A 144,179-nucleotide genomic window follows, 5' to 3' on the forward strand; every position below is an offset into this window, starting at 1 on the left:
CCTTTGAAAAGATTAAGGGAGATGGCAAATACAATTTATGACTACAGAAAACGCTACTGAGTAAACTCCAGAGGAGATTTATCGGTTTGCCGTGTCTGTTCCCAGATTAACAAATTCAGGACAAAGCGCCTCTCGCAGTTCTGAAGGCGGCACATGTTAAAATGCTACAAATCAGGAGGCTGGGAGGCGAGCGGAGGGAAGTGAAGGTCCCAGTCCACGCTCGGCGGCACCGGCTGAGCGGAGCTCGGGAGGTGGGCACTGCAGGAGGGGCCCGAGGGGGCCCCGAGGAGGCCGCTGGCCCAGGGGCAGCTGGGGACCAGGCCGCCAGGCCCAGGTTCCTCCCTGTCAGGGCGCAGAGCTTCACACCCTCCAGCCTTTCTTCCTGCTTCTGAGTCTCCCTGCGGGCGGAGCTTTTTCAGCTCTGCGCCTTCACCCGCCCCAGCCAGAGTCCGCCAGGGGCTGAGACCATCAGGTGGCCGTGGGGAAGAAGACAGCGACAGGCTTCCAGAGATTACCCCCTCCATCTTTCTAACAATTTGCAGCCTTTTGAATCTGCTTCCCAGATTGGGAGTGGGAAATGCCAAGTGGTTAAAGCGGAGGTGTAGGGAACCTTAGAATCCAGCCACAGGCTCAGGTTCTGTGGTACAGTCATTCCAAGATCAACCAGCTCTAGTGGCCTGAGTGCCTGGGGGCTAGGGGGATGGGGGGGGGGCGTGGCGGGAAGCCCCACCAGGGGTGTGGTTCCTGACTTGCGGCCCATCTTGCAGGTCTCTGTGTCCTTTGAAACGGGTAGCAGTGTCACTAGACTGCCTTCCTGAGCCTTCTTTGCTGAATGGGAGGCACAGGCACAGTTTCCCGTCTCTGCGTGGGGTCAACGTGCACCACCTCCCCCTGCAACCACTGCAAGCTCTGCCCACACAGCCCTCCCCTCTGATCGATCCGACATTTGCGGGGGGGGGGGAGGGGGGAGGCTAACTGTATCAGTTCAGTTCAGTTCAGTCGCTCAGTCGTGTCCGACTCTCCGCGACCCCATGAATCACAGCACGCCAGGCCTCCCTGTCCATCACCAACTCCCGGAGTACACTCAAACTCATGTCCACAGAGTCGGTGATGCCATCCAGCCATCTCATTCTCCGTCGTCCCCTTCTCCTCCCGCCCCCAACCTTTCCCAGCATCAGAGTCTTTTCCAGTGAGTCAACTCGTCTCATGAGGTGGCCAAAGTATTGGAGTTTCAGCTTTAGCATCAGTCCCTCCAATGAACATCCAGGATTGATCTCCTTTAGAATGGACTGGTTGGATCTCCTTGCAGTATAAGGGACTCTCAAGAGTCTTCTCCAACACCACAGTTCAAAAGCATCGATTCTTCGGCGATCAGCTTTCTTCACAGTCCAACTCTCACATCCATACATGACCACGGGAAAAACCATTGCCTTGACTAGACGGACCTTGGTCGGCAAAGTAATGTCTCTGCTTTTTAATATACTATCAAGGTTGGTCATAACTTTCCTTCCAAGGAGCAAGCGTCTTTTAATTTCATGGCTGCAATCAGCATCTGCAGTGATTTTGGAGCCCAAAAAAACAAAGTCTGACACTGTTTCCACTGTTTTTCCATCTATTTCCCATGAAGTGATGGGACCAGATGCCATGATCTTTGTTTTCTGAATGTTGAGCTTCAAGCCAACCTTTTCACTCTCCTCTTTCACTTTCATCAAGAGGCTTTTGAGTTCCTCTTCACTTTCTGCCATAAGGGTAGTGTCATCTGCATATCTGAGGTTAGTGATATTTCTCCCAGCAATCTTGATTCCAGCTTGTGCTTCTTCCAGCCCAGCGTTCCTCATGATGTACTCTGCATATAAGTTAAATAAGCAAGGTGACAATATACAACCTTGACGCACTCCTTTTCCTATTTGGAACCAGTCTGTTGTTCCATGACCGGTTCTAACTGTTGCTTCCTGACCTGCATACAGGTTTCTCAAAACTGTATCATCCCAGGGGAAAAGAAATGGTTTTGAGAGGCATCGGCTCTCTCAGATTGTAAAGCAAAACCTTGTCGTTCGCAGTAATACTCTGCCAAGGGCCTGGGGCAAAGCAGACACCTAACAGCAAGGAGAGCTGTGTGGAGGGAACCAGTGGCCAAGGGAGTGGGGGGGTCCAGCCTTTCTCTGGCCAGGGGAACAGACTGCTGCTCAGTCCTATGGGAGACGGTGTGCTGCTGGAGTGGCAGGCACAGCAGCAAATATTTTTTTCTCCTTTTATCAAAGGAGAACTGTACATGTCTTGGATTCTGTTTTTAAATCAGTACTTCAGGCTGCTGTGTGGCTGGAATTGATTCCTCTCATGTTTTACCCAGAAGAGAAATGAGCATAATCTACAACCATTTGTTCCTGCCCAAGGCTGTGGGCTAGAAGAAGACATTGATCTGCAAGAATTACTCATACAGACCAAGAATGTTTTCTGGCCCCGGCTGAGTGAAGGGCACCCAGCTGACTCAGACAGCCTCGAGAACATTTGGTTCTGGAGTTTGACGAAACCAGTAAACAGAACTCTCTGTTCAGTGCCCCTGGGCCTGTAATTGTGATCCCCAGTCCTGGGCCCCACCCCTGACCCAAGAATCAGAAACTCTGGGGAGGTAGGGTGGGGGACATCTGTGGTTTCACAAACCCTCCAGATGATACTGATGCTCATAAAGTTGAAAGTAAAACCACTGAGTGAAACTGAGAATTAAAGCAAAATAATAAGCAGGTGAAACTCACAAGATCACCTTCATCCGGGCTTGTGCCTAAGGCAACTGGGCTCCCTAAAGTGTGTGTCAGTTGCTCAGTCGTGTCCGACTCTTTGCGACCCCATGGACTGTAGTCCTATAGGCTCCTCTGTCTATGGAATTCTCCAGGCAAGAATACTGGAGTGGGCTGTCATTTCCTTTCCCAGGGAATCTTCTCCACCCAGGGGTCGAATCCAGGTCTCCTGCATTGCAGGCAGATACTAATACTGAATCCCAAATTTGAGACATCCATCTTGTGCGGGAGCCGAGGCCTGCCTCATTGGAAGTAGGGCATGGAGGAGCCAAGATGGTGTGTGCTTCCTGGGGACAGAGAACAGGAATGGGGACATGACTCCTCTGCAAACTCACCACTCAAGCGACCTGTCCCAGTTGCCTGGAAAGGAAGGAGGGGGCCAGTGGAGGCCAAGGGGGCAGAGGTGTTATGCTAGAGCAGTTGTGTCTGTGCTGGGCGAAGGTCGTGCTGCCCACAGGTGTGTTCCTAAGTGACTGGGAGTGACGGCGTTTCTCCCTTTGGGTGGCTATGCCCCTGACAGCTTGGCTTGACCAGGACTGAAGTCCAGCAGTTCACAAGGACCTTGGCTTTCTTCATTGCATCGCCGCCTGTTGGTGTGAGCAATTCCTGAAGAAAAGCGGCTTCCTGTGCTGAGGCTTCAACTCCCTACCCGTCAGTTCCAGGGCCCAGTGTAGACCACAGCCTCTCTGCCCCTGCAGAAGAGAACTCACCACCAGGTGGTGGCCAGTTCCCTCGCCCACAGGAAGTGGGAGCTCAATATGTTGTTTCCTCAGAAGGGGCTTTACAAAGGTGGTGCTTTAGTTGTTATCTTCATGGCATTTCTTATAAGCTGAAAATGAGTGAGCTTCAAACTCTCAACTCCCAGCTGTCCACCTGTGCCTCCCCCATGACCAAAGGAGACTAACTCCCTTCCTAACCCAAAGAACAGAAAAGGTCTTAGACATTTAGTCCAAATGTCTCATTTTCTGGCAGACACAATCAAGGCCTGGGGCACTGTAGGGACCCGTCCAGGGTCTTCACCATGACCCATGCCTAGGTTTGACACCGACAGGCTGAAAATCCGCAATCCACAACCCTCCCCATCTCCACAAACAAGCTTGTGAGCAGCTGGTTATATGGCATTATCTATAATTGTGTTTCTCTCTTATCGCACTGTAACAGAGGTGACTGATCATTCATCCTGTCTCTTTTCTGGTACTTGCCCCTGTATCAGCAGTCACAGCCAGACCGACCTCTGTGTGAAAAGATGTCTGATGATAGCACATGGGAATTTGCTGCGGTAGCAGCAGCCCATGCTGTGCCTCCTTTCCCTGTTGACATCAAGCCTCGGGGTCTCTGATGGATCTATTAAAAGGTGAAAGTAAGAACATACCTGGCATTACTGTCTGGACTGTTACCTGATCAGTGGTTCAAAGGCCCCAGCCAGGTGATTTCCTCAAGTGTTTCAGTCTGCATTGTTTTAACACATAACAGCAGTCTCTCAAGCGCTGCAGCTTCAGGCTCCGCTGCACCCCCAGGCCTTAAGGCCGAATGCTTCTACACCTGCCGCTTGTAATCAAGGAGCGGCCTGGGAAACCGCAGTGTGATAAGAAACCACACAAAGTATGTGGTTATCTTTCAAATTATAAAAAACGCCTGATAAAGCAAAGACTTCAAATAAACTATGAGACCAGTCTGGGAACAAATATTTCTTGCAAGTTGACAAATGGCGTAACAAAAAAGTTGTTTCCTTTGTGTCCCCTTTGGAAGGGCACTGTTTCTAAAACAACCAGACTTAGTGCCCTTGTTGAAAAACCTCAGGGACAGATTCAATATCATGCTGGCATATTTTGTGTGGTTTTTCTGAAAGCCGGGCCGGTGAGCACCTGTCATGCACAATACATTCTTCAAGGATATAAGAGTGGCTATTGAAAAAGCCGACTCCTGTTGCAACCTGTCACCCAATCCTCTAAGCTTCAGTCCTCAGACATTCAAGCCACTTTGCAGTGTCAGGAATAGTGCCACCTAGTGAATTAATAATGTTGCTTCACGTCCCAGCTCTGCCACCATACCCCTCAGCCTTCTTTCTCCAACACGGGCCAACTCCAAGCTAACACTTTGTGAAATCAGAGAAGACGAGAAACGAGACGGGGCAGGCAAGCCCGCTGGTCAATAGGGCAGTTCCTCGAGAATGTGGTAGTCACTGTCCCCCATCAGTGTGCAGAATCGAGCAGAAACTAGTGCCCCAGGCTGATGTTAGAATATATTTATTGCTACATTTATGTACAGTTATACAAACAGCCAGGAATGAAAGAGAGTGTTGCAACCATTTTTCCAGATTCCACAGATGTATGCCAGGAAACAGCTTATACCACTGAGTCTGCTCGGTTCAAAGCCAAAAATGTCACATACATTTTTTTTTTTTAATGGAAAGTTCTTGGAAATCCTCTCAGCTTATCCCTCCTTACAAGCTAATCATGCAGAAACAAGTGGGTTCTCAGAAGCCTACGCCTTCGGGCATCTGTTGTGAGGATGGAGCCTTGAAGACAGGATGCTGGCTTAGGACTTTCGGGTGCAGTGCAGAGCTCCCCTGTCCTGGCCCAGCTCTCTAAGCTCTGTCCTTAGGAAAGACAATCGAGAAGGGTGAGGAGAGAGACAGAATAGCAAGAAAAGGGAAGCCAACAGTCGACTGAGGTGTGGAAAGAACCACCAACAAGAGCCCTGACTGAGGGACCATCTGTCCATCGGGCTCCAGCTGAGATTCCGGACTTTGGGGGAGAGAGACATTCAAATCATCAGGCATGTCTTGGTATGACCTTATCCTAAAACTCGCCATGTGTCAGATGCCAGGGACCTGCATGAAGACACAGAAAGTGAACAGGAAAATTAGGCAAGAGAGAAGAAAACAAAACTTTTATATATCACCATAATACGGTTGAAAGGGGCACACTCTGAACACCTTGCCAGTGACACGTAGCCAAGACTGAGTTTACTATTGAATTATGAAGAGGGATGGAATGCCACAAAGGAAACACAATGATGCACACATTGCAACAGAACAAAGGTGGTTCCACAGACTCTACACTCTGACCTCAGCCTTGCTAGAATCACTTTTGGTTCTCAGAAGGAACCTAACATGATAGATTTTGCAGTGTTCAGATCCAGAATCTTGATGCAGAGATGAGATCATGGTATAAACAAACTCTCCTTCATGTCACAGTCTGATAAGCCTTTGTATGTGAATCACAAGAGAAGGAGCTGAGCAGCCCGTGAGACAGGTGTGCCCAAAGGATCCGTCCCTTTATTTTCACCAGTTCTCTTACCCACCTCAGGCCACTCCCCCTCCCCCACCACCAGGGGTCCAGGAAAGCTCATCATATCAGGTCTAACACAGCCTCCTAAAGCAAAATCAGCCTAGCACCTCAGAGAAATGACAATGCCTAAAGGTTGAGAACAAGAAGCCTGTGGGTCTGAATGCACCAGACAACCGGAGGCCTCTGGGGCTGATTTATGACTTGGATACAGCCTGGCACCTGAGGCTGTAGGTGTTCTATCCCTGAAGACACCTGCCAGCTATAGTTTGTTGTTCCATGGCTATCCATGTCATGTCTAATTCCTTGCCATCATAATCCCTCGGGACCACTCAATCACAAGGAAGAGGGTGAGGATTCTGATAGACAAATCCGCAGGACCAGAAACCTGTCAGAAGTCCCTGTCTTTTTCCTTGGGTCAATAACACTATAATCAGCTAAGGAAGGGCCCAGCTGTTCTTCTGAGGAGGACAATTGTGTGACTTTTCAAACTGAAGGATGTGCTGATTGCCAGCTCCCTTGATCCTTTAATAAATTTGTCTTTGGACAATTCAAAATGTCTGTCATTTGATCTGACTTTTCATGTGAGTCATACAGAAACTTTATTTTCCTATATCTGATGGCAATAGCAGAGTTAAACTCACTCAAAGGATTCATTCTAAAAAGCAAAAATGTTAATGAGTGAAAATCAATGAGAAAAAATTACAAAACATCAGGCAAATTTCAACTGGAAGGATTTTGTTGGTGGTGTTGCTCAGTCGCTCAGTTGTGTCTGATTCTTTGTGACCCCATGGACTGCAGCATGGCAGGCTTCCTTGTCCTTCACCATCTCCTACAGCTTGTTCAAACTCATGTCCATTGAGTCGGTGATGCTCTCTAACCATCTCATCCTCTGTCGTCCCCTTCTCCTCCTGCCTTCAATCTTTCCCTGCATCATGGTCTTTTCTAATGAGTCGGCTTTTCGCATCAGGTGGTTGAAGTATTGGAGCTTCAGCTTTAGCAACAGTCCTTCCAATGAATATTCAGGGTTGATTTCCTTTAGGATTGACTAGTTTGATCTCCTTACAGTCCAAGGGACTCTCAAGAATCTTTTCCAACACCACAGTTCAAAAGCATCAATTTTTTGGCACTCAGCCTTCTTTATGGTCCAACTCTCAATATCCACACATGACTACTGGAAAAACCATAGCTTTGACTAGACAGACTTTTGTCAGCAAAGTAATGTCTCTGCTTTTTAATATGCTGTCTAGGTCTGTCATAGCTTTTTTTCCAAAGAGCAAGCATCTTTTAATATCATGGCTGCAATCACCATCCCCAGTGATTTTGGAACCCAAGAAAATAGTTTCTCACTGTTTCCCCATCTATTTGCCATGAAGTGATCAGACCGGATGCCATGATCTTAGTTTTTTTAATGCTGAGTTTTAAGCCAGCTTTTTCACTCTCCTCTTGCACCTTCATTTAGAAGCTCTTTAGTTCCTCTTCACTTTCTACTGTAAGGGTGGTGTCACCTGCTTATCTGAGGTTGACATTTCTCCCTGCAATCGTGATTCCAGCTTGTGCTTCAAGAAGCCCAGCATTTCACATGATGTACTCTGCATAGAAGTTAAATAAGCAGGGTGACAATATACAGCCTTGACATACTCCTTTCCCAATTTTGAACCAGTCCATTGTTCCATGTCCAATTCTAACTGTTGCTTCTTGACCCGCATTCAGGTTTTGCAGGAGGCAAGTAAGGTGGTCTGGTATTCCCATCTCTTTAAGAATTTTCCAGTTTGTTGTGATCCACAGTCAAAGGCATTAGCTTAATCAATGAAGCAGAAGTAGATATTTTTCTGGAATTTGTTTGCTTTTTCTATGATCTAATGAATGTTTTTAATTGGATCTCGGGTTCCTCTGCCTTTGCTAAATCCAGCTTGAACATCTGAAGTTCTCGGTTCACATACTGTTGAAGCCTGGATGGAGAATTTGAGCATTACTTTGCTAGCATGTGATATGACTGCAATTGTGTGGTAGTTTGAATATTTTTTGGCATTGGCCTTCTTTGGGATTGGAATGAAAACCGACCTTTTCCAGTTCTATGGCCACTGCTGAGTTTTCCAAATTCGCTGGCATAATGAATGCAGCATTTTCACAGCATCATCTTTTAGGATTTGAAATAGCTCAACTGGATTTCCATCACCTTTGCTAGCTTTGTTTGTAGTAATGCTTCCTAAAGCCCACTCCAGGATTTTTGGTTCTAGGTGAGTGATCACACCATTGTGGTAATCTGGGTCATTAATATTTTTTTTGTACAGTTCTTCTGTGTATTCTTGCCATCTCTTCTTAATATCTTCTGCTTCTGTTAGGTCCACATAGCTTCTGTCCTTTATTGTGTCCATCTTTGCATGAAATGTTCCCTTGGTCTCTCTAATTTTCTTGAAGAGATCTCTAGTCTTTCCCCTTCTGTTGTTTTCCTCTATTTCTTTGCATTGTTCACTTAGGAAGGCTTTCTTATCTCTCCTTGCTATTCTCTGGAACTCTGCATTCAGGTGGGTATATCTTTCCTTTTCTCCTTTGCCTTTCACGTTTCTTATTTTTCAGCTATGTGTAAGACCTTCTCAAGACAACCATTTTGCCTTTTCGCATTTCTTTTCTTGGGGATGGCTTTGATCACTGCCTCCTGTACAGTGTTACGAACCTCCACCCACGGTTCTTCAGGCACACTATCAGATCTAATCCCATGAATCCATTTCTCACTTCCACTGTGTAACTGTAATGGATTTGATTTAGGTCATACCTGAAAGGCCTAGTGGTTTTCCCTACTTTCTTCAATTTAAGTCTGGATTTTGCAATAAGGAGTTCATGATCTGAGCCACAGTCAGCTCCCAGTCTTGTTTTTGCTGACTGTATAGAGCTTCTCCATCTTTGCAAAGAATATAATCAATCTGATTTCAGTATTGAACATCTGGTGATATCCATGTAGAGTCATCTTTTGTGTTGTTGGAAGAGGGTGCTTGCTATGACCAGTGTGTTCTCTTGGCAAAACTCTGTTAGCTTTTTCCTTGCTTCATTTTGTACTCCAAGGCCAAAGTTGCCTGTTATTCCAGGGATCTCTTGACTTCCTACTTTCCAAAATGGAAAAGAGTTACATAAATGCCTGCATTGGAATTAATGGTTTAAAGATGAGTAGCTAAGAAGAGTATTATTTGTGACAATCTATGGATTGTTCAGAACATGTTTTAACTGAGGATTTTAGCTCAAATATCAGGAATAAGATTAACTAGATTCTATAGAGTCACAAACAGCTCCATGTCTTTCAAAAACAAGCCCTTCGAGTGGATTTCAAAACAATGAAAATATTTTGGGGATGTCATGGAATGTCAGAGATTCATCAATGACCTTACACTCAATTCACAGCAACCCAGAAGTCAAGGTAATTAAAAAGAATGAAATAATGCCATTTGCAGCAACATGGGTGGAACTAGAGCTATGTACCAAGCAAAGTAGGTTAGAGAGACAAATACCATGATATCACTCACATCTGAAACCTAAACATGACACAAATCAAAGAAACAGAAACAGACTCACAGACACAGAGAACAGACCTGTGCTTGCCAAAGGGGAGTAAGAGCTGGGAAGGGAAGTATTGGGAGTTTGGGATTAGAAAATAAATAAGTATCAAGGCCAAACAAGCAAATCATTTCTAAAAATTATCCAGGCTAAAGTGAAAATATATCACCATTTGTTTAATGTCACATGAAAAGAATCTAAAAAATAACAGACAGTTATTCCACGTCTTAAAGTATTGTCTCAAATATATTCACACTGAGTTTTGTGTGTAGAATTTGGGGAGGTTTAAACAGCAAGTTTGGAGAAGGAAATGGCAACCCACTCCAGTGTTCTTGCCTGGAGAATCCCAGGGACGGGGGAGCCTGGTGGGCTTCCGTCTATGGGGTCACACAGAGTCGGACACGACTGAAGTGACTTAGCAGTAGCAAACAGCAAGTTTAATGGTTCAAATGTACCATTCAAGATCTACAAGATAAACTGTACTGCTGTAGTATTATTTAGAAATGGGATGAGTCAAAACATAACTTTGAAACAATTTCTTATGGTAATCACATTGATCAATAATTTTTAAATATTTCCAAATTGCGATCAATGCACAGTACTAATCTAGTTTACGAACCAATTCTGGAATTTTTACTTAATATATAGGTATGATACTTCATTTTTAAGTATATCTGAACATTTTTTCAAATAAGAAAATCCTTCCAGCAGCACACAAGTATCATATGTGTGAGCTGGCATAGTGATACTCTACATCCAGAAGGTTCTTTCACAAAGTAAGAGAACAGTCTAAAGTAGCATGTCTAACCACCTCACGAAGATTACAGCTAAAATCTCACTGTAGTAAACTCTATCTGACCTCAATGCTCTTGACTGGCAAAGAGCTGAAGAGAGGCAAACAACTGAGAAAGAATCTCGAGTGGGTGAGATTAAGTGCTGCACAGGGAGGGCTGGCTCTGGGTCAACTCTTTTGACTAGCATTTCACTAGACTAAAGGCTCGGGGCTGTGGAAGCACAGATTCAGGTTTTATGGGGTCCTGCCAGCATTTCTGAAGTGCCCAGGGTGTGGCAGGTCTACTGGGAAGCTGTTATCAGTTGTACTTACCCAGTGAGGGAGAGAGCCTTCTTCCTAACTGTTACATTTGCTTTATACTGCTTTGGCAAGAACGCATCTGGAACAATGCATACAGTTTGGGTCCCCACCTTTTAAAAGAGACATAGAAAGGTTAGAAAGCATTTCAGCAAAAGAACACAGAAGGAAGCCAACGCTGTAGTACAGAAGCCAGAAGCACACTTGTCCCCTGCATTCTGTAGAGCCATCTAGGTAACCAAATTGCCAAAGCAATCTCTTTCCTAATCTTTAACCTCTAACTTTTCTTTTTCAATCACTTTTGAATCTCCACAATTATTACAATGTGAAAATAACTTTAAATCTCCTTTTTAAAGAGATGCTAGAATTCTCATAGTTGCAGCCATTCTGCACAAACAAGTCTTAGTCTTATGACCAGGGAGAATGGAAAATATTGTTTACTGTATTTTCTATGCTTGAGGGTTAAGCAATTGGAAATGCAGTTACTGATAATCTCTATCTTTTAAGTGGGTTATTTATCAAAAGGGCAGCTGTGGTGGGCTGTTTCCCATGGAAACCATGTTATGGATGACTAGTTTGGTTTCCAAGCAGATTAATGCCTGAGTCTTCGTAATAAAATACAGTAGAACTCTCAAACTTGGATAAAGGAACACAGAAACAATGAAACAAAGGCGTTTTACAATTTATTCTTTATAGTGAACTTTGATGTTAAATGGGCAGAATTAATTAGAGGGTGACTAAGTAGTATTTGAAATTCAAAAACACTTTACAGAAAATTTTAAGTATTTTCATAGACTTTGAAGGTTAGCCGAGCTGGCACTTTACTGTACCAAATGTCAGTCTACAGTGTATTGCTGTATGTTTTCCCCTAGTAACAGCACTGTTCTCATTATTCTTTACCATGAGGTAGATTTACAGTACCCATAAAGGAACAAAACGGGAGAGAAGGAAAAGGAAGGGAAAGAGAATGATGTGCACGAGTACACTGAAAAAAAATATTCGTAAGAGCAAGAGGAAGGAGGATTGGGGAGTGCAGTGAATAAATATTATGGTATAAGAAAGAAAATAAAAATAAATGAGGGGTTACAGTTATAACAGAGAAAACCATGCATGCAGTTGCCTAAGAGTATCAAAAATGTTGAAAGCTCGCCACCAGGTGGCACCATAAAATTAAAAGCCCTCTAAGAAAAACAGCAACTCTTGGTGGGGATGGGGGCTGTGAGTGAGAGATACATACAAATCAGAGAGGCAGATATTAACAATACAGGTGACTCTGTTCATGAAGTGCCAATCCATAGGTTAGGATGTAAATCATACTAAGTTATCCCAAGAATTAAATGTGGTTTAATATTAGAAAAATCTACTAATTCAATATGCTAACAAAAAAGCACACACACACACTATCTCAAAATACACAGAAATTGCATCTGACAAATTTTAAATATCCTTTTTATTTAAGAAAAACTCTTGGCAAAATAGGCATATATATAAAGAAGTTTCATTAACCTGATAAAGGTCATCTACCAAAACAGCAAACATATGTCATGGCAAATGTTAGAAGGATCTTTTTAAATCAGAAATGAGGTGCATGTATGTTCTACATTGTACCAAAAGCTTTAGTAAATCAAGTTGGTAGATAAGGAAAAGAAGTTACATGGATTGAGAAGACAGACTGAGAACGGGATTAACTGCAGAAGATGCCTATTTATGCAGAAAGCCCAAAAGGCTTCACAAATTATGAGAAATAGTAAGAATTGAGCAAGATTCTTAAATATAAGATCAGCAAACAAAAATCAACTTCATTTTTATATACCAGTCACAAATAGTTTTAAAATGTAACTACTAAAAAGATAGTAAAGACGCTTAATAATAAGTCTAACAAAAGAAACAGATGATCTTACTGGAAAATTTAAACTTTACTGAAAAGTATTAAGGAAGACATAAATAAATGCAGAGATATTACATATGCATGACTAGGAATACTTAAGTATTGTACAGATGTAATTTTTTCCAAATTAATCTATTAATATGTTTCCAACAAAAAGGTTTCTCCCCCCATAGTATTTAAACTAATTCTAAAATTTATGTACAACAATAAGAAAGGGTCAAAACTAGTCAGAACTTTATTATCAAAACAAGGTGGAGAAACATTAAAGAAAACGCGCAAAAAAAGCCATTTCAGAGGAGACATGAAAGGTCCATAAATTTAAGAAAAATTCTGAACTATATTAGTAATCAAGAAAAAAGAAAACTAAAAGCACATTTTAAACCTTTAAAACTGGCAAAAAGTTAAAAATCTAGCGATAGCAAGTGTACTCAAGTCAGTGTGGATATATTCTTCCTTTGGAACACAAGTTGATGCTTACATAGAAAAGTTGAAGATGCCCTTGTAACTGATCAATTCCCCTCCCTAGGTGCAGATACTGTTGCTCACATTACCAGGAAATGTGTTCAAGATTTCAGGCTATATTGTTTGTAAAATAAAAAATACTAGAAACAATCCAAGTGGGTGTCATCAAGAGAGTGGAGAAATTGTAGTGCATTCATGAGACAGACACCTTCAGAGCAGTGACAATGAATGAACCACAGCTACGTTCATCAAAACAGATGTGTGTGTGCGTGTGTGTAATCAAAACTAGGTAAAGTTCCCATGCATGCAAAAGACGACATACTGTAGATACACAGTTAAAATCAAAGAAAAGGGTGATGTGATAGGGGAGGAATACAGAATGCCAAACCGACTGGCAATGTACTATTTTAAAACCTGATGCCCGAGTATCTATTATATATATATTTACTATGTATAATAGTATAATACTATTAGTATTATATATTAGTATATATTATATATGATAGTATTATACTAGTATAATACTATGTAAGAAAATGTACTATATATTTCTTTGTTCATATTTCTCCTAGGCACATTCCTTTCCCTAACCCTGTTGAAAAGCACTCTCTCGTTTCTATGTGATTAAAACTTTCAGAAATCGATGGAGGAAAAATACTATAATACAGAGTTATAAATTTGGTTCTGATTATCTTTGGTCTTTTAATCATTAGAATTTGAAGGTCTCAAACCCTCTAAGTAGAGAAGTCAATAGCTACTCTGAGGACACTGAGTAAAAGAAGCAATTGTGTTATTCCCACAGGGTCGCACACCCTCATTCTAAATAAGTGATTCTCAAAGTATGGTCCCAGAACAGCAGCATCAGCCTCCTGGTTAAAGATCCAAGTTCCTGGGCCTCACATAGACTTGCTGAATCAGAAACTTTGGGAGGGAGAAGCCCTGCAAATCGGCATTTTAACAAAGTCTGCACATGATTCTGATGTACCCAGTTTGAGAATCCCTGCTGGAAAATTTTCAAATTTATAAGGAAATCTCTTCATTATTACAAAATAAAACCCCTCTACCATGAAATAAACAATCTAGACAGCCGAGAAAGCCGCATCACTGGCCCTTGGAAGAATGTAATGGTTTTTAAAATCCTTTAATTCAGAGGTCAGCAAACTATGGCTCAAGGACCATTCAGCTCATCTATTTTTGTTGAGATCATGATTTAAAAGTCAAAAGAGGACGATTTCATGACACATAAAATTATAAGAAAGCCGGATTTCAGTGTCTGTGAATGAAGTTTTACTGGAAGGCAGCCAGGCTCCCTCACTTGTGCCAGAACAGAGGGGCTGTGAGATGCGACAGAAACTATCTGGCACACAAAGTTGAAAGTATTTAATATCTTCACAGAAAAAGTTTGAGGACTCCTACTTTTTTCAGTAATTACAGTCTACTAACCTCAAAGCAAAATATAATCCTAGTGATTTTTCTCCGAAAAGTACAATTTTCCTTTTAATTCCACAGGCAAAAATCTAGTAGCTTAAAAGAATTCTTAGGAAAGTTAAATCAGATCCATTTTTTATTGACAAGGTAAAGCAAATAACCCACACAGCGCATCTGAAGAATGTTTTTAATTATGCTACTTTCTCTGTCTTCAAATATTCTAATAAGTGACCAAAAAAACAGCTGGTGAATTTTAATGAAATATTCCATCACAGTTAGCTCTGGAAATTAGTTTAGAAATCTCCACAGGCATTTCCTCAGGTGGCTCACTTAAAGCGTGAACTTGTCGCAAGGCTGCACAGAGACTTCTCAGGCCTCATACTGCAGCCGCCTTCCTCCGTGGCTCCTCGGCAATCTGATCCTCAGTCTCTTGAATTTTTTCCTAGACCAAGTTCACTTCTTATTACTGAAGTCCTACTCACCAAATTCCAGAAATATATTTTATTTAACATCTATTAACTAGCTGAAACAGCCTATTTCTAGCCATAACCATCTTCATCTCAAATTTTATTTTCCACTAGATTTCTAAGATCCCTTAAGCACAGACCCATTTGGTTTTGAGGGCTTTAACACTCAATAAAAATAAAAGGATGATCTTTAAGCTATACTCACCTTTTCTTGAAAATGAGAGCACTAAATTCACAGGTTGGCATTACTAGTCCACACAAGAAGTGGAATAAGTGTGATCTCCAATTTGATGGGGTTTGGTCTCCAGGTCAGTGTTACTCTGTATTCAGTATAATATTTAGAGCATTCTTCTTTACCCTCTAATGAATTCATTAAGTTATGCAGACCGGAATATCCTCCAAAGGACAGTCATGTGAAAATGTCTCAATTGGAAACTTAACCTTTTATAGTTTTAAAAAGCAGGGGGAGGGCAACACTCAGTTCAAATAAACACAAACCCAAGGCACACTCTTGCCATTATAGTGGCCTTTGGGCAAGTTTTGTGTGTGTGTTAGTCGCTCAATCTTGTCTGACTCTTTGGGACCCCATGGACTGTAGCTTGCCAGGCTCCCCTGTCCATGGAATTCTCCAGGCAAGAATACTGGAGTGGGTTGCCATTCCCTTCTCCAAGGGATCTTCCCAACCCAGGGATCAAACCTGCGCCTCCCGGGGGTTCTTTTCTGTCTGAACCACCAGGGAAGCAGGTTACTGAAATCTGAAATGGGATAGTGCACCTACCTTCAAGGACACCTGCAGCATTTATGGTATCCTTATACAGATTAGGAAAGGGTGTCCCTCCCTCCAGGCACATGGTCCCAAGGTGCATGCTTGTCTGGCACACAGTAAATCTGCACGCCTGTCCCTCCACTTCTGCCCTGTGTTTCTGTGGGCTCCTTGAGATCTGGCTCCTTTCCAACTTCATCTGACAGATAACCCTCCCTCAGGTTCACTTAGCTCTGGACATACTACCCTCTTTCCTGTTCCTTGAACCAGTTGAAGCCCTTTCTTGCCTCAAGTTCTTTGCACATGCTTTTCCTCTCCCCTTGGAATGCTTTAAAGCAATGCTTATAAAGCAGTGCCTAGTGGGCCACTTTTGAAGAACAGACACATTGTTTGGCTTGCAAAATGTTTTCTAAATGTTTTGAAATAAATGACATGCAAACTTTGGGAGATTTCACATAAAATTACATTTCTACTTACATGTTTAAAGCATTATTCTTTGGATACTTTTTAAAAAAGGTGTTTGCTGGCTTATCCTGGAGAGTCAGAAGGGACAGAAGCACTGAGGGTACTGCTTTGAGGAGCTGAGCCCTCTCTGAACAGACATGGATTCCCCATCAGCCCCAGTGTGCTCATTTGATCTTTCTGGGCATTTACATTCACTGTCTTGATTTACTTTAAAATCTTTTTTTTATACGCCACTTCCTCTCAGAGACTTCTTCCGAACTTCCTACCCTAATTATCATATTTTCCCCAACTCATTCCCTTGTTCCTTTCAAAATATTAATATAGATCTGTCGCTTTCATAGGTCAAAGGTGGTTGAATATCATCAATTTTACATGACTCAATCTAATACAATTTAAAACTTTTAAATTATTCTGCATGTGTGTTTCATGTTTTACCATAGAAAGTAAGCCCATTGATAAGGATCTAGTCTTTTTCACTATTATATTCTCAGTGACTAGTATGTACCTGGAAGGTACCAGGCACTAAAATATTCGGGTGAATAAATGCAAGGGCTCCTCCACAGAAATTCCTTAGTAGCTCCAGAACATACATACAAGCCATCTTAACCTGTCCTCAGGTCCCCAGAAGTAACCCAATCGAACTTTCCTAACCCACAGCCCAAGGCAGTTCTACTGTCTAGCCCCTGCTCTGGAGCTGGCTTTAGTCCCAGACTTCATCAGCCTCTGCTTACATAGTTGATGCCCCTGGTTTTAGCCTTGGAAATTACTCTTAAGGTACAATTTTTTCCTTAACGCATGTGTAAACCAGCCTTGAGAGTACCACTGGACATCCACAGTCCATGGTGTCACCAACAGTTGGACAGCAATGAGTGACTGAATAGGTGGTTTCAGCACACCCCTTGTCTGGAGGTTTTTGCACACACAATTACCGCTATCCGGATGGCCCTCCTAGTTTTGCCTCTCACCCAACCACCAACTAGCTCATCCTGAAAGACTTGGCTTAGGAATCATCTCCTCCAGGGAGCCTTCCACCAAGATCAGATGCCTTCCTTCTAAGCTCGCAGAATCTATTCACCCCATTCAATAAAAATACACAAACATATATCTTGAAATATAAAAATACATGTATAGTATATTGGATAGTGCATGCTACGTAGAAAAGTAGTTAAAAGACATAGATAGGGAATACTGGGGCAAAGTGTAATTTTAAATAGGGTGGTAAAGGGAAGGCCACACTGAGGTGACATTGAAGCAAAATCCTGGAAGTGGTAAGGAAGTGCATCAGAAAAATATCTGGGGGAAAAAGTCATTCTGGGCTGAGGTAAACAGGAGCACTGGCTGGAGGACAGCAATGAAGCCAGTTGACCTCAACTCACTGAGAACAGGGGAAATCAGCAGATGAGGTCTAAGAGTGACAAGCAATCAGATTTTGGGCTCTGAATGGCCACTGAGAGGGATATAGCTTTTACTGAGATGGAAAGGTCTGGGGGTTATATGGGCATAAGTGACAGGATCTGACTTACCTTTCCAAGGCTACTGTCTTCACAGACTGTAGAAGAGCAAGGGAGGACTCCAGAAAACCCATCAGAAGGCTCCAATACTACAAGCAATCCTGGTCTGTGGGATGGGGTGACAGCTGTGGAGGGTGTATGAATGGTTATTTTATGTATTTTTGAATGTTGGGCCAACAGGTTGGTGGTTAGATTGGGTGTGGACTAAGAGAGGAAAAGAAGCATCACATTACAGTCAAGGTTTGGGCCAGATGCAATGAAAGGAGGGCCGGGGAAGACGAAGGCTGAGGCAGTATCGAGTGGGCGGGAGGAGGAGGAAGACCTCGAATTTGGTTTGACGTAAGAAGTCTGAGGTGCCTATTAGATATCAAAGTGGAAATATCAGGTAGTTAGAGACACACGTCTGGAGTACAAGGGAGGGGGTTTTGGCTAGAGATTTGTTTTTAGCATACAGATGGTATCTCACGCAACAACACTGGATGAGGTCACTAAGACAGCCAAGTACTGTAGACAGGGCAGGCCTGGGCCCCGGGACACTCCAACATTCAGAGGTTGAGGTTCCCTGAACCTCACTTATTCAAACACACACATTATTTTCTAGCAGTAGACCACAAACTCTTCATGCTCAGGACAAACTATTTTATCTCTACAGACTTAGTACAGGGCCTGGCAGACACTCAATAAACATATGCTGAGCAATACCTTGTCCATGAGGTCGCAGAGTCAGACACGACTGAGTGACTGAATTGAACTGAACTGAACCTTCTAAAGAGAATCACAAAGCCCGTAAAAGGCAAACAGAAGACAGAAAAAAACAGAACCCATAGGACTGAGGGAGGTACAAATACTAATACAACACTGACAGATGAACAAACAATATTATGAAAAACAAAAATGACATAATAAATGCCTTTATTATACCAGGCTGTAAAAATATTCCATGCATGTTATTACAGTCAATGCTCATAGTCAGTGATACTCCCATTTAACAGATGGAGAAACTGAGGCTCAAAATGGCTGAGTGGCTTCTGAATGTCATATATCTAGAAAGTGGCCAGGCCATAATAAAACCCTGATGAAATTCACTACATTGTGCTGCTTCACATTTATTTCAGACACTCTTTAAGTGCCAAGCTGGCTGCCTGTTTATATAACCTGATCTGGACTGATAACATCTGGATCTATGTATCTATTGTAAAAAACAAAACTGCTGCTGAAAAAGTAAGAGAAACTGGGAAAGGATCCTGCACCCCTAGAAAGGGGATAACCATGGGCTAGGAAGTCTACCTGTTGACTTGACTAAGCATTTCTGAGCATGCCTGAAACCTATGCAAAAACAGAATTCAGCAGCTGGAAGAGCAATAGAAAGATGGCAACTGCTATAGACTGAGGACCTAGACTTCACGAGCCTCTCTGGTCCATTAGCTGAGAAAAGGGAACAGGAAGAGAGGCAGACTGCAAACCACCAACATCACTGCTTCTTCTAATTAACATGAAACATCATTAGCACTTTGACACTAATCTAGGCTGTATCAGCCCAAAATATTTGAGGTCCAAGAAAATCACTTAATCAAAAGTCTATAGATACAAGAGCAATATTTAATCTGAAAAGTAAAGTCTGAAATCAAAGGACATTTTCCTAAAGTCAGAAAGGAAGATCACGTAAATAATAGGATGAATTAAGTTGATCTACCTCCTTAAAAACCAAAGAAAACTTTGATATTCTATGAAATACTTTTGCCTTTGCTTGGTGTCATGGTCAAGTGCTTCATTTGCAATTATCTGACCTTGCCATTTTTCATATTAATAAAAGTAAGTAAATAAAAACTCTACACTGAGGAAATGGTGGCACTCAAAGAAAATTAAAAACCAAAAAGCTACCAAAGTACCTTTAGAAAATCCTATCCTACTGATTTGCTTCTTCTTTAAATAACATTTTCTGATTATAAAATTTGAAGAAGTCAAAGGAGTTTTATATACTGGCAGATCTTTTACCCTTTGGCCCTCAAAAGACCATTACAGCCTTCTCACCTTTTAAACCTGAAATACAGAAATCCAGTTTATGAAAAGTGTCTGCTTTTCTTATAAAGATGCTTCTATAAGCACATATTACTATTTACATTTTTTAAATGTAAGAAGTGCACCTACATCATTTGATTAAACCAAAAAAACTTCCTGAATTTTAGGAATATCTAAATCTTATATAAACTTACCTGATCCACACTGACTATGACACAATATCTTAAACAGGATAAAATGCAAGCAGTGTTTGTACAAGAAAACATGGCAGTACTGTGTATAAAGCAAAGTATTAGTAAAAATGTAAATGTTCATAAGGGGCATCCACATAATTAAATACTGTGGTATTTTTGTACTTCTATGTAATGATTTCCAAATTATACCATTCAGTGAAAGAAGCACAAACTATGTATCCAGAATGCTATATACCTCATGTAAACAAGAAGTACAAAACATATCCAAGCTTCTGTTCAGTTCAGTTCAGTCGCTCAGTCGTGTCCGACTCTCCACGACCCCATGAATCACAGCACGCCAGGCCTCCCTGTCCATCACCAACTCCCGGAGTTCACTCAAACTCATGTCCACAGAGTCGGTGATGCCATCCAGCCATCTCATTCTCTGTCATCCCCTTCTCCTTCCGCCCCCAACCTTTCCCAGCATCAGAGTCTTTTCAAGTGAGTCAACTCGTCGCATGAGGTGGCCAAAGTATTGGAGTTTCAGCTTTAGCATCAGTCCTTCCAATGAACACCCAGGATTGATCTCCTTTAGAATGGACTGGTTGGATCTCCTTGCAGTACAAGGGACTATCAAGAGTCTTCTCCAACACCACAGTTCAAAAGCATCAATTCTTCAGCGATCAGCTTTCTTCACAGTCCAACTCTCACATCCATACATGACCACGGGAAAAACCATTGCCTTGACTAGACGGACCTTGGTTGGCGAAGTAATGTCTCTGCTTTTCAATATACTATCAAGGTTGGTCATAACTTTCCTTCCAAGGAGCAAGTGTCTTTTAATTTCGTGGCTGCAATCAGCATCTGCAGTGATTTTGGAGCCCAAAAAAAATAAAGTCTGACACTGTTTCCACTGTTTTTCCATCTATTTCCCATGAAGTGATGGGACCAGATGCCATGATCTTTGTTTTCTGAATGTTGAGCTTCAAGCCAACCTTTTCACTCTCCTCTTTCACTTTCATCAAGAGGCTTTTGAGTTCCTCTTCACTTTCTGCCATAAGGGTAGTGTCATCTGCATATCTGAGGTTATTGATATTTCTCCCGGCAATCTTGATTCCAGCTTGTGCTTCTTCCAGCCCAGCGTTCCTCATGATGTACTCTGCATAGAAGTTAAATAAGCAAGGAGACAATATACAGCCTTGACGTACTCCTTTTCCTATCTGGAACCAGTCTGTTGCTCCATGTACAGTTCTTACTGTTGCTTCCTGACCTGCATACAGGTTTCTCAAGAGGCAGGTCAGGTGGTCTGGTATTCCCATCTCTTTCAGAATGTTCCAGTTTATTGTGATCCACACAGTCAAAGGCTTTGGCATAGTCAATGAAGCAGAAATAGATGGTTTTCTGGAACTCTCTTGCTTTCTCCATGATCCAGCGGATGTTGGCAATTTGATCTCTGGTGCCTCTGCCTTTCCTAAAACCTGCTTGAACATCTGGGAGTTCACGATTCACATATTGCTGAAGCCTGGCTTGGAGAATTTTGAGCATGACTTTACTAGCGTGTGAGATGAGTGCAATTGTGCGGTAGTTTGAGCATTCTTTGGCATTGCCTTTCTTTGGGATTGGAATGAAGACTGACCTCTTCCAGTCCCGTGGCCACTGCTGAGTTTTCCAAATCTGCTGGCATATTGAGTGCAACACTTTCACAGCATCTTCTTTCAAGATTTGAAAATAGCTCAACTGTATGTATAGGTAATTTCCAGGAGGTATAGGTAATTTCCAGGAGGCATAAGTTGGAAAAAAATATTGGGTTGGCCAAAAGTTCATTCAGGTTTTTCCGTAACATCACATGGAAAAATCTGAACTTTCTGGCCAACCCAACAGTTAACTTTGGAGAGAGCTGCTAGAGGACAGAGGGAAGTAAGCTTAACTTTTCTGTATTACCTTATTTCTACCTACTGACTTCAGTTTCATGGTTATGTAATCTTTTTTAATTTTAATGATTTAACCAAGTTCTTAAAAACATGAGACTTAGTCATAAAGTAGTTAAGTATGACCGAAAGCACCTTTACACAGGCAACTTCAACACGTGATAATAAAGACAATGAAAAATGTCTTTAATTGTTATAACTTAATAGCTACTTTCCTAGTTTTTACAATTTTCTTTATGCATAGCTCAAAATTCTTTTAATAAAAAAGACAGGGAATCTGGCAATAATAATTATTTTAATGATTAAAATAATCTCAAAAAAAGTAACCGAAAGAAAAAAAATTCAGTACTCCAGTTTTCTGAAGCTTAGCTGTGATGCAAACTGTTGAAATTTATGGATATTTACAAAAATCAACACAAACAATTAACCAGTGTTTGAGAAGGAAATTCTACCTGTACTGTTTGGGTAATGGATATCCTAATATTTAAAGTAAAAAAATAATTTATAGTAAAAAAAAAAAAATGGCAAACTTAATGGAAAGTTAAATAAGTAATTAGCAAAACGGCTATAAGAAAACTGATTATTAAATTATATTTCAATACTGGCTATTCTAACATAAAATATTATTATTCAGTAAACTCTATTATAAGAAAACCAGATACACTGATATTAAAGAAAATGCAATTATTTAATGGCAGAAAATCAAGTTAATATTAGGATGCCTATTCAGTGATTAATTTATAACTCTGATGCTCCCCAGTAGCTTGAATTTTAAAAATGAAGGAAAATCTTCCCAGTCTCATTGATCAAGTCAATATCATGCTTCTCTGTATACTAATCATAATAACCTCTCATTTTAACTCCTGAACATTTTATCTCAACTTTTCTTCTGATTTTTTACTACTTTACTTTCTGTACCTTAATTTGAGTTCATGTCTCAAGTGCCTAACTACAATTTCCTTGACACATTCACAGACAGGGTCATATCTGTCTCATAACTCTACCAGGGCTTTACATAAATAGCAACTGCTCTGTAAATCACTGGAAGAACGACTGCCTCTATGAATGCATACGCATGTATGTATTAATCTTATTACTTAATGGAAGAAAATCCATGCCTCCTAGTTTCCCATTCATCTTTCCTTTCATAATACCATTAAACTGAAAACCTCTTAAAATTTCTAATGCCTAAGAACTAACACATAATGGCTCAAAAATAGTGGAGAACATTTTCCTACTTCTGTACATCACAACAGTAATCTATAGAAGACATACTGGCTTCCAGTCTTCCTAATGCTTGAGAATATTCCCAAAATGTTAATGCCAACAATCTGCTCTAAAAATGAAATTACTTTTCCAATGGATGTATCGTCTATACATTTTGATAAAAAGCCTTTGATACATCCTATGGCCCCCCCTCAATTCATTATATTCTTAAAACATCAAGTACACTGAAATTCAGTGTTGCCCAGCACATTAAACTGTAAATGATACACACGGTTAGGTTCTGGGTTCTAATTCAGGTTTTATACTGTTTGGTACTCTAGTTTTTACACAATGAAGGTATTCGCAATGTATTTTAAGAACATAAATAAACTGCTAAATAAAAGTGATTTGATTTTGCCCCCATCAACAGAAATATTTTTCAACTATTTTTCTTTTTATTTTTTTTAGAAAATAAATCAACGTGAAAGTGAAGTTGCTCAGTCATGTCCAACTCTTTGCAACCCCATGGACTGTAGCCTACCAGGCTCCTCAGTCCATGGGATTTTCCAGGCAAGAATACTGGAGTGGGTTGCCATTTCCTTCTCCAGGGGATCCCTGGTAGCTCAGACCGGTAAAGTGTCTGCCAACGTGAAAGTCCTAAGAAACTAAAATGTGTGATCATACAGTACATTTGCAAATTATTAATGAAATAATTTAAAAGAAAGCAAACATACTCATCAGATTATGATTTCCTTTTATATATATTGTGTTTTGATAAAAAGTACTCTTAAAACACAAATTAATAAGCTTCAAACATCTACATTTAGTCTATATACCATTGATAAATCCACATATTTTAAAATTAGTGGAGGGGGAACCATTCACCTATAACTCAGATTACCAAAAGAGCATATACTTACATTCAAAATTTTATGGCCTAAAAATTGAGAAGTATATTAAAACTGTCTGGGGAAAATAAGCAAAAATAAGGGGGAAAAAAACAAACATCATTTGGGCATAAGCACATGAATCAAAAAAAAAAAAAAGCTAAGCTGATGAGCATAATCAGATTCTCAACTTTAAAAAACCTTCAGAAATTTCCAAATTAATTTGTTCAAAGTTTTCACAGCCAGTGAAGAATTATGTATGTATATTGAGATAATTTTCATTGAGTTGTGTTTTGATATATATATTCCCTTCAGAATTATCTGAAAGAACTTTTTCCCTGATCCCTTAAAATCTATTTGAAAAAACCTTCAAGATTTTTCCAGTTACTACATTATTAGAGTCATCAGCAAGCAGAAAGGATATTGACAGACCTGCTGGAAGCACACTTTGCAGTAAGTTTTTCAACTATAAAGAATTCTCAATGAAACAATGAGTCTGGAATCTAAACTTCTGTATCTGATCCCAGTGAAATGCTCCAAAACAGATATTCTGATTCAGAACTATGAAATCACTTATAAAACTAGAGCGTAATAGAGTACAACGACCTGTAATTAGAACTCAGAATGTAGTCTATTTGTTCTTGGATGTTCTTAGTTTCCAGCTCTCTTTTTGTCCCACTAAAGAACCCATTCTTAAAAGCTCACGGATAAAATGGAGGTCTTAACTGTCCTCAGAAGACGTTATTTGGAAAACAAGCAGAAGGAAAAACATTACCACATATAGCAAACACGAGAGCAAATTACATCTAAATCTTTCCTTTAAATACTCAGAAGGTAGTAATACCATTTCCATGACCACAGCCTTTCAGCAGACTAATTATACTACAGCCCTTTCTAGTCCATTGCACAGAGCAGCATGAATTTTCCTTTGGAGCAAAGTTCAGTTATTATTCCCTTCTGTAACTGCATTCCCAAAGGCACCAGACGTCTTCAAATCAAACTAAACCACCTCAGCAGAGGAGTAAAGCCCCCTTTAATTCCTGACTCAACCTTCCCTAGCTTTACCATCCTGCAGTCAGTACACAGGAAATTACGTTTTCTATTCCAGTTAAAACAGTCTACTTTTCATCTCTCTAGACTTTGAGCACTCTACATAATCTCTCTTTTGTCTCATTAATAGCTCCTTCATTAAAAGGTATTTTTTCTTCTTAAAAAAATGCAAGACTAAAGCACAGGCAACAAAAGAAAAATAAACAAATTTCATCAAAATTAAAAATGCTTGTACATCAAAGAACACTATTGATAGAATAAAAAGGCTACTCACAAAATGGAAAAATATCTGCACTCATATATCTGGTAATAGGCTAACATCCACAACATATAAAGAACTTCTACAATTCACCAAGTTTAAAATGGTAAAAACATGAATATACACTTCAGCAAACAAGATACAAATGGTCCATAAGTGTAAGAAAAGATGTTCAACGCCAGAGAGAAATGCATCAAAAGGAAATTAAAATCAAAATCAAAATGGATACTACTCCATCCACTTGGATTGCTATTGGCAAAAGCAACATGAAAGGGATTTCCCTAGCTGTCCAGTGGTTAGAACTCAGCACTTTCACTGCTGTGGCCTGGGTTCAATTCCTGGTTGGGAAACTAAGATTCTGCAAGCAGAGTGGCCAAATAAAATAAAATAACAATTGTTGGTTGAGGATGTGAAGAAACTGGAACTCTTATGCATTGCCAGTGGGAATATAAAATAGTGCAGTAGTTGAGAAAGACAGTATTGGCAAGTTTCTTAAAAAATTAAACACAGAATTACCACATGATTCAGCAATTACCTTCCTGGGTATATACTCAAGAACTGAAAGCAGGAACTCAAACAAATATTTGTACACTAATGTACATAGCAGCACTGTTCACAATAGTCAAAATGCAGAAATAATCCAAATGTCCATTAAATAATGAATGGATAAGGGAAATGTGGTATATGTGTACAATGGAATATTACTTAGCCTTAAAAGAATAAAACTTTGATATGTCCTACAATACAGATGAACCTTAAAAATATGCTAGGTGAAATAATTTAGATACAAAAGGATAAATATAGGAGTCAGTCCACTTATATGAGATACCTAAAATTGTCAAATTCAAAAACACAGAAATTAGGATAATCATCACCAGACACTGGGAAAAGGGAGGAATGGGAAGTTAGTATTTAATGGGTACAGAGAGTCTGTTAGGGCTGATGAAAAGCTCTGGAGATGAGATAGTGGTGATATGTGATTACACAACAATGTAAATACCCTTAATGTCACCAACCACTTGAAAATGATTAAAATGGTAAATCTTATATTTTAATACAATAATGAAGATGCAGCTGAAATCTAACTCTACTAACCTTCTCAGTATTGAACACAGATTATTATGTACTGACTGGCTGTCAACTGGGTATAAAATGAGTCTTTTTATAAAGTTAGAAAAACTTTTTAAATTAGGCACTTTATTTTTTTAGAGTAAATATTGATCAGTGTTTAAAATTTGACCTATAAAATGAAAATTAAGTCATTTATCAGAGAACAACCAAACTTAAGAAACTGTACTATATATTCTTATTTTCTACCAGTTGCTTATTTTCCTCTATTGCTCTTCTTTATGTTGTAGTAGTCTCCTTCATCATACAGTGTATCATTTTATCCAAATTAGCTAAAATTTAAAAGCAAATAATTACATAAATGGAATGATGGCATATAAAACTAAAATGCTACATCTGAATTATATAGATTTTAGAGTATAAACAGAAGGAAAGAGGAAGGAGGCAGTGTTGCCCTATGAGTGTAAGACATTCCTGCATTTCCAGGTCTGTAAGATAAAATATCTTTTTAAGTCACAAACGAGATATAATGGCATACACTATAATACAGTGCTAGAAGGCTTTGATATAATAAATCCACATTTTATCAAAAGGAATTTCCCCAAGGATTACATAAATCTCAGAAATTCTGATCCCATGTTACCAAAGAAAATGGACATTTGGCTATATAGACTTAATTAACACCAGTCAACTACTTTTAGGAGCAAACTCAATGACATGCATAATTATCAAAGCAAACCTAAATTTTAAAAATGTTCATCAAATAAAACTGAACAATTAAAACAGTATAAATTACAAGGATGGAAGCAACTGACTAGATATAAGCATGGAGGAATCTGGGCATACAAATACCATGAATCAATAAAATGGTGTTGCCATCTTAAAAGAAATTTAGTATTTTAACAGATTGTTGCAAATGATCCAAGAGCTAAGATAAATATTTGAGGTTTCACACTTTAAGATAGTCCAAAACAATGGGGCACAGTCATTCTAATCATACTTCTATATCCTAGAATATACAACATACTGAATAAAAGGGTATTGGCTAAATGTGTGTGTGTGCTAAGTTGCCTCAGTTCGTGGCTAGATGAAGGGCATTTAAGAACCTGAAACTGTTTAGTAGCTAGGGAACTCCATAGCCAAACATAAGCTTGAATTTAAAGACATGCCATGGGGTAATTATCTCAGTCATAATCTTTAACCCTAAAATTCTGTAAGAAATAATAAAGAATATTTCAACTCCTAAGGCAGCATGAAAGTGAAAGTCACTCAGTCGTGTCTGACTCTTTGCAACCCCATGGACTGTAATTCTCCAGATCAGAATACTGGAGTGCTTAGCTATTCCCTTCTCCAGGGGATCTTCCCGACCCAGGTATCAAACCCAGGTTTCCCACATTGCAGGCGGATTCTTTACCAGCTGAGCCACAAGGCACGCCCCAGAAGACTGGAGTGGGTAGCCTATCCCTTCTCCAGCGGATCATCCCAACCCAGGGATCGAACTGGGGTCTCCTGAATTGCAGGCAGATTCTTTACCAACTGAGCTATCAGGGAATCCCCTAAAGCAGCATATGTAACCTAAAATCAGAAAACTTTTGTTACCACAGTTTAAGGGAGGTTGAAATATTGAGGCAGCAATGCAAGAAGTCATCATCTGTCCAGAGGGAAAATGGTAGCTCTTAAAATCACTAAGATGGAGACACTAAGAAATAGGTCCACTAGGAAAAAAGGGGAGTTAAAATTAACTGGAAAAGCCAGGGATGAGCAGGTGGCAGGCTTTACTCTACGGTAGGCCAATTTTTCCTTGCTAACAGTGTGATGCGTGAGGAGTCACAGTGCCTTGGCGGTTCATGAAGTCATGCTACCTGCTGAAGCCACAGTGCTTTTAAAATGTAGTAGAGTATTTGATAAACCACATGGGCATATTTAACAGACTATCTTCTAGTTAAAAAAAAAAAAAGAATGAAGTACAGAATAAGAAAAGCTAAAGTTCTGTTTATTTAGAACAGTAGTTCCATATTTAATGTTTCCCCTTATAGACAGATATCTAAGCTCTGGTTTACTAATCAGTTCAGTAAATTAATGCTAAAGGCAATAATCCCTATACTTTAAAGTTTTAGATTTCAAAAAGACTAATTATTTTCATTATGAATGCATACATAAAATGGGATGCTTTGGGACCTAAAAAATCTTTTTTATCTTCAATTCTAAAAATATCACCAATCAACAGGTAGTAAGAGCTGAGACAGAAAGTAATGGTGTAACACTGGAACTCTTTTCTAATGATAACCAGGAGTGAGTTCTAATCAGTCTAAGGTAACTTCCTAAGTGTTAATTCTAGTTCTAAGAGAAAAACTACTCAGATAAAAAGCAAAATATTGTAATAAAATTCCCCTTTCTTTTCTTTTCTAACAGGATCAGAATAAAGAGATCACTGTTTTTGAGTAGAAATAATAAAATGACAAATTTTATTATGAACTGAGAAGACACCTGGCTTTTATTTTTCTTAGAATAGATTCATCACTTGATTCTTTAGGAATAATCTTTATGATAATTAATAAGAAGCACTTAATATATAGCTCTTTAGAGAAAATTAACATTTTAACAGTGAGATTAATCAATGACAATGAAACTGTTTCTTCCTTAGGAAAACTAAACACTCACTATACAATAAGAGCAATGACTAGAAATCTTATATGATATTCTATTAGGAAGAGGGCCGATCTTTAATAATTTAATTTCTCAAGAAAATTAACAATCACTATTACTTCCATACCAAAAATGATATATAATTTTCAGGAAAGAGTACATGTATGAGGATTTTAAACTTTTTCCTAATCACTTCTCATTTTAAAAATATAATAATTTACAGATCTATTAGAGATTATAATTTTCAGGAAATATATAAGAAATCCATGTTAAATAACAACAGTGAACCGTGAAGGCATGAGCTTTTGTCACTTTATTGTTAATCAATGAATGTTATCCAAAAGTATAGTTGTAATGTAACTTAATTGTACAGCACAAAATTACGCTAATGGGAGAAAGCCTGTTGGAATTTACCAAATACTCATTAATATAGTTTTACATCGCTATATGAACATGTGCTTCTCAATTGCTAATAATAAAAGTTATAATTGGTTTAATGAAAACCCATATTGCAAATAGTTGTTCCTGTTTTAGAAAAATTCACACAGCTTTAAAAATGGATTAAATCCATTTTAATCCTAATCTACAAATAGATGATAAACAGCAAATATAACTGGTAATTTTTCAACACTGATATCAAACTGAAGTAGGAATGGTAGTGCACACAATTCAAAATAAAGCAAATTAATAAAAATCCAACAGAAATCCAAATTCTCACCTATTATGGCAATCGTTTAATGCTTTGAAGTGAACACACGCTTTAAACCATGAATAGCAGGGCTCACCATCTATTCCTCTCGTGTGCCACAAGGAGAAACATCCTCTTCCACAGTGTTTTGAAGGATGTGCACAACCACTGTACAACAGTCGCCTCAAGGTTAACCAGTTATCTTTTTTCCTACTAAATCCAAAAAATATATTAAATGCAGCCTTTCCTTTTCATAATGTCTGCCCAGATTAATCCTTTTAAAGTCAGCAAAATCAAAAAAGCACAAGAGATACTTTCAGACACAACTTAAATCTATTGTGCATGAAAAATGTCTAACAAAAATGGCAATTTTAATAGATAAATGTAAATTTGAACGCATAATACCAGATGGAAAGTAGCTGAACCACACAGAGAAAACAAGGCTTTCCTTATATCCAAATCTAGATGTTTTACAGTAAAGAAAATGTTAGAACATGTGAATATTCAACATCTTTTAAACTGGAAAGATTTCTTTGTAAAACATTAATGAAATTAATATAACCTAAAATTATAATTTCTAAAATACAATTAACTAACCGAATTTAAGTATCTTTAGAGATTGAAAAAAATAAGCACAATGATTTAGAAACCAAATATGCTAAAATGATTATGTAATAATTACATCAAGAATGAAGGTACAGACATTCGTCATATGCTACAAGGGCAACCTCTCTCTCACACATTCACACCACATATACACTTCCTCAGACATACAACACCCTTCCAGAAGATAGAGCTTACAATTTTAATACAAATCAGAGTCCCACAGTTCAGTTCAACAAAAAGGCAGTTAAAATTTAGCACTCGTAAGATATTCTGAAGGAAAAAGAAATCTCAAAAATATTCCTTTATGATGAAAAGTATCTCTATGTATTATAAAACATATAGCTTACACATTTCACTGTGTTTGAACGACCAGTCACTGCAGGTATAGTAGTGAGGTAGTATTACTGTCCACTCCTTGGGAACTGATGTTTTCATATGCTGCCCTTCCAGAAAGGTCCAGGGTTTTTTTTTAATGACGACAATCAATTACCAACAAATGAATAATTTCTTTTATTAAATATCTGTTTTTCTAAATCAATCTATGAAATCTTTCAGAGACAACTGTTATTTGCAGTAGTGTTTCACCAATAAACTTTCCTAGGGAACCACTTACTACCTGCTGTCTATACCTTTGTGAAATCAGTGGGCAAAGAAAACCAAAGGATGACAGGAGATGAAACACCAATCAATCCAGCTGTCAAAGAGGACTGTAATTTAGAAAAATCCAATAATGTTTTAAATTGAGATTTAAAAAATTAACCACAGGCTGTACAGTACACTATTAAACTTTCTAATCCTTTTCATGATTCATAGCCATCTTCTACACAATAATCAAAGACTTTTCACCTATGCTTATTTTAATCACTGCCAATGATTAAAACATGCAGTGCTATGGTTAGAGGGCATATTAAGGTATGAAAAGTACACACTGAGAAAACAAGAATGAAAGAGAATGTGGAAATACATGCAGCTAAAATACGGAAAGGGAAGAGTGCTCTCTACCTCAACACTCATTAAGTCACCATCATCCTTTAAAATGTACAAAGTGCTTAAGTCATACACACACATTTGTCAGACATGGTAATTAGCGTTAAATCTTCAACAGAAAAAAAAATGGAAAATGAAAAATGTGAAAAAGGAGGTGATGGAGCACTGTTCTTCATTCCCTGGCCCAAAAGAAAAAGAAAATCAAGCATGGTATCACACTGCCTTAATGTTGAAAAGCTCCCCTTAAATGTCTTTTAGTCACCACAGTCAAACTGGTGTGAGTGCTTTGGCAAGGTGGGATGCATTCCATCACATCTGCAAAGGCCTGCTTTTCTCTGTTGGTGGTTCAGCTTATGAAGAACATGTATGCAAAATAACAGCTCTCACATTGCTTCAAACTCATCAATACGTTGCTTTGTATTGCCTTGCCGAATCTGTCGCAGAGTTTTGTACTTATCACGGCCTGCTTTAACATTCTCAGCATGAAGAACATCATTTTGTGTTTTCTTGGTTTCATCTCTGGCTTGGGCTAGTTCTGAACTTAATGCCTATTTAAAAAATAAAGAGTATGACTATTATTATTTTCTTAGATTTAAAAACAAGTCTATGGAAAAGGTTTAAAAACAAAAATGCATATTTTTTTTTCTCTAAGCCTAATTTTGCCTTTATTGAAATTTAACCCTTCATTATTATATTGTAATATATTGTGAGAATGAACAGAAAATCAATTTTCATTACTTTTTTAGTAACAAGGATAAAACCTTTCCACTTTTTAAAATATGACAGTCAAACAGCCTTAGCATTTTTAACAGATATACAAAGCTGCCAAGAAAGAATATAACATATTCAAACTGTTACCAGAATTTCCTTTCTGTTATGATTAACTGGCATTATTAGATTTTCTAAGCCCCAGTAGAATATCTTCCTGAATATTTACATCCATCAAACAAAATCTAAAGTCAAGCTGAATTCACAAGGAGTCCTGTCACATGGGTTGCATTACTCTTGTAGTGTTTCTGTGAGTACACCTGTCAGCCCCAGGGTTATTTCATGTGTGTTTCTGGGGATAGATCCTGTAGCAAGGGCTAAAACAGTTGAATTCAGGTTGGGGTGACTTGTTACTTTTGGATTAATGTGGTGTAAGCACTGCAGTGATTGCTCCTGGGATGTTTACACATGGCTGAAGCAAAATTTCCTAGAGTGACACTCTAGAGTGATACATACATCTTTGACTTTGCACTATACTAAAATTTCCACTGTGAAATCTTTTTCTTTAAATTGTTTAAGTTTGTTGTACTTTTAGTAATGGTGGGGGATAGTGGTTAGAAAGGAATACCCATGGCCTTTCATTTCTATACTCTGCAACTATGATGATTTGTGTTATTCTAAATTTCCTTAACCTTTTCACCTAATACTTGAAATGACTTAAAAAGGTTCAATATACCCATTATGGTTTGTGTTACCACAAGATCCAAAATCTATACCATAAGAGAAACTTTCTCCAAAAGGATATTATTACCACTATCACCTCATTTTCCTTATTAATATTTAAAGATTTCACAATTTAAAAATTAGAGAACTTATTTTAGTAAGCTCTCCAATGGGTATACTACTATTAAAATTTACTATTTTGACCTAATTATGTACATTTAATAAGCTGATCTTTTGCCATTACAAAATCTGAACAAAAAATTTAGATTCTATAATGTCTTACAGGTAGTCTATTAAATTATCATTGCTTTATATGTATACTCTTTAAAAACAAAATTTGTTTCTTAAACACAGTATTAACATTAGGTTCTACTCTATAACTATAATTAACTATAGTTAAAAGCTATAATTAAATAATAACTTACTAATTAAGGTCTCCACACAAGGCTAACAAATATCTGGTAACAAGGACATACAACGGCAAAAATAATATGCCTGTATGCCAAGCACTTACAAACCAACCACAAGGCTAGCTAGAGCTAAAGGCTTCCAAAAATCAAGTATTCCTTTTCAGTAAGTTTGTCTTAACAAATGGGGGAAATGCAAACTATATTTAAATGTGCACACAAACTGCAAATTTAAATACCTGAAGTTGCTTTTTAACACGTTCATTTTTCTGTGTTTCTGTCACACGTTCCTCCTCACTTCTATGGTTCATTACCCCATCATTTGATAATTCAGCGCTAGCCTCAGCATTATTCTCATCATGCTCATCATGTTCATTTTCTGTCGGAGGAACGACTGGTGGTGGCGGAGGTGGAGGCGGGGCAGACATCACAGTCTTTAACTCTTCTTTGGTCTTTTCCAAGTCTTCCTGGGCTGCAAAAGCCTAAACATAAAAAATAAGCTTATCAGCAACTTACTCTGAAAACCAGTAATTAAAAGAATCAAGTCAAAGCCCCAGTGATAGAAGCTTATTTTCAGAATTAAAGACACCACTGTGCAAATCCTAATAAAACTGTTAATTCTAGTGAGGAGTATCAATTGCTGCTAAAATTGTACAAATGGTTGATGAGAAAATGGATATAGGTATAATGACAAAGAAATCCACATGTGATAGATTACATTTTAGCAACGATAAAATATAATCAGACATGGGAAGAATAAGACTGTTATTACTCTAATCCTATGATCAATTAAAATAACTAATGGTGGACCAATCATATATTAAGTGTCTTCTGATTTAATACAACAGGAAATATTGAACATCACCAACTGTCTGAGTAATTATATAGTGCTGGGTTGCCTGGAAAAGTCCTGGTATAATTATTAACAACACTTCCTTACACTCTCAAAAAGTATTCCAGTTTGGATAATAAATTATATGAAAATTTCACTTATGAGGCATCACAGCCAGAAACTTTTAACTTGAATCCTTCAAGCTTTTAGATTTATCTTTCAGCTTACAAGAATATTGAAGGAAAAAAGACAAGCTGAATGACATCATAAGGAAACTAGGAAAATATAGAAGGAGGGACAATGCGGATCCTTTTAATAAATCAGTATCACAAAAAGAAGAACTGTCCTACTAAGAGAGAGCAAACAGATGCAATGCAAAGTCCTACTCTGGACACTGGCTTGGTAAATTAGCTATAATAGACTTTTTGGGTCAATTCTGAATACTATGTGCCCAGAAATATACCCACGCATATATGGTTAATTAACTTACAACAAAGCAGCCAAGAATATAGATTGGGGAAGGGAAACTGGACAGCCACATGCAAAAGGATGAAACTGGACGCCTACTGTACACACCACAGAGAAAAATCAACCCAACATGGATCAAAAGATTTGAACACAGAACCTGAAACCATAAAACTTTTCAAGAAAACATAGACAGTAACTGCCTTGATATAGGTCTTGGTAATAAATTTCTGGATTTGACACCAAAAGCAAAAAGAAATACAAACAAAAACAAACAAGTGGGACGACTTTAAACAAAAAGGCTTTGCAAAACAATATATATATATATATATATACATACACACACACACACACACACATATATATCAAGAACATGAAGAGGCCAGATACAAAATGGGAGAAAACATATGTGAACTATAGGTCTGATAAGGTGTTACTACCCAAAATATGTGAAGAATTCATTCAGCTCAACAGAAGAGAAAAAAAAAAAAAAAACCAACCCTAATAGTATTTTTTTAAATGAGCAAATGATGTGAATAGACTTTTCTTCTAAAGAAGACAGAGATGGCCAACAGGCACACAGAAAGATATTCAACATCATTAATCATCAGGGAAATGCAAATCAAAACCACAGTGAGATAACACATCATACCTGTAAGAATGGCTACTATCAAAAAGACAAGAAATAACAAGTGTTGGTAAGGATGTGGAAAAAAAGGAACACTTGTTCACCTTCACTGGGAATGTAAACTGGTGTAGCCACTGTGGAAAAGAGTACGAAGATCCCTTAGAAAATTTAAAAACAGAACTACTATATATAATCCAGCTATTCTGAGTATCCACAGGAACAAAATGCTAACTCGAAAAGATATATACATCCCCCCAATGTGTTCACTGCAGCATTATTTACACAACAGCCAAGATATGGAAGAAATCTAAGTGTCCATCAGTAGATGAACAGATTAAAAAAAAGGCAGTATACGTATATTGTATTGTTGTTCTTTCATCACTAAGTCGTGTCTGGCTCTTTGCAACCCCATGGACTGTAGCTTGCAAGACTCCTCTGTCTGTAGGAGTGTCCATGCAAGAGTTATTGGAGTGGGTTGCCATTTGCTTCTCCAGGGGATCTTCCTGACCCCAAGGATTGAACCCGAGTCTCCTGCATTGAGGGCGGATTCTTTATTGCTGAGCCACCAGGGAAGTCCCCATACAATGCAAATATAAATATAATATATTCAAATATTAAGATTTTGGATTTCCAAAATCTTAAGATACTGGACTCAGCTATAAAAAAAGAAAATATTTCCATTTGCAACAACACAGATGGACCTTGAGAGTATTATGCTAAGTAATATAAGTCAGAGAAAATCAAATTACCACATGATCTCACTTATATGTGGAATCTAAAAAATCAAAAAAACAAACAAAAAAACTGAGCTTATGGATACAGAGAACAGACCAATGGTTACCAGAAACAAAAGTGGAAGAGGAATGGGAGAAAGGAATTAAAAAGTACAAACTCCCATGTATAAAATAAATGAGTCATGGGGATATAACGTACAGCATTATATGGACTAACATAAACTATAGTTAATAATATACTCTATATTTCAAAGTTGCTAAGAAAGCAAATCTTAAAAGTTTACATTACAAGATGAAAATTTCTGTAGCTATATGATGATGGATGTTAACAAGACTTACCATGATGATCATTTCACAACAGATACAAATACCGAACCATATTATACACCTGAAAATACATTATATGTCAATTATATCTAAATGAAAAACTTCTGAATATAGTCTAAGATGAGATGAAAACTGACTAAAATGGAACAGCATGTATAGCATGAGCTCACAATGGACATAAAAATGTATTGTTGTTATTCAGTCACCAAGTCGTGTCCAACTCTGTGACTCCATGGGCTGCAGCACACCAGGTTTCCCTGTCCCTCACTATCTTCCAGAGTTTGCCCAAGTTCATGTCCATTGCATCGGTGATACCATCCAACCATTTCATCTTCTGTCACCCTTTTCTCCTGCCTCCAATCTTTCCATGCATTCTGGGTCTTTTCCAATGAGTTGGCTCTTCACATCAGGTGGCCAAAGTACTGGAGCTTCAGCTTCAGCATCAGTCCTTCCAAAGAATAGTCAGGGTTGATTTCCTCTAAGACTGACTGGCTTGATTTCCTTGCTGTCCAAGGGATCTCAAGAGTCTTCTTCAGCATGACAGTGCCAAAGCATCAGAGTTCAAAAGCACCAATTCTTCAGTGATACCAATGTATATGTATACACATACATGCACTCAATATGTCAGCAAATTTGGAAAACTCAGCAGTGGCCACAGGATTGGAAAATGTCTGTTTTCATCACAATCCCAAAGAAGGGCAATGCCAAAGAATGTATAAACTACCACACAATTGCACTCATTACACATGCTAGCAAAGTAATGCTCAAAATCCTTCAAGCTAGGCTTCAGCAGTACATGAACCAAGAACTTCCAGATGTACCAGCTGGGTTTCAAAAAGGCAGAGGAACTAGAGATCAAACTGCCAACATTAATTGGATCATGGAGAAAGCAAGAGAATTCCAGAAAAATATCTACTTCTGTTTCAAGGACTACGCCAAAGCCTTTGATTGTGTGGATCGTAACAAACTGAAAAATTCTTAGAGATGGGAATACCAGACCACCTTATCTGTCTCCTGACAAACCTGTACGCAGGACAAGAAGCAACAGTTAGAACCAGACATGGAACAACGGACTGGTTCAAAATTGGGAAAGGAGTACAACAAGGCCATATACTGTCACCCTGCTTATTTTAACTTGTATGCAGCGCATATCATGTGAAATGCCAGGCTGGATGAATCACAAGCTGGAATCAAGACTGCCAGAGAAATATCAACAACCTCAGATATGCAGATGACACCACTCTAATGGCAGAAAGTGAAGAGGAACGAAAGAGCCTCATAATGAAGGTGAGAGAGGAGAGTGAAAAAGCTGACTTAAAACTCAACAGTCAAAAAACTAAGATCATGGCATCCAGTTCCATCACTTCATGGCAAACAGAAGGTGAAAAAGTGGAAACAGAGACAGATTTTATTTTCTTGGGCTCCAAAATCCCTGGGGATGGCGACTGCAGCCATGAAAGTGAGCTTAGCTTTTTGGAAGAAGAGCTATGAGAAACCTAGACAGCGCATGAAAAACAGACACCACTGTGCCAACAAGGGTCTGTGTGGTCAGTTATGGTTTTCCCAGTAGGCACGTACGGATGTGAGAGGTGAGCCATAAAGGAGGTTGAGAGCTTCAGAACCGATGCTTTCGAATTGTGGTGCTGGAGAAGACTCTCGCAAGTCCAGCAAGGAGATCAAACCTGAATATTCACTGCAAGGACTGATGCTGAAGCTCCGAAACTCTGGGCACCTGATGGGAACAGCCAGCCAACTCACTGGAAAGACCATGATGCTGGGAAAGACCAAGGGCAGAAGGAGAAGGGGGCAGCACAGGATAAGATGGTTAGACAGCATCACCGACTCAATGGACATAACGTGAAGCAAATTCCTGGAGATACGGGAGGAGAGAGGAGCTTCGCATGCTGCAGTCCATGGGGTCGCAAAGCACAGGGGCACAGCTCAGTGACTGAACAACAATACACATATGCACAAAGAAGAGATCCTAGACGGATATGCGCTGCGATGTTAAAATACTGATCCCAGTTTGTGGGAATATGATTTTTCTTTTACATCCATTTTCCAATTTCTATAACTCACAGGATGTGTTTCTGTGATATATTATTTTTATAAGTTTATGTATCCCTGAGTTCATAAATCTATGAACTAAGAGGGATCTATACAATTCTAATAAAGGAAGTGTTAACAAGTTAACAGTGCTTTCACTTTTGTGGAGTTCTATGTACATATATGGGCTTCCCACCTTGCCTGCCAATGCAGGAGATGCGAGTTAGATCTCCGAGTCTGGAAGATCCCCTAAAGAAGGAAACAGCAACCCACTCCAGTATTCTTGCCTAGGAAATCCCATGGACAGAGGAGCCTGGAGGGCTACTGTCCATGGGGTCACAGAAGAGTCAGACAAGACTTAGCGACTGAACAATAACATGTACATATATACATAACTCTCAATATAAAAAACTCCCCTATGAAATCCAAAGTGCTACAAAGAAAATTTAAGTGTGAAAGAAAACCATTTTAGCTAATAAGTACATGTTGTAGAAAAGTCACAGAACTACATACCTTTGAGTGTAAAAAATTATTATTTTAGTTTCATTTAAAAGTTTAAAGTCTGAATTAAATTCTCCTTTCTTATATTCCCCACCCTTCCAAGTAACGCCTAACTTTTCACTTTTTTGTCATCTCACACAACAGTGGTTTCACGTACTTAGGAACTCTGAAATCTCAGTATGATTTTGATTACATTCTTCTAATTCAACTTTACAGCCAATCATTTGGTTGCCACGCCCCTTTGAGTCTATCAAAAAATGTCCTTCAACAATTCCTGTACCTCTCTTTTCTCAATGCCACATCCTTAGTGAGTCATTAGCTCGTAAGTAATCCTGGCCACTATCCTAATCCATCCATCATTCTGACTAAGCTATTTTTATAAAACCATGCTTCATCATGTTACAAACGTGTTTTGAAATCTTCAGAGCCCAAAGTCTACAGATACTTCCCAACATCTTTCCTTTGAGCAGGGAGTTTACTTGAAGCCTTTCACAGCTTAATGACTTCTCTAACTTTCTAGCCTCAACTCTCAAAGTTCCTGAAATCAGATTTTTCCTATGCTCATTCAATTCCTACAATCTGGAATGACTACCTCTTCAGTCCCCATCTTTTCTACTCCCAAACTGAATCTCATTCAAGAGCCAGCTTAAACTTTTAAGGGTAGGTGTCCCCAACACCTGCCTCATTCCTAAAGAAACTAACACCTCTGTGTTTCCAAAGTACTTATTAGCTTTTATCACTAGATTAATATTAAACTACAATATGTACACATTCATACAGTGGTATCTCTTCCCCTCTAAATCATGACTGTATCTTAATCTCTATAAACTCAGCATATGCTGGGCTAGGTGTTCGGTAAATGATAGTGATAAACAAATGATTACTTTGTGTTGCCACTCAGTAGCTTCCTCTTCCTTTTTTTTCTTGGCTTCCTCTAGAAGTGCAATCTTGGCAGTGAATTCGGCAAGTTCTGCTGCCTAAAATAAATGAAACAATTACCAATACTAAAAAACATAATAGAGTTTCAATAAAATTTAAGTCAAAAAAGCTTTAATATACATGAACTGTTTTTACTTTTTTGGCCACGTCGTGTGGCTTTTAAGATTTTAGTTTCCCCACCAAGGACAGAACCCAAGCCCCCTGCAGTGGAAGTGCAAAGTCCTAACCACTGGATTGCCAGGGAATTCCCACATGGACTCTTTTCATATGTTTCTTATCGAGCCTCTGTTAAAATAAAAGGAACTATCTCTTTAAGATCATAAATTTCTTATTTGTATTATGAGCTCATAAGGATTCACAGTGAGACTTTTTTACTCTATGTACAGTTACTCCTGCTTTCAGAGCAAGAACCTAGGAGCTACTTTTTAACTTTCGTCAATAAAATATTTGCTAATGCTTACAGAAGAGAAAAAAAACTGTTTACATAATGCTTTTTATAGCACTTTGTCAAATAATCTCATTTGACTCCCTATTAGGTGGTTTTACTCCATTTTTCAAAGGGAGGGATCTGAGGCTCAGAAAGACCCCAAAGACATAGAGCAAGGAAACGCCTAAACCAATATTTAAATCCCAATTCTGCTAGGTGTCATGCATACTCATCATTTGCAGGTCCAGTAAATACACATCAAAAAATGCAATCATGACCCATCTTACAGTTAACTTATGATTATCTTATAAAATTTAGGATATGGAGAAGGAAATGGCAACCCACTCCAGTGTTCTTGCCTGGAGAATCCCAGGGACGGAGGAGCCTGGTGGGCTGCTGTCACAGAGTCAGACACGACTGACATGACTTAGCAGCAGCAGCAAGATCCCCATGTGGACAAGGGCTCTGATACAACTGAACAAAACTGCTTATAGTCTTAGAGATTATTAAGTGAAGTAAAACAAAGAAAGACGAATACCACTTATATGTGGAATCTAAAAAATAACACAAATGAATTAATTTACAAAACAGAACAGACTCACAAACAGAAACAAGCTTATGGTTACCAAAGCAAAAGGAGAGAGAAGGAGAGAGAAATTAGGAGTGTGGGATTAATAGATACACACTACCGTATATAAAATAGATAAGGATTTACGTTGACTAAACCATTACTACCACTGTATAACAAAGAAAACTATATTTAATATCTGGTAAAAAACCTATAATGGAAAAGAATCTAAAATTATATATGTATTTTTTCATATATATAATAGATAACTGAATCACTATGGGGATCTGATATATATATATATATATTCATATATATACACTATATAACTGAATCACTATGTTATATACATGAAACTGTATATGATACTATAAATCAACTTATACTTCAATAAATGATAAATAAATTAAAAAATAAAATAAAATTTAGAATATACATAATGGCAATTTATCTAAAGCAAAACATGCCAGAGCTTATATAAAATCTAAGTGGATCAGAATCCTTTGTTAGCTACAGGCTCTATGTATCTTTTATGGTTTTATTTCTATGTTTCTTTTTAAGAAGAAATAAACATTTTAGGCTCATTTCCAAACTCTGTCATTAAGTTACTTGGATCTTTGGTTTGCTTTAAAGAAAGTATAATATACCTAATTTTATAGTAGTTTTTTTCTTTTTCCAATTTCCATTATCTGAACTTATTTTATTAGTCCTCATTGGCAAACAAAATTTTTACTGTTGATTTTGGGTACAACACAATTCTGGCAGTGGCTTGCCCAATACTGATCATTTATCATAGTACATAAATACTGCAACCTCCAAACTGTCTATTTTTACACTGGTACTACCTTTATGATGACAGGTACTCCTCTGTCTGAATACAGAAAATGGTCCATTTATTTCATAGTTTTCATGTTTCTTTGTTACTCTACTTACTGCTTTAAAATATATTCAAATAAAAAGGTATTTGAATGTATTTTAGGAGTTCACATTTCGGCTTCCCTGGGGGTTCAGCTGGTGAAGAACCTACCTGCAATGAAGGAGACCTGGGTTCAATCCCAGGGTTGGGAAGATTCCCTAGAGAAAGGAATGGCTACCCACATCAGTATTCTGGCCTGGAGAATTCCATGGACTGGATAGTCCATGAGGTCACAAAGAGTCAGACACGACTGAATGACTTTCACTTTCACAAAGATATGTCTTTGCAGGGAGTGCACACATACCATAGTGAGGAGAGCTGAAAACACATTTAACCAACACCTTTGTGTTCAGAGGACTTCCCAGGTGGCTCAGTGCTAAAGGAGTCCACCTGCCATGCAGGAGACAGGGGAGACGTGCCAGTTCGATCTCTGAGTCAGGAAGATCCCTTGGAGGAGATGGCAACCCACTCCAGTATTCTTGCCTGGAGAATCCCATGGACAGAGGAGCCTAGCACGTTATAGTCCAAAGGGTCGCAAAGAGCTGGACATGATTGAGCTATTGAGCATGGAAGGATGCATTTTTGTTCAGAGAATATATAGTCTGAAATTGTGGGACTGATTTTATCCATGCCTTTGTCTAGATTTTTCTTTTTCCCTAATAGAACCCAGGTTCCCTTACCAGCTGCTCCTGATTCTTCATCTGGTCGGCAGCCTGTTTTGCTAGAGCAGACTTGGCCTCTTCAGCAGCTCGACGCTCCTTTTCAAGCCTTTCTGCTTCTTCTTTTGCTCGTTTTCGTTCCTGGTCCAATTCTAGAGCTTTTCGAGTCTGTTCTTCCAGTTCTGTCAAATATATGTATCCCCCAAAACAATGATTAATTCTAACTTTCTCATTATGAAAAGAAGCTAAAACAGTAGCAAGGAATATAATCTGTACAGTTTTTAAAAATTAGCACATCTTTAAATGAACATACACCTCGTTTCTAACTTAAAAAAGGCCTAATACATTTTTAAACTATTTACACTCCAAAAATGCAAAAAATGAAAATTCTTTATTACTCAAATTATATCCTAACTCTAGAAACATATCCTTTATTTTATTTTTAAAAAATATTCTCTCCAAAAGAGAACCCTCCTACATTGTTGGTGGGAATGTAAAAACTGGTACAGCTACTATGGAGAAAACAGTATGGAAGTTCCTCAAAAAACTAAAAATAGAATTATCATATGACCCAGAAATCCCACTCCTGGGCATACACCAAGAGAAAACCATAATTTAAAAACATATGCACCCCAATGTTCGCTGCAGCACTATTTGCAATAGCCAAGACATGAAAGCAATCTAAATGTCCACAGACAAAGGAATGGACAGAGAAGATGTGGTACATATATACAATGAAATATTACTCAGCCATAAAAAGAACAAAATAATGCCATTTGCAGCAACATGGATGGACCAGAGATTGTCAGACTGAGTGAAGTCAGAGAAAAACAAATATCATGATATTGCTTACATGTGGAATCTAAACAAAAGGGTACAAATGAACATATTTAAAAAACAGAAGTCAAGTCACAGATGTAGAAAACAAACTTATGGTTACCAGGGGATGGGGGTAGGGGGAGGTACTGGGACTGACATATATACACTATTATATGTAAAACAGATAATGAGAACTTGCTGTATAGCACAGGGTACTCAATTCAATACTGTGTAATGGACTATATGTTAAAAGAATCTTAAAAAAAAAAAAGAGGGGATATATGTATAACTGATTTTGCAGTACACCTAAAACTAACACAACACTGTAAATCAACTACACTTCAATGAAAATTCAAAAAAACAAATACTCTCCAAACTTTTTTGAGAAGAGATAAACCGCTCTTTTTAAAGCTTTTATTTCGTTCATGCTGGGTGCTCGTTGTGGAGTGCTACCTTACTCGAGTTGCAGCACAGGAGCGCTACAGGACTTGGGCTCAGGAGTCGCAGTGCTCAGGCTCTCTAGCTGTGGCGTCCAGGTTTAGCTGCCTCGTGGCATGTGGGATCTTAGTTCCCTGACCAGGGATCAAACCCATGCCCCCTACATTGGAAGGCAAATTCTTTACCACTGGACCAACAAGGAAGTTCCCTCTCCAAAGTTTTGATCAAATAAACTGCTATCTATTTAAAAAATCTATAAAATGGCACACTTTAAAACTTGTGGAAATTTTTACTTATCTAAACTAAGTATTAGATAAGTAAACCCAAGACATTAAGACTGAAAACAATACTTACTGACTCAAACAGAAATTTTGATGTGGACTGTATGAATTACTGAAAATTTTGAATTATTACTACACATCCCTTCCTCAAGCAGGAAGATAAGAAACTAGTATTTGGTGATGAATGAGATGAATTTTAATCCTTAAGTATACAGATCATAAAGTTAATTCTCTTATTCTAATGAGCTCAGTGAGAAAGGAAAATATTACTAGCATAAAGCCAAAAGAGTTTAAATCAATTTGAAAGTACTAATTTTAAATATTATTCTGACAATCTGTGTTAAGTTGCAAGGACATCTGTGACAAAAGACAAGAGAATGTCGTCTATGAAGATGGGGGCGATGTCCTACAAAGGATGACTCTCCCATTCTGCATACTTTAGAAAAGAGGAAAACCTAAAAATCTATATGTCAAAAGGTTTGAAATCTAACTGTCACGTACAAATCACCTTACTGTTCTTAAGTTTGCTGTTTTTGGTCAGAACTAATTTAAGTAACTACAGTTAAGACTTGGGAGGGTTTGAGAAGATTGGGAAGAAAAATGACTTTAAACTCTAAATAAAGTGAAAAATTCTATGTGGCTATTTGGCTATAAAGATGAAATGTATGTAACGAAGGATGTTACTGAAGCTAAATTCTAGAATTAATTCATTTTAGTATTTGTCTTCTAAAACTTGAGACATCAGAGCTAGCTAACCTATCTAACTCATTATAATATTCTATCTGGTTGACTGACATAAAATAAAGCTCACAAAGTTCATGACTTTATTCTTCTTCTAAAAAAGCAAATAGTAACAAAAGTTTACAAATGAAAAAGTTTTCTCTCATAATAAAAATTCTTTCTGTACTATGATACAATAAAGAAAAATAAGTCTGGGTTACAAAGTTAAATTTCAAAATAAATATTTCCCAGTATTCTTTATTTTCTATCAGGTTTTTTTTTTTTTTTTTGTAGTAAGTGTTAATTTGAGGAACAGGAGATAAAGCAATGATTGCTTCGTGGTATATTAAGAATTACACAGAAGTCTAATTTTTTAAATGTTGAGAAATAAACTGAAAACTTCAAATCTACTCTAGCCTCTTCTAGAAAGTAAGATTTTGAAATGCCGTACATCTCACAAAGATCCTCCTGCTTTCCCCCTCAGTGAACTATAATTTGTAAACTATGACTCACTGATCAAACCCAACCCAATATCTTATTTTTGTAAATAAACTTTTACTGGAACTCACACCCTCACTCATTTAGGTATTGCATATGACTGCTTTCACGCTGCATGGCAGAGCTGAAAGCTGTAACAGATCATGTGGCCTGCAAAGCCTGAAATATTTACTATCCAACCCTTTACAGAAGGAGTTAGTGAACCCATGAATTAGAATATTTTAGGAGTTCCCTGGCAGTCCAATGGCTAGGACTCAGTGCTTTCACTGCCTTGGCCCCAGGTTCAAGCCCTGGTGGAGGGAACTAGCCACGTGGCACAACCCAAAAAAGAAGAGAGTATTTCTATGAAACAAACATCCATCCAGACCTTGGATCAAGTGAGAAGCACTAGAGGAGAACGATTAGATAAGGATGGTGAATAACATCAATGTTTTTACCCATCTGGGTCATAAAAATCTAGAACCTACAATTTTTGAGGATCTGGCAAGTGGGAAGCCAAGGAATCTGGCTTCTTTTAGAATCTCAGCTCTTTCAGAATGAAGGGGAAACGTTTCCAGAATAAATTGTTTCTCTCACTAATAGTACACAGCATACTGACGTAGATGGTTATGGAAGTTAAATTAGGAGTAGACCAGGAAAGTTATTCTAAGTTCAAGCTAATCAAATTTGTCAAAGTTTCTCCTTCTCAATTAGATTTGAATACAAGTACCACTTGATTTTGACAAGTGAAGAAGCACAAGCTGGAATCAAGATTGCTGGGAGAAATATCAATAACCTCAGATATGCAGATGACACTACACTTATGGCAGAAAGTGAAGAGGAACTCAAAAGCCTCTTGATGAAAGTGAAAGAGGAGAGTGAAAAGGTTGGCTTGCAGCTCAACATTCAGAAAACAAAGATCATGGCATCTGGTCCCATCACTTCATGGGAAATAGATGGAAAAACAGTGGAAACAGTGTCAGACTTTGTTTTTTTGGGCTCCAAAATCACTGCAGATGCTGATTGCAGCCATGAAATTAAAAGACGCTTGCTCCTTGGAAGGAAAGTTATGACCAACCTTGATAGTATATTAAAAAGCAGAGACATTACTTTGCCAACCAAGGTCCGTCTAGTCAAGGCAATGGTTTTTCCCGTGGTCATGTATGGATGTGAGAGTTGGACTGTGAAGAAGGCTGATCGCCGAAGAATCGATGCTTTTGAACTGTGGTGCTGGAGAAGACTCTTGAGAGTCCCTTGTACTGCAAGGAGATCCAACCAGTCCATTCTAAAGGAGATCAATCCTGGATGTTCATTGGAGGGACTGATGCTAAAGCTGAAACTGCAATACTTTGGCCACCTCATGCGATGAGTTGACTCACTGGAAAAGACTCTGATGCTGGGAAAGGTTGGGGGCGGGAGGAGAAGGGGACGATGGAGAATGAGATGGCTGGATGGCATCACCGACTCTGTGGACATGAGTTTGAGTGAACTCTGGGAGTTGGTGATGGACAGGGAGGCCTGGCGTGCTGTGATTCATGGGGTTGCGGAGAGTCGGACACAACTGAGCGACTGAAGTGAACTGAAGACTTTACAAGCCAAATGATCTAATGTTACCCCCAAGGGCAAAGATTGGAAACTATAAAACTGCAACAGTTATAAGTAAAAAATATATTAATAATAAAAAAAATCTCAGAAGGATTATACATTTTTTTTCTTCCTCTTTCCAGTCTAGGGCAGTAGTTCATTTTTACACTGGAGAAAGAACTAATACTATTGATACTATAAAACAAAAGCAAACAAAAGTCCTATTATTAAAATTCCTATAATCACAGAAAAAGAATATGATCATAAATTACTTGCTGAAAAAGCAATTTTAAAGTATCTGTACTACATCTAAGCAATGAAGTATTGTGTTATTGTAAAAAAGTAAGGAAGATATCTTTGAATACATATGGATTTTCAAGATTACGTTAAATGAAAACAGCAAGGTGCAATTTGTTTAAGAAACAAGTGGAGAGAAAAGTATATCTTCCTGTGTATATCATGTACTTGCTTATTTTATATACAAAAAATGGTATATAATAGTCCTAGCGGAGTGGAATAAAGGCAGAGCCTGCAACATTCTATCAAGCTAAGAAAACAGAAATCTAGACTCTGGAGCTGCCAAAGCATCCAAGACTTGAAAGGACAAGATCCTGAAAAGAAATAAATAGAAAAGTCTCAAAATCTGTGTGTTATTTCCCCTCAAGATATTTGCCAACTCCTAAAATGTACACATATGGGCTCAAATACTACAGAAACAAGTAAAAAGTAGCTGTCAGAGTGCAAAGAGCTGATCCGAGAGATTAACACCCTCTTGCAGTTTGGGAATCAAAGGCTGGATTCAAGGCCCTTTAAGATAACAGAACTGTCCTGTCCTGGTAAATACTCAAGTCTTTCAGATGACGCCCCCAAATGGCTACAGACCAGTAAGGGAGAACTAGAAAGAGACCAACCTTAACAAAGCCTGAAACCCAGCACAACTCCATCAAGGTGATCTGCACATATTCTGCCTGTCAAAAGAAAATTAAATCCTCTCTAAAAGAAAATGTAGGCCTTTCCTGGTGGCTCAGATGGTAAAGAATCTGCCAGCAGTGCAGGAGACCCGGGTTCAATCCCTGGGTTGAGAAGATCCCCTGGAAAAGGGAGTGGCGACCCACTTCAGTATTCTTGCCTGGAGAATACCATGGAAGAGCCTGATGGGCTATGGTCCATGGGGTTGCAAAGAGTCAGACACAACTGAGTGACACCCCCCCCTGCCACCAGCCCTGAAGGAAAATAAAACCATCTAAAGTCTCTCTAACTTTTTCACATACAGTGACATGCATCTAATCAAAACTACCAGGCATACCAGATAGGACCAAATGAGGCCCTTTAAAATCCCTTCCTCCACCCCAAAAAGGGACAAAGGACTACAGAGTAGACCCATAAATTAGTCAGACATTGGAGTTAACAAGCAAGGTCATTAAAAGAACTATGACTGATACTGCTCATCTAGGAGAACCCAGAAAAAAGCAAAGCATGAGGAAAGAATCAAAAGCCAGACGCACACTGGCAATAACGCAGAAAGGGATTTTCAGAGTCCAAAAAACCCTCTGCACAGACACCAAGGGCCAGAGTCCCATCTATAACTATAAAAGTTCAATTTACCAATCTTTTTCTTATGGCGATGAACATAGTCTTTCCTTTACTACCTTCTAGAAACTCCATACCACCTTTACCTTTAGGCTCACCATCTACAATCGCTTCATAAAGACAACCAGCTAAACACTTCAGCTCTTTGACAGAGGCTAAACACAATGCTAATTTTATTTTAGCAAAACAATGAGCCACACACTAGAATCATGCATGAAAGGAGAAAAAAGAAGTCCCCATCTCAAAAAAGAAAAAACATTTATAACCACCAAACAAACAGCAGAACTGTAAATGTGAAGAGTGTGTTAAGCTCCTCCTGTGGCTGAAAATGACACATTAAAGAAGAAAATCTGAAAAAAAAAATGTATACACACACTTGGGCAGTGGTGGAGAACTTAATAGAAAAGCATGATCATAAGTGCCAACTTAGGAGATAAACCAGTTATGGAATTTTCATCACATTCAAAAACTGTTATCACATCCTCAACCCACAGAAATTTGCAGCAAAAACATTTCAACAGCTGATCTTCCTCTCCTGGATTTTCCATTTCCAGAATATCTTCTCCAGGAGCTCTCTCTTCAAAAAAGTATTGTGAATAACTAGAATAGGAAGTCACAGAAGACTGGAGGAAAGGAATAGTTAATATAGCAAAGAGAAAACTACCAACCTAGGAATGAACCAGGAAGTGCATCACCTCACAATACTATGGGAGGAGAGGGTTTATTCTGTGAAATAGCAGCATATTCAGATTGTTGACTGAAATGGAAGAGCCTAGTCTTGGCAGATATTAAAATCTTCTGTACACATTAGATGTCTTCTTATAAACTAAATGGCTCTCTAGTAAGTTTTTCAAGTAATTAATATTTTCCATTTCTCAACTTCAGGATTATAAAAGTATATAACATCTAACCATTAACAACTAATACCATAAAAGATTAAAGATAAAAGATAAAGTGGCAGCCCAAGAGTCACCTTGTCTTTGAAACATGCTGCCTACCATTTTATTGTATAGTGAAAGTGAAAGTTGCTCAGTTGTGTCCGACTCTTTGCGACCCCGTAGACTATACAGTCCATGGAATTCTCCAGGCCAGAATACTGGAGTGGGCAGCCTTTCCCTTCTCCAGGGGATCTTCCCAACCGAGGAATCGAACACAGGTCTCCCACATAGCAGGCGGATTCTTTACCAGCTGAGCTATCAGGGCTTCTATATATATATATATTTTTTTAATGACTTATTTATGAGACACGTAAGTTAAAAATCTTTTTAGATACAACTAGTAAATGAATTCTGTGGCACTGGCAATGCAGCAGGCAAACGAGTAGGTGGAACAAGCTCTAGCAATATTTATACATACAGACTTCTAGATTTGTGACAAAGGTGATGCTACGTACGGTACAAAGTCAGCAATAATGGATCTGGGTCAGTTAGAAATACATATGGGTAAAAAATAAACCTTGACCCTTACAAAAGTCACATATATGGACCATGGACCGAAATGTGAAAGGTAAAACAAAGTTTCTAGAAGAATAATACATTCATAATCATAAGGAAAAACAGTGATAAACGGAGCTTAAAGTTGACTGTCTTTTCATTAAACGACACCAACCATTAAGAGAGTAAAAAGGTAAACCATGGAGAGATTTTTTTAATAATACATATAAAGACTTCCTTTACATGATCAATAGGATCAACAGGAAAAATAAGAAAATCCAATTTTTTTTTTTGAATTGGCAAATCAAGTGAAAAGGCACTTCAGAGAGAGCTCTAGGATTTGCTAAGGTGCTCAGTCATCAGTCATCAAGGAAATGCAGAGTCCCTTGTACCGCAAGGAGATGCAACCAGTCCATTCTAAGGGAGATCGATCCTGGGTGTTCATTGGAAGGACTGATGCTAAAGCTGAAACTGCAATACTTTGGCCATCTCATGCGATGAGTTGACTCACTGGAAAAGACTCTGATGCTGGGAAAGGTTAGGGGCGGGAGGAGAAGGGGACGACTGAGAATGAGATGGCTGGATGGCATCACCGACTCTGTGGACATGAGTTTGAGTGAACTCCGGGAGTTGGTGATGGACAGGGAGGCCTGGCGTGCTGTGATTCAAGGGGTCGCGGAGAGTCGGACACGACTGAGCAACTGAACTGAACTGAACTGTACTCACCAGAATGCCTAAACAAACAAAAAAGCTGACAATGATGAGTGGTGGATGCAATGATGAAGATGTAGCACGCTGGGAGGAATGAACATTGATACAACCACTTTGGGAAACTGGTGGCAGTACCTGCAATAGCTCTGTGCAGCTGTGATCCTGTAAGTCCACTCACAACTCCAGGGGTGCACATTCAACAGATTTGTAGATAAGTACACCAACTACTATTTCCAAGAATGCTCACAGCAGCCTGATTTTATAATAGCTCCGAACAGGAAATATCCCCAATGTCCATCACCAGTAGAATGGATAAACAGGTAAATATGTGCAGTTGAATATTATATAATAATGTAAAAAAAAAAAAAAAAACTACAGCTATTTGCATAAGTCTGAGCAAAAAGAAGCCAAAAATAAATACTCGTGAATTTCAATGTAGTTCAAACACAGGCAAGATGATTCTAAGGCATTCTGCCAAAAACTCAAGTAATAAAAGCCCAAAATAAGTAATACATTGGACTTCATCCAAATTTAAAACCAAGGAATACCATCAACAAAATATAAAGATTACCTACAGCAGAAAATATCTGCATATTAATATGTGATATATGAGATTTATACACAAACTTTTTTAAAGTCTTATACCTCAACAACAAAAAGACCTGACTGAAAAATGCAGAGAAATTTGAAAATACATTTTTCCAAAGAGATACAAAGGGCCAATAAGGATATGGAAACATGCTCAACATCATTAGCCGTTCAGTTCAGTTCAGTTGCTCAGTCGTGTTCAACTCTTTGCGACCCCATAAATCACAGCACGCCAGGCCTCCCTGTCCATCACCAACTCCCGGAGTTCACTCAAACTCACCTCCATCAACTCGGTGATGCTATCCAGCCATCTCATTCTCTGTCGTCCCAGTCTCCTCCTGCCCCCAATCCCTCCCAGCATCAGTCTTTTCCAGTGAGCCATTAGGAAAACGCAAATCAAAACCACAATGAGACACCACTTCATTGCCATTTATAATGACTATAATCCAAAAGACAAACACTGTCAAGTCTTGGTGAGGATGTGGAGAAAACATGTCTTGCTGGTAGGAATGTTAAATGGCAAACAGCTGTTTTTGAAATCAGATGGACAAGTCCTCAAAAACTTAAACATATAGCCCAGCAATTCCACTCTCAGGCTTACAGCAAAAAGTGAACACGTATGGATACATAGTAACTTGTACACAAATATTCACAGCAGCATATTCACAACAGTCAAAGGGTAGAAACAACTCACAAGTTCAACAACTGATGAAAAAGTAAAATGCAGCATCATATGCATAGAATATTATTCAGTAATAAAGTCCTTCAAAGATGCTAAAACAGGATGAAACTTGCAAACATCATGCTCAGTGCAAGTCAGAACCATGTTTTGCATGACTGAATTTATGTGAAATGTCCAGGACAGCAAAGTCTAGAGAGATAAAAAATTAAATTGGTAACTGCCCAAGTATGGGGGGTGGGGAAGCAGGGAGAACTGGGAATAAATGGGAGTGACTGCTAACAGGTATGGGACTTCTTTTAGGGGTGATGAAATTGTTCTAAAATCTTGGTGACAGCTGCGTAACTCCTGTGAATAATACTAAAAGCTATCACATCGTACACTTCCAATGGTTGTGTGGTATGTAAATTGTATCTCAACAAAGCTACTAGAAAAAAAATAAGACTAAACTTTATGATGATAGAAATAGGAAAGATATCTCACATCTGGGAAGAAAACCTGAGTGGGAAGAGACACAAGAGGGGGTTCCCTGAGGGCACGTAATGTTCTCTATCTTGTTTTGGGCGGTTACAAAAATAAATTCATTTAATAAAAATTCACTGAGCTTTACATCTAAGAGGTATGCACATTATACCTATGAAAAAATTTCAACAAAATTTTTTTACTGTTAACTATATTTCAAAAACCCTCAGTAAACTAGATTATTTACTTCCATTTTAGAAGTTAGGAACCTAAGGAAATCTAGAGGCTAAAAATGACCTGCTTATGTTATATTGTAAATTAATATCTGAATTAAAGCTTGACTTCTATTTGTAAACAATGCATACATAAACCCCCTCCTACTCACAATTATTACTTTTATCACATTACCCTGTTTATCTCCTTCACAGCACTTAGAACTACATAAAATGATTTTTATTATCTGTTACATTTCCTACTCTGTCTTTCCTCAATAAACTGTAAGCAACACGAGTGTAGGGATCTTACATGTTCAATACTATATCCCCAACAGCCAGAAAACAGCCTAGAACAGTACTGGGTGCTGAAAAAGTTGTTGTTGCTATTCAATGGCTCAGTCGTGTCCAACTCTTTGCAACCCCATGAACTGTAGCCCTCCAGGCTTTGCTGTCCATCACCAACTCCTGAAGCTTGCTCAGACTCATGTTCACTGAGTCAATGATGCCATCCAACCATCTCTCTGTCATCCCTTTCTCCTGCTGCCTTCAATCTTTCCCAGCACCAGGGTCTTCTCTGATGAGTCGGCTCTTTTCATCAGGTGGCCAAGTATTGGAGCATCAGCTTCGGCATCAGTCCTTCCAATGAATATTCAGGACTGATTTCCTTTAGGATGGACTGGTTGGGTATCCCTGCAGTCCAAGGGACTCTCAAGAGTCTTCTCCATCACAGTTCAAAAGCATCAATTCTTTGGCTCTCACACTTCTTTACTGTCCAACTCTCACAAGCACACATGACTACTGGAAAAACCACAGCTTTGACTACACTGACCTTTGTCTGCAAAGTAATGTCTGTTTTTTAATATGTTGTCTACATTTTTCATAGCTTTTCTTCCAAGGTGTAAGCATCTTTTAATTTCATGGCTGCAGTCACCATCTTCAGTGATTTTGAAACCCAAGAAAATAAAGTCTGTCACTGTTTCCATTGTTTTCCCATCTATTTGACATGAAGTGATGGGTCCAGATGCCATGATCTTCGTTATTTGAATGTTGAGTTTTCAGCCAGCTTTTTCACTCTCCTCTTTCAACTTCATCAAGACACTCTTTAGTTCCACTTCGCTTTGTACCATAAGGGTGGTATCATCTGCACATCAGAGGTTATTAATATTTCTCCCGGCAATCTTGATTCCAGCTTGTGCTTCTTCTAGCCCAGCATTTCACATGATATACTCTGCATAGAAGTTAAGTAAGCAGGGTGACAATATACCGCCTTGATGTACTCCTTTCCTAATATGGAACTAGTCTGTGGTTCCACGTCTGGCTCTAACTGCTGATTCTTGACCTGCATACAGGTTTCTCAGGAGGCAGGTAAGGTGGTCTGGTATTCCCATCTCTTGAAGAATTTTCCACAGTTTGTTGTGATCCACACAGACAAAGGCTTTAGTGTAGTCAATGAAATAGATGTTTTTCTGAAATTCTCTTGCTTTTTCAATGATCCAATGGATGCTGGCAATTTGATCTCTGGTTCCTCTGCCTTTTCTAAATCTGGCTCGAACATCTGGAATTTCTCAGTTCACACACTGTTGAAGCCTAGCTTGGAGAGTTTTGAGCATTACTTTGCTAGCGTGTGAAATGAGTGGAAAAATTGTGTGGTAGTATTAACATTCTTTGGCACTGCCTTTTTTTTGGATTGGAATGAAAACTGACCTTTTCCAGTCCTGTAGTCACTGCTGAGTTTTCCAAATTTGCCGGCCTATTGAGTATAACACTTTAATAGCATCATCTTTTAGGATGTGAAATAGCTCAGCTGGAATCCCACAACCTCCACTAGCTTTGTTCGTAGTGATGCTTCCTAAGGCCCACTTGACTTCACACTCAAGGATGACTGGGACTTTACACTTTGGCTCCAGGTAACTGATGACACCATCATGGTTATATGGGTCATTATGATAATAAGTATCCAGAATGAAATCACTAAACCCGTAACTCTTTCCTATGGTTTGTTTTTATGAAGTTGGAAATTCATTTTGATATTTGGTATTTTTTTAGAACAGAAACTAAATTCAAGTCTGGCTGTCTAATATTTCAAATACAATCACCAATGTTATCTTAAAAATAGTTAAAAGAATGACAAAGGAAGGTAAATAATTTAACAATAATGAATATGGCAATGCAAACTGTTAGCATGATTCTGTTTAATTATTTGTGACATTTCAAATTATACCATCAATATAAATTTTTTAAGAAAATGACAATAATGAAATATGCTTCTTTCACACTAAAAATTACGGATTTATCTACTAAATACCATGATTTATAAATGGTTAGAGTTACTTATCATTTGAGTGAAAATTTAGCATAAATTATAAGACAACTGATGCAGAGTTTAGGACAGCCTGGAAAAGCTTTATTATTAGGAAAAAAAAAGAGGAAACAAGCAAAACTGGATGTCCTTCGCCTTAGGATGACCAATTTGAAACTGTCTTGACAAGTATGCTCTATATTTTTTCTTGCATTCTATCTTCCTTATATTCTTTAGTGCTCGCTTACTTAAGTACTTGTCGGTATGCAAATCAGTAATATTTTTTATCACACATCTAAATAAATAAGATTGAAAGATTTAGTAAATAGCTATTGGTCAGGGAATGTTTAACAGGAGGATTCCTGTGTGCTGTTTCTCACAAGTCCTTTGTTTAAGTGGAACAGTACACTGTTCCCAGGAACTAAGGTCATTGTGTGAGACAGGCTTGGGTCTTCTTTTAGTAAACATTCTCTTTATAACAAAACTGCTTACTCTCGATCCTCTTTCTTGAGATATGGATTGTCTCCTGACCTTGGGACCGTTATTAACCCCTTGTTCCCTTGGTAACGGTTACTGTACGTTTGGTTTTCTGGTCTTTATCATTGTTGAAAGAAATTTCCTGTACCACAGTCTTTATATACTCAGAGAGAAATCATTAAAGCACCTTTGCTCCATCAGAGCTTGCGGCCCCATGTCTTTCTTTCTTTCTTTCTCTCTCTCTCTCCTTCTCTCTCCTCGGCTGATTCCTTAGAGCATAGAGACCCGTCTTGCCCACTCTCCTGCCCGGGCTTCTAAGACTCTCTCGAGAAGGCGTCCTGTGCCTTCACTCCCCCTTGAGAGGGCGCCCGGTGCCTTCGTGGGAGATGCAAGTCCTGTGCCAAAGACTTTAATGGTTTTCTGCGTAAACTAGGGAATATCAGCCTCTTTCTCTCTTTCACTTTCTTATCATCACCTCCGGACTACCAGGTCCCGGTCCATTAAAGGACCCCAACAGTTATTCTCTCAGAAAAGGTATAAAATATAAATTATATAAATGAAAAGCTGCTATCCTTCTATCTTCTCTTTAAAATCAAAGCAGTATCATAAATTTCTTTAAACTTTCCTCTTATAAAAAACACTTTAGTACACTGAAGCTTTCTTTCCCAAGATTCTTCCTCTAATATAAACACTGTTTACACTCTTCACATAGCACTTAGCACATGTTATCTAACTTTATTAAAATTTTTATGTATCCATCTCATTTCTGTCAAGCACACAGGCTTCACTCCCATGAACACTATGTATCTGTATGTCTAAAATCCAACACAAAGTTGGCACATTGTGAATATCTGCTTTAATTGATGGAAAACCACCTACAGTGGTAGTGTGTGAAACTCGCGCAATAGTGTCCAACTCTTTGTGACCCCATGGACTTCTTCAGGCCAGAATACTGGAGGGGGTAGCCATTCCATTCTCCAGGGAATCTTCCCAACCCAGAGATCCAACCCAGGTCTCCCACACTGCAGGATGATTCTGTACCAGCTGAGCCACCAGGGAAGCCCAACAGTGATATAAACAGCATCAAGTCGGAATTCAGGACACAAGTTTTACCCTTGGGCTATGGTCTGCAAACAAGTCTCTTTACTACCTCAGGGTTTCCAACTAAACAGTTTGCAGTTCTCTTACAGCTCTGAGAAGTAAGGTTCCTCATGAGTCAGAGTAAAATCTTGGGATTTTTAAAATCTGTTTCTGTTTCTTCTCTTGGAAACATTATTTCCAATCATCTTACAATTGGGATGATCAATTTGTGCCTTTATAACAATCTTTGTGACTTCCTCCTCTAGCTACCCATCTGGCAAATTATTCTACCCACTGCTCAAGAGCATCTCCCCATCAGCTTATGCAAGGAGCAAAAACAAACCTTAAATAAGAATAACAGCTATTTTCAATAGAACTGAAAGTCTGATTCTCCTGGTCATCAGGAAAGCGAGTACTAATTCTTAAGAAGGAGCATAGCATTTTATTTTGCTCAGTATATTTTTTGTCTATTCTAAAGTTGCTTTATATAAACCACACTTGTTAAATATAAATGTAGCCCTTCTAAATATACACTGTAGTTGGGACTTCCCTGATGGTCCAGTGGTTAAGAATCTGAATTGCAACTCAGGGAACGCCAGTTCAACCCTGGTCAAGGAACTAGGATCCCAAATGCCAAGTAACACAACTAGAGAGTCTATGCACCAAAAAAAAAGATTCCACATGACAAAGGGAAGATCCTGCATTACCACAGCTAACACTTCATCCAGCCAAATAATAACGATATTAAAAAAATAAAACATTAATATAATGTAACATTTTGGTTACTTACTGTCTAGGAAGTAGGTTCTTCCAAACATACTATCAAAAACAAAACATGGCTACACGTTCTGTGTTTTTTAATATACTGAAACTCGAGAGTGATTTCTAGAAGAGTTCAAATAGAATAGCTTAAAACGCCTTAAATTACCTAGATACCTTAAAGTACTTAAACATCCATTAAGAGAGTTTGTTTAAATGCCAGAAAGCACTGAAAATGTATTTTTGTGTATGGAACCCTGGAGAGTCCAAAGGAAAAAATTAACACATACAGTCATTTGTAATGTGTAATAAAAGTACATATAAAAATATTTGAGTGCTTAAGTAAATGAAAAACAAATATATGAGCATTGGATACATGAATGTACCTTAAAAATGTTTATGATTTAATTCCACTAAGTGGAAAATTCTGAAAGAAATGAGAATACCAGACCACCTGACCAGCCTCTTGAGAAACCTATATGCAGGCCAGGAAGCAACAGTCAGAACTGTACATGGAACAACAGACTGGTTCCAAATAGGAAAAGGAGTACATCAAGGCTGTATATTGTCATACAGCTTATTTAACTTATATAAAGAGTACATCATGAGGTACTCTGGGCTAGAAGAAGCACGAGCTGGAATCAAGATTGCTGGGAGAAATAGCAAAAACCTCAGATATGCAGATGACACCACCCTTATGGCAGAAAGTGAAGAGGAACTCAAAAGCCTCTTGATGAAAGTGAAAGAGGAGAGTGAAAAGGTTGGCTTGAAGCTCAACATTCAGAAAACAAAGATCATGGCATCTGGTCCCATCACTTCATGGGAAATAGATGGAAAAACAGTGGAGACAGTGTCAGACTTTATTTTTTTGGGCTCCAAAATCACTGCGGATGCTGATTGCAGCCATGAAATTAAAAGACGCTTACTCCTTGGAAGGAAAGTTATGACCAACCTAGACAGTATATTAAAAAGCAGAGACATTACTTTGCCAACAAAGGTCCGTCTAGTCAAGGCTATGGTTTTCCCAGTGGTCATATATGGATGTGAGAGTTGGACTGTGAAGAAAGTTGAGCGCTGAAGAATTGATGCTTTTGAACTGCGGTGCTGGAGAAGACTCTTGAGAGTCCCTTGGACTTCAAGGAGATCCGACCAGTCCATTCTAAAGGAGATCAATCCTGGGTGTTCATTGGAAGGACTGATGCTAAAGCTGAAACTCCAATATTTCGGCCACCTCATGCGATGAGCTGACTCACTGGAAAAGACTCTGATGCTGGGAAGGATTGGGGGCAGGAGAAGGGGACGACAGAGAATGAGATGGCTGGATGGCATCACCGACTTGATGGACATGAGTTTGAGTGAACTCCAGGATTTGGTGATGGACAGGGAGGCCTGGCGTGCTGTGATTCATGGGGTCACAAAGAGTCGGACACGACTGAGCGACTGAACTGAACTGAACTGAAGTATAAATTGGCAATTAAATGAAATTAGGTCTATATACATTCAAATCCTGAAAGATGATGCTGTGAAAGTGCTGCACTCATTAGGCCACTAAATTTGGAAAACTCAGCAATGGCCACAGGACTGGAAAAGGTCAGTTTTCTTTCCAATCCCAAAGAAAGGCAATGCCAAAGAATGCTCAAACTACCGCACAATTGCACTCATCTCACACGCTAGTAAAGTCATGCTCAAAATTCTCCAAGCCAGGCTTCAACAATATGTGAACCGTGAACTTCCAGATGTTCAAGCTGGTTTTAGAAAAGGCAGAGGAACCAGAGATCAAATTACCAACATCCACTGTATCATCGAAAAAGCAAGAGAGCTCCAGAAAAATATCTATTTCTGCTTTATTGACTATGCCAAAGCCTTTGACTGTGTGAATCACAATAAACTGTGGAAAATTCTGAGAGATGAGAATACCAGACCACCTGACCTGCCTCTTGAGGAACCTGTATGCAGGTCGGGAAGCAACAGTTAGAACTGGACATGGAACAACAGACTGGTTCCAAATAGGAAAAGGAGTACATCAAGGCTGTATATTGTCACCCTGCTTATTTAACTTACATGCAGAGTACGTCATGAGAAATGCTGGGCTGGAAGAAGCACAAGCTGGAATCAAGATTGCTGGGAGAACTATCAATAACCTCAGATATGCAGATGACACCACCCTTAGGTGTTAGGGTAGAAAGTGAAGAAGAACTAAAGAGCCTCTTGATGAAAGTGAAAGAAGAGAGTGAAAAGGTTGGCTTGAAGCTCAACATTCAGAAAACTAAGATCATGGCATCTGGTCCCATCACTTCATGGGAAATAGATGGTGAAACATTGGCCGACTTTATTTTTCTGGGCTCTAAAGTCACTGCAGATGGTGACTGCAGCCATGAAATTAAAAGACACTTACTCCTTGGAAGGAAAGTTATGACCAACCTAGAAAGCATGTTAAAAAGCAGAGACATTACTTTGTCAACAAAGGTCCGTCTAGTCAAGGCTATGGTTTTTCCAGTAGTCATGTATGGATGTGAGAGTTGGAGTATAAAGAAAGCTGAGTGCCGAAGAATCGATGCTCTTCTTTGAACTGTGGTATTGGAGAAGACTCTTGAGATGTTGAAGCTGAAACTCCAATACTTTGGCCACCTGATGTGAAAAGCTGACTCATTTGAAAAGACCCTGATGCTGGGAAACATTGAGGGCAGGAGAAGAAGGTGACGACAGAGGATAAGATGATTGGATGGCATCACCGACTCAATGGACACGAGTTTGAGTAAACTCCGGGAGTTGGTGATAGACAGGGAAGCCTGGCGTGCTGTGATTCATGGGATCACAAAGAGTCAGACACGACTGAAAGACTGAACTGAACTGAGGTCTATATAAGAAACGGAAGTAACCTAGATGTTCATTAACAGATAAATGGATAAACAAGCTATGGTACATAAAAATAAAAGAATATCAGTCATCCGCAAAAAGGAACAAATTTGAGTCAGTTGTAGTGATGTGGATGAGCCTAAAGCCTATTATACAGAATGAATTAAGTCAGAAAGAGGAAACCAAACATGGCATAATAATTTTCATTGTATGTATAATCTAGAAGAATAGTATAGATGAACCTATTTGCAGGGAAGGAATGGAGACACGGATGTAGAGAATGGACTTGTGGACACAGTGGGGGAAAGAGAGGGTGGGACGAATAGAGAAGGTCGCATCGACTTATCTACACCATCGTGTGTCAAATAAATAGCTCGTGGGAAGCCACTGGATAAGACAGGAGCTCAGTCTGGTACTCTGTGATGACCTGGAGGGGTAGGGTGGCGGGAAGCTCAAGACGGAGGGAACATATGCACAATTATGGCTGATTCATGTCATACGGCACTGTAAAGCAATTTTCCTCCAATTAAAAAATATATTAAAAAAAGACAATTAAGATTTAATAGTATTATGAAATACTATATTATCTGATGACAGAGCAACAATTTTGAATCCAGTATCAAAAAGAAACTTTTACCTTTCTGGGCTTTCATTGTCTGTTCTTCAATTTGCCTCAGACGTTCCATCAGCTCTTCCTTTTCACGTTCTATTCTTTCCTTTTCCTTTTCTGCTATTTCTCTTTTCTTCTTTTCATTCTCTAATTGAGCCCTTAAAAGGAATTACACTGTGTTGTTACAAATTAATATATGAAAATATATACATGAAACCTAAGTACTAACTGTGATTCAACTAAGAAGAAATGACAGCATAGCAATATTTTAAGTATTCATTATATTTAGATGTATTAAAAATCATACAGTTAAGAATATAGGACTACAACACTGTTACATATACACACACTGGATTAAAATATATCTTTTATTGTAAGGTCACAAAAACTATAGTCAGTGACCATTTAAAATGAACTCCTGAAAATAAATTATATGTGAGCACAAAACGAGTTAACTGCACAGTTGCCATACCCATGAACATGCCTTCTTTAGATTAGCAGGAACCACCCACTGGCAGAAACAGCAAAGGTTTGAAGGGAGTACACAGGCTGTTTAACTTTAAACAGCAAATTAACATGGAAGGGCAAAATATTTCAACCTTAAGAATTAATACAAGTTTAATTTCTAAGGTAGTATCAACTTAAACTTGGATACAAGACAACAAATCAGTTTTATCTCCTTTGACAAATCCCTTAGAATGACAGTATGCATCTAGTGCTATCTAAAAAGATCCTCCTGAGAGTTTGGTGGGAACGAGTGCTTTTGTCATTTAGATGCATCTGCCATGGGCCTGCTGCTGCTGCTGCTAAGTCACTTCAGTCGTGTCCAACTCTGTGTGACCCCATAGACGGAAGCCCACCAGGCTCCCCCGTCCCTGAGATTCTCCAGGCAAGAACAGTGGAGTGGGTTGCCATTTCCTTCTCAAATGTGTGAAAGTGAAAAGTGAAAAGTGAAGTCGCTCAGTCGTGTCCGACCCTTAGCGACCCCACGGACTGCAGCCTACCAGTCTCCTCCATCCATGGGATTTTCTAGGCAAGAGTACTGGAGTGGCTTGCCATTGCCTTCTCCGGCCATGGGCCTAAATATAGCCAAATTCATTTAACAAACATCTACCAAAGGCTTACTGTGGATCAGACTCTATGTTCAGGGCCAGAAATATAATGATGAATAAGATCTAATTATCAGATAATATTATCAACTTCAATGGGAATAATTTTCTCTTTTAGTTAAAAAAAGAAAAATGCTTTCATCTAAAACTTATCTAAATATACCTAAATATTTACAAAAGACATAGCTGCCATTTGATGTCAATTCTGAATTTCAAGCCCAAATCACGTAGTTTCTCAACTTGCAATCTCTGATAAGCTTATCAGCAAAGTTTTATTACCTATTTCTTCCTGCAGCTCCTAGTACCTATCTGCTTTCAATACGAAAAGAGACTCCAGCTTTGGGGCAAACAGGTAGAGTTGTAACAAGTCAGCAAGAAATGTAGGCCTATGCATTAAGTGTAAGGGTGACCATATCTTCCCAACTGGTTTTAATGAACCCTCACAGCATTTAATAATCTAGGGCCTGGAGTTCATTCATGAGAGGGGAACTCCACCTCTGTTCTAGACTTCCCTACAAGGTACTTTTTCAACAGCCAGAAGGAATATTGAATAACTAAGTGACCCTCTGTCCCCAACACTTGGACTCACTTTTAGCACATTCACCTCTTTCATCCTATCTCAGTCGACAGAGTATATACAGGTAAACAGCCCCTACCGCCCTAGGAGTCAGGGGTTACACAGGTTTAAGAAAGTTTGAGCATCCCAATTTCCTTGAGAAAAATAAGGGCCTGAGGGCCCCACAGATATTGCTGTCCTTTCTGTATTCTTTAGAAAGCCGAAAAAGCAAACTTGTCTGTGACATCAAGAACACAGTATTTCTCAAGTCATTGCTAGTATGGTCAAGAGCTACTTTTTCCATGCCAGGCTGCCTGCTACTCTAAGATGTTGAATAGCCTGCCAACATCACTCCTCAGTCCCTGCTCAGTCAAATCCAGCGCTGCCACAGTCTCCAAGACAGTTTAGCTTCCACCCTGAGACTCTGAGACCCTGAGACACTTCATGAATACTTACATCTCACCAGATCTGAAGACCAAAGGCTGCAATAAACTCAGAACTTTTCAAGTCCTGCGCTGGCACACAGATGGCCCCTTCTGGAGGTGGGCACTGGTGCTGCTTACCTTTTCCCTACTGATGTTTCACTTGTTCTTCCTCAAGGATGGAGGTAAAGGAGACATGGAAGCAAGAAAAAAAGACTGAAGATAACAACAAGCAAATTGGGGGGAGGAATTTTAGTCTTTATACTGAAAAATGAAATAAATGTATAGCCAGTATTTAACTTGATAATGAAATTTAAAGTGTTTTATAAGTTTACTATGCTGCACTCTTACAAGGGGCATGTATTTCTCATCTCACAAGAATTCTCACCGGCCGACACCGATCACCAACTAATACCCATTCAATTAACACGAATGACTTTGGCTCTCCACATTTCTTAGTGATACCTAGTTTCTTTTTGTAGGGAAAACCACTAGACCATTCAGGTATGACCTAAACAAATTCCTTATGATTACACAGTGCAGGTGACAAATAGATTCACGGGATCAGATCTGAGACAGAGACAGAGTGCCTGAAGAACTACAGATGGAGGTTCATAACACTGTATAGGAAGTGGTCATCAAAACCATCCCCAAGAAAAAGAAACACAAAAGGCAAAATGGTTGTCTGAAGAGACCTTTACAAGTACCTGAGAAAAGAAGAGAAGCGAAAGGCAAAGGAGAAAAGGAAAGAGATATCCATCTGAATGAAGTTCCAAAAAATAGCCAGGGGAGATAAGAGAGGCTTGCTAAGTAAGCAATGAAAAGAAATAGAAGAAAACAATAGAATGAGAAAGACTACAGAGCAATCTCTTCAAGAAAATTAGATATATCAAGGGAACATTTCATGCAAAGATGGGCACAATAAAGGACAGAAACAATATGAAAATAACAGAAGCAGAAGATACTAAGAAGAGGCGGCAAGAATACACAGAACTACACAAAAAAAGATCTTCACAACCCTGCTAACTATGACGGTGTTATCATTCACCTCGAGCCAAAATTCCCAAGTGTGAAGTCAAGTGGGCCTTAAGAAGCATCACTATGAACAAAGTTAGTGGAGGTGATAGAATTCCAGTTGAGCCTTTTCAAATCCTAAAAGATAATGCTGTTAAAGTGCTGTGCTAAGTATGCCAGCAAATTTGAAAACTCAGCAGTCACAGGACTGAAAAAGGTCAGTTTTCATTCCAATCCCAAAGAAAGGCAATGCCAAAGAATGTTCAAACTACCACACAATCGCACTCATTTCACACACTAGCAAAGTAATGCTCAAAATTCTTCAAGCTAGGCTTCAACAGTACATGAACTGAGAACTTCCAGATGTTGAAGCTGGATTTAGAAAAGGCAGAGGAACCAGAGATCAAATTGGCAACATTAGCTGGATCATAGAAAAAGCAAGAGAATTCCAAAAAAACATCTACTTACACTTCATTGGCTACACTAAAGCCTTTGATTGTATGGATCACAACAAACTGTGGAAAATTCTTAAAGAGATAGGAATACCAGACCACCTCACCTGCCTCCTGAGAAACCTGTATGCAGGTCAAGATTCCTTACCACTGAGCCACCTGAGAAGCCCCATATTCGAATACATTACTTTTTAAAGAATATCAGATGGCACCAATTACATTTTTCTTAAAATGAAGACTAAAAAGCAAAATATATTCAACTTCTATTCAAACTATGTACTAGTAATATTAAAAATTATTTACTGCTACTACTTAATTAGGTATTAGGTACTCTGCTAAATGTTTCTATACTGACACTATTATTTCTCACAAAAACTCTTGAAAGGACTATTATTTTCACAGTAAGGATAAGAGAATAGTGGGTAAGAAGTTACTTGTTCAACAAGTACTAGAATTCAAACCCAGATTTATCTAATTCCAAAGCCTGTATTCTTTGGTATGACATCAGCTGAGTCCCAGGCATACAGGCAGTCAGCTGTGACACAGACAATCCCATAGCTAACCTACAACTGGTAGGTAGCTATCTCACTCTACATTGTAAACTCAATTTGATTTGGATTCAAGTGATTTAAGAACACAGACTACACGACTAATAACCCATGGAAAAGAATATCATTTTCACTATTAAAAATAAGTTATGAGAGTTATGCAGGAGGATATAGCTACATATGCCAATGTATTGTAGTGAAAGAGGCCTTCTACTGCCTCTTCCCAACTACTGTTCTTGCCCAAGGGACTCCAGCAGCACACTTCTGCGCATTCCCCCAAGTATGTCTGCTGGCTCCTTTGTCATTGGGCTTGACCGAAATTATTTCCACATACACAGTTGTCACTTCTCTCTCTGACCTATAAAGCAGGGAATAAACGAAGACTTGACATGCCACTTCTGAAAAACCATCAATCCCCATGTGGCTGGACTAACATAAAACAACCTTCAGGTGTTCAAATGAAATAGAGTTAATGAATTCCTACTGTATACAAAGCAGGCAATAAATACTCACTAATGATAGGTTGGAACCTTTCATGGAATCCAAGACAGGAATCATGGGGTTGTTAACTGTGTTAAAAAGACCCAGCATCACCCAACTGCTGGCAGTACCCCAGTGCAGGACACCTCACCCAAACAATGAACAAGACAAAATTATAAACCCAACCATTAATCAGCAGAAAGGATTACCAGACACCCCAAAATATACCACCTCACACAGCCATGCCCATTCAGAAGCTGGGCGGGGCGGGGGGGGAACCTCACCTCCTTTCACCAGAACACAAGCAGAAGTCACTCCCAACACAAAGGCTACACAAACCACTGGACAAACCTTACCCATTGAGGGCAGAAACCAAAAGGAAAAAGGAATACAACCTGAAAGCCTGGGAAAAGGAGGTCTCAAACACAGTACGTTAGAATAAAAATGAAAAGGCAGAGAAATACTGCACAAATGAAGGAACAAGACAGAAACTCAGAAGACCAAATAAATGAAGAGGAAACAGGCAAACCATTTGAAAGAGAATTCAGAGTAATGATAATAAAGATGATCCAAACCTCAAAATCAGAATGGACAAAATGCAAGGATCAATTAACACATTTAACATGGACCTAGAAGAAATAAAGAATAAACAGAGATGTACAATACATAATGAAATTTAAAATACTCTAGTATGTTAATAGCTCAGTCGGGTCTGACCCTTTGCGACCCCATGGACTGTAGCCTGCCAGACTCTTCTGTCCATTGAATTCTGTAGGCAAGAGTACTGGAGTAGGTTAGTATTCCCTTCTCCAGGGCATCTTCCCAACCCAGGGACTGAACCCAGATATCTCCCACACTGCAGGCAAGCTCTTTACCACCTCAGCCACCAGGGAAGTAAAAATACTCTAAAAGCAATCAATACCAGAATAACTGAGGCAGAAGAATGCAATGGTGGAAATAACTTCTGAAGAGCAGACTAATGGAAGAAGAATGAAAAGAATTGAGGATAGCAGAGACCTCTCAGACAATATTAAACACACCAGCAATCAGATTATAGGTGTCCCAGTACTAGAAAAGAAAAAAAGGGTCTCAGAAAATATTTGAAGATACTATATTTGAAAATTTCCCCAACATATGAAAAGAAACAATCAAGTCCAAGAAGTGCAGAGTCCTATACAGTATACACCCAAGGAGATACACACTGAGACACATACTAGTCAAACTAATAAAGATTAAACACAAAGAGAGACGATTAAAAGCAGCAAGGGAAAAGCAACAAGCAACATACAAGGAAAATCCCATTCGATTAACAGATATCTTTCAGCAGGAACTTTGTAGGCCAGAAGAGAATGGCAGGATATATTTAAAGTACTAAAAGGGAAAAATCTACAACCAAGATTACTCTACCTGGCAAGAATCTCATTCGTATTTGATAGAGAAATTAAAACCTTTCAGACAAGAAAAAGTTAAGAGAATTTAGTACCACAAAACCAGCTTTACAGATAAAGTTAAAGGGACTTCCACAGGAAGGAAACACAAAAGAAGGAAAAGATCTACAAAAATAAGCCCAAAACAATTAAGAAAATTCCAATAGGAACATACATATCAATAATTACTTTAAATGTAAATGGATTAAATGCTCCAACCAAAAGACACAGACTGACTGAATGGATACAAAAACATGACCCATACATATGCTATCGACAAGAGACCCACTTCAGACCTAGAGACACACATAGACTGAAAGTGAAAAGATGGAAAGACATTCCACGCAAAATGGAAATCAAAAGAAAGTCAGAGTAGCAATCCTGACAGACAAAACAGACCTTAAAACAATATTATAACAGATAAGGAAGCACACTACATAATGATCAATCCAAGAAGACATAACAATGGCAAATATCTATGCACCCAACACAGGTGTCCCTCAATACATAAGGCAAACACAGACATAAAAGGAGAAATTGACAGTAACACAACACTATGGATTTTAATATCCCACTTACACCAATTAACAGTTCATCAAAACAGAAAATTAAGGAAACACAAGCCTTAAATGCCACATTAGGTCATATGGACCTAGTTGATATCTTCAGGACATTCCATCCAAATGCAAAGGAATACACTTTCCTCTCAAGTGCAGATGGAACATTTTCCAGGATAGACCACAAATCAATTCTCAATAAATTTTAAAAAATGGAAATCATATCAAGCATCTTCTCTGACCACAAGAATATGAGACTAGATATCAATTACAAAGGAAAAAAAACAACAACTGTAAACCACACATGTGTGGAGACTAAATACATTTCTTAAAAATTAACAGGTTACTGAAGAAGTAAGATGAGAAATCAACCATTCCTGGAAACAAATGACAACGAAAACACAACAACCAAAAACCCATGGGATGCAGCGAAAACAGTTCTAAGAGGAAGTTTACAGCAAGACAATCCTATCTTAAGAAACAAAAACATCGAATAGACAACTAACTTTACACCTAAAACAACTGAAAAAGGAGAACAATAAAACCCCAAAATTAGTAGAAGGAAAAAAATCAAGATCAGAGCAGAAACAAATGAAAAAGAAATGAAGGAAATAGTAAAGAGTAATAAAACTAAAAGTTGATTCTTTAAGGACGTAAACAAAACGGACAAACCATTAGCCAGACTCCTCAAGAAAAAATCAAATCAACAAAATTAGAAATGAAAAAGGACAGGTTACAACAGGTAACGCAGAAATACAAAGAATCAGAAGAGACTATTACAAGAAACTATATGCCAATAAAATGAACAACCTGGAAGAAATGGACAGATTCTTAGAAAAGTTCAACCTTCCAAGACTGAGCCAGGAAAAAATAGCAACTATGAACAAGGCAAGTATAAGCACTAAAATGGAAACTGATCAAAAATCTCCCTCAAACAAAAGTTCAGGGCCAGACGGCTTCACAGGTGAAATCTATTAAACATTTAGAGAGGAGCTAGTGCCTACCCTTCTGAAACTTTTTCAAAAAACTGCAGAGGAAGGAACACTTCCTAACTCATTCTATGAGGCCACCATCACCCTGATACCAAAACCAGAAAAAGACAGCACAGAAAAAGGAAACTACAGGCCAATGTCACTGATGAACACAGACGCAGAAATCCTCAAGAAACTTCCAGCAAACAGAATTCAACAACACATCATAAAGATCATACATGCGCTTTTCTTTTCTCCACCATCCTATGTGTGGTTGAGTTTGTTTCTCTCAATGTCTTCTCACAAGACTTTCAGGGTCAAGCAAATCCTGGCCAAGAAACAAAAGCAGAATTGTCCCATTCCTCAATGGATTCGAATGAAAACTAGTAAGATCAGGGACAATTCCAAGAAAAGACACTGGAGAAAAAAAACCAAGCTGGGTCTATAAGAAGTGTCACATATAAAGTGGAACACATGCTGTGTGTTAAGACCATCTGCATATTAACCAGCCAGATCACAGCTGGAACATCAGTTCAGTTCAGTCGCTCAGTCGTGTCCGACTCTCCGCGACCCCATGAATCACAGCACGCCAGGCCTCCCTGTCCATCACCAACTCCCGGAGTTCACTCAAACTCATGTCCACAGAGTCGGTGATGCCATCCAGCCATCTCATTCTCCGTCGTCCCCTTCTCCTCCCGCCCCCAACCTTTCCCAGCATCAGAGTCTTTTCCAGTGAGTCAATTCGTCGCATGAGGTGGCCAAAGTATTGCAGCTTCAGCTTTAGCATCAGCCCCTCCAATGAACATCCAGGATTGATCTCCTTTAGAATGGACTGGTTGGATCTCCTTGCAGTATAAGGGACTCTCAAGAGTCTTCTCCAACACCACATTCAAAAGCATCGATTCTTCGGCGCTCAGCTTTCTTCACAGTCCAACTCTCACATCCATACATGACCACGGGAAAAACCATTGCCTTGACTAGACAGACCTTGGTTGGCAAACTAATGTCTCTGCTTTTTAATATACTATCAAGGTTGGTCATAACTTTCCTTCCAAGGAGTAAGCGTCTTTTAATTTCATGGCTGCAATCAGCATCCGCAGTGATTTTGGAGCCCAAAAAAATAAAGTCTGACACTGTCTCCACTGTTTTTCCATCTATTTCCCATGAAGTGATGGGACCAGATGCCATGATCTTTGTTTTCTGAATGTTGAGCTTCAAGCCAACCTTTTCACTCTCCTCTTTCACTTTCATCAAGAGGCTTTTGAGTTCCTCTTCACTTTCTGCCATAAGAGTGGTGTCATCTGCATATCTGAGGTGATTGATATTTCTCCCAGCAATCTTGATTCCAGCTTGTGCTTCTTCCAGCCCAGCGTTCCTCATGATGTACTCTGCATATAAGTTAAATAAGCAGGGTGACAATATACAACCTTGACGTACTCCTTTTCCTATTTGGAACCAGTCTGTTGTTCCATGTCCAGTTCTAACTGTTGCTTCCTGACCTGCATACAGGTTTCTCAAGAGGCAGGTCAGGTGGTCTGGGATTCCCATCTGTTTCAGAATGTTCCACAGTTTATTGTGATCGACACAGTCAAAGGCTTTGGCATAGTCAATGAAGCAGAAACAGATGTTTTTCTGAAACTCTCTTGCTTTCTCCATGATCCAGCGGATGTTGGCAATTTGATCTCTGGTGCCTCTGCCTTTTCTAAAACCTGCTTGAACATCTGGGAGTTCACGGTTTACATACTGCTGAAGCCTGGCTTGGAGAATCACAACTGTCTAAACTTAACAGGAGAGATGGAAAGCTTGGCTCCTAATGTTTCTTGTTTCCTTGCTAGCAGTCTATGAGGCTCAGTAATAAATATGTGAAACTTATTTGGGGAAAAAGAAAAAAAGATCACACACCATGATCCCAGGGATGCAAGGATTCTTCAATATACGCAAATCAATCAATGTGATACACCATATTAGCAAACTGAGTGATAAAAACTATAAGATCATCTCAATAGATGCAGAAAAAGCTTTTGAAAAAAAATTCAGAACCCATTTATGATAAAACTCTTTAAAAAATGGGCATAGAAGGAACCTACCTCAACATAATAAAGGCCATAAATGATAAACCCACAGTAAACATTATTCTCAATGGTGAAAACCTGAAAGCATCCCCTCTAATATCAGAAACAAGACAAGGGGGCCCATTCTCACCACTATTATTCAACATAAGTTTTGAAGTCCTAGCTATGACAATCAGAGAGTTAAAGAAAACAGAATCCAGACTGGAAAGAAGCAGTAAAACTCTCACTGTTTGCAGATGACATGGTACTACACATAGAAAACCCTAAAAATACCATCAGAAAATTACTAGAGCTAATCACAGGATACCAAATCAATACACAAAAACTACAACAAAAAGTCAGAAAGAGAAATTAAAGAATCAATCCCATTTATCACTGCAACAAAAAGAACACCGTAGGAATAAATCAACCTAAGGAAACAGAGCTATACACAGAAAACTATAAGACACTGATGAAAGAAAACAAAGACAACACAAACAGATGGAGAGATATCCCATTCTCCTGCACTGGAAGAATCAATATTGTGAAAATGACTAAACTACCAAATGCAATCTACAGATTCAGTGTAAACCCTATCAAATCACCAATGGCGTTTCTCACAGAACTAGAACAAAAACCATCTCACAATTCATATGGAAACACAAAAGACTCCAAACAGCCAAAGCAATCTTGAGAAAGAAAGACGGAGCTGGAAGAATTAATGTTCCTGACTTCAGAGTATACTACTACAAAGCTACAATCATCAAGGAAGTACGGTAGTGGCACAAAAATATAAATATACACCAATGAAACAAGACAGAAAGGCCAGCGATAAACCCTTATCTTTGACATAGGAGGCAAGAATATACACTGAGGCAAAGACAGTCTCTCCAATAAGTGGTGCTACGAAAACTGGACAGCTACGTGTGAAAGAATGAAACCAGAACACTTCCGAACATGCTATACATGTTGCTGCAATGTTAGGTGGAATGTAAACTGATACAGCCACTATGGAAGACAGTAAGGAGATTCCGTAAAAATCTAGGACTAAGACTACCATATGACCCAATCATCCCACCAATAGGCATATACTCTGAGAAAACCGTAACTGAAAAGACACACATACCCCGATGTTCACTGCAGCACTATTTATAATAGCTAAGACATGGAAGCAACCTAGATGTCCATGAATGGATGAAGAAGCTGTGGTACATATACAAAATGGAATATTACTCACCCATAAAAGGGGCGCATTTGAGTCAGTGCTAATGGGGTAAATAAACCTACAGCCTACTACACAGAGTGAAGTAAGTCAGAAGAGAAGAACAAATATCCTATGTTAAGGCAAATATGGAACCTAGAAAGATGGTACTAATGAACCTATTTGCCCAGTAGCAATGGAGATGCAAAAATAAGACTTACGGACACAGCAGGTGGAAGGAGAGGGTGAGAGGAATATAAGATGAATGAGATGAATACAAGAAAGAGGGTGGGATGAATGGAGAGAAGAATAGAACAGAAACATACACATTAACATATGCAAAATAGCCAGCCAGTGAAGGAATTTGCTATATAACTCAGGGAACCAAAACTGGGGCCAGTTACAAGCTAGAGGGGTAGGATGGAGTGGGAGATGGGAAGGAGGTTCAAGACAGAGGGGACATATGTATACCTATGGCTGATCCGTGTAGATGTATGGCAGACACCAACACAATATTGTAATTATCATTCAATTAAAAGTAAATCAAGAACTACAATGTAATCCTAAGCCTCATGAGAGCAGTAAAAAATGACAGAGCTCAAAGTAACATTCCAACTTAGCATCTTTAATGGTGGGGTTAGAAATTACAGGACAGTTTCATGCCTGTTTAAAACATGTTTTATGAAGCAGTTAACTTCTCTTGAAAAATCTGTATGCAGGTCAGGAAGCAACAGTTAGAACTGGACATGGAACAACAGACTGATTACAAATAGGGAAAGGAGTACATCAATGCTGTATATTGTCACCCTGGTTATTTAACTTACATGCAGGGTACATCATGAGAAATGCTGGGCTGGAAGAAGCACAAGCTGGAATCAAGATTGCCGGGAGAAATATCAATAACCTCAGATATGCAGATGACACTATGCTTATGACAGAAAGTAAAGAAAAACTAAAGAGCCTCTTGATGAAAGTGAAAGAGGAGAGGGAAAAAATTGGCTTAAAACTCAACATTAAGAAAACTAAGATCATGGCATCTGGTCCCATCACTTTATGGCAAGTAGATCGGGAAACAGTAACAGACTTTATTTTGGGGGGCTCCAAAATCACTGAAGATGGCAACTGCAGCCATGAAATAACTTGTTCCTTGGAAGAAAAGTTATGACCAATCTAGACAGCATATTAAAAAGCAGAGACATTACTTTGCCAACAAAGGTCCGTCTAGTCAAGGCTATGGTTTTTCCATGTCTGGATATGAGAGTTGGACAGTAAAGAAAGCTGAGCACCAAAGAATTGATGCTTTTGAACTGTGGTGTTGGAAAAGACTGTTCAGAGTCCTTCGGACTGCAAGGAGATTCAACTAGTCCATCCTAAAGGAAATCAGTCCTGAATATTCACTGGAAGGGCTGATGCTGAAACTCCAATACTTTGGCCACCTGATGTGAAGAACTGACTCATTTGAAAAGACCTTGATGCTGGGAAAGACTGAAGGCAGGAAAAGGGGATGACAGAGGATGAGATGATTGGACGGCACCACCAACTCAATGGACATGAATTTGAATAAACTCAGGGAGTTGGTTATGGACAGGGAGGCCTGGTGTGCTGCAGTCCAAGGGGTTGCAAAGAGTCCAACATGACTGAGCGACTGAACTGAACTAACTTCTCTAAGGCAGATAACTTGAGTGAAGTATGTGAATTAATAAAATATCTGAACATTTAAGAAAAAAAAAATGTATCTAATACAATGACTAAAAATATAGGTAGCAAAACTATTTCTGGCAGAGGGCTGATTTAATTACTGGATTCAAATCATGTTATTTCCAACACAATATGTTTTTATGTATATGTTTGGGGTCCTCAATTTTGTTTTCTTTAGGACTTGCTCTAGTCTTAAGATTATTGTGCTATTCTATAATGATTTCCTCAATAGATGTTAACTTTAATTTGGACTCTAAATTTTTTCAAATAAAACATAAAGTCTAAATTAGTATAGAATCATATTTGGAAATTATTAGTGCTGGAGCCAGTAATGTGGTTCCAAGGTAAACAAGGAATTTATTCAATATTTTTATGTTTCAGAAGTCTTAATTTATTTAACATCTTTTTCGAAAGTCTAAGTGAACCCTTGTTAAAAAGATCAGTGTCACTGGCAGAGAGTGCTAGAGTTATTAAACTCTGAATAGTGACTGTTCACTTCACGTCACTGACATTGTTTCAAAGCAAAATATTCAGCATACTCCTACCCTGAAAAATGAAGACACACGTCACAAGCAAAACAAACTTGAAAATTTCATACTATGTCCACACCAAAGTCTGTCAGTAAAAAGCGAGCACAGTACAGGAAAAGCACATCTGTGAAGTCTCGAAAAGCTATTTTCTCAGAAATATCTATCAAAGATTTCTAACTTGAAAATTAAACACACTCACTTTAAAAGAGGACAGTGCTAACACATGCTGTCATTCAATTTTAATAACATTTTCTGTAACACCTTATGGAAAAACCTGGACAAACTTTTTGGCCAACCGTATCGTGGTATTAAATGAATATAATGTAAAAATGTAAATTTAGAGTATACTATAGAAACTGATGAGGATTATTAAATTCTAGATAACCTACTGCTATCAATTATAAATGAAAGGCTAGGGGACTTGCCTGGTGGTCCAGTGGTTAAGAATCACCCTCCAAAGCATAGGATGCAGGTTTGACACCTGGTTGGGGAACTAGGGTTCCACGTACCTTGGGACAGCCAGGCCCACGTACTGCAACTAGAGAAGCCCATGCATGCCAACTGCTGAGCCCGTGTGCTCTAGAGCCCATGTTCCACAACAAAAGAAGAGAAGTGCCCATGGGCTGCAATGAAGATCCAGCACAGTCTACAATTAAGAAAAAGAAAGGCCATAAACTCCATACCTTTCCAACTGCTTCTGATGTTTCTCCTCTCTAGCCTGGGCCTTCATCTGTTGTACTTCAATAGTGTCAGGCTTCCTTCTTCGCATGTACAGTTCATGGTTTCCCATGCATAAGGCCAAAATCCGCTTATTGATTCTCAAACGAGGTGCATAAAAAACAAAATCCTAAACGTAAAGGAGCCTGAATTTAAAATCTTCATGCAGGACAGTTCTTCCCACAATAATCTCTATAAAATTTCAACCTTTCCTATGAATTCTAATATCATATTCCATATAGTTTAGAAATCATAGAATATCTTCACTCCTTATGCCATACTTTCACAAAACTGGTTCCTCACCCTTTTATTCCCTACTAGTTTTGTGGAGAAGCTAACATTCTTATCTTCTCAGTGTAGTAAATGACATTCTTCTTCTCCAAAGAAACTATGAACATCAATTCCTTCTCCTCAAAGGATTTTTTGTTTGCTTTGCCTTTGCCATTAATCTCAAAATTGGACCTTTGTTCTAGTCTGTTAAACTTTTTAACCTAGAAATTTTCTCCATATCTTTGTGTTTTCAATAACTGAGCTAAAATACTAGAGTATACCTGACACTAGAGCAATTAAAAAAAAAACTATTTAAATATAAAGATTTCATACATTCAAGGCTTTGAGTTACAAAAATCCAAAGTTCATTATGCAATACTCTCTAAGCAAGTTAATGTAGAGGAGGATACCTCCACTAATTCTAGCCACCAACATGCATTTTTTAAAGAGGAATGGTGATTGTTTCCAACCATCTCCTAATACTGCCTACCTTATAGTTAAATCTCAGTTAAAATAAAACTTCTCAGAAGCAATTCAATAAATACACAGTAATATCTATTATTATTGTCGTTCTTAAGTGCTAGCATAGCAAAGTGGCAGAAATTTAAAGACTTAATACATAAAATAAAAGAATTTTACTTACAGGGGCCTTTTTGTCAATCGGCTTTATAACAAATTTTTTGTCATTAAATGAAATATTTCTGATTTCACTCCAAGGAAAACCAATTTTAGGTGTTAACCTTAAAAAATAAAAGCACCCTTTAAGAGGAATATATTCTCATTATAAATAGAAACTGACCCGTTCCAGTTAAGTCCAAAGTCCCCACTATCCACAATCCCTAATCCCATTCCCTCCCATCTTGAGCTCACCCCTTTTTCACATTCCCCGTCTTTATCTGTAGTCACATCTCTAACAGGTACTCTATCGGAAACTCTTTCAAAAATTTTAAAGGGAGGAAAAAGAAAAGATTTCATCTACAAAATTTACTCTTCAGGTCATTTTTGCTTTTCATTCAAAACTTTCAAAATTTTCTCATCTGAGTAACACAGCATTTTAACTTGCTTTGTAATATATGAAAAAATAGGAGAGTAAAATCAGTAAAACACTCTTTTGGAATTATTGTATTTGCTTAGGAATGTATACTTTATTAGATACCTGCAAATAATGGAAATAAAGTTCTGAGGCCAGAATAAAAAGAAATATCTTAGAAAAAAGCATTACTGGCATAGACTTAGATGCTCATGTGTGTGACACGGTCAATAAAAGGAAGGTGTAAAATAACTGTAGCTATCATTACTTAAAAGTGCTCTAAGAGCCTGACATATTATACATTCTGGGTCGATTTCAAAATAAAATGCCACTGTTCACTATGCATATACAGCAATATTCTACTTTACTGATGTCTAAAAATATTCAAAATAATTCTTATAAGTGTTCAAACAAAAAGTGTTACAAAATACAGTAAATTATACACCTATAATTCATCGTGTCATTGCTGCCGTTTATGCATGTTAATTTCAATTTCAACCTACAGGCCAGGCAAAACATTTAAGCAATCACTTTTCATCTATGAGAGAACAAAGTATAAGTTACCAGACATAACTCACAAGACATCAGGAAGCATACTTCAAATAGAAGTGAAATCACTCTATTTGATAAATATACTTCTTGAGAAACAGATCTCTGAAACAAGATGTTGAGAAACAGGTATGTTATCTGAGAACTTACCTGACATTAACTAACTTTTTAATTTGGGGCAAGGGAGAAGCAGTTAAGAGTAATCAAGCCCCAAGAGAACTTTACACATAAGATTAAAGCCATACAGACTGCTGAATAAAGACTAATGCACTATGCAACTAATTTACTTACTTGTCATCATGTTCATAAATATTCAGACCCAAAGCATCAACACCTAGCCACAATTCAGTTCCTTTCTTATTTTTTATTTCAAAATAGTTGACTCCATACATTTCTAGATCCTGTGCAATCTTCAAGTACTCCATCATAGAATCCTCCCTGTTGAAATAAAGCTGATTTTAACATATATAAAAATAAGATCAAACAAATTACAAAACATTTTGGATTAAAGTTTAGTGCTTTACATGTATTCATGTAAGTCTAATAACCTTTGAGGCATAATCTGATATAATAAAAAGTGTTATTAAAAAAAAAACCTTAATTTGAGGAAAAACACTAAGAAAATAACCACTCAATACCTTAGCATTCCTCTATGTTCTTCATGCCAATTCTGTATTCTTTCTTCCCACTGTTCTTTTGTCAGTTTGTGTTGCTCCAAAACACTGCAAGGAAAAAAAAAATCTATAAAACTGTCCCTTAGATTCAAAATCAATATGCTTTTAAAAAGTCTAGAATTATTCAGTCCCTTAACTGTGGTAGTCATACAAAGCTATACGCATGATAAAACCGCACAAATACATACATACATACACACAAGTGACTGCAGTAACACTGATGAAACCTGAATGGCGTCAGTGGATGGCACCAATGCTGACACACTAGTTGTGATATTGTACTGAAGTCACGCAAGATGGTACCATTAGGGAAGGCTCAGAGAAGGGTACACAGGACCCAGACCTCACTACCATTTTTTATTACAACTGTGTGTGAACCTACAATTAACTCAAAATAAAAAGACTCTATGACCCTAAAATTATTTTACATTAAGTTTTAGAAATAGTTACATGGATAGTTTATGGGAATTCAAATGTTTGCAATGAATAAAATATTGTATCAGAAACAGGGAAAGTGACTTTCTCATGAATAATAAGAAAGATTTGAGAGGAACAGATCAAAAATCAGAATTCTTCTTTGCTTCTATATGTTTACTTTCTTTGCTGCTAAATTTAATTTTTATATTTTCTGCAGGTATACTTTTAGGTAAGTTTACAAGTGAAAAGGCATTTTTTCACCACCTCCCCAAGCTTCAAGTAACTTAGTTTCTTTTGTATCATTTCAGTGCTTCTTCTACAAATGTAAGCAAACATAAACAAACATTATTTTCAACACTTAAAGCAAACACAACTTTACAGCACTTAAAATTTTCACATTTTTCTTAATACTCTCTTGCCATCTGCCCTCTGTGCTCATCAAGAGGCAAGTCTTGAAGGCAATGCAATGCAATGCAGCCAACTGCAGAAATGACAATGTTAGTGAAATATGAATGCACAGGTTAATTAAATTGAATGCCACTAAGATTTATGTTCTGTCTTTTTATAATAAGCATCTCAAATCTCCTCCGTTTCCATTTTATATAATGTACTTGTATTATTAATCTGCATGACTGGTTTGCAAGTATCTAAAGATTCTCACTTTGCAAAAAAATATGGAAAAGAATAGACATGTTATGTATAACTGAACCACTCTGCTGTACACTGAAAGTTAACACACTGTAAATCTAATATAATATCCCCATATAAAATAAAAATTAAATTAAAAAAAAAAAGAGAGAACCTCCCTCATTGTCCAGTGGTTAAAAATACACCTGTCAAAGCAGGAGACACAGGTTTGATTCTTGCGCTGAGAAGATCCCACATGCTGTGGGACAACTAAACTGGTGGGCAACAACTACTGAGCCCTAGTGGAGCTCGCTGTGGGCTATCTGAGGCAGTGGAAGACGGGTAGAGCCCCCAGGGTTCCCTGTCCCCACCCAGGATGCTGAGGCGCTAGCCAGGGGCCACTTGTACGGATTCTGCCAAGTGCCTGCTTCGCCTGCGGCCCTTCACGCACACTGCCAGCCTGGCCGCCGGCCACCAGCAGCCACCTCTCCCCGGCGCTGCACGGTTCCCTGCGCCCCAGGCCCCCGTGGCCGGAACTCGATGGTCAAGGCCCCAAGCACCGCGCCTCCCGCTGGACTCCGCCACCCCAGCGTCACCACTGCACCCGGTGCACTAGGGCCTCCCCATCCCAGTCCATACTGTGCATGGGCCGGACCCTGCCCCCAGAGCTGGGCACTCCAGAGCCCCGGGCCCCCTCACCAGACTGCTGCCGCAGCCTCAAAGAGAAGACAGGGCCCCAGGGCCCCACCATGAGCTTTCTGGAGACCTTGGCCCTGAGTTTTGAGGGTTGGGTGGGGGCAGGGGAAGAGACTCTATCCCAACCACAGCAGAGTGGACCCAGCATCCGGGTGAGGTGGTGCTGGGGAGGGCAGTGGTCACATGCGGGTGAGATGTGGTCTATAAAATTAGAACATCTATATAATATATATTTCCCTGGTTTCTGTCCTTCTCCCTGCCCTCCTTGCTCTAGGATTCTACCTTCTCTGCTCTGAGCCCAGCCCCAGTCCCTTCCAGAGTCCCTAGTGCATGGAATAAAGTGGTTATCAAATCTTACCCCCACCAAAAAAACTGACTCTAACTCTAGAGCCTGCAACTACTGAGTCCACAGGCCCTAGAGCCCGTCCTCTGCAATAAGAGAAGCCACCTCAATAAGAAACCCATGCACCACAATAGAGAGTAGCCCCCACTTGCCACAACTAGAGAAAGCCTGTGCACAGTAAGGAAGACTCAGAACAGCCAAAATTTAAAAAAAAAAAAAGCAATTACTGAGAGGTGGGTGGGGAAGCTAAATCTTCTGTCCAGGAAAAAAAGGAGTCTTACTCTTCAAGATAAGGCTAATCTGTTTCACCTTGGCTTTAAATCTATTTGTGCCTTTAAAATGACTAGTGTGTGTGTGCTTGCACGCTCAGTCATATCCCAGTCTGCGATCCCATGACTGTAGCCCTCCAGGCGCCTCTGTCCATGGGATTTCCCAGGCAAGAAAACAGGAGTGGGTTGCCATTTCCTTCTCCAGGGGATCTCCCTGACCCAGGGGTGGAACCTATGTTTCTTGTGTCTTCTGCATTGGCAGGTGGATATTCTTTACTGTTGCGCCACCTGGAAATCCCTCTAAATGACTTATTCCTCTATTTTCTCAGGAAATATTTTCTCACTCCATCATTATCATCCCTGCCTATCTATATTACCAGATACATGCACATTTTTGGTTCATTTTCAGACCACCTCAACAAAGCAATTTACACAAAATTTTCAGTTTTCTAGTGCATACAGAGGTTATGGTTATACTATACTGTATTACGTGTGCAACAGCATTCTGTCCATAGAAACAATGTACATACTAAAATTTAAAAATGCTAGTGGAGGCTTTGAAATATTGCAGGAAGCCCCAACCTGATAGAGATACATGAAGTGAACTAAAGCTGCTGGAAAAAATATAGTGCTAACAGACTTGCTTGATGCCGGCTGCCACAAACCTTCAATCTGTTAAAAAACACAGTACCTAGAGTGCACAATAAAACAAAGCACAAAAAAAGGAGGTATGACAGTATACTTATTTGCGTGAAGCAAGCAACAATCATATCCATGATGCTCACCAATTAGGCCCAGTGCCAAAACAGAAGAGGCAAAAATTTGTAGAGTGAATAAAGGAATTTATTATTTTCCATCTTTTAAAAAACACTTTAAACCCATGCTTCCCTCAAGTTTTTTTATCACAGCCAAATTTCTTTCGGGAACTGTTTGTATTTACTGTCCTTTATTTCTATACCTCACATCACTGCCCCCAGTCTGGCTTCAACCCCCAACGCTCTACTAAAACTGCTCTTACACTGGAGACGTCAATAAGTTCAAAACTGACATCTTCCTTCTCTGAAATGGGTTCCTTCTCACCTTGAAAAGCTATTGCAAACCACCCAGATACCCAAGTCAGAAACCTGGTACAGAAAAACATGCATGTCTAGCTCTTTTCAAAAGAGAGAGATAGTATCTGGTGGGGCTGACTATTCCTATCAGCAGACAGCCAAGCTCTAATGTGGGAGACCAGATTGCTTATCTGGGTTCTTTAATACAAGGATTATAAACATTCATCAAAATCATTAGATTTATGTATTTGATTTAGCTTCACCAAATAACCTGATTACTAATTTTCCCCCAGGCACTTAAGTGATAAAAGTCTGTTATATACATGAAATTTGACTTCCCTCATAGCTCAGTTGGTAAAAATCCACCTCAAATGCAGGAGACCCCGGGTTGATTCCAGGGTCAGGAAGATCCGCTGGAGAAGGGACAGGCTACCCACTCCAGTATTCTGGCCTGGAGAATTACATGGACAGTCCATGGGGTCACAAAGAGTCGGACATGACTGAGAAACTTTTACTTTCATACATGGAATAAAATCAATGACTGAAAGTATCTCCTCCATTCTAAACTAAAAACTTAGTATTCTGACACTATGGATTTCTTTTAAACTTAGATAACTTGAATGAATCCTCCTGAGACTAACAACCTGAAGGACACCTAACTGGACCTTCAAAGTTAAAAACCAAATCTTGAGCAGTACGTGCTATCTTTCTTCTTCCTAAATAGATTGGGTTTCTCTAGGTCTCACAGACCTAGAGAATGAACTTATGGTTGCTGGGAGGAAGGGATAGTTAGGGAGTTTGGGATGGACATGTATACACTGCTATATTTAAAATGGATAACCAACAAGAAACTACTGTATAGCACATGGAACTCTGCTCAATGTAACGTGGCAGCCTGGATGGGAGAGGAGTTTGGGAGAGAATGGATATATGTACATATATGGCTGAGTTCCTTCTTTGTTCACCTGAAACTATCACTATGCTGTTAACCAGCTATATTCTGATACAAAATAAAGACTTTAAAAAAAATAATAATAATTTTTAAAATTAAAAAAAATAAACTCATCTGAAATGCAATTCTACTACACTGGTAATCAATTATTCAATTCAATGCTTAAAAAATCTGAGACATTGAATTTTGGGTTGGACCAGGAATTATAAACAGACTAACAAGTATCTCATACTCCTGATTCTTCCAGTGAATAATATGTACTATTATAACTGTTATTGTTATAATATTAAAAAGCAGAAGAGTACATAACATTTAATGATCAAGTACTAAATCTACTGTACTTAAAGGTACCTATAAAGCATACAGCAACAGAATATAATTTACTAACCCTAATTGTTAATGCTACAACCAAAGGAATTTAATAATAAAAGTAAACATAAAGTAGTTTTGATTTCTTCATATTTAGTACCTACAAAAAAGAAATTACACTTAAGAGCTTAAATATTATGAGGGAGTGATAGAGAACTTAAATTTTAGGTTAGTAATTCGCAGTTTTGCCTTTAAATAGAAATTTTAAAATTCAGGAATCTGTGCAAATAGTAATAATTTCTCTGGATTCTAAAGAAAAGTCCCTATGTATATTCTAATATCAGGGTCATGTACTACTACCAATAAGAACTCAAATGTTTAAAAGTAATATTTGATGTAATTTCTTTTATAAATAATACTACCAACTAACAGTTGTATCACACTTTATAATTAAAACTGTAAAGCACACAGTTCATGAACTGTAATCACAAACATAAGGCTGACAGAGCAAAACTGTTACCCTCATTGTGCAAAGTGAGACACTAAGGCTCAGAGAGTGTAGGTTATATACCTGAGGTCACATAATCAGTGAAGGGTAGAATCAGCATTTAAAATCAAGGCCTGCTAACGATGCTTTTCTGCAGCATGCTACCTTAAAATAACTGTTATACTGAAACCAAGTCTCCCTAAACCAAATTCTCTGAGTTTTTTATTAATCTCTATATGCAAAACTTTGACTTTCCTTGTCCCCTGTGACTTCAATCCTGTGCTAACTGAACACTAATCAACCAAAAGCCAGATGACTAAAGTTGCTGTTGCCCATAACACTATTAACATTACTATACAAAAACTGCTATTATAGATATCATCATTAATGTACAAACTCAGGTTATTTAGCAGACCCGCAAGTCACAGACCACCTAGCCACAGAATCTTAAACCACAGACTTCTGACCCCCAAGCTGTCACAAAACAATGATTAATTCTAGACCCTTTGTTCTTTCCCTTTAGTAAGAACCTAACTCAAAGATCAGGTGGGAGTGGATCTGAGACTTGTCTCTCACTCCCTTGTTTGGTACCCTGAAATAAATGCTGAACTTTCCTTCACCACAAACAGGTGTCAGAAGATTGGCTTTCTTGCGTCTGGGGAACAGACCTGAGTTCAGAACAAGCAGCCGTATGCTGCAGATGAGAACAGAGCAAGAGACTAAGAGTCCAATAACCAAGTTTAAAAAGTCTTTTGGAAAGTTAGAAATTTAATTTTTTAATTCTATGAAGGAAATGTAGCTGGAACATATTATTTTCAAAAACATTTATTAAGCAACAGTCTACTGCATGAGAATTTTTACTAATAAGTAGCAACCGTCATGCCTCCTCAAGCCCAGACTATCACTGCCTCCACTTACTGCTTATCTGTGAGAATGAGAAGAGACAAAATGTTTAAGTAATTGCAGAGTACATAAATCTATGTAGCTTCTGGGTCTTAACTTTTAAAAGTATACTCTAACCCAACTGGCAACTTAAAAATCTAAAAAAAAAAAAAAAAAAAAAAACACAACCATTTACAAACTTCTAAAATATGATTCTTCAGAGACTATAGTGTAAAAGCATGCTTCACTTACCGCTGGGGGAGGAGTCTATCATTAGCCAGGTAGCCTGGTTTATGAATCTCTTTATTATAATCTCCATACTTGGCTTGGACAGCATAGGAAGCCAAAAGAACTGCAGTTTCTGGTGGACAATATATCTCATCATTTAATATAGCTTCTTTAACTTGCAAGAAGAAAAGTCTCTGGGTTATTTCTTGAATTAATTCTTCAGAAACATCTTCAGGAAAGAATTTAGCTCTAAATTTGAATTGCAAAGGATTCTCTTTTTTAACATCTTGCTGTGTCACCTGTAATAGTAATTTCAAGTATAGTCAATAAAAATCTTAGGTTCACAATAACTAACCAGAGTCACATAATATTCTCTTTTGGTACAAAATAGGATATAAAACATAAGATTCTAAATCTATAAAGTAAGATTTTAAACCTGTAATAAATGTGAGAAAAAAGATTCTATGCTTATGAATGTGACTGATAACTCACAGATCCTAATTAATAACCTAATTGAAATTTCTCCAGAGCAACTTATCCTGAAGATGTTTAAATTAAGATCAAAGTATTAAGCAATACCTTATAGTATTTCTTACTGCTGAGTTTTCAAATAGGAAAAAAATAAACATTTCTTTTTTTTAAGATGATATGGTGATGGTACCTCAGTAAATTAAAAGACATGACACCTCTAATGGTTCACAGAGATAACTATAAAAAGAGGTTTAAAATCAGTCAGACTCTGAGTTTTTCTGGCTCAGTCTAATTTAACATGATCAAGATTAACTTCAAAGCAACTTAATTATTAGCTAGATATGTTATCATACACACTTTACCTTTTTATTTAGTTTAAGCCATGTAGAATAGCCCTTGCTGTCCACGTACTGCAGCCCAAAAAACCAGACCTCACGCAAACCAACTGTTTTCACCACCTTAAGAAAAAAAGTTTATTTCAGTTCAACACTCACACTGTAACCAGAAGGCACTATACTTCAAAGGAAGAACAAAACCACATGGAAATTATAGGCTTATTCCTTTGCTATAGTAAAGATATTTCCTAAATTTAACAGACTAATTAAAGAATAGTCCTAAAAAATTAAGTTCAGGGTTTATTAAATTTCATAATGTCATTTCAATCTTATCTGATCCACTCTTCTGTATGCCCTTTTCTTCTCATCTGCCAACATGACCCTAACAGATAAAAAGAAGAATCTGGGGGAAAGATACAGAACCTAATCCCTCTTTCCTATTTCAATTTACCACTGCCCCCAACCCAAAGTATACTATCAAGTAGCCCAAACAAACAGTATCATTTTGGTAATAAGACTCTCTGAGGACATGTAAACGCCATGCCTCAGGCTATCCAGCTGCTGCTTTCACCTCCATTCCTACTTCCCTTCACTCAGCATCACATATTCTGTGTTCTACTCTCACTGAGCAAGAAATCATTCTCGGAACATGCCATAAATTTTACCCTTCTAGACCTTTGCTCATGCTTCTTCCCCTCCCTAGAATGTTTCTTCTGTACTTTTATTTTTCTTTGCCTTTCTTCTATACTTTTACCACCTGTTAAATAATGTATTCCTCAAGGCCCAGCTCAACTAACATGCTTCTGTGAATGAAGCTTTCCTATCATCTAGACAAAATTAATCACTTGGTCCTTAGTAACACCACAGTACTTTATTTATACTGCTGCTTAAACACTTATTTTATCATAATTAATTATTATTAGTAGAGTGTCTATTTACCCTCCTTGGCTGTTTAAAACTAAGGACAAAGATTACTGCCTTATTCATCTTAATATTCATGTCATTTCCAAGAATGACTAGCCTGTGGTAGGTACTCAAGAGTACAGAGTAACTAACGTGGTAAGCTAGGATTATTAAGTCACACTCAGGATTATGCCAACAAAAGCTTATTTTTAAATCTGTATTTAAAATGAGGGAGGTGAGAGTTTATTAGGACTTTAAAAGCTTCACAAAAAGATTCAACATTAGTTCTTAAGCAGTAAACATTCTTGGTTTAAAACAAATATTTCTTTAAAATAAAAATCTGAAAACATGCCAGGGTTTTGGTTTCAAGATAGTAAATGAAACCCTTCAGTTTACTTTCCCTCTTGAAAAAATTTCACTGAAATGACACATACAAAAATTAAAAATAAGAAAAAATATTTAGCTGTAGAAAAAAAAATTTAGCTGTGCCAGGAAAGGTTACCACAATAAAAAAAAAAAGAGAGAGAGAATTCTCTGAATGATACAGTATATAAATACCCACAGTGATAGCAAAAGCTAATCAATGCCAAACAACCAAAACTTGAACGTGGACAAAGGAGACCCCAGATAATTAAACTTTGGCAAAAGATAGGTTGTCCCAACAGAGTCACAGAAAACATTTCAGCTCAGAGTGCCAGGAACAAGAAATGTCAAGAGCAGTACCAAAGCAGAAAGCCTCAGTTTTATCTCCAGGCTTTCTCTGAGTCACAATGCTGCTAAGTAAAAAAGGGATCTGCGAGTGGGGCACAAGGGACAGCCTCTTAACTTCAAACTGTCACAACATACACCAGAAAAATAAGAGACCACAGCTGTGAAATTCCTTAACAGGCTCCATCTTTCCCTATTCCTGAAAGTCTTCTAGGAAACTTTAAATCATGCATCTACAAGTAAAAACATACCTGGGCACATAATTACAATATATGTATATTCATTTATAAATTATACATATGATATCACATTAATATATCAGAAAGCCTATCCTAAAAAATTAAAAGATAAAAACACAAACAAACATTTTAGTATTTTTTTCTTACACTGTAACAGGTGATGCTGAGTACTCCTGGGAGTGTGTGTGTGTTAATCACTCAGTCGTGCCCGACTCTTTGTGACCCCATGGACTGTAGTCCACCAGGCTCCTCTGTCCATGAGATTTTCCTGGCAAGGATACTGGAGTGGGTTGCCATTTCCTTCTCCAGGGATCTTCCCAACCCAGGGATCGAACCCTGGTCTCCTGTACTGCAGACAGACTCTACCGAGTGAGCTACAAGGGAGTAGTACTATTCTAATCCCACAGGCATAAACTGTAAGAGGAGGCCAGTGAAAAAAGTCAGCAGGTAGCAAACCAAAGGACCTCATAAACTCAACCAGAGCCCCTCCACATGGCAGATGGCTTCAAGCTGACATCCTAACCAGAAGTGAGGTTTTGCTACAGGTTGATTCATTTGAGAGAACTCCTGCCCCTCGGTCTGCTGGTCTGACCCTGAACCTACTGACCTTGACCTGACAGCTAGCTCACCTATATACTCAACTTGACCCAAGGTAACATCAAACACCAGATCTGGATCTGGAAAATGGGCTCAAGTTGCCAAGATACAGAACAGGGACTACAAGAAGTAACTGCTGAGACAGGCCGTAACAGACAGCAACGCTCTTTACCTTAAATCTTTTCATCTACAATATGAAATGTCTGTATGTGAGTGTGTTTGTGTATCAAACGCTGTTCTACATAGTTTACATGAAGTCTCAATTAATTCTGACAAAAACCTTCTGAAGGAATAATGTTACCATCATCAATGAGGCAAAGAAAGTAATTTGTATGAAGTCAAACAGTGACATCTGGGACTCTACCTCTAGCAGTGTGGTTCCAGAGCCCACGTTTTTCAACTACTACACATTACTGCATCATAAAACACAGTTTCCTCATCCCTGGAATCTAAACTAAAGCAATTATGCTTAGAAAAAAACCAAATATTTTATTTCTCACTATCCAATACCAAAAAGTCCCATGTGCTAATTTGTTTTTGACTAACACAAAACATTTTGCTCACTATAAATAACATTTCAATTTGCTGAGTACAGTAAATGCTAACTCCATCCACATTTTTATTCAAGTAAAATAGCTTATGTACTTACAAACATGAGACCTAAAAGAATCAACAAAAGTATTACTTCACAAAAGTAAAATATCTATAACATAAATTGCATGTAATTGCTTACAATGTTGCCTTAAGAAATTGCTCACTCACAACAAAAAAATCTTTTCATCTCCAAAAAGATTTTATCTGGACGTTCAAGTTCATTAATTATCTAATTAGTAGATTAAGTTTATTACCTAGTCAAGGGAAGAAACAACTTCCCAGGAGTTTTAAATTTTTATTTCATATTTGGTATCAGTAGGTAATTAGTATGTTATTTATTGCTGTAATACCAGGAACTCTCCCATTTTCTAAGGTCAATAGTTAGCATGACCACAGACTATTGCACTCCTGATCATAAGTTCATGTAAAAGTTCATGTAAAAGCTACCTCCTCCTTTCTGCAATCAATTCACTTCTTAAACACTTGACCCCTAGTCACCAATCTCTTTCCTCCTTTTCTCAATAAAACTTGACTACTTAAATCATTATATACCGCATTACCTGGGGAGCCTCAATAAAAGTACTAATGGTTTAAAGTAGGTCCCAGACAATCAAACAGAATCTCTAGAGGTGGTTTCCAAGCACTGCTTTATTTTTCTCTTTAAAGCTCCCCAGGGTGGCTCAAGTGTGCACTCAAGAGTGATAAAAAAGACAAAATCAATAGTTCAAGTTCTTTAACACGACATCCATGTTCTAACTCCAGGCTAGCATATTACGAGCCTACGACATCGAACTGCTATCAGGGCCCTATTTATAGCTTATGCCTTTGCTCCTGCCATCTCCTTGAAACCCAAGTTCCCCTGCCGAGTTTATGATTAATCTCTCTAACCAACTTTACTCCCTTTCTTGTCCCCTCTGACCTTAATCCTGTGCTAACTGAACACTAATCAACCAGAGTCAGATGGCCAAAACTGCTGCCATTGTTGATAATACCAATAATGTAGTAAAACTGCTCTTGTATCATCATATATCATCAATAACACACAGGTTACTTCTCCAGGGCACGATAAGCTAAGAGACCCTCGGGTAACAAAACCAGAGACATCCTGACTAACCACACCAAAACTACAATTAAGAAATGTCACAGAAATATCACATGACGATTAACCCCAGCTTCTTTGTTCTTTCCCACTGCAAACTCTCGCTGTTAAAAAGTCTGACTTTCTGTGCATTGGGCACACAAGCCCATTGCTCGTTTACACCCTCTGTCTAGGATCTCCACCTCTTCCACTCATGGACTATGGAGAATATCACTGAATTCCTTTTAGTCCTCATTACAATGATTTTCATATCAGATGTTTAATAAATATCTGCTAATAATTATTTTTTAAAAATCCCATCTCTCAAATCTAGGAATGAGAAAGACTATCCCTACAGTTGTTCAAGACATATGAACAAGTACTCTGAAAAATTCCAAATGCTACATTGTAGCATTTTAAGTAAAGGTATAGAAAAGCATAGAAAGAAGTATGCAAGAGCATGCACGCTATGGTGTAAAAATTGCATACTTCACGTAGTGAATGTTACCTGGTCAAAAAGCTGTTTGCCAGTTGTGTTGGGCTGAATGGCAAATTCCAGCTCAGCATCCATCGTTGTTACTCTTACATTGATCTGCAATAAAAACAAAAGGTATAATCAGTAGAAAAAAGAAAATACTTAAGTATAATGTCAGGCATGAGAAAATATTTAAGCAATTAAAAAACAACTCAATGTACCTAATATTTTCTTTACTAAAGTGATAGTTTGATTTATTTATATTTTTGATTTATTGAATACTTAATATACAGTAGGGGCCAGGCCTAGTGCTTTTCACACTCTTATTTAGCCTGTGCAACAATACCAGGAGATATGTGCATTTCCACAGAAGTGTTCATTTATATAGAAAACTCTTTGTCACTTGCCCAAGAACACAGATATTAAAAAGCAGGGCAGGTATTTAACTGAGGTACAACTCCAAATTCTTTGAATGTCATTCACTATTCCATATTTCGTTCGACACAAAAATCAAATATTGTTTTATTTATACTGTAAATGTATTCTTTATAAAAAGCATTCATCTATTACCTTTTACTTGCTAGACTTTTTCAAATTCTAATTTTTATATGTAAATACCTTCCTAGGTGGATATCTCACCAAAAATGTAACACGCCTTAACCAAAGTAATTTTTATTCCAGAACAGCATCTTCACTTAGAATCCACCATGACATGGTAAAAACCTATCTTTTAACTCACACTATTAGAACTCAAAGTCAGACTTACTTCCCCTTATCTTTAACTCATTCTAAAAACCACATGTACCTCCACACATGTACTTTTATCTGAAATACTTTCTCCAATCAAAAATATCTTATAGAGCTCCTTCTTTATAATAATCTCTTAGGAAATATTAATACACATAAAATGTAAGTAACATATATAGACAATGAAGCATAATAAAATAAACAATGGTAATATAATAATAAATATATATTTGGTCTTTATCCTGGTTCCCAGCAGAGCTCCTAAAATCCTTTAAATTCCCTGCGTAACAGACGTGAGAGGATTTTCTGTTATTCACAACAAGCTCCTTTCAACCATACCAGAGTTTATGCTAATGGGTGACTCTAGACCCTAACGGCTTCAGAATGGAGCCAGTACCCCTAGAAACCAATCATGCCATTAGAGCACTGAACCTTTCAGCCACCCATCCCAATTACCCAGGAGGGCGAACGGAGAGGAAAGAGAGCTGACCAGTGATTTAATCAATCATGCCTATGAAATGGAACTCCATAAAACCCTAAACAAAGGGGTTCAGAATGCACCCACTTGCTGACAGGGTGGTGCATCACAAACTCCACAAAGACAGAAAGAAGCTACTTCACTCAGGACCCCTCTGGACCTCATCCTCTACATTCTTATTCTTTATCGTTCCCTTTACATTAACCAGTCAGTAACAGCAGTAAGAAGGCAATGGCAAGCCACTCCAGTACTCTTGCCTAGAAAACCCCATGGATGGCGGAGCCTGGTAGGCTGCAGTCCGTGGGGTCGCTAAGGGTCGGACACGACTGAGCGACTTCACTTTCACTTTTCACTTTCACACATTGGAGAAGGAAACGGCAACCCACTCCAGTGTTCCTGCTTGGAGAATCCGAGGGACGGGGGAGCCTGGTGGGCTTCCATCTATGGGGTCACAGAGTCGGAAACGACTGAAGTGACTTAGCAGCAACAGCAGTAAAGTGTTTCCCTGAGTTCTGTGAGCTGTTACAGCATATTACAGAACCTGAAGAGGCGACTGTGGGACTCTCCAAACCTTAGCCAAGTTAGCCAGAAGAGTCACATGCATTACCTGTGATTAGCTTCAGCAGTCTAGTGGTCTGGGCCCTTAATCTCTGGGGTTTGCGTTAACTCTGGGTAGCTGTGTCAGAATAAATTAAACTGCAGGACACACACCTGGTATCCACATAGAACTCAGGAACTGACAAGTATGGAAAACCCACGCATCCGGTATCAGAACATTCTGAATTACGAAAGTGTTTTCCTTTACCCATAAATCTACCATTCAACTTAAAAACTAGAAATGACAAAGCAGTGTCACCAGTATATTTCTTCTTTGTGAATTTCTGAGATCCCAATCCCCACAGCTAAGCATTAACCTAAATTTTTTGTTTGTGATCCTCTTAGTTTTCTTAAAAACAATAGTTCTATCACAAATGTAGGTATTTATGGTAAAATATTATTTAGTTTTTTATTTTTAGCTGTTTTGTTGCTGTTCAATTGCTAAGTCACGTCTGACTCTTGCGACCCCATGGACTGTACGTAGTCTGCCTGGCTCCTCTGTCCATGGATTTTCCAGGTAAGAATACTGGAGCAGGTTGTCAGTTCCTTCTCCAGGGGATCTTTCTAAAATTGTATAGTACCTGCTAATAAAGTCTTCCTTGATGTGGGCAACGATTACAATATGTATTTACTTTATGAAAATGCATCAGCAGCACACATATTCTTTTGCATATGTATAGTCTAAAGGTTTAAACAAAAATTTTGCTAAACTATAATTTGCCTTTTCACAGTTATATTTCTAAGATTCATTGATGATTTTGTTAGTAGTTGCAATTCATTCATCTTTATGTGACTAGAGAGTAATTCATTTATCATTTTCCTATCAACTGACATTGTTTCCAATTTTTTGGTTATTAAGAACAAAACTGCTGTGAACATTCTTGTACATGTCTCCTAGTACAAGTGTCTGAGTTTCTCTAGAAGGATAAATCAGAAGAATCCCTGAGTGACCAAGTACACACCTTCAACTTTACAATGTAATGCTGAATTTTCTTCTAACATGACAGCATCAATTTACACTCCCACCAACAGTGAATAAGAATTTCTGCTGCTTTGTATTTTCACTAGTAGTTATCAGACTTGCTAATGTTTAACAATTTAGTAGGTATAAACTGATATCTCAGTATGTTATTAATACACAGATTCTTAATTCCTAATGAAGTTGGGAACATTTTCTTACATGTATATGCAGAATTATAAGACAGCCCTCATGACTTCCCCCAACCCCTACAACTTACTCCCATGATCACATTAACATTACATGATAAAAGGGATCTTGAAGATGTACTTAAGGTACTGTACTAATCAGTTGATCTTAAGATAGTAAAATTATTGTGGGTGGATCTGAATTAATCTCACCAACCCCACGGACTGCAGCCCACCAAGCTTCTTGGAACAGTAAATTACCTTTAACTAAAAAGACAATAATAATGCCCTAGGTTAGAATTTCTCCAATTTCATAGTCTCAGGATCTCCTTATGCTCTTCCCAAAAAGCTTTTATGTGAGTTCTCTATCTGTATTCACATTAGAAATTAAAACTGAGAAAAGTTTAAGATATTCACTTAAATATAATAAGAATAAACCTATCAGATGTTAACATAAAAAACATCAAGTAGGCTTTTCAGAAAAATCTACTTACAAGTTTGTTTAAAAAAGGCCCAGAAGGCTAATGTCAGAGCTGCTTCACTTGATTCTGAGAGTAATTCCCTTGTTGTTCAGTCACTAAGTTGTGTCAGACTCTGCGACACCATGGACTGCAGCATGCCACGATTCTATCTCCTGGAGTGTGCTCATCACAATTAAGTTGGTAATGCCATCCAACCATCTCACCCCTTTGTTGCCCCCTTCTCCTGTCCTGAATCTCTCAGGATCACGGTCTTTTCCAATGAGTCAGCTCCTGGCATCACGTGGCTGAAGTATTGGAGCTTTAGCGTCAGGTCTTCCAGTGAATACTCAGGGCTGATTTCCTTTAGGATTGACTGGTTTGACCTCCTTGCTGTCAAAGGGACTCTCAAGAGTATTCTCCAGCACCACAGTTCAAAAGCATCAATTCTTCGGTACTCGGCCGTCTTTATGGTGCAACTCTCACATCTGTACATAACTACTGGAAAAAGCACAGCTTTTGACTAGACGGACCCTTCTCAGCAAAGTGATATCATTGATTTTTAACATACTACCTAGATTTGTCATAGCTACCCATTCCAGTATTCTGGCCTGGAGAATTCCATGGACTAAGTCCATGGGGTCGCAAACAGCAGGACATGACTGACTGACTTTCACTTTCACTCCTTCCAAGGAGCAAGCATCTTTTAATCTCATGGCTGCAGTCACCATCTGCAGTGATTTTGGAGCCCAAGAAAATAAAATCTGTCAATATTTCCAATATTCCCCCATCTATTTGGCATGAAGAGATGGGACCGGATGCCATGATCTTAGTTTTTTGAATGTTGAGCTTTAAGCCAACTTTTTCACTCTCCTCTTTCACTTTCATCAAGAGGCTCATTAGTTCTTTTTCCCTTTCTGCCATAGGATGGTGTCATCCAGCCCAGCATTTCTCATGATGTACTCTGCATATAAGTTAAATAAGCAGGGTAACAATATACAGCCTTGACGTACTCCTTTCCCTATTTGGAACCAGTCTGTTTCTCCATGTCCAGTTCTAACTGTTGCTTCTTGAGCTGCATACAGATTTCTCAAGAAGCAGATCAGGTGGTCTGGTATTCCCATCTCTTTCAGAATTTTCCACAGTTTGTTGTGGTCCACCCAGTCAAAGGCTTTGGCATAGTCAATAAAGCAGCCGCTGCTGCTAAGTCGCATCAGTTGTGTCCAACTCTGTGCGACCCCACAGACGGCAGTCTACCAGGCTCCTCTGTACCTGGGATTCTCCAGGCAAGAATACTGGATGGAGCGCGTTGCCGTTTCCTTCTCCAGTGCATGAAAGTGAAAAGTGAAAGTGAAGTCACTCAGTTGTGTCCAACTCTTCGCGACCCCATGGACTGCAGCCTAACAGGCTCCTCCGTCCATGGGATTTCCCAAGCAATAGTACCAGAGTGGGGGGCCATTGCCTTCTCCGCAATAAAGCAGAAGTAGATGTTTTACTGGAACTCTCTTCTTTTTCGATGATCCAATGAGTGTTGGCAATTTGATCTCTGGTTCCTCTGACTTTTCTAAATCCAGCTTGAACATCTGTAAGTTCACGTACTGTTGAAGCCTGGCTTGGAGAATTTTGAGCATTACTTTGCTAGCCTGAGATGAGTACAATTGTGCAGTAGTTTGAGCATTCTTTGGCATTGCCTATCTTTGGGATTGGAATGGAAACTAATCTTTTCTAGTCCTGTAGCCACTGCTGAGTTTTCCAAATTTGTGGCATATCAAGTGCAGCACTTTCACAGCATTATCTTTTAGGATTTGAAATAGCTCAACTGGAATTCCATCACCTCCACTAGCTTTCTTTGTAGTGATGCTTCCTAAGGCCCACTTGACTTCACATTCCAGGATGTCTGGCTCTAGGTGAGTGATCACACCATCATGATTATCTGGGTCATGAAGATCTTTTCTGTATAGTTCTTCTGTATATTCTTGCCACCTCTTCTTAGTATCTTCTGCTTCTGTTAGGTCCATACCATTTCTGTTCTTTATTGAGCCCATTTTTGCATGAAATGTTCCCTCGGTATCTCTAATTTTCTTGAAGAGCTCTCTAGTCTTTACCATTCTATTGTTTTCCTCTATTTCTTTGCACTGATCACTGAGGAAGGCTTTCTTATGTCTTCTTGCTATTCTTTGGAACTGTGCATTCAAATGGGTATATCTTTCCTTTTCTCCTTTGCCGTTCGCTTCTCTTCTATTCACAGCTATTTGTTAAGGCCTCCTCAGACAACCATTTTGCCTTTTTGCATTTCTTTTCCTTGTGGATGGTCTTGATCCCTGCATCCTGTACTTATTCAGACAGTTTTCCAAAGTAGCTGTAAATTTCACATTCCTACCAGAAATAGAGTTCCAATTGATGCACATCCTTACAGACAGTCTTTTCAGTCTAATTTTAGCCCCTCTAGTAAGTATAAAGTGGTATCTCACTGTAGTTTTATTTTTCCCTGAGGATCTTTTCAAGTGTTTATTGGCTAATAATATATCTTCTTTTGTGAAGTATCTGCTCAAAGTTTTGGCCCACTTTTTAAAAACTGGGTTGTCTTATTAGAGTTCTAAAAAAACAATATACTACAATTAGTTTGTACCATTCTGCCTTGCCTTTTAACTTTCTTACTGGTGTTTTTCAAATAGCAGAAGTTTTTAATTTTGATGAATATTTTTTAAATGCTATGAACTTTTTGTGTATTATCAAAGAATCTCTGCCTACCTCACAACTGTAGAAATGTTCTATTTTCTTCTATAAGTCTTATACTTTGGGGCTTTTAATTTATTCTTATGATCCATTTAGAGTTAAGACATGTGTAAATTGTGATATAAGGGTCAAAATTCATATTCTTCTGTATGGCTAACTCTGCTACAACATCATTTCTTGAAAAGAATTTAATTTCCCCATTGAATTGTGTGACATCTTGTTAAAAAATATTTAGTAAGAATGTATGTGTAAGTATACTTTTGTTCCACTGATCCTATTATCTAATTTCTCAATACCACACTGTCTTATTTTTGTCTCTTGGAAATAAATGTTGAAATACAGGAGAGTTAACTGTTCCACCCTTGTTTTTCTTCCAAATTGCTTTAAATATTCCACGTAAGTTTTGGTAGTTCCATTAACATTTTATAATCAGCCAGTCAATTTTAACCAAAGGGATGCAACTGCTGGGATTCGACTGGAATTACATTCAACCTACCAGTACATTTGGGGAGAACTGTTTTAATAGTGTTCTCTAGACGTATCTATGACCAATGTATATTTATCTATATCCTTTGGTCTTTTTAATTTCTTAAAGGTTTTCAGTGTAGAGATTTTAAACAGTTTCTAAAAACTTATTCCTAAATATTTTATGTTTTTGATGCTATTACAAATGGAGTTTTTACTTCATCTTTTGAATTTTGCTGCTTGCATATAAAACTGATTTTTAAAGAAATAAAACCTTATGTCCAACAATCTTGCTAAATTCTATTTCTAATAGCTGTTTTGTAAATTCCACGTTATTTACATACTCATGTCATCTGCACATAGAGAAAAACATAATCCTTGCTTTCTATTGATTATGCCTTTTATCTTTTTATTCTTCTCTCCCTCCAACAAGGCACTTTTTACCTGCTCAATCTTGAAAAGTTAATTCAAAAGTGACATTCACGCCAGAAAATTCAAAAAACCAAAAAACAATGATTTTCTTCAAAACATAACTGGCCAAAAAGTTCATTAAAAAAAAGAAAAAAAATTTTTTGTTAGATGAAGAAAGGAACACTGATCCTAGGATAAAAAGATAAACCTCAGTCACAAATTATATAATAATAAAACAATAAAATTATTATATGTACGCCCTTAAATCAAAAACCTAAGACCATATATGGGCTTTCCTGACTCAGGCAGTAAAGAATCAGCCTGCGATGCAAGAGACCTGGGTTTGATCCCTCGGTCTAGAAGATCCTCTGGAGAAGGAAATCACTACCCACTCTAGTATTCTTGCCCGGAGAATCCCATGCACAGAGGAGCCTGGCAGGTTACAGTCCTTGGAGTCATAGAGAGTCAGACACGACTGAGTGACTAACACTTTTCATTTTCACAACTATATACAACATCAGCCCTGTTATCACTAGTACCAAAGATAGAATTATGAGAAAATTAACTCTGCACGAATCCTTCTGACCTCTCATCATGTTCTCCTGTTTAACAATAAGTAACTTTTTACTGAGCACTGAATGTGTATGTATCAGGATCTTCTAATCCGCGCTGGACTCTCACGTAGCTAATTACATCTCCATTTTACATGTGAAGAAATTAAGACCAGGAGACACTGAATCTAACAAAGGTCAATCAGATTAAGTGGCAGGGTGAGGATAAGAACTAGGTCTGACCCCACAACCTATGGTAATCTTAATAGATACATGATACTTAAACCTCTATCACTGGCCCATATAGCATGTTACATTAGCCACATAAATTTAAAACAAACAACAGTAATATCAGTGCCTTTTCCCCCACCAAAACTCTACCATAATACTTTGCCTGGTTCCAAAAGGAACTTAATGCCATTAAGTAAGCAGTGTCAAAGTAATAAAATACACCTACTGGTTTCGGCATTTTTCTTCTTTTTTGTCACCCTCTTCGAAAATTCTTCACTTTTATGAATACTCTTGTACGTCTGTTAAAGAAAAGAAAGCATAATTGATCTATTTTTTAATAATGTTTTCAACAATATAACTAGTACAGATTAAATAAAATTTTAAACTCACATTTTAAAATGTTAAGAATTAACATGGAGTTCTCATTTTATTCTGATTTTCAATGTCTTCTATTATTTCTCATGCTTTAAAAATACTTACATTGGTGATTTAAAATAGCACACATCTCAAATAACATACTGTATAAAAATATAAAAGCATCTTGATTATCAACTAAAAATTTATTTAATTACAGAAAACACACAGTAAAAAGAAAGATTACTAACAGCCCAAATTCTCTCTTTCCAAGTCAAGTTCTCCCCTGTGCCTAGACTGGTAGAGAGAGGTACAGCAGAGAACTGAATCAGAGTCTAAAGAAGTCAACTCCAGAACACTTTTCAACCTTTCTTCTACACTGTCAGACAAAAAAGGAAATTCTGATTAATGTAAACTACACAAAGATAAGTTTTTAAAGAAAATTATTTTTCCTCCTTCAAAGTTTAAAAGTCCAAGTAGAGACAAATATGTTAAGAATAACTTTTTCACCAAAGGTGGATATAAACAGCCTCAGTCTGCACATTAGCAACCGGCATGCTACTCACCAGCAAGCAAATGGCCTTCACTGAAATGCAGAACTATCCTTAAGACCAAAGTTAAATTATACCTTCACTCACTAAGGCAACAGAATTAAATCTTAATCCAGGGAAAACATGCTATTTTAGGGTAAATTTTTTTAAAAAATCTAACAAAACTGGGTTTTCCCCCTATAAAACTACCAAAAGATCTAACATTCTTAACCATTTAACTGTCCAGAAAAAAACTGATTATCATTCCAATTTGAAAACCTATTGTAAGAAGTAATTACCTGAAAATCACTATACACAAGTAGTATCTGTCAAGAACTTTTATTCATTACACTATGAACTACTGATAAACATACAATTTTGAGTTTAAAAAATATATTATCAACTCCCTTTTAATATACTACTTTAATAAAAACGAAAATTCTTCAAATTAAAATAAAAACAAAGGATCAAAATAAGGTCATTTCTCTAAATTTTAGTTGATCACATGCTAATAAACCTCCGTACAGAGGGAACTTCATCATGGTAAATTTCTCACCTAAAATAATGGGGTGTGAAATTCAGTTAGAAGCATGAAGTTTCTCATCTCTCTCTTGCTGCTTAACTCTTAACTAGGAAATGAGAGATACTCCGTATCTACGATCACCTACTTTCATGAACTTTACTGTACTTCAGTCCTAGCTTCCACTTCTAAATCCTTTTAATCCCTACTATCAGATCATCTCAGGTCTTAAAAAAGCCACACAACCAACCTTTTACACCATTTATAAGTTAGTAACTCCCAAATCTGAATCTCTAGTCTTGCTTAGCTAACTTGGCTTGCTCAGTATCTAAATGACACCTCAGATACCGCTTGTCTAAAACACAGCTTAAACCTCTACACCCCATAGTCAAATCTGTTTTTTCTGCAAGTCTTAGTGACATATTTCTATATTCATAGTATCTTTCATATTTTTTAAATATCTATACTACATCTACAGTGATGATCCCCTTTCCATTCCTAATACTGTCCATTTTGTCTTCCTTTTTGATCAATTAATCTTGCCAGGAGTTTGCTTCATTTATTGGTCTAAAACCCAACTTTCAGTTTTATCAATTTGCTTATTTCTCTGCTTTATTAATTTCTGTCCTACTTCTCATCACTTTTCTTCTCAGTAGTTGGCTTTGACTCTGTGGCTAATTTTCTAATCCCTGAAACTGAAAGTCTACCTAAATAATTTCCAATCTTTTTTCTAATATATGCATTAAGGTCACAAACTAAATACATCCCACCATAAGGATATTCCAAATTCAAAGTGATCTCCCTATTTTGCCACTGAGACTATTTTAAAATAATTATCTGACTATGTAAAATAATCTAAATTCCTCAAACACAAAACATGAGCATCTTTATCAAATTTTTAAAGTTATGGTGTTTTCCAGATTGCATAAAGTACTTTTTGATTCTATCACTAAAATGTTTATCTTAAGCCACAACTACTCACTTATATAAAACCTTAGTAGGACTTTATATTTTCCTATTTGTATTGTTGGAATATATTTTAATATCCACACAGTGTAACTAGGTGTGTTATTTTTAAGTGACTTTTTAAAAACCAGTTCTCCTCTAAACATTTCAGCCTCATTTTTACACTTAAATCACTTATCAGATGAGCTCCATGGGCTTTCCAAACTGACATGTACTAAAGGCATTTCAGGTCAGTTTCTTAAACAGTACATTCATGCTTAAGACAAACATCTTGCAATGAGACAGTTCCTACGAAAACAAATCTAAACCTCCTTTTGGAGGGAATAAATAGGGCGAAAATATTCTCTCAATATTTGGAAAATACTAGTTTTCTCATGGCATCTGTTACTGATGAAAAATCTGCTGTCAATTTAATCTATTCCAGGTATGCTTTTTCTCTCTTGTGTGTGTGAGCACATTCTTCAGATTTGCTTCTATTTCTCTTGCTGAGGATTTGGTAAGCTTTCTTATTCTGAAGACTCATGCTTTTCTCAAATTCTGGAAAATTATTAGCCACAGTCTCTCCCAGTCAGCAATTCTTTAATTAGGTACATAATGACTGTCTTGTTTTCTAATCCGTGCCTACAAATTCATATTTTTCATCTCTTTACCTTTCTGTGTAACACTCCTCCAGTCACTAATTCTCTGCAGGTGTTCTTAATGTTTTACCTGTCCACTACATTAAATTTTAAATGATTATATAAACTTCTAAAAATTCACTTTTAGTCTCTTAAAAAAATTTTAATGTTATATTATTTTATAATTTGCATTGAATCCTTTTATCCCTACAATATTTATTTTATATCCCTATAAAACTTTGTTTCCAATTCATTATGACTTATTTCTTTATGGAGTTTATAATTTTGGTCAGAAAGGTCATGTCCCTAACCCACTCCCAAATGTGGGATTTCTGTAAGCCCGAGCTGTCTATGTAACCTTACAGAGGTATTTCAGGTTTGCTCCTACCAGAGTTCCAGAAATTTTAATTGCCCTAGATCAATCTTCTCTTCAAGAAAATAAAGGACAGAAACAGCAAGGACCTAACAGAGCAGAAGAGATTAAGAAGAGGTGGCAAGAATACACAGAAGACCTATACAAAAAAAGATCTTAATGACCCAGATAACCATATCCGTGTGGTCACTTACCTAGAGCCAGATATCCTGGGGCGTGAAGTGGGCCTTAGGAAGCATCATGAATAACAAAGCTTGTGGAGATGATGCAATTCCAGGTGAGCTATTTCAAATCCTAAAAGATGATGCTGTAAAAGTGCTGCACTCAACATGCCAGCCAATTTAGAAAACTCAGCAGTGACCACAGGACTGGAAAAGGTCAGTTTTCATTCCAATCTCAAAGAATTTCAAACTACCATACAACTGCACTCATTTCACATGCTAGCAAGGTAATGCTCAAAATCCATCAAGACAGGCTTTAACAGTCCATGAACCAAGAACTTTCAGATGTATAAGCTAGAAAAGGCAGAGGAACCAGAGAAAAGGCAGAGAAACCAGAGATCAAATTGCCAATATCTGCTGAATCATAAAAAAGCAAGGGAATCCAGAAAAACATCTACTTCTGCTTCATTGACTACACTAAAGCCTCTGACTGTGTGGATCACAACAAACTATACCAGACTACCTTAACCTGCCTCCTGAGAAACTTGTATTCAGGACACGCAGCAACAGTTAGAACCAGAAATGGAACAATGGACTGTTCAGAATTGGGAAAGGAGTAAGTCAAGGCTGTATATTGTCACCCTGCTTATATAACTTCTATGTAGAGTACATTATGCAACATACTGGGCTGGATGACTCACAAGCTGGAATCAAGACTGCTGGAAAATATATCAGCAACTTCAGATATGCAGATACCACTCTAATGGCAGGAAGTAAAGAGGAACTAAAGGGATTCCTGATGAGGGTAAAAGAGGAGAGTGAAAAAACCAGCTTAAAATTCAACATTCAGAACACTAAGATCACAGGCATCTGGTCCCATCACTTCATGGCAAACAGGATGGGAAAACATGGAAATAGTGACAGACTTTATTTTCCTGGGCTCCAAAATCACTGTGGATGGTGACTGCAGCCATGAAATTAAAAGACGTTTGCTCCCTGGGAGAAAAGCTATGACAAACCTAGTGAAAGTCAGTTGCGTCTGACTCTTTGCAACCCCATGGACTATATGGTCCATGGAATCCTCCAGGCCAGAATACCAGAGTCGGGTAGCCAGTCCCTTCTCCAGGGGATCTTCCCAACCCAGGGATCGAACCCAGATCTCCCACACTGCAGGCGGATTCTTTACCACTGAGCCACAAGGAAGCTCCATGAAAAACCTAGACAGTGTAATAAAAAGCAGAGACGTCACTGTGCTGAGATAAATCCATATAGCCAAAGCTATGGTTTTTCCAGTTGTCATGTACGGATGTGAGAGCTGGACCATAAAAAAGGCTGAGTGCCCAAGAATTAATGCTTTCAAATTATAGTGCTGGAGAAGACTACTGAGAATCTCCTGGACTGCGAGGAGATCAAACCAGTCAATCCTAAAGGAAATCAATCCTGAATATACACTGGAAGGGACTGATGCTGAAGCACTCCTAAACTCTGGCCACCTGATGCAAAGAGCCCACTCACTGGAAAAGACCCTGATGCTGTGAAAGATTGAGGGCAGGAGGACAAGGCGGTGACAGAGGATGAGATGGTCGGATGGCATCACTGATTCTATGGATATGAGTTTGAGCAAACTCTGGGAGATAGTACAATTCACTGGGTCGCAGAGAGCCAGACAGTACTTAGAAACTGAACAACAACCGATCAATTTTTACCCTCTTAATTTAGCACTCTATTACCATATCAAACCCCATGGCCACACCCTAGAGAAGTTAGCAGATACTCAAGAGAGCTTGCTCATGTCCTGATCATTGTTATTTGCTAAACCATATGGCTCTGGAGCCCTTCCTGTGCCAGGTCTCACTGGTAAACAAGAACAAAGGGAAAAAGTGAGCATTACTTGCATTCCAGACTATAAACTAAGTTAAAGCACTCAAATAACAGTAAGAGTATTCATCAAACATAGGATCAGCTAGGAAGGTAAATAAACATCACATACATTAACATTTTGCAGAATTTCTTAAAGTTATGTATTAATCAAATACTGGAATTAAATGAAGGTAAATAAGAAAGGTAATTTTTTTAATAAAAACGTTAAAGGTAAATAAGTTTCCTTTTCCCTAAAGAAATAATTTATCCAAGTTTGTCATATTAGAGTTACTTCAAGTTACACTCTTTAGAAAAGGACTTTTTAAGCAAAATAACCCTATTGAAGTCTTAGGTTTAGTATGAACACTCTGGTGACATAAGAGAACAAATATATCACAGGCCAACATATACAAAACCAGGTTTACACACACGCTAAGTAAGCTTTTAAAATCTCCAACAAGCCTAACTGATCTATATGAACTGTGGAAAGTGAATGGCCTAACAAAAAGCCTCTGCAAATAAGGATATAGTTGACTTCTAAAAGAAGCTTCTAAAATACATATTTTCAGACCAGTGTTCTCTCTTGAAAATCAAGTAGCATCATAAACTGACTCCATATTTCTGGAAAATAAGTGGTCTACATATAACAAAGGCAACAAAGCTTCTTTGAACAGGAAATCTACTTTGGAGTATATTCCAAATAAATAAATATACAAAACAAAGCAAACTGTACTAAGATATTCTCAGCAGTACAACGATATTATAACAGCCAATGATTAAAATCAAAATCACAATTAAAGCATGTATATTATCATAAGTGACCAGTCCACGTTCGACACATAAATTTTCCTCTGTTCAAAAAAAATAAAATAAAATAAAATACTCTTTAAAAAAATAAATAAATAAATAAATAAAGTAATGTTGAAATTACATGGTAAGATGGACAAACTGTGTCAACATTTACATAAGGATAAGTAAAAATGCGGAATACACAGCCACTTATTACAACTAAGGAAAAAAGCAGGTATCCTTACAAAGGATTTTGGATATACAGAACTGAGCATTTAATACTAACTAGAGTCTTATTTTTTGTTATTAATTTTAAAAATCAAATAAGAATTTAAAAAATATATTTCACTACATACCAATTTATTCCTATCATGGTATACATAAGAATTCTACCTTAAATTTTTTAGAATGAAGCTGTGTATGCTGCTGCTGCTGCGAAGTCGCTTCAGTCGTGTCCAACTGTGCGACCACATAGACGGCAGCCCACCAGACTGTGTATAAATGTAGTTAAATCCTAAGATTTTAGCCAATTTAGGGATCACTAAAAATATTTATCATAATATTATTCAACCTCAATAGTACATTTCTATTCCTCCTATGAGTATATTAGTACTTCTTTTTTTCCCCTTGAAAATGGCACCTGTTAGTAGCAAAACAAACAATTTAATAAAATGTCACATGAAAAGCCAAGGTACCTAGATACATGTTCTCAGTTTATACCTTTAACTGGTTCATCTTGAAAACTGTTTCACTGCCTTCCTTTCTTTCTTCTCTAGAAAAATGACAGCATATAATTACTTAACCACTGTATACCAAAGATATATAATAAAAACGAACTCTTCTCCCCTTACCTTCATAACAAATAATAATTGAAAAAAATTTTACTCCTTCCTCCCCACTTTTTCTAAATTTCTTAGGGGTCTCACCCAACCTCTTTTCTACACTGGCTCCCACAGAAGCAATGAAGCAGTCGTGGCAAACAGTATTGAGACGCCACCAACATACACATCTCTCATTTCCAGAAAATGCATGAGTATGTACTCAAACACAGTGCCATATTTTAGTGATAAAACATTCACATAAAACTTTCTCTTCTTCGTCTTTTAACTCTGAAGGTGACCCTAAAACAGCGTCTTTTCTTCCGTACAATGAAAAAAAAAGCCTCACACTTAACACCTCGAGCTCTATTAATCCACGGCATAACAGCAGCCTCTCCCCACCTGTCAGGTGGTAAAACAGGTGTTAAGTCTGTCCATACTGGGCCTACAATGATGCTTCAATAATTTATACGAGGATGCCTAATTTTATTCTTAAAATATTCTTTTCCCCAAGCATAACTGTACTTCTTCTGTCTTTTGAGACCTCACCTCTGAATATAAATGTGGTCTCTCCACAGACCATAAAATTACAAAAGAACTCCTCTGCCACCTTACTGGGGATTGTGAAGCAGGATAACAAAGTACAACCTGAACTAATAAGGTAATTCTGGCAGTCAAATTAATGCAATAATGGCATCTACCAGAAAAGTTCTTAATCACTTTTTCCCCCCAACGTGGGACCTCTGGTAAAGTCTATGAACTCCTTCCTGCTACTGCTGCTAAGTCACTTCAGTCGTGTCCGACTCTGTGTGACCCCATAGACAGAAGCCCACCAGGCTCCCCCGTCCCTGGGATTCTCCAGGCAAGAACACTGGAGTGGGTTGCCATTTCCTTCTCCAATGTGTGAAGGTGAAAAGTATGAACTCCTTCCTAGAAAAGTGTCTTTTAAATACATAAAATAAAATACACAGTATCACATAAAAAGCCAATTATATTGAACTATAACTATCAAAAATATAAAACGCACAAATTTATGATATAGTAAAGGAGATCAATCCTGGATGTTCATTGGAGGGACTGATGCTAAAGCTGAAACTCCAATACTTTGGTCACCTCATGTGACGAGTTGACTCACTGGAAAAGACTCTGATGCTGGGAAAGGTTGGGGGCGGGAGGAGAAGGGGACGACGGAGAATGAGATGGCTGGATGGCATCACCAACTCTGTGGACATGAGTTTGAGTGTACTCCGGGAGTTGGTGATGGACAGGGAGGCCTGGCGTGCTGTGATTCATGGGGTCGCGGAGAGTCGGACACGACTGAGCGACTGAACTGAACTGAATATACGTGCTTTATTAATCTTTAAATAAATATCTACCAGTGTAACTAATAATTAAACTTTAACTAATGATGGTTATTAAACAACATTCTGAGATATGCAACAGTAATGCATCATGAAAATATCTACAATTTCTATTAGAAACAGTCTCTGCTTCTGCTACCCACATTCATAATGGAAGAAAACATGTAAAGATGTAACTTTTCTCTCAAGTTTACAGACCTACAGTTTTAAAAGTTCAAATATACAAAGAACTACTTATTAAATTTTTTAGCTCTGTTAAGTACTGAATCTAATAGCAGTCATAATGTACTTTACCTACATAACGCCATGTGACTTTCCAACAGATGCAGAGGACAAGAATTTTAGCTCCAAAAAGAAATAAGGCCAAAAGCAAGGACAAGGGTAGTAAATGGAATTATCTGCAGAAAGCTCACTCTTCAGCCACTTTACCTACATTATCTAATCTTCCTAATAACTGCCCTTCCTCCTTCTGACCAAGGTAAGGATCACAATCCCTTGTTCTTCTAACTAAGCAAATGAAGATTTACTTGCCCAGGGTAATAAGGCTAGTCAACAAAGTCAGAAGTCCTCTTTGTCCAAGTCCTGTGCTCTTCTGGCTATCCTATTCAGTGTTGCTCTGACGTCATTCTAGAGAAGCTCACCCCAATTACCAGAGCATTTCAAGAAGTTAAAGCTCTTTCCTCTATTGTTTTCAGGTCAAAAAGACTACTTCTAAAGATGCTGTCAGTGCACATTAATACTGATATAATTACCTTTGTAAACTAATTTCCTGTAAGGGAGACATGCAGTTCTAAATAAGGTATTAAGTACTTGCTTATGTAGGAACTGATTTCTGTTCAAGGAAATAAAATATTCAACATTTTTGAGCACGTTAATGGAAATGCAAAGCAAATTTCTAGAACCTAAAACAAACATAAAGCAGAAAGCTAAGTTTTACACTGAATCTAAATTCTTTTCTAAATGAATTTTTTAAACTTAAAAAAGAGAAAACACTATACCTGTATTGTTTACTAGGAGCATAAAAAAACAACACAATACCATTTGCAAAAATTAATTGTAAATGTTGAAAGGTAAGAAAGCTAAATCCAGTCCAATTTCTTCACTTTACATTTAAGGAAACATCAAAAATTCATATAATAAATGTTTAAAAATGGGAAAACAAAGATAGGTTCAAGTAGGCTCCCTAGGTACAGGAAAGAAGAAACGTCTCAAACTGACCTGAGGAATTCTCTCCACAATCGTGAAACACCAGCTATTACAGTAACTTAATTTTCAAAGCAGAATAAAGTCAGTATGTTTCTGAAATATCTTTAAAATTAGACTGTGATGCAGTCATTAAGGTTTCCTGGCAGTCCTATCACTAAGTTTCTAACTTTTGAGATATTTGATCTCCCTTCTGAGAAACTGGAATGGTGTCTGGCTCACAGTAGGGCCTCAGATGTTTGTTAGTAAATTAAGCACAAAATATTCACTGGAACTTTTCTGTTGATTATTATCAAGATCAATTATTTTCCTATCAGATGAGTGAACTAGTAAGCAACAGGCTGCAAGAAACAGCAACCATGAATGTTGGGGGAAAGATAAAAAACCCAAACTAGGTCTTCCAAACTCAGGCCTTTATCATCCCACTTAAGACTCTTTCAATAATCTCATTTAACAATCAAATTTAAAAGCCAGTTAATTTGACACATTTAATAATATCTATAATTGGCATGCTGCTTAGTAATTAGACATAAATGGTAAGCACTTCAGGTATACAGTTATTTCTTGGTACCCACAGGGGATTGGTTCTAGGACCCCTCTGCAGACACCAAAATCTAGAAATGTTCAAGCCCCTTATACAAAATACATGTACATCTTTATACATATATGGGCTTCCCAGGTGGCACTTAGTGGTGTAGAACCCACCTGCCAATGTAGGAGGCATAACAGACTCAGGTTCAATCCCTGGGTTGGGAAGATCCCCTGGAGGAGGGCAGGGCAACCCATTCCAGTATTCTTGCCTGGAGAATTCTATAGATAGAGGAGCCTGGCAGGCTACAATCCATAGGGTCACAAAGAGTTGGACACAACTGAAGAGACTTTAAATTAAAATTTAAATTAAAAAAATTAAATAAAAATGAAATTAAAAGACGCTTGCTCCTTGGAAGAAAAGTTATGACCAACCTAGAGAGCATATTAAAGAGCAGAGACATTACTCTACCAACAAACGTCCATCTAGTCAAAGCTATGGTTTTTCCAGTAGTCATGTATGGATGTGAGGTTGGACTAAAAAGAAAGCTGAGCACTGAAGAATTGATGCTTTTGAACTGTGGTTTTGGAGAAGACTCTTGAGAGTCCCTTGGACTGCAAGGAGATCCAACCAGTCCATCCTAAAGGAAATCAGTCCTGAATATTCGTTGGAAGGACTAATGCTAAAGCTGAAATTCCAATATTTTGACCACCTGATGCGAAGAACTGACTCACTGGAAAAGACCCTGATGCTGGGAAAGACTGAAGGCAGGAGAAGGGGACGACAGAGGATGAGATGGTTGGATGGCATCACCAACTCAATGGACATGAGTTTCAGTAAACTCCGAGAGCTGGTGATAGACAAGGAGGCCTGGCGTGCTGCAGTCCATGGGGTCGCAAAGAGCCAGACACAACTGAGCAAATGAACTGAAGAGACTCAGCATGCACACATATACATACAAAATATATCTGCATATAACCCATACACATCCTCCCATATACTTAAAGTTATCTCTACATTACTTTTAATACCTAATACAATGCAAATACTATGTAAATAACTGTAAATACAATGTTAAATGCTATGTAAATACAATGTAAATGCTATGTAAATACTTGCCAGCTTGTGGCAAATTCAAGTTTTACTTGTTGGAACTTTCAGGAACTCTCCCCCACCCCCACAGAATATTTTCAATCAAGGCTGGGAGAATGCACAGATTTGGAGTGCCAACTTTGCTTAATAACCAAACTAAAATTTTATAGTTTCCTTCAGTCTAGAATCTAGAAACAGCTTAAATATCAAGACTGCTAAGGATGGCTAATGAAAGTTTAGTCCATCCCATACTCTCGATAAAAGCCAAGGTGTGAATGGATTCAATTAACCAGGGCTGAGATCTCCTACCCATTCTCCCTTTTAATGGTCCCTCTATTACACTCATGCCCACATCATTCTGAGTACTACCAGGATTTCTGATTACAAAAAATTACTCTGGTTATCAAAAGGTTATTAGCTAATTTACAGAAGAAGTGTTTTTTTAGTACAAAACAAAAAACACAAAAATTCACATCACAAAAAACTATGCTTACAATGCTGTTACACTGAATATGAATTACAGTTTTATACACAAAGAGCATTTAAATACATGTGATGGTATATAAAATGGCACGAGTATATTCCCATTAAAGTGTGATGGTCTCATTATCTTACTTAACAAATGCAAAGAATATCTGGCATATGATTATAAACGTCCAAATGTATGAATGATACCTTAAAGAAGGAGTCAGCAAACTTTTCTGCAAAGAGCCAGGTTAAGTAAACCTTTTAGGTTTTGTGGCCCACAAAACCTGTTGTAGCACAAAAGCAACCATAGACAACAGGCAAATCAATGAGCTATCATGTGTTGAAATAAAACTTTATTTACAAAAACAGGTAGTGGGATCAATCTGGTCAGCAAACTAGCTTGCTGATCTCTTTTCCAGTTAATAGTAAAGAGTGTCATTTTCCAATAAACCAACTTTACTAGAACTAAAAGTTTTTTATTTCAAATGTATGTAAATTATGCAGAAAAGCAACCAATGTTTCTAGAGCATCCTATTCATATTAGAGCAACTGATGTAAAAGAAAGTCCAATAACCTTTTGACACATATAACTAGCTTCTATAAAATGTACCTTAGAATTCTGCTGAAAAAAAATTAAAGTTCTATGAATTTGCAAGAATTTCTATACATATTGGCTATTCAAACAAACAAACAAAACACACCTATACAGGGACTTCCCTGGTAGTCCAGCAGTTAAGAGTCCACCTTCCAAGGAACTAGGATCCCACATGCCACAGGGCAACTAGGCCCGAAGGTCACAACTACAGAGCCCACCCGCTCTGGAGCCCATGCACTTCAACTAGAGAGAAGCCCGTGCTCAGCAAGGAGAGAGCCCTCATGCAGCACAAAGACACCATGCTGCAACTGAGGCCCACGCACTCAAAAATGAGTAACACTAAAAACCTACACAAATACTAACCTGGAGAAAACCCTCGAAGAAGTGAAAGACTGGATTCACTATCAAAAAGAACGAAGAAATAAAGAAGTGAATCATATGAACCATACTTTCTTTCCAAACATTTTCCAGGCGAAAAGCTACATCTATCATAGGCACATTTCACTATCCAAAATCATAAACCCTTTTTCAAAGGATATTTTCCAGTGTCAGTTATATACCACACCCGAGGAAGAAAACAAAAAGTGAATTCACCTTCAATCATGAAAAAAATTTACAGAGGTACATAAACACTTCTTATAGGAAATTCCATTTTGACTTTAAATGATGAAAAATCCAAGAAATACTAAGTACTGAATACTCAACATAGTAATAAACATCCTTTCACTATTAAAAAATAACCTTTTAAAGACTTTAAAATTGCAAATAAGGGATATATACAAAAGGTATATACATATTTACCCTTCCATAAATATTGGCATTTTCTACATACGAGGAATGGCTAATAGCAATTACCTCTGAAAAACAAGACTGCGGGACGTTTTGGGAAGTTGGGGAGAACTTTTACTTTTCTCTTAACATCTTTCTGGGTTTTTTAACTTTGTCAAAAAATTTATTAACTTCATAGTCATTTAAAGTGGTTTAAAATATGTGCAATGTAAATGAATATTGACAAATATACCAAGAACTAATACACACAGTAAAGCAGGACTCCTCTGAAAGAGGTTAGAAACTGAGGAAATCTCTGGGGTCAGACTAGCCACCTACCACTCAACAGATGAGCATATACTTGCTGCAGAAGTTAGGGAAGTTCCCTGAAGGGCTTCTGACACCATGAGGTTTAAAATCACCTTGTAAGAGTGGAATCTACAGCAATCCAATCCAGTTCCACTGACTCCAGTAAGCCAAGGGTAGTTATCAGGGTCCTGAGAAGAGCTACTGGTCTGCAGGATGTCCAAGCCATCCAAGAAAGGGTGACTTTCTTGACTTCCCAGATTGACACCAATAGCATAATATTATATTAACTATTCCCTATCAAGCATGTTCCCCAACATGACTATCCTCGCAGTCTTAATAGGACACAATGTTTTAGGTTTTGGTCTTTGGAAAATATTGATTAAAATTTGCCATTTTGAAATGATGTATGTTAAGTTGAATTAAGTTAAAAATAAATGAAAAAACTTGACTCCCAACCTAACTGAAGATTTCAGACTCCATTGTACTAGAAAATTACATGAGATAGATTATATTAGAAGATTCAGATATGAAATTAAGATAAAATGCATACAGACTTTCATTTCAACCGCCTGCCAAAGATAAAAATGAATAATAAAATCCAATTCTGCTCCTGGGAATAGAGAAGCAAAAAATCAAGAAATAACCCTTGTTCTCTTAGACTACTGAATGTTAGCAAAAGAGAGAAAGAACAGCAGTCTGTCATTTCTCATCAATTTAATTTCCAGTTAATGCAAATGTCCAAAACAAAGGACAGACTAAACATACTTTCCCCATGCTGAAATTAATTTCAGTTCTGAGCCTCTCCTACGCTCTGCCATGCTTGGGAATACAGGAGTGAACAAAACGATGTATAATCCACAAGGGCAAGAATTCAACATTCCTAAATGCCACAAATTTTGTTTCATTTAAATATACTGTAAAGAATTTCAATGCTTATCTATTCATCCCTCACTAAAAGAACATTGTTTATTAAATACCATTATGTATTTTACAAATGTAATTAAGCAAAGAGAACAAAGTGCATTTTATTTTACAGATGAATTATAATCCACTAACTTCAAACGAAATGCTTTACGTTTTTACCACATTTGAGGTAATTATCAGTCTTTGGAAGATAAAGCACACGTGAAAATAATGTAACACTGGAAAAAAAACAAATGCAACCCTGAATATTAGTCTCCTTTAACTCTAATAATGCTGTTATGGAAACGGATTAAGCCATTATTTATCCAGCAAATGAACAGGGCAATTGTTCATTCAGAGCTCCATCCGAAATATAAAAGAGTATTTAGTGCTCTAAAAAAAAAAATGTATGCTCAGTAAACAATAGATTGCAATGCCTATTTTCGAGCGCTCGTTAATCAAACAAATGCTTACTATCTTAGGTATTTACATTTACATCATGCTTGTCTACCGCCACAGAACTCATTAACATTTCGACAAAAATCTCAAGTAGATAGATTTTAAAACCTATCGTTGATGAAGCTGACTTTCAACAAATTTCCAGCCTCGTTAATAACCACTAATGGTATTTTAAAAAAAGAAAAAAACGGTCAACACATGGTGTGAATAAAGAACCATGCTACATCTGTATAGGATGTGATGCGCTCTATTTAAACTAAAATAATATAGTGCTTCCCACCCCCCAGCCCCTTTCAAAGTTAGCCTGAGGATTACGTTTACAATCCTTGAAAGGAAGAGGGGACTGTAATGTACTCAACTTGTCTACTGGGGTCTAAGATACAAAATCGGAGAAAGTTACGAGGCTTGGGGGGCGCCTGCAACTTCAGCAGCAGCAGGTAGGGCCAGGGCCGCCGCGCGGGTGCTGGGGGCCGCCCGCGCCCCGAGCCCCGTCACGCAACCTCCCTTTGCCGCCACGGCGGAACTCACGCTCTCTAGTAATTCAACACCTTTACTTTCAAATCGGAGACCGGGGAAGAGTGGTAATAAATTCCTATCCTACCACAGAAAAAAAAAAAATGTCATTTTTCCTACGCTTCGATCTGAATTCGCAAGACTGCCTAGAAGGGACGAGCCAGGCCGAGCCCGGGGCGGCGCCCGAGCGGCGGGAGCCCGACCGAGCCCGGGGCCGACGCTGAGCGCGGACCCGCGCCCGCGGGGGAGCAGCTCGCGGCGGCGTGTTCAGGCCGCGGCCGAGACGCCGACCGAGCCTCGCGGCGCCCGCGACCCCGGGCGCGGCCTGGCCTGCCGGCCCGTTAGGACAGGCGGCGCCGCGGCCCCGGCAGCGAGGCCAGCGCGGGGCACCGGGCGCCGCGACTTCCCGCCGCCAGCTCAGCGGCTCCGGCGGAGCCCGGGAGCGGCAGTGGGGGCAGGGAGCGCGCAGCCGGCTTACCTCAGGGGCGGGCGGCTCCTTCCCGCGCGAGAGTGGCCCGGGCGCTGCGCGGCGGCGGCGGCGGGCGTCGCGGCTGCGGCAGGCGGAGAGAGCGAGCGAGGCGGCAGCGGAGCGGGCGCCCGGACGCCGGAGAGCAGAGGCACCGCCGCCACCGCAGACAGCTCCGCAATATGGCTGCCCGGCGGCGCCTCGCGGGAGAGGCGGGGCTGCCCCGCGCCCCGCGCCCCCCGCCTCCCCCTGCCGGCCGGCCGGCCTCGCGCCGCGGCCCGAGCGCCAACGCCGCTGCGGCGGCCGCGCCGCGCCCCGCCCCGCCCCTCGGGCTGGCTGCCGCTCGCAGGCCGGGGCGGCGCCTGCGGGGACTGCGGGTCTCCGGCCGCGGCCCCGGGGTCCCGAGGGAACCCGGGCGAGCGCGGGCGTGGGCGACTCCTTCCGTGAGGGGGACTGGGCGAGAGTGAAGCCCGATGCCCGGGGTGGCGGAACCGCCCAAACCCAGAGCTGGGAGTCGGCCTGCCGCCTCCCCGCGACCGGCGGAAACTTGAAACTCCCGCTGGTGCCAGAAAATGCAGAGGGTGTTTCCATCGCCCCCAAGGAGGCATTCTTTCCCAGGGAATCCACGACCGAGTGGAGCGCGTTGCTTGGCTGTTGAAAGCTTGAAAATCCTGGACCCGGAGAGAGAAAAAGGCCTACCTTAGAGGAATATATGCAATGAAGAACTTTATTTTGGCAGTGTTTACCCAACCAGAAAACTTGCTTTTTCAGGGACAATTTTTAGGTCCCATCAAAACCCCAATCGAGAGTACAAATTTTTTATCCAGGCAAGGAACAAGTCAGTAAAAGAAAGATGATGGACGTGGGACCGCAGAGAGCAGCCAAAGCTAAATTATCTTTGACTTTGTGAAAGTTAGGCATTTGATCATGGTCTGACTAGCCCACTCGGTTTATTGGTCGGACTAGAAAGACTTCGGAGGTGATGGCACCCCACTCCAGTACTCTTGCCTGGAAAATCCCATGGGCGGAGGAGCCTGGTAGGCTGCCGTCCATGGGGTCGCTAAGAGTCGGACACGACTGAGCGACTTCACTTTCACTTTTCACTTTCATGCATTGGAGAAGGAAATGGCAACCCACTCCAGTGTTCTTGCCTGGAGAATCCCAGGGACGGCGGAGCCTGGTGGGCTGCCGTCTATCGGGTCGCACAGAGTCGGACACGACTGAAGCGACTTAGCAGCAGCAGCAGCAGCAGAGAGACTTAAGGCCGAGGTTCTGTCATCTACTCCCATTCCTCCTGTATTTTCTGGGATTCAAAGAGCAAAATTTGCTCTGCGTATGGAAATAGCAAGTGCACAAAATCAGATTAGCCTAGTTTGGCCTGCTTTAGATAGTTTACTTTTTATTAACAGTTTGAAACTGAAAAAGTTGCTCAGTCGTGTCCGACTCTTTGCGACCCCATGGACGGCAGCCCACCAGGCTCCCCGGTCTCTGGGATTCTCCAGGCAAGAATACTGGAGGGTAACAATTCCCTTCTCTAGGGGATCTTCCTGATCCCAGGATGGAACCAAGGTCTCCTGCACTGCAGGCAGATTCTTAAGGGTCTGAGCCACCACTGAAGCCCATTCGAATATAACCTCACTGGTGTACTCAACTTTTCTAGAACAAATAATTTGTATCCTTCTTGCTTTACTGTTTGTCTTCCCTGAGACTATACCTTTTTCCTGAAACTCTCCTCTAACTACTTTCATTAAATTTACTCTTCAGCATGTTTCCACCATTGCCCTTTGAGACCACTTGGAACAATTAAAAGTCCCAAGGGTTAATTCTAAGGCCTTTAGAGTGCAGAGTCCTCTAAGATGGAAACCAGGTGTGTGCTTTTTTTAACTATAGGATTACTCCCTGACCTTCTCCCTCGGGTGGAACAATTATCCGGGTGATTTTCCACAACAAGCTGCATGCATGAAGATAGTCAAACTATTGTGTAAATTCCTAGATAGTTCACTAATCAAACATACTTTTGCAACAGAAAATGAAGCATTCATTATCATTTGTCACATGACAGGCACTGGTGTGAAATGCTTTATAAGACTGTCTTTTTAAAATAATTACAATAACCCTGAGTTTGAGGTAAATATTATTGACGTTTTTAAAACTGATAAACAAAGAGAGCCTCAAAAGAGTTAAGCAATTTGCTTACTGTAACACAGCTAGGAAGTTGCGGAATCTGACCAAACCCAGTATCATTTGATTCCAAAGCCTTGATTTTATCCTTTACTCTTCAACAGCAAACAGGAGAAATTGTAACACTTCAGTCAACTATCATATTAGTAACTATTTAAGTGAAGGATAATATTCAATGCTGGTGGGATTAAAAAAGACATTGTGAGTGGAGTGTAAAGAGAAACAACCCCTTTAGAAAAAATTTGGCACTGTAATTCAACCTATAAAAATGTTCATACCCATAATCTCATATCTGGGATTCTTGCTGAATGAACTAATCTGTAATAGAGCAAAAGTTTTATTCATAAACTGTGTGTCACACTTTACAAGATGCAAAAATAAAAATTGTGGAAATTAAATGTCTTAAAGGAGCTATAAATACTTTGTAGCATTTTAGGTAACAACTTAAAATATATAGCATTAAGTGTTAAAAAAAAAAACGCTACAAGTTGTGAAGCTAATCATGCAGTATGATCACATCTGTGTTTTTCTTTTTTAAAAAAAGACACCTATGAGGTGTTAGACAAAAAGAAAAATTGAAACACAGAGATGTCTCAGGATAGTGTTTCTATGGGCATCCGTTCCCCCTGCTCCTTATTCTAGTCTTCATTATATTCTGTACTACTTTTGCAGTGAAAAAAAAATTTTTTTAAGGCTTAATTGAAAATTTTCTTTCTCAGTTTAATTCTAACATTGCAGATTTTAAGTGTTAAAAAGAAAACTCACACTTGTGAAAAACTACTTTAAAAAGAAAAAACCCTGATATTATCAATAGTTGTAAAAAAAAAAAACTTTTATATATTGCACATAGTATATATATAAAAAAGAAAGGAAAAGCTAATGGAGTAGCCCTCATACTCAACAAGAGTCCGAAATGCAGTACTTGGGCTCAGTCTCAAAAACAACAGAATAATCTCTGTTTGTTTCCAAGGTAAACCATGCAATATGACAATAATCCAAGTGTATGCCCCAACCACTGATGCCGAAAAAACTGAAGTTGAGCTGTTCTATGAAGACCTACAAGACCTTCTAAAACTAACACAAGAAAAGATGTACTTTTCATTCAAGGGGACTGGAATGCAAAAGTAGGAAATCAAGAGATATCTGGAGTAACAGGCAAGTTTGACCTTGGAGTACAAAATGAAGCAGGGCAAATGCGAACAGAGGTTTGCCAAGAGAACGCACTGGTCATAGCAAACACCCTCTTCCAACAACACAAAAGACAACTCTACACATGGATATCACCAGATGGACAATATTGAAATCAGATTGATTATATTCTTTGCAGCTGAAGCTATAGAAGCTGTATACAGTCAGCAAAAACAAGCTCGGGAGCTAACTGTGGTTCAGATCATGAAGTCCTTATTGCAAAATTCAGACTTAAATTGAAGAAAGTAAGGAAAACCACTAGGCCATTCAGGTATGACCTAAACCAATTCCCTTATGATTATACAGTGGACGTAACAAATGATTCAAGGGATTAGATCTGATTCAGTGCCTGAAGAACTATGAATGGAGGTTTGAAATGTTGTTTAGGAGGCTTTTCCAAAACCACCCTGAAGAAAAAGAAACACAAAAATGCAAAGTGGTTGTCTGAGGAGGCCTTACAAATAGCTGAGAAAAGAAGAGAAGCAAAAGGCAAAGGAGAAAAGAAAAGATATATCCATCTGAGTGCAGACTTCCAAAGACTAGCAAGGAGAGATAGAAAGCCTTCCTAAATGATCAATGCAAAGAAATAGAGGAAAAGAATAGAATGGGAAAGACTAGAGAGCTTTTCAAGAAAATTAGACATACCAAGGGAACATTTCATGCAAAGATGGGCACAATAAAAGACAAAAACGATATGGACCTAACAGAAGCAGAAGATATTAAGAAGAGGTGGCAAGAATACACAGAAGAACTAAAAAAAAACGATCTTCATGACCCAGATAACCATGATGGTGTGATCACTCACCTAGAGCCAGACATCCTGGAATGCAAAGTCAAGTGGACCTTAGGAAGCGTCACTACGAACAAAGCTAGTGAAGCTGAGCTATTTAAAATCCTAAAAAACGATGCTGTGAAAGTGCTTCACTCAATATGCCAGCAAATTTGGAAAACTCAGGAGTAGCCACAGGACTGGAAAAAGTCAGTTTTCATTCCAATCCCAAATAAAATCAAGAACAAGGAATGCACAATTGCATTCGTCTCACACGCTAGCAAAGTAATGCTCAAAATTCTCCAAGCGAGGCTTCAGCAGTACGTGAACCGAGAACTTCCAGATGTTCAAGTTGGATTTAGAAAACAAAGTGAACCAGAGATCAAAGTGCCAACATCTGTTCAGTTCAGTTCAGTCGCTCAGTCATGTCCGACTCTCCGCGACCCCATGAATCACAGCACGCCAGGCCTCCCTGTCCATCACCAACTCCCGGAGCTCACTCAAACTCATGTCCACAGAGTTGGTGATGCCATCCAGCCATCTCATTCTCTGTCGTCCCCGTCTCCTCCCGCCCCCAAACTTTCCCAGCATCAGAGTCTTTTCCAGTGAGTCAACTCGTCGCATGAGGTGGCCAAAATATTGCAGTTTCAGCTTTAGCATCAGTCCTTCCAATGAACACCCAGGATTGATCTCCTTTAGAATGGACTGGTTGGATCTCCTTGCGGTATAAGGGACTCTCAAGAGTCTTCTCCAACACCACAGTTCAAAAGCATCAAGGCAGAGGCACCAGAGATCAAATTGCCAACATCCGCTGGATCATGGAGAAAGCAAAAGAGTTCCAGAAAACCATCTATTTCTGCTTCACTGACTGTGCCAAAGCCTTTGACTGTGTGGATCACAATAACTGTGGAACATTCTGAAAGAGATGGGAATACCAGACCACCTGACCTGCCTCTTGAGAAACCTGTATGCAGGTCAGGAAGCAACAGTCAGAACTGTACATGGAACAACAGACTGGTTCCAAATAGGAAAAGGAGTACATCAAGGCTGTATATTGTCACCTTGCTTATTTTACTTATATGCACAGTACATCATGAGGAACGCTGGGCTGGAAGAAGCACAAGCTGGAATCAAAATTTCTGGGAGAAATATCAATAACCTCAGATATGCAGATGACACTACCCTTATGGCAGAAAGTGAAGAGGAACTCAAAAGCCTCTTGATGAAAGTGAAAGAGGAGAGTGAAAAGGTTGGCTTGAAGCTCAACATTCAGAAAACAAAGATCATGGCATCTGGTCCCATCACTTCATGGGAAATAGATGGGGAAACAGTGGAGACAGTGTCAGACTTTGTTTTTTTGGGCTCCAAAATCACTGCAGATGCTGATTGCAGCCATGAAATTAAAAGACGCTTACTCCTTGGAAGGAAAGTTATGACCAACCTTGATAGTATATTAAAAAGCAGAGACATTACTTTGCCAACAAAGGTCCATCTAGTCAAGGCTATGGTTTTTCCTGTGGTCATGTGTGGATGTGAGAGTTGGACTGTGAAGAAAGCTAATCACCAACATCTGTTAGGTCATAGAAAAAGCAAGAGAATTCCAGAAAATCATCTACTTCTGCTTCCTTGACTATGTTAAAGTCTTTGATTCTGTGGATCAGAATAAACTGGAACCTTCTTAAAGAGTTGGGAATACCAGACCACTTATCTGCCTCCTAAGAAATCTGCATGCACGTCAAGAAACACAGTTAGAACCAGACATGGAACACTGGAAGAACAGACTGGTTCCAAATTGGGAAAGGAGTACGTCAAGGCTGTCTATTGTCACCCTGCTTATTTAACTTCTCTGCAGAGTACACCATGTGAAATGCTGGACCAAGCTGCTGGAAAGAAATGTCAATAACCTCAGATATCCAGATGACACCACCCTTATGGCCAAATGTGAAGTGGAACTAAGGAGCCTCTTGTTGATAGTGAAACAGAAGAGTGAAAGAGCTGGTTTCAAACTGAACATTCAGTAGACTAAGATCATGGCATCGAGTCCCATCACTTCATGGCAAATAGATGAGGAAACAATGGAAACGAGAGCAAACTTTATTTTTTGAGCTCCAAAATCACTGCAGATGGTGACTACAGCCATGAAATTAAAAGATACTTGCTCCTTGGAAGGAAAGTTATGACAAAACTAGACAGTATGTTAAAAAGCAGAGACATTACTTTGCCAACAAAGGTCCATATAGTCAAAATTATTGTTTTTCCAGTAGTCACGTATGGATGTGAGTGTGGGACTATAAAGAAAGCTGAGCACCGAAGAATTGATGCTTTTGAACTGGAGAAGATTCTTGAGAGTCCCTTGGACTGCAAGGAGATCAAACCAGTCCATTCTAAAGGAAATCAGTCCTGAATATTCATTGGAAGAACTGATACTGAAGCTGAAGCTCCAATACTTTGGCCACCTGATGCGAAGACCTGACCATTAAAAAAGACCCTGATGATGGGAAGGATTGAAGGCAGGAAGAGAAGGGGACAACAGAGGATGAGATGGTTGGATGGCATCACAGACTCGATGTACATGAGTTTGAGCAAGCTCTGGGACTTGGTAATGGACAGGGAGGCCTGGATTAGTGCAGTCCATGGGGTCTCAAAGAGCTGGACACTACTGAGCAACTGAACTGAACTTAATACAACAATATTAGAATTAAGTTTATCTGAAGCATCATAACAAACTAAAACATTTTTTCCATCAAAAATTTGTATTCACGATTTTAAAAAGCTTCAGCAAAGTCACTATTTTTAAAACATATACCTAGAAAAAAAACAAATGAGAGTCTTCTGTTGTAACTGTGATATTTCATGCTATTCACACTATCTTACAAGTACATATTCACAATGTGTTCACCAATATAATAGACCTCAGTAAAAACAGGCAAGGTAAATAGAACTATCTTATCATCTCTTTGTATGTCTAGTAAGCCATACAAATTTAACTGCTGATATAAGCTATAAAATTTCAGTACAGTCAATAGAGGTTTCATGTCCAATGTGCCTAAACTAAGAGTCAAGAAACCACAGATATTTTCATATCTTTATTCTCTCTCTATCTAAGATTAAATTACATAAGTACACACTTCATAATGTCCTCAGAGAAGATAGTCTTCAACAATGACAAGGTAAAAGTTATTGCTTAATCCTCTCTGGTTAGGTAGTAAAGCCAATTTAATTATGATAAACAGCAATAACATTTCAGAGGTAAGTAATAAATGAAGTGGAAAGGGTCCGAGTGAGGAAATCTATAGCGTTGGCTTTATTCCCAGTTCTTACCAACAAGTTGCTAGGTAACCCTGAAAGATCAAATGGACTAGACTGTAATTTACCTGCAAACAATGTTAAAAGAGGGAGAACATTACATATACCTTTTGGGCATGTCCCAGAGATTGTTTTAAGACATTGTAGTTTTTCAAAACTAGAAGAGGAGCTCAAAGAGCAGTAATTCCCTCCCTGGTATTACTGTGAGATGGCCATCCATCCCATCAACAGTGGCTTCCTGCCACTAACTGTGAGACTCTAGGAACATCTTTTTTATTTTTTTTTAAATAGACTCAGCTTTCTCATCTGCTAAACAAGTGAGCTGGATTAGACGGACCATCTGTAAGTTTTCAAGTTCTAAAATTCTTCAACTTTGACTCTGATTCACATATAAGATATTCGACTCCCAGGTGGCACAGTGGTAAAGAATCTGCCTGCCTATGCAGGAGATGCAGGAGACTCAGGTTCTATCCTTGGGTTGGGAAGATCCCCTGGGGGAGGAAATGACAACCCACTTCAGTATTCTTGCCTGAAAATTCCCATGGGTTATAGTCTGTAGGGTTGCAAGAAGACAAACACAGCTGAGCATGCATGCATGTATATATAACAAAGTGTAATTTTTAGAATTAACTATTTTACAACATAAAGCATTTACTTAGAGGATCACTTAGCATGATATTTCATAATTTTTGACTCAAATATCTGTTAGTTTATGGTCTATTACACCTTCATAAGTGGTTAGATTTTCCTTGCTTCACTAAGTCATGTCTGACTCTCTGAGACCCCATGAACTACAGCACAACAGGCTTCCCTGTCCTTAACTATCTCCCTGAGTTTGCTCAAAATCATGTCCATTGAGCAGTGATAACATTCAACCATCTTGTCCTCTGTCATCTGCTCCTCTTCCTGACTTCAGTCTTTCCCAGCATCAGGGTATTTTCTGATGAGTCAGTTCTTCACATCAAGTAGCCAAACTATTCAAGTTTCAGCTGCAAAATCAGTCCTTCCAATGAATATTCAGGGTCGGTATCCTTTAGGACTGACTGGTTTGATCTCCTTGCTGTCGAAGTGCCTCTCAAAAGGCTTCTCCAACACCACGGTTTGAAAGCATCAATTCTTTGGAGCTCAGCCTTCTTTATTGTCCAACTCTCACATCCATATATGACTACTGGGGGAACAAAAACATAACTTTGACTGTACAAACTTTTGTCAGCAGAGTGATGTATCTGCTTTTTATTATGCTGTCTAGGTTTGTCATAGCTTCTCTTCCAAGGAGAACCTCTTTTAATTTCATGGCTGCAGTCACCATCGGCAGTGATTTTGGAGCCCAAGAAAATAAAGTCTGTCACTGCTTCCATTGTTTTTGCATCTATTTGCCATGAAGTGAAGGGAACAAATGCCATGATCTTCTTTTTTTATGATCTTCATTTTTTGAACGTCCAGTTTTAAGCCAGCTTTTTCACTCTTCTCTTTCACCTTCATCAAGACATTCTTTAGTTCCTTTTCACTTTATGCCATTGAAATGGTATCATCTGCATATTGTTGATATCTCTCCTGGCAATCTTAATTCCAGCTTGTGCTTCATCCTGCCTGGCATTTCCCATGATGTACTTCAGAATTCTTGCCTTGAGAACCCCATGAACAGTGCATGCTTAGTCACTCAGTCATATCTGACTCTTTGCAACCTCATGGACTGTAGCCGACCAGGCTTCTCTGTCCATGGGGATTCTCCAGGTGGGAATACTGGAGTGGGTTGCCATGCCTTCCTCCAAGGGATCATCTCAACCCAGGGATTGAACCCAGGTCTCCTGCATTGCAGGCAGAATCTTTTCCATCTGAGCCACCATGATATGAAAAGGCAAAAAGATATGACACTGAAACATGAACCCCCCAGGTCCACAGATGTCCATATGCTACTGGAGAAGAGCAGAGAAGTAGCTCCAGAAGGGATGAAGAGGCTGAGCCAAAGCGGAAACAATGCTCAGTTGTGGATGTGTCTGGTGGAGAAACTGAATTCAGATGCTGTAAAGAACAATATTGCATAGGAACCTGGAATGTTAGCTCCATGAATCAAGGCAAATTGGAAGTGGTCAAACAGGAGATGGCAAGAGTGAACATTGACAATTTAGGAATCAGTGAACTAAAATGGACTGGAATGGGTGAATTTAACTCAGATAATCATTATATCTACTACTGTGGGCAAGAATCCCTTAGAAGAAATGGAGTAGCCCTCATAGTCAACAAAAGAGTCCAAAATGCAGTACTTGGGCTCAATCTCAAAAACAACAGCATGACCCCAGTTTGTTTCCAAGGCAAACCATTAAAAATAACAGTAATCCAAGTCTATGCCCAACCACTAATGCTGAAGAAGCTGATGTTGAACAGGTCTATGAGGACCTACAAGACCTTCTATAACTAACACCAAAAACAGATGTCCTTTTGGTCATAGGGGACTGGGATGAAAAGTAGGAAGTCAAGAGATATCTGGAGTAATAGGCAAGTTTGACCTTGGAGTATAAAATGAAGCAGGGCAAAGGCTAACAGAGTTTTGCCAAGAGAACGCACTGGTCATAGCAAACACCCTCTTCCAAGGACAAGATGACTCTACACAGGAACATCAACAGATGGCCAATACTGAAATCAGACTGATTATATTCTTTGCAGCCAAAGATGGAGAAGCTCTATACAGTCAGCAAAAACAAGACTGGGAGCTGACTGTGGCTCAAATCATGAACTCCTTATTGCAAAATTCAGACTTAAATTGAAGAAAGTAGGGAAAACCACTAGGCCATTCTGTTCAGTTCAGTTCAGTTCAGTCGCTCAGTCATGTCCAACTCTTTGCGACCCCATGAATCACAGCACACCAGGCCTCCCTGTCCATCACCAAATCCCGGAGTTCACTCAAACTCATGTCCATTGAGTCGGTGATGCCATTCAGCCATCTCATTCTCTGTTGTCCCCTTCTCCTCCTGCCCCCAATCCCTCCCAGCATCAGAGTCTTTTCCAGTGAGTCTACTCTTCGCATGAGGTGGCCAAAGTATTGGAGTTTCAGCTTTAGCATCAGTCCTTCCAATGAACACCCAGGACTGATATCCTTTAGAATGGACTGGTTGGATCTCCTTGCAGTCCAAGGGACTCCCAAGAGTCTTCTCTAACACCACAGTTCAAAAGCATCAATTCTTTGGTGATCAGCTTTCTCTAGAGTCCAACTCTCACATCCATACATGACCACTGGAAAAACCATAGCCTTGACTAGACGGACCTTTGTTGGCAAAGTAATGTCTCTGCTTTTTAATATGCTATCTAGGTTGGTCATGACTTTCCTTCCAAGGAGTTAGCGCCTTTTAATTTCATGGTTGTAATCTGCTATTCAGGTATGACCTAAATCAAATCCCTTATGATTATATAATGGAAATGACAAATAGATTCAAGGGATTAGATCTGATAGAGTGCCTGAAGAACTATGGATGGAGGTTCGTGACATTGTACAGGAGGCAGTAAACAAGACCATCCCCAAGAAAAAGAAATGCAAAAAAGCAAAATGCTTGTCTGAGGAGGCCTTACATATGACTAATAAAAGAAGAGAAGTGAAAGGCAAAGGAAAAAAGGAAAGATATATCCATTTGAATGCAGAATTCCAAAGAATAGCAAGGAGAGATAAGAATGCCTTCAAAAGTGATCAGTTGGAGAAGGAAATGGCAACCCACTCCAGTATTCTTGCCTGGAGAATTCCATGGACAGAGGAGAGTCCACGGGGTGGCAAAGAGTTAGACACAACTGAGCAACTTAGCACAACATGCATGCCTGATGTCCCACTCAGGGTACCGGCAATTTGCCTATGCAATTTCCTCTGCCCATTCATCTAGTTGACACCTACCCATCTTTAGATCTCAGTCACAATCAAGCCTCTACTGACCACACTACCATCCTGCTAAAATCTCCATGTAGTATTTAGTAGCAGGTGCATTGTTAACAGAGATTTTTTTTTTCAAAGTGATGTCTGTCCTCTTCTTTAGACTGTGCTATGCTGTGCTGTGCTGTGCTTAGTCACTCAGTCGTGTCTAACTCTTTATGACCCCATTGCCATAGCCTGCCAAGCTCCTCTGTCTAGGGGGATTCTCCAGGCAAGAATACTGGAGTGGGTTACCATGACCTACTCCAGGAGATCTTCCCAACCCAGGTATCGAACCCAGGTCTCCTGAATTGCAGGCAGATTCTTTACCATCTGATCCACCAGGGAAGGCTATGAATACTGGAGTGGGTAACCTATCCCTTCTCCTTGGGATCTTCCCAACCTAGGAATCAAAACCGGGGTCTCCTGCACTGCAGACAAATTCTTTCCAGCTGAGCTACCAGCGAAGCCCCTCCTTTAGACTACAAGTCTATAAATGTAGATACAATGCCAGTTTCTTTTTACTCTTGTGCCCTAGCACTTAGCACAGTGTCCACAACATCATAAGGTGGCCAAGAAATATTTGTTGAAAGAATGAATGAAATTACCCATGAAGTTAGTGTAGGACTAAAATCTAGGTTTCCTGACTCTGAGTTTAATGTTATTTACCACCCATCTGCTGCTCTCAATTTGATGTACTCGACTCTAAGCACAATATAATGAATTTATTAAGTGGAAAGAAAATCATTGACATTCCTCAAATATTGTTTTTGGCAACACTAGTGTTATACAATATCTAGGCACAGTTATGATATTATGACAAAGCTGTCATGTAGACTTGTTTACTTTGTGACTTTGCCACTTGTTTCCTGAAATGTAACTGTGATGGTTAATTTTATGTGTTAACTTGAAGCCTAGGTAGCTGGTAAAAAATTATTTCTCAGTGTGTCTGTGAGGATTGTTGTCTCAGTGTTTCTGGAAGAGGTTGGCATTTGACTGAATAGACTGAGTGAAGAGATCCACTCTCATCAAAGTTGGTGAATCATCCAATCCACTGGGGGTCCAAAGAGAACAAAAAGTGAAAGAAGGGTGAATTTTCTCTCTGTCTATCTCACTCTCTTTCTAACTGGGAGATGCATCTTCTCCTGCCCTTGGACATCAGAATTCCTGGTTCTCAGGCCTTTAGACTCTGGACCTTTCACCAGCAGACCCCTGGTCTCCAGGCCCTCGGGTTGAGTTACAACACTAGCTTTCCTGGTTCTCCAGCTTGCAGGTGGCAGACCAAGAGTCTTCTTTATCTCTGTTATTACATGTGAGCCAATTTCCATTTGAAAAAAAATCTCTCATATATATCTCTGTATATCCTATTGGTTCTATATCCTGATAACACAGAGTGATACAACAATCATTACTTAAAATAACTAAAAAACAATTTGTCCTATAAATTGCTTTACACAACATGAGATTTAAGTTAGTAAATGAATGTAAAGATACTTTTTTACACAAGCAGCTGATATACAATATAAGGTAATGATTACAGAAAAATTGGAGGGACTGTCTGAATCAGAGTTGGTATTGCTGATAAATATCTAACTGCTACTGATAGCTACGTGTGAAGAAAGGGCACAAACTCTAGGCCCTCTGCAAATCCCCTGAAGTCCTTGATCTAGTCCAGTTATTAGTCTCTGGAGTTTTCTGACAAGTCATGGGGTTGTGCCTCTGTTCCCTCCCTCAAGACTTCTTCTATAGGCATTGTAGTGACCTGATTCCAAAAGAGGGTGCCCAACGTGTCACTGAAGCATTGAGTTAGTGACCACTCAATGCTCTGGCTGACCCTCAGGTGGAGAGAAAATATGATGGCTTCCAGAGTGCAGGTACAGGGCCTTATGTAAGTTCTTCAGGGGAAACATGAAAGAATGACGTTCCCAACTAGTGAAAGACTTTTTGATTCAAAGTTATGGTGTATACTAATTTGAAATTGGTAAAACGGCCCCCTCCCCATCCCCATGGAAATGGTTTGAAAGGGGTTTCAATTCTGAGACTGGTCTTCAGAAGTTTATTAAAACCTAATGTACCTGGACCCACAGTACTGTGCAACCAACTGAGGTTTGTAATCATGTTTCCACTGTAATGTATGTGGGGGATTCAACTTGAGATGAAAAAATATGTCCCTTTTTTGACTGATTGAAATTCATTCTTTCATTTATTTAATCTGTCGCTCAACCACTGAACAAACATTTCTTGAGCATTGGCTATGCTGCAAGCTCTTTTCTAGGTGTTGGTAATCCAAGATTAATCAGGCTACTTTTCCCCTAAAAAACTCAGTCTACTGGAAGGAGCAATGTTACAGCAGATAATTATAAAATTAATATTTGAAAAGTACTCTAGGTAATTAGAAAAATATCTAGTACTCTGCTGCTGCTGCTGCTGCTGCTGCTAAGTCGCTTCAGTCGTGTCCGATTCTGTGCGACCCCATAGACGGAAGCCGACCAGGCTCCGCCATCCCTGGGATTCTCCAGGCAAGAACACTGGAGTGGGTTGCCATTTCCTTCTCCAATGTGTGAAAGTGAAAAGTGAAAGTGAAGTCGCTCAGTCGTGTCCGACTAGTAGCGACCCCATGGACTGCAGCCTATCAGGCTCCTCTGTCCATGCGATTTTCTAGGCAAAAGTACTGGAGTGGCTTGCCATTGCCTTCTCCGATCTAGTACTCTAGATAACTTGAAAAGTACTCTAGGTAAGCTGTCTTCCCTGAGCTCCAGGCTGATATATTTGTTTCTACTTAGCATCTGTACTTGGAACTCATGACTATCTCAAATTCAACATGCTCAGAGCTGAACACATCATCTTCTTCATTAAACTCTCTCTTTCCCCTCTTCCCTCTTCTCCTCTTCTTCCTTCTGTATATGTTCACCCCAATTTGTGAAACCATCTTCTGATGAGCCATCCATCATAGAAACCTGAGAATAATCCTGAATTTATTCAACCCCCACATTCTCTCAGTCAGCAAGTCTTACTCACATCTCTTAAAAGAGTCTTCTAGCCCACTCTTCCTCTCTAACTCTGCTACCTACCACTTTCTTAATCTAGGATGCTGGTAAGTCTCCCAACTAAAATCCCAGAACAGTGTTCTGTCTCTCTCAAAAAATCCTTCATAGAGAGCTATTTTTTTAAAGTTATTTTTAATAGGATTATTTGAGTAGTTAGGTAGATTCTTTTTTTTTAATTTATTCATTTTTAAATTGAAGGATAATTGCTTTACAGAATGTTATTGTTTTCTGTCAAACCTCAACATGAATCAGCCATAGGTATACATATATCCCCTCCCTTTTGAACCTCCCTCCCATCTCCCTCCCCATCCCACCCCTCTAGGTTGATACAGAACCCCTGTTTGAGTTTCCTGAGATGTACAGTAAATTCCCATTGGCTATCGATTTTACATATGGTGATGTAAGTTTCCATGTTACTCTTTCCATACATCTCACCCTCTCCTCCCCTCTCCCCGTGTCCATAAGTCTATTCTCTATGTCTGTTTCTCCGTTATTGCCCTGCAAATAAATTCTTCAGAACCATTTTTCTAGATTCCGTATATATGCGTTAGTATATGATATTTATCTTTCTCTTTGTGACTTACTTCACTCTGTATAATAGGCTCTAGGTTCACACACCTCATTAGAACTGACTCAATCGCTTTCAATTTTATGGCAACTTTACTCAGAAGTTTACAGAGAAGGCAATGGCACCCCACTCCAGTACTCTTGCCTGGAAAATCCCATGGGTGGAGGAGCCTGGTGGGCTGCAGTCCATGGGGTCGCTAGGAGTCGGACACGACTTAGCAACTTCACTTTCACTTTTCACTTTCCTGCATTGGAGAAGGAAATGGCAACCCACTCCAGTGTTCTTGCCTGGAGAATCCCAGGGACGGGGGAGCCTGGTGGGCTGCCATCTCTGGGGTCGCACAGAGTCGGACACGACTGAAGTGACTTAGCAGCAGCAGCAGCAGCAGCAAAGCTGAAACTCCAATACTTTGGCCACCTCATGCGACGAGTTGACTCACTGGAAAAGACTCTGATGCTGGGAAGGGTTGGGGGCAGGAGGAGAAGGGGACGACAGAGAATGAGATGGCTGGATGGCATCACCGACTCTGTGGACATGAGTTTGAGTGAACTCCAGGAGTTGGTGATGGACAGGGAGGCCTGGCGTGCTGTGATTCATGGGGTCGCAAAGAGTCAGACACGACTGAGCGACTGAACTGAACTGAACTGAACTGATGGTGTTAGGAAGTGTCCTAATTTCATTCTTTTACGTGTAGCTGTCCAGTTTTCCCAGCAACATTTATGGCAGAGGCTGTCTTTGCCCCATTGTATATTCTTGCCTCCTTTGTCAAAAATAAGGTACCCATAGGTGCATGGATTTATTTCTGGGCTTTCTATCTTTTTCCATTGGTCTATATTTCTGTTTTTTGTACCAAACTGTTTTGATAACTGTAGCTTTACAGTATAATCTGAAGTCAGGAAGGTTGATTCCTCCTGCTCCATTCTTCTTTCTCAAGACTGCTTTGGCTATTTGAGGTCTTTTGTGTTTCCATATGAATTGTGAAATTTTTTGTTCTACTTCTGTGAAAAATGCCATTGGTTATTTGATAGGGATCACATTGAACTGATTCTTCCTACCCAGGAACAGGGAGTATATCTCCATCTGTTTATGTCATCTTTGATTTCTTTCATCAGTGTCTTATAATTTTCTGTGTACAGTTCTTTTGTCTCCTTAAGTAAGTTTATTCCTAGATTTTTTATTCTTTTGTTGCAATGGTGAATGGGATTGATTCCTTAATTTCTCTTTCTGATTTTTCATTGTTAGTATATAGGAATGCAAGTGATTTCTGTGTATAGATTTTGTATCCTGTGACTGCTAAATTCACTTATTAGCTCTAGTAATTTTCTGATACTATCTTTAGGGTTTTCTGTGTACAGTATCATGTCATCTGCAAACAATGAGAGCTTTACTTCTTTTCCTATTTGGATTCCTTTTATTTCTTTTTCTTCTCTGATTGCTGTACTTAGGACTTCCGAAACTATGTTGAATAATAGTAGTAAGAGTGGACACCCTTGTTTTGTTCCTGATCTTAGGGGGGAATGCTTTCAGCTTTTCACCATTGAGAATAATATTTGCTGTAGGCTTACCATATATGGCCTTTACTATGTTGAGGTTGGTTCCTTCCATGCCCATTCTTTGAAGAGTTTTAATCATAAATGAGTGCTGAATTTTATCAAAGGCTTTTTCTGCATCTATTGGGATTATCATATGGTTTTTATCTTTCAGTTGGTTAATATGGTATTGATTGATTAGCATATATTGAAGAATACTTGCATATTCCCTGGAATAAACTCAATTTGATCATGGTGTATGAGCTTTCTAATGTGTTGTTGAATTCTGTTTGCTAAAATTTTGTTGCCTGTTACTCCAGGTGTTTCTTGACTTCCTACTTTTGCATTCCAGTCCCCTATGATTAAAAGGACATCTTTTTTGGGTGTTAGTTCTAAAAGGTCTTGTAGGTCTTCATAGAACTGTTCAACTTCGGCTTCTTCAGCGTTACTGGTTGGGGCATAGACTTGGATTACTGTAATATTGAATGGTTTGCCTTGGAAACGAACAGAAATCATTCTGTCATTTTTAAGATTGCATCCAAGTACTGCATTTCGGACTCTTTTGTTGACCATGATGGCTACTCCATTTCTTCTAAGGGATTCCTGCCCACAGTAGTAGATATAATGGTCACCTGAGTTAAATTCACCCATTCCAGTCCATTTTAGTTCACTGATTCCTAGAATGTCGACGTTCACTCTTGCCATCTCCTGTTTGACCACTTCCAATTTGCTTTGATTCATGGACCTAACATTCCAGGTTCCTATGCAATATTGCTTTTTACAGCATCGGACCTTGCTTCTATCACCAGTCACATCCACAACTCGGTATTTGTTTCGCTTTGGCTCCATCCCTTCATTCTTTCTGGAGTTAATTCTCCACTGATCTCCAGTAGCATATTGGGCAACTACCGACCTAGGGAATTCCTCATTCAGTATCCTATCATTTTGCCTTTTGATACTGTTCATGGGGTTCTCAAGGCAAGCATACTGAAATGGTTTGCCATTCCCTACTCCAGTGGACCACATTCTGTCAGACCTCTCCACCATGACCCTTCCGTCTTGGGTGGCCCCACAGGGCATGGCTTAGTTTCATTGAGTTAGAAAGGGCTGTGGTCCATATGATCAGATCAACTAGTTTTTGTGATTATGATTTCAGTGTGTCTGCCCCCTAATGCCCCCTCCCAATACCTACCGTCTTATTTGGGTTTCACTTACCTTGGTCGTGGAGAATCTCTTCACAGCTGCTCTAAGAAAGCGCAGCCGCTGTACCTTACCTTGGACAAGGGGTATCTCCTCAAGGCCGCCCCTCCTGACCTTGAAGGTGGAGTAGCTCCTCTCAGCCCTCCTGTGCCCGCGCAGCCAACGCCTCTTGGACGTGGGACAGCTCCTCTCGGCCACCGCCCTGACCTTGGGCGTGGGGTAGCTCCTCTTGGCCGCGCTTCTATGCATGGTTGGTTGTGCCGAGCCAGCATCTGCGCCGCCGGAGCCAGCGTCTCGAGTTCTGCCAAGAGAAAGCACTGGTCATAGCAAACACCCTCTTCCAACAACACAAGAGAAGACTCTACACATGGACATCACCAGATGGTCAACACCGAAATCAGATTGATTATATTCTTTGCAGCCAAAGATGGAGAAGCTGTATACAGTTAGCAAAAACAAGACCAGGAGCTGACTGTGGCTCAGATCATGAACTCCTTATTGGCAAATTCAGACTTAAATTGAAGAAAGTAGGGAAAACCACTAGACCATTCAGATATGACCTAAATCAAATCCCTTATGATTATGCAGAAATAGATTTAAGGGTCTAGAACTGATAGAGTACCTGATGAACTCTGGACGGAGGTTCGTGACATTGTACAGGAGACAGGGACCAAGACCATCCCCATGGAAAAGAAATGCAAAAAAGCAAAATGGCTGTCTGAGGAGGCCTTACAAATATCTGTGAAAAGAAGAGAAGTGAAAAGCAAAGGAGGAAAGGAAAGATATAAGCATCTGAAGGCAGAGTTCCAAAGAATAGCAAGGAGAAATAAGAAAACCTTCCTCAGTGATCAATGCAAAGAAATAGAGGAAAACAACAGAATAGGAAAAACAAGAGATCTTTTCAAGAAAATTAAAGATATCAAGGGAACATTTCATGCAAAGATGGGCTCGATAAAGGACAGAAATGGTATGGACCTAACAGAAGCAGAAGATATTAAGAAGAGGTGGCAAGAATACACAGAAGAACTGTACAAAAAAGATCTTCACGACAAAGATAACCACGATGGCGTGATCACTCACCTGGAACCAGACATCTTGGAATGTGAAGTCAAGTGGGCCTTAGAGAGCATCACTACGAACAAAGTTACTGGAGGTGATGGAATTCCAATTGAGCTATTTCAAATCCTGAAAGATGATGCTGTGAAAGTGCTGCACTCGATATGCCAGCAGATTTGGAAAACTCAGCAATAGCCACAGGACTGGAAAAGGTCAGTCTTCATTCCAATCCCAAAGAAAGGCAATGCCAAAGAATGCTCAAACTACCACACAATTGCACTCATCTCACACGCTAGTAAAGTCATGCTCGAAATTCTCCAATCTAGGCTTCAGCAATATGTGAATCGTGAACTTCCAGATGTTCAAGCAGGTTTTAGAAAAGGCAGAGGCACCAGAGATCAAATTGCCAACATCCGCTGGATCATGGAGAAAGCAAGAGAGTTTCAGAAAAACATCTATTTCTGCTTCATTGACTATGCCAAAGCCTTTGACTGTGTCGATCACAATAAACTGTGGAAAATTCTGAAAGAGATGGGAATCCCAGACCACCTGACCTGCCTCTTGAGAAACCTGTATGCAGGTCAGGAAGCAACAGTTAGAACTGGACATGGAACAACAGACTGGTTCCAAATAGGAAAAGGAGTACGTCAAGGTTGTATATTGTCACCCTGCTTATTTAACTTGTATGCAGAGTACATCATGAGGAACGCTGGGCTGGAAGAAGCACAGGCTGGAATCAAGATTGCCGGGAGAAATATCAATCACCTCAGATATGCAGACGACACCACCCTTATGGCAGAAAGTGAAGAGGAACTCAAAAGCCTCTTGATGAAAGTGAAAGAGGAGAGTGAAAAGGTTGGCTTGAAGCTCAACATTCAGAAAACAAAGATCATGGCATCTGGTCCCATCACTTCATGGGAAATAGATGGAAAAACAGTGGAAACAGTGTCAGACTTTATTTTTTTGGGCTCCAAAATCACTGCAGATGCTGATTGCAGCCATGAAATTAAAAGACGCTTACTCCTTGGAAGGAAAGCCATGACCAGCCTAGATAGCATATTAAAAAGCAGAGACATTACTTTGCCAACAAAGGTCCGTCTAGTCTAGGCTATGGTTTTTCCTGTGGTCATGTATGGATGTGAGAGTTGTACTGTGAAGAAAGCTGATCGCTGAAGAATTGATGCTTTTGAACTGTGGTGCTGGAGAAGACTCTTGAGAGTCCCTTGTACTGCAAGGAAATCCAACCTTCTATTCTAAAATCCAACCTAAGTCCATTCTAAAAGAGATCAATCCTGGGTGTTCATTGGAGGGACTGATGCTAAAGCTGAAACTCCAATACTTTGGCCACCTCATGTGACGAGTTGACTCACTGGAAAAGAGTCTGATGCTAGGAGGGATTGGGGGTAGGAGGAGACGGGGACGGCAGAGAATGAGATGGCTGGATGGCATTACCGACTCGATGGACATGAGTTTGAGTGAACTCCAGGAGTTGGTGATGGACAGGGAGGCCTGGCGTGCTGTGATTCATGGGGTCGCAAAGAGTCAAACACGACTGAGCGACTGAACTGAACTGAACTGAAAATTTTGTTGAGGATTTTTGTGTCTATGTTCATCAGTGATATTTCCTTTAGTTTTCTTTTTTCTGTGTTGTCTTTTTCTGGTTTTGGTTTCAGGGTGATGGTGGCCTCATAGAATGAGTTTTTAAGTGTTCCTTCCTCTGCAATTTTTTGAAAGAGTTTTAGAAGGATAGGCATTAGCTCTTCTCTAAATGTTTGATAGAATTCTCCCGTGAAGCCGTCTGGTCCTGGGTTTTTATTTTTGGCAGACATTTTTTTATCACAGCTTCAATTTCAGTGCTTGTAATTGGGGTGTTCATAATTTCTGTTTCTTTCTTGTTCAGTCTTGTAAAATTGAACTTTTCTAAGAATCTGTCGGTTTCTTCCAGGTTATCCATTTTATTGCCATATAGTTGTTCATAATAATCTTTTATAATCCTTTGTATTTATGCATTGTCTGTTGTAACCTCTCCTTCTTCATTTCTAATTTTGTTGATTTGATTCTTCTCTCTTTTGTTCTTGATGAATCTGGCTAAAGTCTTGTCAATTTTGTTTATCTTCTCAAAGAACCAGCTTTTGGTTTTATTAATCTTCACTATTATTTCTTTCGTTTCTTTTTTATTTATTTCTGCTCTTATCTTTATGATTCTTTTCCTTCTACTAATTTTGTTTTTTCTGTTCTTCTTTTTCCAGTTTTTTTAGGTGTAAAGTTAGGTTGTCTATTCGATGCTTTTCTTGTTTCTTGAGGTAGGATTGTATTGCTGTAAGCTTCCCTATTAGAACTGCTTTTGCTGCATCCCATAGATTTTGAGTTGTTGTGTTTTCATTGTCTTTTGTTTCTAGAATTTTTTTTATTTCCCTTTGATTTCCTCAGTAACCTGTTGGTTGGTTATTTAGAAATGTGTTGTTTAATCTCCATGTGTTTGGGTTTTTTACAGCTTTTTTCTTGTAATTGATATCTAGTCTCAAAGTGTTGTGGTTGGAAAATATGCTTGATACAATTTCAATTTTCTTAAATTTACCGAGGTCTGATTTGTGACCCAAGATGTGGTCTATCTTGGAGAATGTTCCATGTGCACTTGAGAAGAAGGTGTATTCTACATCTGGATGGAATGTTCTTAAGGTATCAATGAGATCCTTCTCTTCTAATGTATCATTTAAGACTTGTGTTTCCTTATTAATTTTCTGTTTTGATGACCTATCTATTGGTGTGAGTGGGGTGTTAATTTCTCCTACTATTATTGTGTTACTGTCAATTTCTCCTTTTATGTCTGTTTGTCTTATGTATTGAGGTGCACCTATGTTGAGTGCGGGCTCCCCTTGTAGCTCAGTCGGTAAAGAATCTGCCTGCAGTGCAGGAGACCTGGGTTCGATCCCTGGGTTGGGAAGATCCCCTGGAGAAGGAAATGGCAACCCACTCCAGTATCCTTGCCTGGAAAATCTCATGGACAGAGGAGCCTGGTGGGCTGCAGTCCATGGGGTCGCAAAGAGTCGGGCACGACTGAGCGGCTAACACTAACACTATGTTGGGTGCATAGATATTTACAATTGCGATGTCTTCCTCTTGGATTGATCCCTTGATCATTGTGTAGTGTCCTTCCTTATCTCTTGTAATATTCTTTATTTTAAGGTCTATTTTGTCTGATATAAAGTGCTATTTCTTAAGTTTTCTAACTATAGAGCTTAGCACAGGGCCTGACCCATAGTAAACACTATGGTAATTAATGCTATGTATTAATGCTGATGAGAAGTACTGACAGGCCAGATTTTTGAAGGGGTGTGTTTTGTTTGTTTTATGTTAGTCTGGATTGTCAACATTCTGGTAACTCGAAGGTGTTCAGGTCACTGGACATCTAGCTTATATAATCTAACTTTGTGAGAGGAAGTATAATGTAAGGATAAAAGCATTGGTGTTTGCACTAAGTGCTGCCATGTGAGGCATATAAATGCTATTTGTTCTTGATGCTATTTGTTCTTTCTTTTTCTTCATTTTATCCATATGGAAAGTCAATTTTTTACTTGACCAGCTAAGATTAAGCTCAGCAGAAAGTTACAGAAGCCCAAAATAATAGTGACTTTGGAAAGGTAGAAATTTCTCTCTTATAAATGATATCCAGGTAGGCATTCTAGAGCTCGTGTGGTACCTGCACAGTCTTCAGGAGCCGCAGCCCCAGCCCTGTGACCTTTATGTTCCACCATCTTCAATATGTGGCTTCCACCTCACAGTAAAATATGGCTGCCTCAGCTCCAGCCATCATACTTACATTAAAACCAGGAGGCAAAAGTAAAGGAGAAAACCACTCCCATTATTTTAAATGCATTTCCCAAAGTGTGTGTGTGTTATATATGTTCAGTTCAGTTCAGTTCAGTCGCTCAGTCGTGTCCGACTCTTTGCGACCCCAAGAATCACAGCACGCCAGGCCTCCCTGTCCATCACCAACTCCTGGAGTTCACTCAAACTCATGTCCATCGAGTCGGTGATGTCATCCAGCCATCTCATTCTCTGTCGTCCCCGTCTCCTCCCACCCCCAATCCCTCCCAGCATCAGACTCTTTTCCAGTGAGTCAACTCACGTGTTATTAAAATGCAATATATTATTATTTATTTAATAAATATATAAATAGTATAATAATAATATCAATCCTAAAGGAAATAATATCAATCCTAAAGGAAATCAGTCCTGACTATTTATTGGAAGGACTGATGCTGAAGTTGAAATCAATACTTTGGCCACCTGATATGAAGAACTGACTCATTGGAAAAGACCCTGATGCTGGGAAAGATTGAAGGCAGGGGGAGAAAGGGAGGACAGAAGATGAGATGGTTGGATGGCATCAGAGACTCAATGGACATGAGTTTGAGCAAGCTCCGGGAGTTGGTGATGGATAAGGAGGCCTGGCATGTTGCAGTCCATGGGGTCACACAAGTCGCACACGAGTTAGCTACTGAACTGAACTGATATAAATAATTGTATTCATTGGTCAGAACTTAGTCAAATGACCAAGTGTAGCTGCAAGAAAATGTGGATGCTATAGTGTTTACTCTGGGTAACCATGTGCTTAGCTGCTGCTGCTGCTGCTAAGTCGCTTCAGTCGTGTCCAACTCTGTGCAACCCCGTAGATAGCAGTCCACCAGGCTCCCCATGCCTGGGATTCTACAGGCAAGAACACTGGAGTGGGTTGCCATTTCCTTCTCCAATGCATGAAAGTGAAAAGTGAAAGTGAAGTCACTCAGTCATGTCCGACTCTTAGCGACCCCATGGACTGCAGCCCACCAGGTTCCTCTGTCCATGGGGTTTTCCAGGCAAGAGTACTGGAGTGGGGTGCCATCGCCTTCTCTGATGTGCTTAGCTACAAATTAAAAATACCATCTTATATAAAAGAAGTAACAGTGGCTATAATAAATGTCTTAGTGTGAGTTCCTAGAAAGCAGAAGCTGAAGCAGAAGTGAATGTGCTCCTATTTACCATGTAGGACAAAACCAGGAGAAAAAGAGTGACAGGAAGGCGAGCGAGTCAGGGCAGGAGGGACCGATGTCAGAGTCTTTACTGAACGGGCATCGCTTGGTGTCAAGCACAAGTAACCACTTGATTTTATAGAGTGGGCCTCAGAGAGGAGTGTAAATGACCGTATCTCAGAGCACTGTGCCCAGTGAGAAAGGAGGAGAAACTCAACCGCTGGTTCCTATCTCTGGTCAGCTGAGGTTCATCCCACCAGGCATTAACCTCCTTGCAATTCCAGCTGTTTGAGTGCTGTGTGCATCCCACGGCATCTCATCAACCGCATCCGCAGAGAAGCTTCAGCAAGGGAGTTAGCAGGTATGTGCATGGGCACGAGGGGAGTCACCGTCACATCACACGGCATCTGCATGAAGCCAGAGTCTGTACTGCAGCATCAGCTGGAGACAGGTGAGGCCGACAGATCTCAAGGAACACCTGATGCAACAAACATCCAGTGGTCTGTCCGCCACACCACTCTAAATTGGGGTCTACCAGTCAGTGAGCCACTGGTACTATATACCCAAAACTGAGATACTTATAAAACTGAAATGGTAACAGCAGTTGCATTCAGCTGGAGGAGGAAATGGCAACCCACTCCAGTATTCTTGCCTAGAGAATCCCATGGACAGAGGAGCCTGGTGGGCTGCTGTCTATGGGGTCGCACAGAGTCGTACATGACTGAAGTGACTTAGCATGCATGCATGCATTGGAGAAGGAAATGGCAACCCACTCCAGTATTCTTGCCTGGAGAATCCCAGGGACAGAGGAGTCTGGTGGGCTGCCATCTATAGGGTCTCACAGAGTCAGACACAACTAAAACGACTTTGCAGCAGCAGTTTACATTGAGCAACCACCTGCTCTAGGCCAGGTAGTTTGCTGAGTTTTGTATGTGCTATTTCTTTGAATTCTCACAACAGATCCAGAGGGTGGGTACTATCCTTTTCTTTTTCTTCTTCTTCTTCTTTTTTTTTTCCTCTTAATTTTCTATAGGAGGAAATGAACAGACATATTAACATAGCTAGTAATCAGTGGGGCCAGGATAAATACTCAGGAAATCACTCAGACTCTTGCACGGTACTCTGAGGTAGGGCATAAATAATGAGAAACTTGAAAAATCAGTGTGGGATTAAAAGAAGATATTTTCAGGAAAGGAAACCTCATAATCTTAAAAACCATGTCAGTATCTGGTGGAAAAAAAGCTAATGATTTTTCTTTTCCACTGGAGGGTACACCCATCTATTCCTACCCAGAAACGAGCAGTGCCTTTGGTGGCAAAGTTCTCCTGCCAGTGATAACTCCTAAAGACATATCTCCTTGCCAGGCCTGGCCCCTTATTCATCCTTTTGTCCCAGATGATCCAAGTCTGACCCTAGCTTTCTTCTGGCATCACCCCCCATTCCTCAGCCTGAGGTTTCTTCCCTCTTCCTCTGAAAACAATGTAATTGTTTATTTCCTCCCTTCCTTGTCCACATGCCAGAAAATGACTCAGAGGAGTGCTTCTGAGGAGTTTTACAGCTTTCAAAAGAAGAAAGGCATTTGGTGGGGGGAGTGGTTAAAACAGCATCTCAGAGAAATTTCAAACTTATAAGTCTTAAAACTTGATAACTATACTACTCACTCATTTTTTCTTAGAATGTAAACTAGCTAGGTCAGACTATATAAGAAAACTACCTTCTTGTCTCTGATCCATCATTTTGGTAAAATTGGATCTAGACAATCCAATTCCTTGATCTCTTATCTACTCTCAGGACTGAAGCCTCTGAGACCTCTTTCTTTTGCTAAGGAGGACATCATTTTTTCCACTCCACCAAATCTCTCTATAAACCTGTATGGAAAAAACAAACAGAAATACTGACGAGAGGAAGAAGTTGACAAAGGCTCAAGTGTGACTTATTTAAATTTTGAAGAAAACTCAGACTGCTCATCTTCACATTCATCTCTTTTTTTCTTCACGTAGAAAACCATCTAGGGCTGTTCTGAGCAAAATGTCAGTCTTCTTTATTGTTGTTTTCTTCCCTATCTTCTGTCTTGACTCCAAAATAACAATCGTTTGTTCATCCACAAACTTTGTAAAAGCACTGCAAAGCACGATGAACTCCACCAAGGAAAGATAATTACGCCTATCATTTCAACGTGACCCTTCATCATTTCGGCACACTTTATAATATACTGCATTTTCTAATAAACATGCACATTCAGTTCAGTTCAGTCGCTCAGTCGTGTCCGACTCTTTGCGACCCCATGAATCACAGTACGCCAGGCCTCCCTGTTATTAGCTTTCAAATCACCTTTTAGATGGTTTCTCTAAGCAGGTTCCTGTAGACCTCATTCATAGTATCCTTTTTCATTCTTTGGCCTCAAACAGTGTAACTTTTTGTCTGCTTCTTTAACATTTTTCTTTCTGAACACCCCACCAAAACCTGACATTGAACCTATGGACCTTGGCCCAGACTGGATTCTCTTGGGGTCCTGGCCCAGTAGCACCACAAACTGAGGTTATACCATTCTTTGAGTGCTGGACCAGCAAGGACAATCACTGGGGTGAGGTCAGATTTGTCAAAGACCCAAAAGACTCAGCATTCTACAGAATACACAAAAGTGAAAAAGCCCTAGCACTTGATTTGTGTCTTAATTTTTTTCCTGATTTAACAGTTAAAAAAACTGTGAAGTTACAGTATATATATCTAGATCTAGGAAATACATCTAGATTGTAGATGCTAGGATGACTTTTCATGTTTTTAAGTATTCATAGTCTATATTCATATTCATAGTCTATAATATTTATACTTAATATCTGTAACTAAGTTATTGTCACCTCTTGCCAGATGACAATTTTCTGCTGGAAAATAATAAAACATAAAAAAACATGAATTTATAATTTCACAAATTATGCCTTAAATTTTACTTGTTTGTATATCAGAATCAAAGAGCTGAAAAAAGTAGAGAAGCTAAAGGCAAAGGAGAAAAGGAAAGATATACCCATTTGAATGCACAGTTCCAAAGAGTAGCAAGGAGAGATAAGAAAGACTTCCTCAGCGATCAATGCAAAGAAACAGAGGAAAACAATAGAATGGGAAAGACTAGAGATCTCTTCAAGAAAATTAGAGAGACCAAGGGAACATTTCATGCAAAGATGGGTACAATAAAGGACAGAAATGGTATGAACCTAACAGAAGCAGAAGATGCTAAGAAGAAGTGGCGACAATACGCGGAAGAACTATACAAAAAAGATCTTAAAGGCCCAGATATCCCTGATTGTGTGATCATTCAACTAGAGCCAGACATCCTGGAATGTGAAGTCAAGTGGACCTTAGGAAGCATCACTACAAACAAAGCTAGTGGAGGTGATGGAATTCCAGTTAAGCTATTTCAAATCCTGAAAGATGATGCTGTGAAAGTAATACACTGTTTATGCCAGCAAATTTGGAAAACTCGGTAGTGGCCACAGGACTGGAAAAGGTCAGTTTTCATTCCAATTCCAAAGAAAGGCAAGCCAAAGAATGTTCAAACTACCGCACAATTACACTCATCTCACACGCTAGCAAAATAATGATCAAAATTCTCCAAGCCAGGCTTCAACAATACATGAACTGTGAACTTCCAGATGTTCAAGCTGGTTTTAGAAAAGGCAGAGGAACCACAGATCAAATTGCCAACATCTGTTGGATCATCGAAAAAGCAAGAGAGCTCCAGAAAAACATCTACTTCTGCTTTATTGACTACGCCAAAGCCTTTGACTATGTGAGTCACAACAAACTGTGGAAAATTCTTCAAGAGATGGGAATATCGGACACCATACCTGCCCCGGGAAAAATCTGTATGCAGCTCAAGAAGCAACAGTTAGAACTGGACATGGAACAGCAGACTGTTTCCAAATCAAGACAGGAGCACATCAAGGCTGTATATTGTCACCCTGCTTATTTAACTTACATGCAGAGTACATCATGTGAAATGCTGGGCTGGATGAAGCACAAGCTGGAATCAAGATTGCCGGGGGGGAAATATCAATAACCTCAGATATGCAGATGACACCACCCTCATGGCAGAAAGCGAAGAAGAACTAAAGAGCCTCTTGATGAAAGTGAAAGAGGAGAGTGAAAAAGTTGGCTTAAAGCTCAACATTCAGAAAACTAAGATCATGGCATCCGGTCCCATCACTTCATGGGAAATAGATGGGGAAACAGTGGAAACGGTGTCAGACTTTATTTTTTCTGGGCTCCAAAATCACTGCAGATGGTGATTGCAGCCATGAAATTAAAAGACGCTTGCTCCTTGGAAGAAAAGTTATGACCAACCTAGACAGCATACTAAAAGGCAGAGACATTACTTTGCCAACAAAGGTCTGTATTATCAAGCTATGGTTTTTCCAGCAGTCATGTATAGATGTGAGAATTGGCCCGTAAAGAAAGTTGAGTGCCAAAGAATTGATGCTTTTGAGCTGTGGTGTTGGAGAAGATGACTGAGAGTCCCTTGGACTGCAAGGAGATCAAACCAGTCAATCCTAAAGGAAATCAGTCCTGAATATTCAGTGGAAGGACTGATTCCAAAGCTGAAACTCCAATACTCTGGCTACCTGATGTGGAGAACTGACTCATCAGAAAAGACTGTGATGTTGGAAAAGATTGAGGGCAGGAGGAGAAGGGGATGACAGAGAATGAGATGGTTGGATGGCATCACCAACTTGACAGACATGAGTTTGAGTAAGTTCCAGGAGTTGGTGATGGCCAAGGAAGCCTGGCATGCTACAGTCCATGGGGTGGCAAAGAGTTGGACACGACTGAGCAACTGAACTGAACTGATATCAAAGTCAGAAGCTTTATATATATATATTACAATGTAGTACAATGTTAATGAATTTGACACTACTGTGTCAAAATATAAATATAATGCTTTGGTTTTTACTTTTCTGCAAAGCTGACTTGTGTCTTTTAAAGAGGATGTCATATCAAAATAATAATTTCCTTGAAGGAAATTCCTTTTCCTTAGACAATGGGTAGGGAGGTATGGTGTTAAAATTTAAGAGCTCTAAAATATTCAGTATTTTGGAGAATATTGTAAGATTGACTCTTTCATATACTTTTATATACTTCCAGTGGAATGTAACTTGGTACAATATTCCTGAAATTGGCACCATGGATTGGGAGACCTAAAACATTCATACTATTTGATTAGTAATCCATTTCTAAGAATCCATATTAAAAATAAGGACATGGTTTAATATACACACATACAAAGACATTCAACACAACATTATATATGTTAGTGCAAACTTGAGAACAATATAAATGTCCTTCTGTCCTTATACAAGAAAAGTTAAACAAATTATGGCATACCCATACAATGAATAATGTAATATTGTAATATTTATTATACAAAAGAAAATTTTATTTTGGGAAATTTAATGTAATATTAAATTAAAATCAAGATACAAAACATTACATATAACATAATCCCAAATTTAAAAACTATTATTTTTGTCTGTGCATGAAAAACCTGAAAATAAAAATACCAGCTGTTATTTCTGAGTGGTCAGAAATGGATTTCATATTTTTCCTCTATTTTCTATATTTTAAAAGTAACTTTTAATAATAATATATTATTAAACCACATTTAGACACTTAGATATAACTTTAGCTTAACTAAGTATAACAAGTATACTCTAAGTATACATTTTGAAATGTTGTGTCAAGCATATGTGCTTGAATCACTAACATTACATAAGTCACAGACAAAGGGGTAAAAAGAGCAATATTTAAAAAGCATTTCCCCCCCAGCTTTATTGAGCTATACTTTCCATACAGTAAATTGCCCTCATTTAATGTTTAAATTTGATGAGTTTTGACATTTTTATTCTCACAATCCATCACCAACACCACAATCCAGGTAATGAATACACATCATCCGCAAAAGTTTCATGTGCCCTTTTTTCATCCATTCCTCCCTGTTTCCAACCCAGGCCCAGGCCCAGATTTTTGTTGTTATAGGTTAGCTTGCATTTCCTAGAAGTTTATATAAATGGAATCATTCAGAGTGTTTTTTTTTTCTTTTTGGTCATGTTTCTTTCACTTTAGAATAATTATTTTGATATTTATTTAAGCTATTGCATATATCAATGGTTTGTTGCTTTTCATTGTTGAATAGTATTTCATTGTATGGATGTGTTGTAATTTGTTTTTCAATTGTTGATGAATATTTGAATTATTTCCAGTTTGGAGCTATTACAGCTAAAGCTGCCATAAACATTTGTGTATAAGTCTTATGTGGAATATACTTTTTTCTCTTGAGTAAATACCCAGGAGTGGAATGGTTGGGTCAAATTATAGGTATATGTATAACTTTTTAAGAAATTGCTAAACTGGTTTCAAAGTGATGTACCACTTTATATTTCCACCACCAGTGTGTGAAAATTATACTTGCTTTATATTTTCACTAACACTTGATATAGTCAGTTTTTAAAATTTTTTAATTTTATCCATTTTAGTGGTTGTATAGTGATATTGCCTTATGATTTTAATTTGTATTTCTCTAAAGACTCATGATGAGCTTTTCATGTGCTTGTCACCCATATATCTACTTTGCTAAAGTGTCTGTTCAATTATTTTGCTCTTTTTTTTTTTTTTGATAGGTAAAGTAGTTTTAGGGCTTCCCTGGTGGCTCAGCGGTAAAGAATACACCTGCTATGAAGGAGCCACAGAAGATGCAGGTTCAATCCCTGGGTTGGGAAGATCCCATGAAGAAGGGTATGGCAACTCACTGCAGTATTCTTGCCTGGGAAGTCCCATGGATAGAGGAACCTGGCTGTCGACAGTCCATAGGGTCGCAAAGTCAGACACAACTGAAGTGACTTAGCATGCATGCATAGACGCAAGGTAGTTTTATTTGAACAGTGCTTTCTGCAGACCTGGAACTTCTTTTCTTTTTTTTAAAGATTTATTTATTTAATTTTGGCTGTACTGGGTCATTGTTGCTGCAGGCAGGCTTTCTCTAGCTACGGCGAGCGAAACTACTCTTTGCAGTGTGTGGGCTTCTCCCTGCCTTGGCTTCTCTTCTTGTGGAGCATGGGCTCTAGGCACTTGGGCTTCAGTATGTGTGGTGCGTGGCCTCGTAGTTTTGGCTGCTGGGTTCTAGAGTGCTGGTTCAATAGCCGTACCCCACCAGCTTAGTTGTCCAGCAATCTTCCCTTAGCAGGAATTGAACCTGTGTCCTCTACATTGTCAAGTGGATTCTTAACCACTGGACCACCAGGGGAGCCCTATTTTGCCCATTTTTAACAAAGGTTGCTTTCTGATTGGTTTATTAGAGATATTTTAAAATTCTAAATAAAGTCCCTTGCATGATAAAAGTTTTGCAAAGATTTTCTCCCACTTTGTGGCCTGCTGTTTTATTTTCATTGCAGTGTCTAAATAGCAAATGCTTTTTATTTTGATGAAATTTGCAAATTTTTGCTTTTATATTTGCTATTTTTTCTCTTTCCTAGTTCATGCTTTTTGTGTCATATTTAAGAACTCTTTAATAAACTAAACATCTTTAAGATTTTTCTCTTACGTTTTCTTCTAGATCTATTATGGTTGTAATTTTTACATTTAGGTCTATAATAGATTCAGAGGTAATTTTTGCACATGATGTGAAAGTTTAGAAGTTCATTTGGGGGTTATTTTTCTCGTACTATTTATTGAAAAGATTTTCCCTTTTTCATTAAATTGCCTTAGTACCTTTCTGGAAAACCAGTCAAATCTATTTCTGGACTCTATCTACCACTACATTTAGATCATTACAATCTAAATATCTATTTTATGAGAATTCCTCACAACTTTGATTACTGTAGATTTATAGTAACTTTGAAACCAGGTAGTGTATATCTGTGAACCTTATTCTTTGTTTTTAAAATTGTGTTAACTATTCCAGGTATGTTATGTTTTCATACAAATTTTGGAATCAGTTTTTTAATTACTATAGAAGAAATAATGCTAATATTTTGATTGGAATTTCACTGAATCTATAGATCAATTTGGAAATAATGGATATTTTAAAAATACTGAGTCTTCCAATTTAGAAACATACTGCATGTCTTCATTAATTTTAGTCTCAAAAATGTTTCATGGTTTTCAATGTATCGATCTTAACACGTTTTGTCAAATTTATTCCTAAGTGTTTTTTGATACTATTATAAATGGTATTGCTTTTATAAATTTCAAGTTGAGATTGAGTTTCAAGTTAAGATCTTCATTAGAATGTAGAAATATGATCGATTTTTATATTGGTCTTGTATTCTTCAACATTAAACTCAATAATTAGTTCTGGTAGCTTTTTGTAATTCTGTAGGATTTCCTATAGGAGATCATGTTGTCTGCAAATAAAGACAACTTTACTTTGTTCCTTTCCTTTTATTTCTTGTTTCTGGTTTATTGCACAGCCTAAGAGAGTTGGACTGTGAAGAAAGCTGATCGCCGAAGAATTGATGCTTTTGAACTGTGGTGCTGGAGAAGACTCTTGAGAGTCCCTTGGACTGCAAGGAGATCCAACCAGTCCATTCTAAAGGAGATCAATCCTGGGTATTCATTGGAAGAACTGATGCTAAAGCTGAAACTCCAATACTTTGGCCACCTCCTGCAATGAGTTGACTCACTGGAAAAGAGTCTGATGCTCGGAGGGATTGGGGGTAGGAGGAGACGGGGATGACAGAGAATGAGATGGCTGGATGGCATCACCGACTCGATGGCAATGAGTTTGAGTGAACTCCGGGAGTTGATGATGGACAGGGAGGCCTGGCGTGCTGTGATTCATGGAGTTGCAAAGAGTCGGACATGAATGAG

The 144,179-nt window shown here is 38.9% G+C and overlaps 1 protein-coding gene and 1 pseudogene across 3 annotated transcripts; one reads left to right on the top strand and one right to left on the bottom strand.

Annotated features, from left to right (window-relative positions):
• Window positions 1–5,032: 5,032 nt before the first annotated feature.
• RDX (radixin) lies at window positions 5,033–111,731 on the bottom strand. Of its 3 annotated transcripts, XM_088842920.1 has the most exons (16): window positions 111,588–111,731; window positions 96,148–96,220; window positions 88,135–88,218; window positions 83,535–83,630; window positions 82,726–83,000; window positions 76,404–76,487; window positions 76,057–76,203; window positions 74,830–74,926; window positions 73,883–74,046; window positions 60,211–60,341; window positions 42,127–42,287; window positions 39,481–39,573; window positions 33,303–33,545; window positions 31,613–31,773; window positions 10,740–10,837; window positions 5,033–5,628 (listed from the first exon to the last, which is right to left on the bottom strand). In XM_088842920.1, the coding sequence occupies exons 2-15, from the start codon at window positions 96,157–96,159 to the stop codon at window positions 10,771–10,773; spliced, it is 1,815 nt and encodes a 604-aa protein (XP_088699046.1). In that variant the 5' UTR covers window positions 96,160–96,220; window positions 111,588–111,731; the 3' UTR covers window positions 5,033–5,628; window positions 10,740–10,770. The 3 variants fall into 3 exon arrangements, with proteins under 3 accessions (XP_088699046.1, XP_055278965.1, XP_055278964.1); XM_055422990.2 differs by lacking the exons at window positions 5,033–5,628; window positions 10,740–10,837 and adding an exon at window positions 108,521–108,558 and having other exon boundaries at window positions 29,240–31,773; window positions 111,588–111,663; XM_055422989.2 differs by lacking the exons at window positions 5,033–5,628; window positions 10,740–10,837 and having other exon boundaries at window positions 29,240–31,773.
• Window positions 68,012–68,167, top strand: LOC148775550 (putative ribosomal protein eL39-like 5 pseudogene; annotated as a pseudogene).
• Window positions 111,732–144,179: the final 32,448 nt, after the last annotated feature.

This window comes from Moschus berezovskii, chromosome 14, assembly GCF_049115385.1.
Source record: "Moschus berezovskii isolate FMDL1 chromosome 14, NW_MosBer_1.0, whole genome shotgun sequence".
NCBI lineage: Eukaryota > Metazoa > Chordata > Mammalia > Artiodactyla > Moschidae > Moschus > Moschus berezovskii.

Coding starts and splice junctions, on each gene's coding strand:
- RDX (XM_088842920.1), bottom strand. Junction 83,001..83,534: donor GGCTTAAACTAAATAAAAAG/GTAAAGTGTGTA, acceptor TTACTATTACAG/GTGACACAGCAAGATGTTAA. Junction 60,342..73,882: donor CATCAGAAGCAGTTGGAAAG/GTATGGAGTTTA, acceptor ATTCCTTTTAAG/GGCTCAATTAGAGAATGAAA.